The 144,179-nt window shown below is 35.6% G+C and overlaps 4 protein-coding genes and 5 long non-coding RNA genes across 11 annotated transcripts in view; 6 read left to right on the top strand and 3 right to left on the bottom strand.

Annotated features, from left to right (window-relative positions):
* LOC126973428 (uncharacterized) overlaps nucleotides 1-16,004 on the bottom strand; it is an 18,448-nt gene extending 2,444 nt beyond the window's left edge. The window contains exons 1-3 of the long non-coding RNA XR_007731348.1: nucleotides 15,921-16,004; nucleotides 9,208-9,281; nucleotides 4,797-4,895 (exon numbers count right to left, since the gene is read on the bottom strand). This is a non-coding gene — a long non-coding RNA (uncharacterized LOC126973428). The remainder of the gene's footprint in view (nucleotides 1-4,796; nucleotides 4,896-9,207; nucleotides 9,282-15,920) is intronic.
* On the top strand, nucleotides 3,584-10,472 carry LOC126973431 (uncharacterized). Its single transcript, XR_007731351.1, has 3 exons — nucleotides 3,584-3,650; nucleotides 4,353-4,426; nucleotides 10,362-10,472. It is a non-coding gene; the product is annotated as an uncharacterized LOC126973431 (long non-coding RNA).
* Nucleotides 16,005-26,317: 10,313 nt separating the features above from the next.
* LOC126973422 (uncharacterized) lies at nucleotides 26,318-44,880 on the top strand. Its single transcript, XR_007731342.1, has 4 exons — nucleotides 26,318-26,619; nucleotides 38,825-38,921; nucleotides 40,761-40,864; nucleotides 44,760-44,880. It is a non-coding gene; the product is annotated as an uncharacterized LOC126973422 (long non-coding RNA).
* A 380-nt stretch (nucleotides 44,881-45,260) lies between these two features.
* On the bottom strand, nucleotides 45,261-73,694 carry LOC126973386 (major facilitator superfamily domain-containing protein 6). Of its 2 annotated transcripts, none has more exons than XM_050820632.1 (10): nucleotides 73,377-73,694; nucleotides 63,155-63,300; nucleotides 62,100-62,700; nucleotides 59,740-59,924; nucleotides 58,138-58,274; nucleotides 55,549-55,664; nucleotides 51,592-51,710; nucleotides 50,264-50,390; nucleotides 49,187-49,330; nucleotides 45,261-48,519 (listed from the first exon to the last, which is right to left on the bottom strand). In XM_050820632.1, the coding sequence occupies exons 1-10, from the start codon at nucleotides 73,438-73,440 to the stop codon at nucleotides 48,404-48,406; spliced, it is 1,755 nt and encodes a 584-aa protein (XP_050676589.1). In that variant the 5' UTR covers nucleotides 73,441-73,694; the 3' UTR covers nucleotides 45,261-48,403. The 2 variants fall into 2 exon arrangements, with proteins under 2 accessions (XP_050676589.1, XP_050676590.1); XM_050820633.1 differs by lacking the exon at nucleotides 73,377-73,694 and adding an exon at nucleotides 66,267-66,365.
* Nucleotides 73,695-78,097: 4,403 nt separating this feature from the next.
* Nucleotides 78,098-94,892, top strand: LOC126973394 (zinc finger protein 557-like). Its single transcript, XM_050820646.1, has 11 exons — nucleotides 78,098-78,289; nucleotides 78,363-78,474; nucleotides 80,059-80,142; nucleotides 82,273-82,471; nucleotides 83,725-83,837; nucleotides 84,826-84,953; nucleotides 86,408-86,543; nucleotides 88,441-88,574; nucleotides 90,714-90,846; nucleotides 92,532-92,728; nucleotides 94,018-94,892. Exons 1-11 carry the CDS (start codon nucleotides 78,158-78,160, stop codon nucleotides 94,084-94,086), a joined length of 1,437 nt encoding a protein of 478 aa, XP_050676603.1. The 5' UTR covers nucleotides 78,098-78,157; the 3' UTR covers nucleotides 94,087-94,892.
* Nucleotides 94,893-99,789: 4,897 nt separating this feature from the next.
* LOC126973405 (zinc finger protein 502-like) lies at nucleotides 99,790-107,984 on the top strand. Of its 2 annotated transcripts, XM_050820667.1 has the most exons (7): nucleotides 99,790-100,125; nucleotides 100,484-100,759; nucleotides 101,668-101,805; nucleotides 103,219-103,344; nucleotides 103,758-103,880; nucleotides 106,135-106,374; nucleotides 106,485-107,984. In XM_050820667.1, exons 1-6 carry the CDS (start codon nucleotides 99,937-99,939, stop codon nucleotides 106,336-106,338), a joined length of 1,056 nt encoding a protein of 351 aa, XP_050676624.1. In that variant the 5' UTR covers nucleotides 99,790-99,936; the 3' UTR covers nucleotides 106,339-106,374; nucleotides 106,485-107,984. The 2 variants fall into 2 exon arrangements, with proteins under 2 accessions (XP_050676624.1, XP_050676623.1); XM_050820666.1 differs by having other exon boundaries at nucleotides 106,135-107,981.
* A 9,371-nt stretch (nucleotides 107,985-117,355) lies between these two features.
* Nucleotides 117,356-120,942, top strand: LOC126973429 (uncharacterized). Its single transcript, XR_007731349.1, has 2 exons — nucleotides 117,356-120,063; nucleotides 120,178-120,942. It is a non-coding gene; the product is annotated as an uncharacterized LOC126973429 (long non-coding RNA).
* A 4,963-nt stretch (nucleotides 120,943-125,905) lies between these two features.
* On the top strand, nucleotides 125,906-128,358 carry LOC126973400 (uncharacterized). Its single transcript, XM_050820660.1, has 2 exons — nucleotides 125,906-126,369; nucleotides 127,324-128,358. The coding sequence occupies exons 1-2, from the start codon at nucleotides 125,935-125,937 to the stop codon at nucleotides 128,137-128,139; spliced, it is 1,251 nt and encodes a 416-aa protein (XP_050676617.1). The 5' UTR covers nucleotides 125,906-125,934; the 3' UTR covers nucleotides 128,140-128,358.
* LOC126973430 (uncharacterized) lies at nucleotides 126,392-130,337 on the bottom strand. Its single transcript, XR_007731350.1, has 2 exons — nucleotides 128,379-130,337; nucleotides 126,392-127,182 (listed from the first exon to the last, which is right to left on the bottom strand). It is a non-coding gene; the product is annotated as an uncharacterized LOC126973430 (long non-coding RNA).
* Nucleotides 130,338-144,179: the final 13,842 nt, after the last annotated feature.

The raw sequence follows: 144,179 nt of genomic DNA, 5'->3' as shown, positions 1-144,179 counted from the left end.
TTCCAGACCATTCCAGAGATGAAAGAGAGAACTGGAAAGGTCTTGAAACTAAAAACGCAGTTACACGCGTTTTAATCCTTTAAAAGTGTTTTATTTAAACTACAATCTACCACCCAACTATAGAACTGTATAAACTAGCAGAATTGAAGTAGAATATACAACTACACTCGCAATAACGCTCAAAAATTGTCTGAATCAAAACTCTGCCTACGCGTCTATTAGGCAGAATTTTCGTTTAGTTGTGTTTCGACCGCGCTTTGAATACAACGCCGCGCAATGACAAAATGTTCTAAACTTGAAAAGGATGTAGTGTCGTATTTCAGATAAGATTTATATTTACAAAATTGTGTAACTAACTTGACGTTTTTAATCATTTTGCTAAATAATTACATTTCAATTGCTAAAACAAAATGTTCTTGCCTTGTGTTCGCGTCCGTGCTTCTAATGAGCATATATAATAGACTTTGAACATTACTGCTATATAATAAGATGTTAATTTGGTATGTATATACAACGCCGATCGGACATTTCTTGACGACCTTTAATAGGCGCTTGGGAGCCAAGTTATTTATTGTACGTCATTGACTAGCAGAGGTATTATCAGTGCATCGGCTTAAAATCTTGTATGCAGTTTAAAAAAAAAGCCTTATTACGATTCGAAAACAACTCAACTAAGAAAAGGTAGAATCTGTGAAAAAAAAACTAGTTGCTCACACCGCTTCTTATGTTTTCAACCTTTACGATGAGGTATGTACAGAGTGCTGTCAATTAACACTCTCAATAGAAGTAAAAGCAAACTTGTCTTGAAAGAGTGGTTACAAAAATTGCACTATAACTCTAAACAATTTGTTGTGTGTTTAATGTGATAACCCTTACTTCTAGGATTAATACACAAATAAAATTTGAAAAACAACAAAATTTTATGAACGATGCGGGACTCGAACCCACGACGTCCGGCGTTCCGTGCCGGTGCTCTAACCAACTGAGCTAACCGTTCGAGTGGCGTATCGTTATAAAATCTTGTATACTTTGTTCAAATCAATTTTGTTGTTTTTCAAATTTTATTTGTGCACTATAACTCCACTGAAAACCTTCTACAGTCTACACTGATCGTAACCGAGAGTATAATACACACATACACGCACACATGCAACCACCAGTGGGAGGCTCCTTTGCACAGGAAGCCGGCTAGATTATGGGTACCACAACGGCGCCTATTTCTGCCGTGAAGCAGTAAAGTGTAAGCATTACTGTGTTTCGGTCTGAAGGGCCCCGTAGCTAGTGAAATTACTGGGCAAATGAGGCTTAACATCTTATGTCTCAAGGTGACGAGCGCAATTGTAGTGCCGCTCAGAATTATGGGTTTTTTGAGAATCCTGAGCGGCACTGCATTGTAATGGGCATGGCGTATCAATTATCATCAGCTGAACGTCCTGCTCGTCTCGTCCCTTATAATCATTAAAAAAAAACACACACACACAGACACACAGATTCTTGCTTATAATTACGTTTTTGGTCCTTCCCAAAGTGATTTTCCATTTCTTTTTTATGTTACAGCGTACTTAAGTGCATCTATTAATTTTGTCTTTTTCCTAATGTTTAATTGTGGTCGTGATTAATGTCATTATTAGTAATCGCATACAAAAAATACAATGATTTATTAACTATCGGCCAGGTACTGCAAGGAACACCCGTTCGCGAGTTGTCGCACGGACCAGCCATCGTTCCCTTCGCACATATTTGAGGGAAGGAAACGACCCGGCATACAATGCTGCCGCAAGCAATGCCATTTTAGTGAGCATGCCGAACCGTATGATATCTACAAAATTACAAAAAAAATCTCACAAAGCAAGCCCACTTTGTATAAAACAATATTGTTTGATACATTAGCTTTCAATCGACGTGACACCGGAACAGCCGGCGTGTCGGTACGTGACCGGGTCACGGTTAGGGCTGTCACTGCAGTTATAAAACTAAACCGAATCAAATTCAAATATTTTTATTCAAAATAGGATGTGACATCACTTATTGAAACTCAAAAACTACAACCCATTCCAAAATGAATGCCTCCGACCTGAGAAGAACGGGCGCAACAAACTCAGCGGGCTTTTTTTTTCATTTAAAATAAATCTTGATCCTTATCGCCAGCAAAATTCATTGGTGTTATTGAAAAGGGTGTTAGAAAAAAAAAAATATTTTTGCTTCTCTACTCTCGTATTTGGTCCTAAAATACTCTTAATACCAAGCAACATTAGTTGGAGTTATGGTAATGGGGATTAAAAAATAAGATAACCTGTCTACTTACACGACTTACTTTAAAAAAAAGGTATTGTTTATTATTCTCTACTTTCGGATTTGGTCCTAAAATAGATACTCTTAATACCAAGGAAAATTAGTTGGTGTCATTGTAAAGGAGTTTAAAAAAAAGTAATATAAACTATATTTCTTATAAAAAAATTAATGATTTTTCTTTAATACTTTCGGATTTAGTTTTTAACTACTCTTATTACCAGCAAAATTCTTTGGTATTCTTTATTTTGCAAGTTTTAAGTGTTCGATAGTTACCTAAGTAATTATTAGCATAGATACATAAGTAATTGGTATGCCAAATTAATGTGATTTTTTTAAATAAATTTATCATATTAAATATTATTGATACACAAACTAGGCCAACTTAGCATCTAAAAAACCACAAAGGTTATAATTTATGCTAGTGAAAATATTTGTACGACTTAAAACCCAATAAATATAACATAGCAGGCAGGGCCGGATTTAAACTTAATGCCGCCCCTGGGCGCCGGAAAAAAAATCCGGAATTTTACTTATAATAAAAATATAAAATACTAATTAAATTTCTTTAATTCCACAAAATAAAAAAAATCGATTATTATTTTAAATCTCCAAGGAAATAAATTTATTAAATCTTTTTTATTATTAATTTTGACTAAACGTGACAAAATTATAATTAAACAATAATGGATAAATTGAATTTCTTAAATTATCAATAAAATAAAAAATTATTAATTAACAGGATAAATTAATTATATTGATAAGACAATCTCGATAAGACTAAAATTTTTTTTTCACTTTCAAAAATTTGCCGCCCTAAAAAATTTGCCGCCCTGGGCCTTAATATAAAAATGTGTATATATACCTTTGTATGCACGCAAGAAGTTATAATTCTTTGGCGTAACAAAGCAAAAATACATAAAATTATTAATTGCTCCTGCTATTCTACGTTTTTAGAAAGAATAATATTGTAAAAATCTTGCAATGATGGCCTAGACAATTAATTATTTAATAACAAATACGGCTGTATGGGCTTGAACCCTGTGCCTGTCCTAATAATGGACGAAGAAACCAAAAAAAATAACGAATGTCGCAAATGTCAGAAAATTTTAGGAACCAACTTCACCCTGTTGCAGTGATGCGCGCGCATCATAAAATTTCACCGTCATATTTTTTTTTCATAACGAGCCTAAAGAAGTATAACTTCATTAATAATTACTTTTCTGTACTGTATAGTGTATACTCACTGTTAGTGTACCTTCTCATATACTGTTTTTATAAGATAGAACCTCTAATTGGTTTTACGTTACAAAGCTTTAAGATTTATTATGATTGTAAAACTCTTCGTTCTCTAAACTCAGGTAAATAAATTAATACTGCATAAGTGCCAACCCTTGATATATTCTAATTTTAGAATCGCATGTAGGTAACAATGTCGGTATTGTACTATTATATTTTCATAGATAAATAAAGTTTCCATTTTCAATCGAATTCATCTTTTTTTATAGGTAGTTTGCGATATTAGCGATGTTGCATTATTATTCTAAAATTCAACAGTTTTAAAACTTTTTGTCGAAAGAAAGGTCTGTGTAAAATAAAATAAAAACACAATACAACAGCTTTCAATAGCATTTTTTTATGAAAATAAGGCACGAAACGAGCAGGACGTTCAGCTGATGGTAATTGATATGCCCTGCCCATTACAATGCAGTGCCGCTCAGGATTCTTGAAAAACCCCAAAACTTCTGAGCGACACTACAACTGCGATCGTCACCTTGAGATATAAGATGTTAAGTCTCATTTGCCCAGTAATTTCACTAGCTACGGCGCCCTTCAGACCGAAACACAGTAATGCTTACACATTACTGCTTCAAGGCAGAAATAGGCGCCGTTGTGGTACCCATACTCTAGCCGGCATCATGTGCAAAGGAGCCTCCCATTTTAGAGCTTTTAGATACATTCATTGATATCACCCAAACATTTTATTTATAATTTAATTATTAAAAAATAATATTATATTAATAATAATATGACTTAATAATTACTGACGCTATTTATAATAGGATGCGGATGCCGTGGGAAAACCGGCCGACGCGACATAGAGCGACGCAGCGCTAAGAGTGTATGGTAAATATAGGTAAGCATTATTTAAGTATAGAAGTCCGATGATTTACGGCAGTTTTCAATAACGTATCTCTAGTTACGGATATATTGCTATCACCGTTTAATAACAAGATCATAAATATCCATAGTTATGTACAATTTTAGTTATAGTCCAATGCTATGTGTCGATAGGTTATTGAAATGTAAGTAAACGTAAAAGAATATATTTGTCTACCTCTAGTAAGTTAAACTAAGGATAGATAGGTCATTGAAAACAGCCGTTAGAGGCACTCTTTTTCACCACTCTGATAATTGTACGCCAAAATAAGTAGATATGTCTTCATTAATATCAATATTATTTGTAAATATTTCAATACAACTTGGCGACTACTTATTGGTGTTACCTTCATATGGGGCGTTCCGAACACCTGTATCGCGTAGTTCAGGGACCCGGGAGACACTATAGTCCATAGACCACAGGAGAACAGGAAAATACTTGCCATCTGTAACCATATTAACTATTAACTGGATCGCTTTAACAATCACTAAATAATATAATTTAATTTATTAAGTTGTAATACATTTAACAATGTCGGTCTCAGTGAGTCATACATCTTTGTGCCGTTTGGTGTCGAGACACTTGGCCCGTGGGGCACAGAGGCGCGGAGAATGTCTTTTATTTATTTATTTTATTAATTTGCGGTACATACGACTTAGTTACTAAACAAAATTGAAGTACTAAATAATTATCACATGCATCTCATAATAAGGCATAGCAATGAACGTCAGAGGGGAGACATTCAAATATATTTTTCCTCTAGGTATTCATTTATAGAATAGTAACATTTTTCCAAAAGTGACTTTTTCAAACAGCTTATGAATTTTTTAATATTGGTGTCGGCTTTTAAGTGTTCTGGTAACTTATTATAAATTTTAACTGCCATTGGGTAGGAACCGGAACTGTGTGATGTTAATTTAGATTTAGTTTGCATAAGATTATTTTTATAGCGAGGTGTGTTGTGCCGGGGCACGTCTATGATTTTAGTGTATAGATTTGGGTGTTAACTTACATATTTCGAATATATATGTGCACGGTAATGTAAGAATATTTAGTTTTTGAAAATGAGGTTTGCAGCTTTCTCTTTGTTTAATATTTGCAAGCACATGAATACATTTTTTCTGTAAAATAAAACATGAACAAAGTATTATCTTCTCGCCTCAATAGGACTACTGGTAGCCCAAGCGCCGGCACCTATTTTGGACAACGGATCAGCCTAGCTATCCAATGCAGAAATTCTGCCAGTATATATCAACAATAATATATTTTTTTTTGTTACATAATCACATTATATGTAGTTTATGTTTATTGAGAACTATTTTCTACCTTCTAAAACCAAACTTAAAAAAGTTTAGTTTTCTATAAAAGTGTGATTGACTGACAAGACTCTTATATCGGGGATACGTTATTACTCTTATACGGGTTCGAATCCCGGTAGGTGCAAGCATTTATAATATGATGAATATGGATGTTTGTTTCCGAGTCATGGATGTTTAAATGTATTTATGTATGTTTATATGAATTTATGTATGTTTAAGTAAGTATATTGTATTAAATATATCATTGTCTTGTAACCCATAACATAGGCTATATATGCTTAACTTGGGGCAAGATAAATTGTGTAAAAAGTGTGTTAATATTATTATTATACGTGGAGGTAGGTATAACATCAAACCGTGTGCCGTATATGCCGTAAAAGGGAAACAATATCTATAGGGTATTTCCCTCTAATCTATATACTAAAAGTATTGGGAAAAGTCTGAAAACTATACATTTGTAATAAAGTTTATGCAAGATAGGACGGTCCAAATTTTGAATTGAGTCAACCGTCTCATGTGGGGGGTATCGTATGAAAGGGCTTCTCTCGAATCTGACCCACACTTGGCCGGTTTTTTCAATTATTATTATTTTTCTCGTTCAAGAGTTATAATAAAAAATTGACACACTTTTACACAAATTATCTTGCCCCAAACTAGACATAGGTCTGTACTATGGGTTCAAAGACAACGTCATATTTTATACTTACTCAAATGTACATAAATACATAAAAATACCGGATTTCGAACCCGGGATCTCTAGCTCAGTATATAGGTCACTAACCACTGTCTATATAAATTATTGATAGCAAACAATGTTTACGCAATTTAAGGAACTTTATTGTAAGTTTTATTTAAACGTTTTGTCGATTAAATGTTGAAGGTTCTCACAAGGTTCAAACGAAGGCTGTCTAACTTTTAGCCGGCATACACTACCTTGATACAGCCTTCAACTTACGTAAACACACCAAAAGCTTTAAATATATAGTTCGTTTTGAAATTATTGTATAAAACTTTAACATATCTTTAATGCCAGTTAAGCAAAAGTCTTCAGTTAGGATTGTTAGTTAATGAAATAAAATCACATTAAATCATACACTAGACAGTATTTATTATAAAAGAAAACATTGGCCATCAATGATTTTAAACTATATCGAAACAGAAAAATCTTAAGCTCTTAAATAAACATAATAGCTTTAAGGGTAAATGTATACACTTTTATAATAAAGTCCCAGCCACTGTACAGACATTATCTTATATATAAAATTCTCGTGTCACAATGTTCGTTCCCGTACTCCTCCGAAACGGCTTGACCGATTCTCATGAAATTTTGTGAGCATATTGAGTAGGTCTGAGAATCGGCCAACATCTATTTTTCATACCCCTAAATGTTAAGGGTGGTCCACACGATTTTTTTTTTTTTAATTTTTTTTACATTTTTTTTTAAATTTGTTGGATTCTGGAGTCAGCATTAAAAAATACATACAACTTCAAATTTTCACCCATCTACGATCAACAGTTACTTTTGTATCGCGATTTTAATATCGGCAATACAACGTTTGCTGGGTTAGCTAGTCTATAAATAAATTTAAATGTTTTATTTAAAAAATGTCTCTGTCGTAAATTACTCCACAGCTGAATATCTAAGTGATCCGACAGCCTGGGACTATGAGGATTATGATTCTTTTATAGCAATAGCAATGGCACTACAATATTGTATATATGTTTAAATAGAGTGCAAAAAACGCTGGGAGAGTTTCTTGCGCCGCTTCTTCTCTCTCAGAGCGCCATTTGTTTCCGAAGCGGTAGTAGTGTTTAGTATATTAGAAATGACATCAAATAGAATTCTAAAGGAATCAATTTTGTGAAAATAAATGCCTTTTATGCCTTTTTAACCTACTTGATATACAAAAACAGATATAGCGGAGAGAAAAATAGTAGTAGTTGTAATCATCCAAAAATCTTCACTTTGAATCGAAATTATATTTTATTCAGGAGAATAGGAAAACGAGCGCGCGGATCACCTGATGTGAAGTGATCACCGTCACCCACATTCTCCTGCAACACAAAAGTAATCACAGGAGCGTTGCCTTCCTATAAGGAAGGTGTACGCGCCTTTTTTGAAGGTACCCATGTCGTATTGTTCCGGAAACACCGCACAAGGAAGCTCATTCCACAGCTTGGTTGTACATGGAAGAAAGTTTGGGTTGGACTGAGTATCCGAAACGTATCACGAATTTGGAGGTAAAAATATTGTAGTTGATAGAGCTTTAGTCCACGATTATAATGATACCACTCTTATTACAAGGTAATGCACCGTTTTCAAGAAAATATCGAACAAATTTCTAACCTAAAACGGATAAATCACGTAAATAAAACAGTGCATGAGCGCTGGCATGGCGGCGGGAGGCTAAAAGACTTACTAGCAACTGTCAATTGTAAATGAAAAATAGTAAAATCTAATATATCATATTCACATGTCGCGGTGTTTGTTGTGAAACTCCTTCGAAACGGCTTGACAAATTCTCATGAAAATTTGAGTGCGTATTGGGTAGGTCTGAGAATCGGACAACATCTATTTTTCATCCCCCTAAATGTTAAGTGTGTCCACGCCATTTTTTTTTTTAATTTTTTTGACATTTTTAATAAATTTGTTTGATTATGAGTCGGCATTAAAAAATACATACAACTTCAAATTTTCACCCATCTACGATCAACAGTTACTTTTGTATCGCGATTTTAATATCGGCAATACAACGTTTGCTGGGTCAGCTAGTGAAGTATATAAAATAGTCTGGGAATAATAATTTTTAGACTTAAATGGCTAGAACTCAGACTTGTAAAGCCAGTAAAAAAAAATTATTTCTATTGTTTATTCCGTTTTTCTTTAATGTTTATCCGTTTTTATCGTAGTTGCGTGAATGTTTCTGTATTCTCTGTTTTATTTACCCGTTTAGAGGTTAGAATTTTTTTCGTTATTTTCTTGAAAACTGCATTAACTTGTAATAAGATTTGTAACTCTATAATCGTGGACCAAAGCTCTATCAATTCATAAAAATTGGTTAGGTTATGTTAGAACAGTTAAAACAACAGAAACTAATCATGCACTAAAGTTCAATCAATTACAATATTTTTTACCTCATAATTCGTGCTACGGGATACTAAGTTATAACCGAAAGTTCTTTGAAAACCACACGAACGCCACACATCCAGATGTTGAGGATGATATCATAGTTGGTGGCGTTTCGTGGGAAGGTTGAATTTGGCGGCAAGAATCAGGTGAAACAGCTCTTCGGAACACTCCCCATGAATGAAAAATGCGATAGAAGAAGACACACAATGAAGCGACGTCTATGAATCTCGAAATGAATTTAACGTAAGTGTTGTAAATATAGTTAGCATTGTTTTGTTTTGAATAAAATTGACTTAATAATAACTTACCAACACAATAAAGTTAACGGCCACGAGAAAACATGCGCACGTTTTCGTAAGTGAGCTCGTTTTGATCGCCATTTCTGAAAATATAATCAAAAGAAAGTACTTACAAAAAGTAAAATAGTAGTAGTTTATGTGAAGGGCACTAAACACAAGTGTGTGATGTTATTAATTATTATAGACGAGTGTTTTAATGCCTAATTACATACAGTAACATACACTTCACATATATAAAATAAATTAATTACTACTCGTAACACGATAATTAGGTAGTTAAATAAATGTAATTATTAATTGGGATATGTTATGGCAGTTCATGAAGTTGGTAGCTCTTGCTAATACATCAACTATTTAATATTAATATCCGGACGACCGAGCCTTGCTCGGATTATTAAGAATGTACAAAACTTGAACAAAAAAAAAACTAATAGGACTTCTGGATTCGAACCGGGGTCTTCTGCTTTCCGGATTACCCAATGTCGCATCTGAGCTATAATAGTCTTGTATATAGTGGCGAAATTTACCTTTCTATTCTAATGTTATTGTAGCTGTTTCTCATTCAAACATGGATAAAACCATTTTTTTTAAATTGAAACCTAGCTAGATCGATTTATCACCCCCGAAATCCCCTGCATACTTAATTTTATGAAAATCGTTGGAGCCGTCTCCGAGATTCAGATTATATATATATATATATATATATATATATATACAAGAATTGCTCGTTTAAAGATATAAGATAATATTTGCATTAAGGAGTTGCATATTATGAATTGATTATATTATTGATGGTGGTTACCATACATTTTTGTGCCCAATAAGGGCAAGCTATAGTTTAAAGACCATACCTCCTAGTCTTTCGTTTAACCATACACTTTAACCCGTAATGGAAAGTTTTCTGGCAGTTGTACCTAATAGTTTTTTAATTCAGTGACAAACTACAGGCCCCGACTATCATATCGTTCGATATCTCACTTACGTGCAACATTTGTGAAATTTGTTTGCAAATTGACATTCTATTTCGAACTAAACGTCATCTCGACTGATATTAGAATAGAGGTCAAATCAAATTTCTCTGTTTTTTAGAGATGTTCGAAATTTGAATGAAATACAATTATCAAAATCGATTTTATTATTTAATAATAGTAATATTTTTACAGATAAGAAACTTGTCCTAACAAAACAGTCTATTTTTATTGTGTTCATAATTGGCGGTTTTAACACATCATGCAATGGAGGGTTTACATTATTTGAGTATATATTGTTACAGTAAAAAGTAAGTATATATACAGTATTTTCTGTTTTTTTTTTTCGTAAATTGTAAAGCAGCTTTTTTTCTGGTTGTATGTTTGTCCTGCTGTAGTAAATTTCCTGTATTTTTGACTTATTTGCTTGTGATATAATGTAATATTTACCTACAAATAAACGCAAAATTCTGAGTGCCTAGTGTTTTATTTACCTAATAAGATTACGTTTAAAACATACAATAATTGAGAAAAGCAAAAAAAGCCGTTTTTTTTTAAACTTATTTTCAGATTTTTCTGTTTTCTTTTGAAGTTATATTGTTTTTGGCGCGTTATGAAAAAATTTGAGAGTGAATTTAACGATGCGCGCGCAAACCGTCACGCAAGTTCGACACCCTGACGTTAGCTGGTCAGCTAGACCATTTGTATCATACTTCAGTTACCAAGCCTCTTGTAACTCAAATGTCTACGGAACTACAACCAATGGATAAATTACGTGCCACGTTATTTGTCCTCCTAAACTAATGAACTGATTTCAATGGGGATTACTTCATGGAGTGCAGTTAAGTCCAAAAAAATATATTATAAACCTCAATATCAATTTTGGAGACCTATCTATCGATGGCTATGGGTTTGACGAAAAAAATTTTTGAGTGTCAGTTCTAAGTATGGGGAACCCCCAAAATTTACTGTTTTTTGTTTTCTATTTTTGTGTGACACTCTTAATGTGGTTCACAGAATACATCTACTTACCAAGTTTCAAAAGAATGGTTCTTATAGTTTCGGAAAAAAGTTGCTGTGACATACGGACGGACAGATAGACAGAAAGACATGACAAATACATAAGGGTTCCGTTTTTTGCCATTTGGCTACGCAACGCTAAAAAGTAACGTAAAAGCACATGAGAACGGCAACATCGATCGGCCAGAGTGTAGTGAGGTTGAAAGAGGTATTCCGCAAGGATCTATATTAGGCCCTATCTTATTTATTATTTACACTGCGGATATCATAAAGGAAATAAAACGGTTCCCATAGTATATTATAATTTTTGACCTATTTTTAGCAGTGTAATTATGTTGCCAATAAAGTATATTATAATTATTATAAGCACAAGTAATAATTTTTTAAGGATTTTTGTTATATTACGTAAAAGAATTGTAAATTGTTGGGTGCGTACTTAACATATATATAATACACACACACTTTTTATACAGCATTATTTTCTTATAATAAAGTATAATATTATCCAGGGATTACACTCTACTACGATAAAGTTATACAAAGCAACTGTTCGGTCATTGTAAGGTTTGGTGGGTAGATTTAAATTCTGACTACCCTCATCTTTCTTGCAATGTAATGGCGACCGCGGCCCGCGCGCACCGGTAGGCCGGCCCCCGTAGCAGTCGTAGTTAGACCGTGATCCGGGAAACTTGTCGACCAGGACGTTCTGGATATCTCGCGAAAAGCCCTTTGTGTTACTCTTGTCCGTGACAATTGCGTGTCGTGGACACCAAAGCAGATCAATTAAGTGGGAGTTCAAGGTTAGTGGACAAAAATTTCTATTTACCATTGCCTAGCTTTGACCAACAGGTTCTCATTCGAATCACCATTGTTTTTTAAGCTATTGCATAGCTTCTATCGCAGGCTTTGAGCGTGGAGACCGAATCCAGAAATTCCGTAACGAAAGTACCTAACACTTACTTACTAGATGTATATAGATATTTCGCCGCGGTTATTACACTTGCCGTGGAACAGCGGTTATCACGTATGCTTTTTGTGCAGAAGGTCCCAGGTTCGAGCCTGGGCTACGTCTTGATTTTTTTTAATTTATTTTATTTTTTTATCACGTTTTTTAAATTTTTATTATTATGACAAGCATTTTTATTTAAGTTAAATTTTACTCACTTCCCGTTTGCTTTTTTTTAAATTAATTTTATCAAAAAAAAATACTGTACAAATAAAATAAACAATTATAATTGCATAAGTTGATAAATCATGCTATGCAATAGCTTTACCGCGGCAGTCCCCGAGTGCCAAACGACTTTTTTTTTATAATTAATATTATCTACAGTCCACTCCAGTTATCGAACATCAACACAGACTGTATGAAGGTAATTATAGTATCACGTGTTAGTTCCCAAGCGAGTCGACCCAACTATTAAATTATGACTCAATAAATATATGTGCCGTCTAGATTATGGGTACCACAACAGCGCCTATTTCTGCCGTGAAGCAGTAATGTGTAAACATTACTGTATTTCGTTCTGAAGGGCGCCGTAGCTAGTGAAATTACTGGGCAAATTAGACTTAACATCTTATGTCTCAGGGTGACGAACGCTATTGTAGTGCCGCTCAGAATTTTTGGGTTTTTCAAGAATCCTGAGCGGCATTGCATTGTAATGGGTAGGTATCAATTACCACCAGCTGAACGTCCTGCTCGTCTCGTCCCTTATTTTCATAAAAAAAAATACTTCACGTTTTCATAGTAATGTTTTTTTCCGTTCATTTTTATGTCCGGACATACTTCGTTCAGTCAAAAGTAGTATATAGATTTTATTTAATTATGTCCCTACTAATATTATAAATGTGAATGTAAGTTTGTTTGTTACGCTTTTACGCCGGAGCTACTGAATCGAATTTGATGCAGCGAATTGCGCGTTTGGTACAGCGATAGACTGGAGCAAGGGCAGAGGCATCTTATTCCGGAATCCATGCTTCATATATTGTTAGCAGAGTATACTTAAGGCAACACTAAATGCCAGCGACCTTGAGCGATATGAGTTCACCGCTGCCGGCCCGCCATCTATGTAACAAAGCCAATATTTTCAAAATTATTGCGTGGAAAACAGTTTATATGCTTACAATCCTCGTTATTCACTACTAATCTGAATAAATGAACCTACACAAAAAAGTACAAGCTATAAGAATAACTTTTCTGAGGGAAGTACCAAAAAAATGCGTCACGCCATGCCACTGCTTACAAACTTGTTTATCTCCAAAGAAAAGTTGTAGTTCAAAAAGGCTCGGCAGTGTTAACTATAACCAACAGCAAGCATTAGCAACCTACAAATAAGACTTAAGGATATGTGTAACAGGATTAAATAGTGTTCATAGCTCGAAATGGTACACTTTCACCACAAAACTTGTCTAAAAACATCATGTTTGCGTGTTTTCTGCTTACTCTTCGCCTCATAACTGTGTTAGTAAAATTAAAAATTAACAAAATTATTTAAACATTTGAACATTATATTTGATTTGATTTAAATTAATTCATAAATCTGCGTTGTGTTGAGGCACCAGGTACGTGGGTGTGTAGATGAACCCAGTGTCTCAGAACAGCACATTCGGGATTATACCTAAAATCATCAGGATATGGTTATTACTCGCACGAACCCTACGCATCAGTGAGGCTGTCCGTTTGCGGATGATTGATGAAACTTCATCCACGTGTGCATCCGCAAACATACCTGATTCGCTACAGTACCGCGGGAGCCCCAACAATTTTCTGAAAGCATTATTATAATGCACAATAGTAAATTTAGTTTGTCATAGCAATCTTCCTTTAAATAAGATTCATATCATATGTTGGGAACGGGAGCGAAAACGGGAACCGGAACTGAAATAGGATATGAGATAATGTTCAATTCCAAACTTTATCAAATAGGCATCTTAAGAGGGAACCATAATATTTGCTAATTTCTTTCGGGAATACTGTCTTTTCTTCATAGCTTATCTTATATATATTTTTTTTAAGAAAATAAGGCACAAGACGAGCAGGACGTTCAGCTGATGGTAATTGATACGCCCTGCCCATTACAATGCAGTGCCACTCAGGATTCTTGATTCTGAGCGGCACTACAACTGCGCTCGTCACCTTGAGACAAGATGTTAAGTCTAATTTGCCCAGTAATTTCACACATTACTGCTTCACGGCAGAAATAGGCGCCGTTGTGGTTCCCATAATCTAGCCGGCATCCTGTGCAAAGGAGCCTCCCACTAGTGACCATATCAATATTTAAAATATTATTATGTTTTACATAATAGATTAACTTGGCCAACGCATGAAAACACCATGATTTATTACGAACACAATGTATATTCACAAGTAAAGAAGCTATTTAGTACATAAATAATTAAGTTGTACAAAGGAACGTGGACTTTACGGAGGTAATTTGTATCATGTGCTAGTTCCCGAGGGAAAACAGAAAACTCCACGAAGGTTGTATATGACCGTACAAGATAGGACATGGTAACTATTAATTAATTGTAAAACATGTTTTTAATGCATGAATGTCATTTTGTTAGTCGTTATGTAGATTTTATTTTTATTTTTATAATGTTATAGCTGCAATGCTGATACCATAGAGTTAAATATACTAGCGTGTAGACTAACAAAATATGCGAGAGAGAGTGAGAGAAGAACATGTTTAACGGAAAAGTTTATCGAATTTATTGTTACTGTAAGTAACACAACCCGCAAACAAATAGGCAGAAGGATATCGCAGTCTTCATAAAAAACCCTTTGGGGACTTACAATAAATAGAAAAAAGAAATAATTTAACGTAACTTTTTCCGTAAATATAATTGTCTGAATTATCTACCGAAAAATACTATTTTTCAGGGTTCGACTAATGGTTGAAAATAATGTGTCAAGATTTGTAGTAATAGAAGAAATACAACAGAACATTCTAGAACAGTATTTCCCAACCTTTCCAAAATAATGTCAATCTTTTTAGGACATGCCCTACCCATAAAATACACTATAATTAATATTTTTTACCTCCATACATAATTTTTAACGTTTAAAAATTGTTTTATTCCCTTGAGAAATAAAAATTATAAGTTTTAGAAATAAATCACTTTAAAATTGTTATCAAAACATTTTAAGTAAAATTTCAAAACATAATGAAAAACAGAAATTCAAAATAATTGAACTATTGATTTTTCTATATTCATTTACGGCCCTTTCTAATATTCAGTCTATCTTCGGTTGTGGCCTACTTGAGATAAAAAGCGTAACTATCGTTGACTTTTGTGTTCCAATAAACTTATCGATGGTGGTGAGTATAAGGTGGGTCTTATCCGTACACGCTGTCTGTCAATGGGATGACGTATACCTTACCAGCGATAGAAGTTTGTTTGGAAATTGCAATTCAAGCGACCCAATATGAGGCGATTAGAATGACTTATCGGGTATATTGGGGCAGGTTCAGATTATTGACACCTTATTACTGACAGTAGAAGGTAGTAATTTATCTCTATCTGTAGATAGTATATTGGGAACGGCCGTTAGATATTATTATTATTTGATATTAGGTTCGAATTTACTAAGCTTTAATTTTAAGTCTCCGCGTTGTGCTTAGTGTCCATCAAGCAGATTTTTTTATATTACATTTGTATAATAAAAGTAGACATATGTCTACTGTGCCTAAGGTCTGTCGTTAAGGGCGTTATTTGTATAAGTATAAAGCTCACCTAGTCTTGTATTCGGAGCTATAAATTAAAAAGTAAAAAGCGCGGGAAACGTGCGGCAAGGCGACGCCATTACACCGTCGCGACACGATACAAACTGGAATACAATGAATAAAATAACAATGTCGGTTGTCGGCGATTATTGAAAGAAAATTGCCTTTGTTATATCATTGTGTGTAACTTATGCTTTTCCTGGAAATGTATTTTCAATTGTATTACGTACTACAGTGATAATAATATTTCATTAATATAATAAGATGAATCACTAGCATTTTAAATTTACATTAATTATTGTTATAGGATTGAACAAAATTAAATTCGAAAATTAATAGCATCAACTTCGATTAATAATTTAGAATAAATATTGGTTTTTTATAATTAATGAGTGAAAACATACGAATAATCAATTTGTAATATAATTTTAATAATTTTTCGAAGGCCGTTTTTCAGCGATGATTTACCTAAAAAGCACTAAGGTTCGATTGCCGATATCTCGATATAGTTTGTTCTTTACAATATTTTTCTCGTCGATATCTTGTTATAAGTCCCTTTTTCCGTTAACTTTTGTATGCCAACATCCCATTGTCTTTGTTATAATTTGTACAGAATTTAACGGAAAAAACAATTCCTTATAAATAAATTAGGCGAGAAATCGAATGAGGTAATGTGGATTTTGTCGCTGTGCCATATGTAACGGTGGTGTCATATAACGATCCTCGAATTAAGTAGCAATTTGCAATATGCTGTATAACCTCGCAATCCCCAACAACACGCACTCAAGTGCCACGATTTTATTGTTATCAAGCACCAATGGCCTGGTCGTTAAAACACAAGAGTTGTGTTTCAGCACCCAATGTGTCACTAACTAAAGAGCCACGTTAGTAAACGCAGTGGAGTGGTTTGACTTTATTTATTTATAGTGAAATTTGTTCAAGTATTTAATAAGTATATATATTTAGAACTATCTTTAAGTCCCCTAAATATCTCACCAATAAATGTACTTGTTGAAAAAGTGATTAATTATTTTAACCTTATTCTTTACAAACCGAAACATTATAAATTGAATGGAGATACACGACATAGACACGCCGGCAGCTTATTTGAATTGCAAATGGAAGTTTATGAAACTAACATGGCAATAAAATATCGAATATTTACGTAACAGATATACTGATTGCAATTTAAGATAATTAATTGAAACATTAATTATTTTTTTACGAATTTTAATATTACAAAATCTTAATTAGAATTACAATTTTGTATTAATAACTCTGTTACGCACAATTATTGTTCATATTATATAAGAAAAGTATTTTAATATCATCGTCTATCAAGTCATCTCCGATCGGCTTAATTATTTGGCGTTGTGTAGAGATGTGGCATCTCTTTGGGATGGATACGATTTAGGGACCATCAAGATACCATACCTAATCCAAACTTGAAAGAATTGTCGGGTACCCAGTGCTCTGTGAACGGCTAGAGCTCTTAGCGTTGCGTAGAGACGTCAACGTCGATTGTGTGTCTCACCGCATTTATCACGGGGAAAATTCCTAAGAGCTGTTTCACCTGATTCCAGCTGATAGCCCGCCAAACCACGATAGTAAAAGATTTCTTATACACTTCATTCACCTGCTAAACCACTTTAGTAAAATATTTTCATACATTTCAACCATCCGCTAAGCCACGTTAGTAAAATATTTTCATACATTTCATCCACCCGCTAAACCACGTTACTAAAAGATTTTCATACATTTCATCCACCCGCTAGACCAAGTTATTAAAGGTTATCATACATTTCATCCACGCGCTAAGCCACGTTAGTATGAGATTTTCATACATTTCATCCACCCACTAAGACGGGTTAGTATTAGATTTTCACACTTCATTCACCTGCTAAACCACTTTAGTAAAATATTTTCATACATTTCATCCACCCGCTAAGCCACGTTAGTAAAATATTTTCATACATTTCATCCACCCGCTAAACCACGTTACTAAAAGATTTCTTATACATTTCTTCCACCGGCTAAACCACTTTAGTAATCGATTTTCATACACTTTATCCACCCACTAAGACAGGTAAGTATTAGATTTTCATACACTCTATCCGCCTGCTAAACCACGTTAGTAAAAGATTTCTTATACACTTCATTCACCTGCTAAACCACTTTAGTAAAAGATTTTCATACATTTCATCCACCCGCTAAACCACGTTTCTAAAAGATTTTCATACATTTCATCCACCCGCTAAACCACGTTAGTAAAATATTTTCATACATTTCATCCACCCGCTAAACCACGTTAGTAAAATATTTTCATACATTTCATCCACCCGCTAAACCACGTTACTAAAATATTTTCATACATTTCATCCACCCGCTAAACCACGTTAGTAAAATATTTTCATACATTTCATCCACCCGCTAAACCACGTTACTAAAAGATTTTCATACATTTCATCCACGCACTAAGCCACGTTGGTAAAAGATTTTAATACACCCATCCGCCCCATAACGTAATAGATTTTAATAGAACTTTTCCCCCAGTACATTTGTGCTTAATAAATGCAATTTCTTCCCAGTTGTCATATCAATAACGTAATAAAAAAGTCACATTCGGAGAAGGTGTAGGTTTAAAAGATGCACAGACTTCATCTACAAATTATTGCACAATTCAGTTACTCTACGCCGGCGTGTGGGGCGTTTTATTAGCGTCACACCAAAAATGTAGTAAATAACGAAACAGCCATTAAAGTACCTAACAACATCGATAAATACGGTAATGGTAGCTTTCCCAACATAGAGCCTACAACGTTTGTCAATACACAACAATTTGAGACTGTCAAGGACATCCGAACTAACTAACTCACGGTCTTTACCTAGGTACGAGACCGTCTCACAAGTTAGATTCACGCGAAGACAATGGCAATATATTGGTAATCTTATTTTCGTTCTTTTTTTTGCAATGCCATAATTCTTCATCCAAAATTCAAATACTTGTATTCAAATTAGCATTTAAAATCACTTATTGAACTTCAAAAATTACCACAAACTAGTCGGTACCGACACCGACAAAAACGTGAGTAAAGCCGAATTAATAGATAAATTACCACCCGTTTGAAATAACTGACCTCAGAAGAACGAACGCAAGAAACTCAACGGGCATTTTATGATAAAAATATGGATTAAATTGTATTATCGTACAATAAACATTTATTTTTAAACTAGCTTGTTCTGTACATAATCCATAACCTGAACCGATTTTGATGAAATTCAGTGCTAGAGCTTGGAAAAGGACATAGGCTACCTTTTATTGCAAAGTCAAAGTTTTTATTTGCATAAACTGTTAGATTGATGTAGGTTACATAAATATTATAAAGTATATGTTTGCCATATTTATGACGTGCTTCAAATACATTATTAAATAATTAGTTATAATAATATCAATTTAATTTAAATTTAACTATTATATTAGGTACTAGCTGACCCGGCAAACGTTGTTTTGCCATATAAATCATTTTTAGAGTTACCTAGACCGTTTCTTGGACATGGCAACATTACTTTATTTTAAATAAATATTTTTTTAAATAAACGTAGCCTAATTTACTCCGTATTACATCCGCTACCTGCCAATAAAAGTCCCGTCAAAATCGGTCCCGGCATTTCAGAGATTAGCAGGATCAAACAGACAATATTTTATTTTGGTGTAAGTACCGTATATATATATATATATATATTTGAAACACATATTGTAGTAAAAAAAATGGATATTTCAATATTACAAGCAGACACTCCTATTTTATATATCTTAATATATATAAATCTCGTGTCACAATGTTTGTCCTCAATGGACTCCTAAACTAATGAACGGATTTTAATGGGGATTACTCCATGGAGTGCAGTTTAGTCCAACTTAAGAGATAGGATAGTTTTTATTTCGATACGGACCCATAGTTATTTTTATTTCCAATATTTGTTTTGTTTGGACATATTTTCTGTGAGAGTACTTTTGACGCGCGGTTTGACAGTTCTGCTGTGAAACAATTTCATTATAACAACAAGGAGCATATTATTATGTTACAATGAAAATTTATTGACAAATTCATCAAAAACGGTATTTTATTTATTATGTACAGAACAACGTCTGTCTGGTCAGCTAGTATGTATATATAGATTGCGAAAAATTGGCTTGGAGGGGTTCGAATAGTGGATGGAAGTTTGTATGGAAGTTGGTTATTATGGAAAATGACACCGTGAAATTTGTATTTAGGCACTTGATAAGAAAAAAAATTGTTCTAGTGTTTTTGTAATATCTACACGTGTGGGTTTGAAAAAGAGGATGAAAGCTCGTATGGAAGTCCAAACAAAGTCTGCAAATAAAAACTTTGACTCAGACTTTGAAGTGTTCCACACATCGATTGCATGACATGCAATCTTCGGAACGAAACCCTTAGATTAGAAATGATAACTGTGGACACAGAATACAAAATGCGAGCATAACCTACAAAACGTGTGACAAACGTCAAAATGAACCATGGACAAAACATTTTTTTTCCGTGTACGACTAAGACCTTGCGTGTTTGTATGTATTAGTATTTTTAGAAGGCGATTACTCAGTGACTATGCATGTTCTTCCCTAGAATGTTTTTGCGTTCCTTTCTACCACTTTACACTACAAAATGGCATTACCAGTTTAAAAAAAATAAAAATGTGACATTGCATGTTCTTTTCCTGTGCCCAGGGCCGGATTTAAACTTAATGCCGCCCCTGGGCACCGGAATAAAATCCGCCGCAATACTGGAATTTTACTAAAAGTAAAAATATAAAATACTAATTAAATTTCTTTAATTCAACAAAATTAAAAAAAATCGATTATTATTTTAAATCTCCAAGGAAATAAATTGATTAAATCTTTTTTATTATTAATTTTGGCTAAACGTGCCAAAATTATAATTTACAAATAATGGATAAATTGAATTTCTTAAATTATCAATAAAACCAAAAATTATTAACTAATTAACAGAATTAATTAATTATATTGAGTAGTCTCGATAAGACTAAAAAATTATTTTCACTTTCAAAAATTTGCCGCCCTAAAATTTTGCCGCCCTGGGCACTTGCCCCAACTACCCCTAGTGTAAATCCACCGCTGCCTGTGCCCTTCATGTTCAGTTCTTATTGAACGGTTCATAAGCGTAGTGTGAGTGGTGTGAGGTAGTGTTCTACGTTATCTAATATATAAAATTCTCATGTCGCGGTGTTTGTAGTTAAACTCCTTCGAAACGGCTTGACCGATTCTCATGAAATTTTGTGTGCATATTGTGTAGGTCTGAGAATCGGACAACATCTATTTTTCATCCCCCTAAATGTTAAGGGTGGTCCACGCCAAATTTTATTATTTATTTTTTTGAGATCTTTTTTTAAATTTATTTGATTATGAGTCAGCATTTAAAGATACATGCAACTTCAAATTTTCACACATCTACGATCAACAGTTACTTTTGTATCGCGATTTTAATATCGGCAATACAACGTTTGCTGGGTCAGCTAGTTATCTAATACATATATATAAAATTCTCGTGTCATGGTGTTAATCTTTGAACTCCTCCGAAACGGCTTGACCGATTCTCATGAAATTTTGAGTGCATATTGGGTAGGTCTGAGAATCGGACAACATCTATTTTTCATCCCCCTAAATGTTAAGGGTGGTTCACACGATTTTTTTTTATTTTTTTGACATTTGTTTGATTATGAGTCAGCATTAAAAAATACATACAACTTCAAATTTTCACCAATCTACGATCAACAGTTACTTTTGTATCGCGATTTTAATATCGGCAATACAACGTTTGCTGGGTCAGCTAGTTTGTTTATATATTTTCATACAATTAGAAAGATTATATTGTCATTTATTTAATGCTCATCCATAAGTTGTGGTTATGTCATTGACGTACAATAAACACTAGACTCCCGATCCTATTAAAACGTCGTAAAAAAAATGTCCGAGAGGCGTTGTATATACGTATACATAAGCAGATACCATTAAAATATTCATTCAAATTAACACCTTATTTCGTGGCAGCAATGTTCAAAGTCTATTGTATACACACATTAGTAGTAACACTACATCACGCGCGAGACGGACGCGAACATGAGGCAAGAACATTTTGTTTCAGCAATTGAAATGTAATTATTTAGCAAAATGATTAAAAAGTTCACTCCATCCTTTTTAAGTTTAGAAATGCTGTTATTTGGACAGTTTTTCACTGACCCCTTTTTCATTGCGTGGCGTTGTATTCAAAGCGCGGTCGAAACACAACTTAATGAAAACTCTCTCTAATTTAGTTTTGCTTCAGACAATTTTTGAGCGTGATTGTGAGTCTAGTTGTTAATTGTACGTCAATGGGTTACAATAGTCTTATAGGTATCTGAAGTATGATACAAATGGTCTAGTTGAGCAGCTAACTTCAGAGTGTCGAATTTGAGTAACGGTGCGCGCGCATCATAATTTCTCTCAGATAAATTTCCGTAACGCGCCGAAAGAAGTGTAGCTTCAAAAAAATACAAACTGGAGACATCAACTTAGAGGTTAAATTACTGTCTGTGTTTACTGATGATTTGGTCTGAGATTAGCCGCATAGTTGACATAATATTAGAATTAGAATCAAATAAGGCAGTGATTACGTATAAATTGTATTGACAGAAACACTTGAAAATGTAAATGAGAATAACTGGAATAATAATTAGTTTGCTTTATAAATTTATTCGGTATATTTATAACCTTCGGACGATATTATAATATACTGAACTGTTTATCTAAGTGAAGTTAAATCGAAGCATTTATCAATAGAGCTTGACAATCCATATGACCACAATATGAGTAACTAAAAGGTACAGAGAGGAAGAGTTCTTAAGAGCGGGCAAAATTGTTGCCTATTTTGGTAGGGTTGTCACACAAAGTTAAGTTAAAAGTTAAAGTCACATAATCATTGTTGTAGTGCAACCATTTCGGGGGTGTTGTATGATGCTTACTCTCTGTACCCTTTAGTTACTCATGTGTTCACACTGTATAGTCTATTTTTCCTTATGTGTCTTATATATTAAGCAAACATGACCTTGAACGGAATTCACTTATTTTCTGACAATCACACATTTTAGATATGGTTTCAACATTTATAACTATTTGAGACCAAGACAGACAAGACAAGCGACCCGCTATGAATTACACTAATAAAAGCTATTAATTAATGATTTTAATGCATTTTTTGCTAAATATGGAAATATTAATCGAAGTATTAAGTTCATTCCGATATATCCGAACGAATATACAAATCATAATAACATATCGAAACACTTCACACCCTATTACACACACACACACACACACATTCTTAATTTTAATATTAATCTCAATTTTGTATTTAGACAGTATTTTTATTTTATTTTATATATTTAACCAATGAGTGATCTTCAGCAAGATAGCAATTGTGATGTCAACAGTAACGACGTCACACCTTTTAAAAACAATACAGAGGCTCTTTCCTCGTCATATATGATTTTGATAATTTGATTTGACTATGTAGGTATTTATGTCTGGTACCGGGAAGTCACAGACAGCTGAAACACAGTTAATACAAGTTTAGCTGTCTTTGCTGCCTGCCTGTAAATTATATAATTTAGAAATATATTTTAAACTTGTAACACTACTGTTTATTGTAATATTTGAGAAATTAAGTAATTATTAATAATAATAATTAAGTTCAGTATTTCATTCATTCTTCAAAGACGACCTAACAGCCCAGTAATGCATCTCCAATTATACTTGTCAAGGTGTGTGTTAGCTTGTGGCTGACTGTTTACGACTTGGCAAATAATATCGGTCACAGTAACAATATATTCGCTATGTCACAAGAAAACTGGATATCCTCTGCCAGAGCAATAACATAACGATACCCTGGCTTGGATACCGGGGCACAAAGGTATAAGTAGGTAAAGAGAAAATTTACCGACTAGCTGAGGATGGAGCCTCATCTCCCTTCATAGGCCCTGAACCCTTTTGTGGAGCTGGAGAATCTCTTACCCGCAATGTCCTAAGGAAACAAGAAATGCTGGAGGCATCCAGTAACTGGTCCTCGCTACCAGGCCATCGACAAGCTAAGCTGCTCCTATGCAACTATCAACGTAAGAGTGCCAAACAATGCATAAGCATGGACAGGAGACAACTGGAGCCCTCACGGAGTTCCTTTCCGGCCATGGCAAGCTGAATTCAAATTCAAATATTTTTATTGAAAATCACTTATTGAACGTCAAAAAATACCAATCGGCACCTAGCCAGAATGGGTCTCAGTGAATCAAACCTATGCAGATTCTGTTACGACGCCACTGAAGACCCCAAACACATCCTTCTGGAATGCGAAGCCATTGCCAGAATCAGGCTGGGGTGTCTTAAAATACCTTCACTTAAAGGATTCTACGCCTCTTAAAAGTAATAGGTCTCGAGGATATAATTTAGATCTCGGTAAAGTAACACGTATCCTAGTTAGTAGCCTCGATTCTTTTCCTTATCTAATTTTTTTAGACACAGGGAGTTGAGATTAGTCGCGCTAGCGCAAGCAGAGGGCACAATAGATCTTAGGATTAAAGTGCATTTTAATTCCCAAATCATAAGAATAACTGGATAAGGGTCAGTTACATAATGCAGCTGTTTTTTTGGGAACGGCACGTATCGTCCTGAAGTTCCACAGTCTGTCGCCCTAACCACCGGCGGAATTGTCGTGGACTAACGCCGGCGGGACTCTATTTTTTATATGTATATTTGTAATATGAGTCTTTATTATTCAAACAAAACAAATCTTATAACTATATTTACCGAAATAGCTGCCAGCGCTTGGGTTTCCAGTAGCCTTATTGAGGCGCGAAGATAGTATTTTGAACATTCTCCGCGCCTCTGGGCCCCACGGGCCAAGTGTCTCCACACCAAACGGCACAAAGATGTATGACTCAATTTGTAATATTCTTTTTTATATAAATGTGATATATATATAATAATAATAATGTCTACAAGCTAGTATAATGGAAGTCTGTGTAAATAATAGCTACAAATCTAATTGGCTGCCAAAGTAAATACGAAAATTACTGAAACTCGATTCAATATAAAAGATGATATCGCGTAAGAGGCGACCTTACTACAATCCATTCAACAAATAATAAACATATTACTTAATATTATTATATTAAAGCTTTTCAATAGGTTTTATAAATGGGTAATTACAGTTAATATATTTATTTATACTTTGTATGGGCTTATATTTGGTAATGGGAATGTTATGTGGTGTAAATGTTGTATTAGTGCGGTCATAGATTACTACTGAACCTTCAAATACGCTTCACTTATGCTGAAATTCATTTTTTTTATTCAAAACAGGGTTTTATAATAACTTATTGAACTAAGATAATTTATACGTCTAGATAGTCTCTTGCTCTTACAAAAACAGGCCAGTTTTAGTACTTTAGTTGCGCGACAAGTTACGTCTTACACTCGCGATTTGTATGACACTTTGTGTTAGTGCGCGTGAATTGCTCCAAATACAGGTTAGTACTAAACACAATTATTTTCGATTTTTTCACAACTGTCAAAGTCTATCTAGAGGTATAAATGGTCAAAGAAAATAACTTATTGAACGTCAATATCTACCCACACAGACCTGAGAAGACACACAGGCGTTATGATAAAAAGTTACAAAATCTAATTGAAAAAAACAGTTAAACAATTTGTTATATTTTTAAAGTGATAACCCTCACTTCTAGGATTAATACACAATAAAATTTGAAAAACAAATTTTTATTAACGATGCGGGACTCGAACCCAACGACCTCCGGCGTTCCGTGCCGGTGCTCTAACCAACTGAGCTAACCGTTCAAGTGACGTATCGTCATAAAATCTTGTATGCTTTGTTGAACTCTCAGGTTGTGGCTTCAGGTAAAATTTTGTTTTTCAAATTTTATTTGTGTATTAATCTTATAACTTTAAAAAAAAATAACAATTTGTTGTCACAACTATCTTAGCCTATCTAGACGTATAAAGAATCTAGTTAAGATCTAAGAAAATACTTTATTGAACGTCAAAATCTACCCACCTGAGAAGACATACAGACTTTGGAATAAAAGTTACAAAATCGAATGTAAAAAAATCAGCTAATATTCACGATAATGTATAAAGATTCATTATTACATTACAAATAAACAAAACGTAACAGTAACAAAATCAATGCCCAATCTAATCTATTATATAACCATAAAACATGATAATTTAGAAACTTCATATGACTCTTACCTACATTCACTATAACTTGCAAAACACACAAACGCAAATAAAAGGTCATAAGCCACTAATATACCGTAATAATAATAGTTATTTCTAAGTCGCCAGTCTATACACATCTTTAGGCTTCCGAATGCTGTACCGTTGCCTGGCTGTTTAAAAAAATAAAATCGCGGCGTGTAAAACATTGCGCGGGAAAATAAAAAAGGGCGGGAAAATAAAGTAGCGCCACAGATAATAACTAATGTGGATTTTAGACTTATCAAGGAGGTTTTATTACTGAGTTTTGTAGATAATTAATATGCTAGAGTGATTTTAATACAACTAATACCTATTGTGTTCGTAAATTACCATGATGCAGTTAATATTTATTGGATTAATGGTAAGTGCTCTTTACACTTATCTATATTGTTTGTGGTGCTGTTAATGTAAATTTCTGTGGTCTTATATATTTTAAGAATTTTACAAGCATAATATTAAAGTTTATTTAATTATTGCTAAAAGATTGTTAGTTGTAATTCGATCTCTTTCTCCTATATGTTATCCAGTTAATATTTAACATAATATTAGTTCTATATTACTTTACTACATATTATAAGACAAAGTCCTCCACCGCATCTGTCTGTCCGTTCGCGATAAGATTAAAAACTACTGCACCGATGTTCATGCTTTCATAATTAATAAATATCCGGACGACCGAGCCTTGCTCGGATTTTTAAGAATGTACAAAACTTGAAAAAAAAAACTAATAAGGACATCTGGATTCGAACCGGGGTCTTCTGATTTACGGATCACCCAATGTCCCATCTATCATCATATAGTCATGTATATAGTGGCGAAATATACCTTTGTATTCTAATCTTATTGTAATTGTTTCTCTTTAAAACACGGATAAAACTACATTTTTTTAATTGTAACCAAGCTAGATCGATTTCTCGCCCCCAAAACTACCTGTATATTAAATTCAATAAAATCGTTGGAGCCGTTTCCGAGATTCAATTTATAGTATAAGCTAAAAATCTTTAAGCGAGCTATTCTTGTATATATATATATATATATATATATATAATCTGAATCTCGGAAACGGCTCCAACGATTTTAATGAAATTTAATATACAGGTAGTTTCGGGGGCTAGAAATTGATCAAGCTAGGTTTCAATTTAAAAAAATGTAGTTTTATCCGTGTTTTAATGAGAAACTGCTATCGCCACCATATACAATACTATAATAGTTCAGATGGGACATTGGGTGATCCGGAAAACAGAAGACCCCGGTTCGAATCCAGATGTCCTATTCGTTTTTTTTGTAACTTCATAAAATATCCGAGCAAGGCTCGGTCGTCCAGATATTATAAGTATAAGTTAAAAATACACTTTGTCTTAAAAAATGAGAACTATCTAATGGTAAAACCCACTGTGCAGTGTTACAAAGATAGTGAATGGTAAAAAACACTAAAATACAATTTTTCATAAAGTTGAGACTTAAAAACAATTATTAGAACATAATATTATACAAGAATTGCTTGTTTAAAGATATAAGTTAAGTTACAATTAAGACATTATGTTATTTTTTATATAGTCTAATAAAGTTCTTGCTCGAAGTGATTATTCCGCATTACATTTGCTGCTTGTATAATTCTTGTTTCGAGTTGTTCTGCGGATGACATAGGCAAGACGTCGTACGTAGGACTTTCATATGATCCCAGACATAGAAAGCGGACTTCTCGCAGACCACGCAATAGTTTCTCTTCGCCCTATCCAATGATTAGGAAAATGGCTATAGTGCTATCGTCTTATCACCAAAATGGCCAGGACATCCGTCTTGCTGTTATATCATGTTTTGCCTTGTAACCTTATTTTTACCAGAAGGAGGCTCCTTTGCACAGGATTCTGCCTAGATTATGGGTTGTGGTCAACGGCGCCTATTTCTGCCGTGAAGCGGTAATGTGTAAGCATTATTGTGTTTCGGTCTGAAGGGCGCCGTAGCTAGTGAAATTGCTGGACAAATAAGACTTAACATCTAATGTCTCAAGGTGATGAGCGCAATTGTAGTGCCACTCAGAATTTTTCAAGAATCCTGATCGGCACTGCATTGTAATGGTCAGGGCGTATCAATAACCATCGGCTGAACGTCCCGCTCGTCTCGCCCCATATTATCATAAAAAAACCGTAGGCAAGTCTTCAAGGAGGTCACACATACTTAAATTTTTTTTTAAGAAATGCGAATTATTTTTGACAAAGGACACGAACTGCCAAAAGAGCTGCAAGAAATGTACACAAAAACCACGAAAATCAAAAGACACTTCAAAAGAAACTTCCTGAAAAAAAATTTATTCAATGAAATGAATGTTTCTCTGTACCCAGATAGACTCGTGAGGTTTTCGTGTTACTTATCTGGAAAAAATGTTATGTATTTGTTCTATATTCTTTCTGAAAAAACTCTCATAAGTCCAGTAATATCATCAGCACCTACTAATCCAAAACACACAATAATGCACCATAATTTTTTTTTTTGATTAACGCGAGTGTTAGACATTTAAATAAAACACTTTAAAAGGATTAAAACGCGTGTAATAATTTTAATAATTTTAATTTAACTCATAAAGTTCTTGCTCGAAGTGATTATTCCGTATCAAATTTGGTGTGTTTATAATTCTTGTTTTGAGTTCGTCCGCTAATAACACAGGCGAGACGTCGTACTTAGGACTTTCATGTGATCCCAGACATAGAAAGCGGACTTCTCGCAGACCACGCAATGTTTTCTCCTCGCCCTACCCAATTCAAGACACCGATCTTACATTTTTTTAATGAAAATAAGGTACGAGATGAGCAGGATGTTCAGCTGTTGATAATTGATACGCCCTGCCCATTACAATGCAGGGCCGCTCAAGATTATTGAAAAACCCAAAAATTCTGAGCCTCACTACAACTGCGCTCGTCACCTTGAGACATAAGATGTTGTCTCATTTTCCCAGTAACTTCACTAGCTACAGCGCCCTTCAGACCGAAACACAGTTATTTTTACACATAACTGCTTCATGGCAGAAATAGTCGCCGTTGTGGTACCCATAATCTAGTCGGCATCCGAAGCAAAGGAGCCTCCCACTGATTTTTACATTTCACATACATCTCATATAGAGTATATGAGATGTATGTGATAACCTATCATAATCATAACCTATCCAATAAGCCCTCAATAATTGTACAAGTCGATCAATTGCTGTCAAACTCCAAAAAGAATGTGTAGCAAAAAGAACGTGTAGCAAAAAGAACTGTCCGCGTCCCCCTAACAATTTTAAAATGGCATATCGACCTCGCATCGCCAAATTTCATACTCTATAAATTTTGATTTCCTTGAGAGTGTCGAAAAATACGTTTATTTTGTTCTACCTGCAGGAAAAGGTCGCTTTTAGACCCTGGTACGAGGGACATAATCGGCGACTTTTGTCCCTCGTACCAGGGACTAAAAGCGAGCTTTTCATGAAGGTAGAAAAAAAGGAAAACGCACCACCTGAGATAAGTAGGACATTGACACCGGCAACTAGAATATTCCGCGGATAAGAATGACCTACTTTTCTCCCTAGGTGCGTAATATACTATTTTTGCGGAGTGAACGGCCGTATCTGTTTAACCGACTTCAAAAAAGGAGGAGGTTCCCAATTCGTTGGTAAGTTTTTTTTTATGTTTGTTACCTCAGAACTTTGGTAGTGATTTTGATAATACTTTTTTTATTTGAAAGATGGTGCTTCCCATGTGGTCCCATTGCAGTTTCGTCTAGATCTAACAATTATCGAAATCGGTTCGCGCGTTATTGAGCTATTCGTAAATTTGTCACGCACATACTTATAGCAAATTAAAGACTTTTATGGTTTTCTCATAGTTGTCATTCTAAAAATAGCAATAATCGTTACTAGAAGTAGATTAATTAATTAGATTTTATCAAAATACGCAATTATTTTCATACTTTTTAGTGCATTATTATATATATTGTTTTAGAATAGTGTTTTTGAAGTCGGTTGTTTCTTTTTTAATTTTTTTTTATTTACGTCAGCATAGAAGTAGGATTTTTTCATAGCTTCAATAGAGTTGAGTATGTCGTTTTAATTTCAACTCGATACCTACACGCGTTCCTGAAATAAAGGGTCTTGACAGATAGACAAATATGGTCACCATTTGCTGATCAGTTTGTGTCGGGGGCGCAAATTCGAATTCGCAATCTTAAGTAACAATATGAAAAGTGGACTATTGCAATCATAATACACAAGGTTGAACACTTAAATCTTCAAGTGGTCACTTGTGCTGTGAAGCGTAACTAAATAATATTGAGAGGTGACGTTGTAGGTCAAGAGGTGATTGATATAAATTGGAACCCATTTGCTGTCGGTATTTTTAAATAAACAAAATGTCAATACTTAATAAGCAACGAGTATTTTGTGACGTTATAGCGCCAGAGTGTATAAGAGAGGTCAAAAAACGAGTGTGGTGTGGGATGAATGACGCCACGAGCGTTTCTTGACTTAATTATGCAACGTGTCGCATACAATAATTTTTCTATGAGACAAATCTTTTGAGTAGCCGCTTAAATTGACGGGAAATATATATAATAAATACGTACTTATCTCTGGTAAGTGGTTTTATTTTTACTTCAAGGATTGGCAAAGGTATGTACATCCATACAGCCAAGTGATCGTGGCTGAATAAATGACAGATAAAGTAGAAAAAAGTGTTTGTATAATTTAAATGAACAATGAGCCTTAAACTAAAAACCTTAAAAAATATAATATAATAACTAAAATATATTATTAAAAGGAGTGCCTTTAGGCAAGGTTCCGAAGATACTGACAGCGTTCCCCCTTTGAATAGCTAGACTAATTCTTTGTCCGAGGTAGCTGCCAGCTCTTCGGTCTCTTCTGATGTCGACTAACCTTTTTGCTATTTCCTTAAAAAGCCTTATAGCGCTACGACCCCACAGACCAAGAGTCTCGACACCGAATGGGACAAAATCATATTCGGAGCCTAGACCCCTGTATTTGCATGGTTAAGCTTTTTCAGCCGCTACACAAGCCGCACCAGCTCTGTTGTTGGTTCCAAGCGTGTCTGAACAGGTTGCATCCCATATCAGCACCCGGCCTATCTTCCATGGAACCAAACTCATACCGTCAGGTCTCTTGCAATACCAGTCAGCTCAAGTAGACTTGGCACGTTGACGGTGGCAATGGATCGGCGAATGATATCGTTAAGTGCGGTATGTCTCGAGAAGCGGCCTGCACTATTATCGCATAACAGTCCGTGATGTCCTAACATCACTTCCACAGGGACATTTATGAACAGCGCAGACCGGAAACCCAAGCCGTAGACATGTTGCGATTCGGAGCGTGTCAGGCTCAAGAAATGTTCCTTTTGACGAAGGGTAAGCGTGAAGCCAGTAATCTACCTCATGCGCACCCACGGCCAAAAGCCTAGCACGGGCTGAACCTGTACTACAGCTCAAAAGATTGTCAAAAGTCAATTTGCAGTTTATGCAATTTGCAATTTGAAGAAACTGATCTGAAACTGAACTGAATTTGATTTTTTTTTAAGAAAGCGTTTCTAGCTTCTTCCAAGCCAGCAATCTCGTTTGAAGGCTGGCCATATGTCCGTCTATGTGCCCTGCCCACAGCCACTTCAGTTTCGCAAACATTTGGGCTGTCAGTTACTTTGGTTTTCCTACGGATCTCCTCATTTCTGATTCGATCTCACAGGGAACACTAAATATATAATTAAATTAAATATAATCATCAAAATCTTTAAAATATTTTATTTAATTTATCCAACAAGAAACCTTTTATTGTCCGTTAAAATACGAAGACAACGTTCAAACACAAAATATGACTATTTCAATAATCTATGACCCCGACCAGAACACAACACTACAGCCAGGGCTGTCAACTATACTTTTTTATAAACCATTTCTCAATTTTATTCTTTTAACACATTATATTTACTTACAAGACAATACCTAGATATTTTTTTTATAAGAATAAGATGAGAGATGAGCAGGACGTTCAGCTGATTTCAATGCAATTCAAAAATTCTGAGTGGCACAACAATTGCGCTCGTCAACGTGAGACATAAGATGTTAAGTCTCGTTTACGCCCTTTAGACCGAAACACAATAATGCTTACACATTACTGCTTCACGGCAGAAATAGGCGCCGTTGTTGTACCCATAATCTAGCCGGCATCCTGTGCAAACCAGTCTCCCACTGGTAAATGCCCTTGGCCGCTTCTTACGGCACCCTTGGGCCGGCCCTATCCTATTATTTTTAGCCGCAGGGAAGCACAGAGCGATTCTATATTGTCTTATATATGAAAATATTATATTTATAATATAATTGTATATGAAAATATCGTTCATAAAGGCTATTATTATTATCAGTACTCTTAATAAAACTGTCACAATATCATCAAAATGGAGATGGATTTTCATAGCAAAATCGGCAATAAAATTGATATTATAATTGAAGGCTTTGTCATAAATACGGCTGATTAAGGTTCTTCTGGAGAATCTTCGTCAAAAAAATCATTTTCAACTCGATATTTCCGAGTTTTTAAGATTTATATATTTATTGTTAAAACGAATTCCACCTTCCCACGACACGCCACAAGTTAGGATATCATCCCCACCATCTGGATGTGGCGGTCCTCCATAGTGCGGTTTTCAAGGAGCTTTCTTCCGCGTACTACAAAGCTGTGGAATGAACTTCCTTGTGCGGTGTTTCCGGGACGATACGATTTGGGGTACCTTCAAAAAAAGCGCGTACACCTTCCTTAAAGGCCGGCAACGCTCCTGTAATTCCTCTGGTGTTGCAAGAGTTTGTGGGCGGTGGTGATCACTTAACAACAGGTGACCCGTACGCTCGTTTGTCCTCCTATTCCATAAAAAAAAACGTGCCTAACTATTACCAACGTCTTTTCGAATTGTGCCTATGCAATTGGAAAAGAAAAAACTAAAATATGAATTGTTTACAATATTAAAATAGAATATTCATTTAAATAATTTAATAGGATATATTTCACAATGAGGCAACCCTAACTATACCAGACCTTATGAACATATAGGTACAATTAATTGGTGTCGTAATGTATTGTACGACATTGATTCTTTTGTTTTGTTATAAGCTCGGTGTACATTAGCGACAACATAGATGTGTTTAGTTTATCTTTATATACATAATTCTTCTGTACGTGTGTTGAGAGTGAACTTCTTCTTAACGGCTGGACCGATTTGAATGAAATTTTCTGTGTGTGTTCAAGTGGATTCGAGGATGGTTTAGATTGACAATTGAACTTCCTTCTGGCTGGACCGACTTTGATGATTTTTTAGTGTTCCAGTGAATTTGAGATTGGTTTAGATTCTCAATACAGTCGACATATGATCCTCCTACGTATTTTAGTGATCTCCTCCTAACGTCTGGACCGATTTTCAAATTTAGAGAAGAAGACGTAAAGATTTAAATAGTTAGTATATTTATAAAAAATTAATTGACAAAAGGCAAGGTAATAAATTAGAGCATGTTTTTGACTTAAAGTTGTCTTCTTTCTTTCTTTTTAAGTTATTTTATTTATTATTATGAGCGATATTCCCGTTGTGAAAGAAAATACAATGAAAAACTGATCTGAAAATATATTTTTTTCAAATTTATAACAACTCAAAAACTCCATTAAATCTTAAATTTTGTTAAAATATATACATAACCACCGTTATCTTAATATTATACCAACAAAGGGGGCTGCCCATCAGCAATACCAACTTCGGCTACGAGTGCACAAATAAAAAAGTACATTATGGGGATTACAGTTTGAACTATAAATAAGAAAATAGTTTGGAAATTGAGTTAAAAAATAAATGGGTTTTTAAGAAAAAATATTTTAACTTATCATAATAGCACTAATTTTCATCAAATTGCAAATACATTTTTCTTATCACCATACATTAAAAGCACATCGTCCAGGAATTGAATCTAAGGGCTGCAAAACAATAATAAAATCAAAACGCTTAAAAAGCAATAACAGAAAAAAAAAATTGAAAACGCACACGCAAATACAATCAGAAGAAGTTGATTTGTATGTTGACATTTTACAAGGACATGATAAATCTTTATATATATAATTCTTGTGTGCGTGTGTATGTCACTGAACTCCTCCTAGACGGCTGGACCGATTTGGATGAAATTTTTTGTGTGAGTTCAAGGGGATTCGAGGATGGTTTAGATTCACAATTGAACTACCTCCTAAACGGCTGGACCGATTTTGATGATATTTTTGTGTGTTCCAGTGAATTTGAGATTGGTGTGTGTCTTCAGGTGGATTCGAGAATGGTCTAGATTCACAATTAAACTACCTCCTAAACGGCTGTCTGATTTTGATGATTTTTTTGTTTGTTTCAGTGAATTTGAGATTGGTTTAGATTCTCAATTCCGTCCATATAATATAATTCTCTCCGTCTATATAAATAAGAACTCCTCTTAACGGCTGGACAGATTTTGCAAATTTAAGACGTGTGTACAGGACAACGTCTGTTGGGTCCACTAGTCTATATATATAAAAATGAATTGCTGTTCGTTAGTCTCGCTAAAACTCGAGAACGGCTGGACCGATTTGGCTAATGTTGGTCTTGAATTATTTGTGGAAGTCCAGAGAAGGTTTAAAAGGTGAATAAATATGAAAGTGTTCGGAATTAAATAGAAACAACAATTTTGTTTTTCCTTTGATGTGTCCCCCGTCGTCCGATATTTGTTTTGTATAGACATATTTCCTATGAGAGAATTTATTGACGCACGGTTTGACAGTTCTGCTGTAAAACAATAATTTCATTACAACAACAGGGAGTATATGTTTCGAAATAATTCTTGATGTTATGATATATTATTGACAAATCGTAAAGTAAAAATATTTTATTTATTATATACAGAACAGCGGCTGTCGGGTCAACTAGAAATAAATAAATTAATCTAATAAATAATTAATATCGATTTTAATAACTCTATTTCATTCCTCTATAATACTGCTGTTATTAACACTGCATGTAACGTGTACCTTTATACCTAACAATTATTGCACTGTGCAACAATATATTTTCTGCTACATCCAATGAATAGGTAAAATATTATGGATGTATGAAAACACGCCCAGTCATTATAAAACAAAAAGCTATTCACATAATCACATAATTTGACGACCTGTATGGCCGAGTGGTTAGCGATCCTACCTACTAAGCTAGAGGTCCCGGGTTCGAATCCCGGTAGGTAAGCATTTATATGATGAATATGGATGTTTGTTTCCGAGTCATGGATGTTTATATTTATTTATGTATGTTTGAGTAAGTATATTATATTAAATATATCGTTGTCTTGTAACCCATAACACAGGCTATATATGCTTAACTTGGGGCAAGATAATTTGTGTAAAAAGTGTGTCAATATTATTATTATTATTAAAAAAAAACCTGTTATTTCAAACCTACGTGTATACAATACACACGATGATATTTCCTTTACGCGCTAAAAGAAGTGTAATTCCAAACACAAACTTTAAGACAAAATCGTATTTTTATAAAATAATTAAAATTACACCTGTGTACAGTGTACACCTTGCCTAAGAACTACGACAGCCATTTTTATACAAATAATATAAAATTCGCCATAACTTTATCTTGATTATTTAAAGTTTAACTTTTATATTACATTCGGAATACAAATTACAATATTACTAACACAACCTTAAAATACAATATGTTGCTAATGACGGTAGATATAAATAATACTTAGATATCACTATAATATAAGCAGATATGTTTTGTATTGAGTCTCGTAGTGGTTTGATAAAAATATAAATACCTATATTATACTTAAATATCACTCCATGAAAGATATCTTCACTAATAGGTAATAATAATAATATTGACACACTTTTTACACAAATTATCTTGCCCCAAATTAGGCATATATAGCCTTTGTTATGGGTTGCAAGACAACGATATATTTAATATAATATACTTACTTAAACATACATAAATAAATATAAACATCCATGACTCGAAAACAAACATGCATATTCATCATAAAAATGCTTGCACCTACCGGGATTCGAACCTGGGACCTCTAGTTTAGGAGGTAGGATCGCTATCCCCTTGGCTATACAGGTCGTCTATAAATGGAGAGCCGTTTTTTTGTTCAGTTATACTGCGAAAACTACTAAACCGATCGGAATAATACTTATACCAATAATAATAATAATAATCTTTATTTGCATTTGAATAAGGTCAGTTTTACAATTGGTCTTATTTTATTTAGATTATGTTTCTCTTGTTCTACCTACAAGGCATGCAAATATATTTAATGTAAATTGAACCTTGTCCAATTTAACCCCCAGAAGACTCAAGTTTGCGCGTTTACCACTAAAAAAACCCCATTTGTCGCATCACCGCTCTTCAACAACACTTCCCTTGCAGCCTCGCCTAGTATCGGAATTCTGGGTCTCGATATCTCGAGCGATTGCCAATTCCGCGGCCATCTGGAGAGTAAAGCCAAATTGGCGTCGAACAAACTGGGCGTCATAAATAGAGCACGGCAATACTTCAAGCCGACCCACATTCTAGCGCTGTATAAAGCGCAGGTCCGGCCACATATGGAGTATTTCTGTCATCTCTGGTCTGGCGCACCCCAGTATCAACTCGATCAATTTGACCGCGTGCAACGCAGAGCAGCTAGGATTGTCCGGGACCCAGTGCTCTGTGAACGGCTGGCGTTGCGTACAGACATCGCTTCATTGTGTGTCCTCTACCGCATTTATCATGGGGAGTGTTCCGAAGAGCTGTTTCACCTGATTCCTGCCGCAGCCTCTGGTTTGCAAGAGAATGTGGGCGGCGGTGATCACTTAACCAGGTGACCCGTAAGCTCGTTTGTCCTCCTTTTCCATTAAAGAAAATATAAATAATTCAATCAATGACATTTCATTACATATGACAATTCATACAATGAACGGGCGGTACCTTTTCTAGGTCGGCACTTGTAACAAGTACAATACATGACCGAGGTATTTAATTATTTTTACTCTGTGATGTGTGCTGCCATTTTGTATTATTGGTGGCCATTTACTTAAATCAGTGTCTCTTTTTAGTGTTGAAATAATTGTACTTAAATAACTGTCACTATATCACTGTTTATCGGCCATTCCCAATATTCAGTTTATCTCTGGTTGCGGCCTACTGGAGATAAAAATCGTAACGATCGTTGACTTTTCTGTCCCAATAAACTTATCGATGGTAACTCATCTTATCCGTACACGCTGTCTGTCAATGGGACGACGTATACAACTTACCAAACATAGAAGTTTGTATGGAAATTGCAACAATGAAGTGGCGATAAGAATGACTTACGGGCGTTCCCAATATACTATCTACAGATAGAGATAAATTTCTACCTTCTACTGTCATTTATTAGCTGTAAATAATCTGAAGCTGTCCCAATATACCCGATAAGTCATTTTTATCGCCTTATATTGGGACGCGTTATTTCCAATTTCCATACAAACTTCTATCGCTGGTAAGCTATACGTCGTCCCATTGACAGACAGCGTGTACGGATAAGGTTAGTTACCGTCGATAAGTTTATTGGGACAGAAAAGTCAACGATTTTTATCTCAAGTAAGAGAAAGACTGAATATTGGGAACGGCCGTTATCGGGTATATTGGGACAGCTTAAAATTATTGACAGCGAATTACTGACAGTAGAAGGTAGAGATTTATCTCTATCTGTATATAGTATATTGCGAACGGCCGTAAATCAAATGAAATCAAATCAAAATCACTTTATTCATATAGGTCAAGGAAATGACACTTATGAATGTCAAAAGTTTTCTTTCCTTTTTATATATTTACCACCACTTCGTAAATGTTGAGCTTTAATGAGAAGAACTGACAAGAAACTCATTTCCGCTCCTTTAAATCAACATTTACAGCTTCATCGTTTTACAAATTATTGCAACTACAATAGATATATTTATGTAAAGTGATGCAATAAAAATATTCAAACGTCAAATTACTCAATGCCTGAGTAATAGTCCATTGAAATGTAACAATTTTAGGACCGAATACTGCATTTTTTAGAGGACGCAATTTTATTTTTGGGACATGTCTGGGGGTGTTCCACACATGTCCCAAAATACAAATTATGTCCGTAGGAATTTTTTGTAAGATGCATAGTTTCCGAGATAACGCGAAAACAGTGTTATCACACCTTTTTCCAAGATGGCGGCCGGAGACAATGGTGGCGACCCCACAAACTTGAGGTTGAGCTTCTATTGACACACATGTCCCAAAAATAAAATTGCGTCCTCTAAAAAATGCAAAGCTCGTGTAACATTTCAATGGAGTAAAAGTCAAAAAAGTAATTAATGTAAATTAATACGTAAAAACAAGATTTATTGAGTACAGTAGATGCATCATCCACACACACTGTTATCTCAATAGTGTATATTACTGTCAAGACAGACACAGAAGACTTTGTAAGCTGTTCTGTAGAATAATTATATTTTTATTCTTTACCAGGTGTTGGCTAGCTCAGTAAGGTCACAAGAAGCGATACTACGAAATGATTTTGAAGGACCACACCCCGACGGCACTTACAGATGGGCGCTACAAACTGGTAAATATCTAAATATATATAAATTACGTGTCACGTTGTTTGTCCGCTATGGACTCCTAAACTAATAAACGGATTTAAATGGAGATTACTTCGTGAAGTGCAGTTTAGTCCAACTTGAGATATATGAAAGTTTTATTTCGATTTGGGACCCATAATTATTTTTATTTTCAATATTTGTGTTGTATGGACATATTTTCTATGAGAGAAATTAGTGACGCACGGTTTGACAGTTCCACTGTGAAACAATTTCATTATAACAGCAGGGAGCATTTTTTATGAAATAATTCTTGATGTTTTGAAATATTATTGGCAAATTCCTATAAAACAGTATTTTTTTATTATCTACAGAACAACGTCTGTCGGGTCAGCTAGTATATGTCAGTCCGTCAGTCAGAGAAAAGCCACGGCAGATACTTTATCTTTTTTTTTAATTATTGGAGATTGCAAAGGCTAGATTCTCCCCCTGTAAAGAATTTTTGTATGACAATAAGGGACGAGACGAGCGAGACGTTCAGCTGATGGTAATTGATACGCCCTGCCCATTACAACGCAGTGCCGCTCAGGATTCTTGAAAAAAAAACCAAAAACTCTGAGCGGCAATGCAATTGCGCTCGTCACCTTGAGATTTAAGATAACCAGTAATTTGATTGGCTACGGCGGCCTTCAGGACGAAAAACAATAATGCTTCACGGTAAAAAAGGCGCCGCTTTGGTACCCATAATATAGCCGGCTTCCTTTGCAAAAAAGCCTCCCTGTGAAATGAAATGCCTTGAGTTGATCATGGGGACTACGGAGATAGAAGCAGAGGCGGTTTTTAGACGGTATTGGACTTCAAACTGAGTCCGACATAGGAGATCCATAAGACCACGATTTTATGATACGAAAAAGGATTTTTTCCCTCAGAAAAACAAAACATATTATAAACATAATATGCACTTAGACACATTACACTAGACATCACTGTATTCGCCGGCGAGTGTGATATTTCCTATAGCAAAAGTCCTTCAAACTATCAGATCATATTAGATCGTAAGCGATCTTGTCTCCTTCCCAGAAGCACACAGCCGGTCCGAGGTTCGAGTCTCCATAAGAGTCGCCCCGCGACTGTAGTATTTGCAGCCTCCACGGGCCCATATCGTTGTAAAAGCCTTTATAGCTGATAGCATAGAGGAGGTTTTTGAGTCGGTAGGCGATGTCCGCTTAAGCAAGCCCAAAATATGGGAACCAACCCACCTGGAGTTCATAATACATAAATGTAGTTTTTACCCTCGAAAAAAAAATTTCACACTCATAGACTTACAATATACTAGCACATAGACAGCCTAGCAGCCCGATAATACGTGACGTCACGTGATGTGTCAATGTGTGCGTTAGCTAGTGGTTGCAAGGCGTGTCTGTCTGTTTTCGACTTGGCAAATAATATCGGTTACATTAACAAGAGATTCGCTTTCCTTTTCTATCTTGTTGTAAACAGTGGGAGGCTCCCTTGCACAGGATGCCAGCTAGATTATTGGTACCACAACGGCGTCTATTTCTGCCGTGAAGCAGTAATGTGTGAACGTAACTGTGTATCGGTCTGAAGGGTGCCGTAGCTAATGAATTTACTAGGAAAATGAAACTTAACATCTTATGTCTCAAGGTGACGAGCGCAATTGTAGTGCCACTCAGAATTTTTCAATTGGATTCTAATGGGCAGGGCGTATCAATAACCATCAGCTGAACGTCCTGCTCGTCTCGTCCCTTATTTTCATAAACTTATAACTTCTCTCTCGCATGCATTGTTTGTTCATACGCTAAAGAGTTTTGAGTTCTTGTTCCAATTTTCTGATGATTTTACAGAAGGCGGTATATACCACGAGCAGCGTGGATCACTACAAGAGACGATAGCTGGTCCCAGTCTGGTGGTGGAGGGGCAGTACCAATACACCGCGCCTGGTGGCCAGGTTAGTTCCTAATAACGAGAGAGACACTTATTTTTATGGCAATAAGGGACGAGACGAGCAGGACGTTAAGCTGATTGTAACTGATACTACCTACACATTGCAATGCAGTGCCGCTCTTAAAAAACAAAATTTGCCCAGTAATTTCACCTGCGCCCTTCAGACCGAAGAACAATAATGCTTACACATTACTACTGCTTTACGGCAGAAAAAGGCGCCGTTGTGGTACTCATAATCTAGCCGGCATCCTGTTGAAAGAAGTATCCCAATGGCAAATGCCCTAGTCGCATCTTACGACACCTTTGGGCCTGTGACATTCCTATTCTTTACGACTTAAAGAGGATTTTATCAACAATATATTTTCAGATCATTAATAATAGTTACACTTCTCCGTAGAAGAGTTCAAAAAGTAGAACTGGAGTGACATTGGATTTAATTAGGAATTAGCTCGAAGGACAGATAGCCCTTGAAGCAGTAAAGTCCTTGAATGGCGACCACGTACTGGAAGACGTAGTGTAAGTAGGCCCCCCACAAGATGACCGATAATCTGGTCAAGATCGCCGGAATAGCTTCGATGGGGCCAGCGCAGGACTGATCGTTGTGAAGATCTTTTGAGGAGGCCTTTGTGTTTCGATGAAATGATAACACTAGATTCCCTGTCCAGATCGCTATCTGCAGTTCGAATGAGGACTTTTTCAATACGAGGGCGGCACTGAAAATTTCGGGAATCAAGGAAGTGACACAACATTACTATTTAAAAATGTATTTATTGCCTTTTCGAAGTATTCTCCGCGAAATTTGACACATTTTTCCATACGATGGATATACCATGGATATACCAATCATTGAAGCAACCATTCCATTCGGAAGTTGGGGTCTCCAAAATGGCCGTTTTGTAGCCGTCCACAGCTTCTTCAGGTGATGAAAATCTCTGACCACGCAATTTATTCTTTATTTTAGGGAAAGTATAGAAATCATTAGGGCTTAGGTCGGGGCTGTACGGCGGACGGTCTAATAATTCTATGTTTTCTTGCTCTAAAAACTCTTTTGTTCTGTGCGCGGTGTGAGAACTCGCATTCGTGATGGAGGATGATACGGCGGTTGCAGTTCTCTTTACGGAGTTCGGAAACAACCTGTGGCAAACAAATGCTAGCATACCATTCTGCATTAACCGTTCTTTGTCCCTCAAGAGGAATAGTCGCAACATGGCCGGTTTTGGAGACAAACGTGGCCACCATTTTTTTTGTAACACTCCGTGAACGAACAATTTTTGTTGGCTTTAACTCATTTTCGAACACCCAAACTCGTGACTGGTTTTTTGTTTCGGGTTCGTACGCGTATATTCAGGATTCGTCACCTGATACGATGTTGTATACAGCATTTGAGGATCCTGCGTGGAATCTTTCGAGAGTACTGACGCACCAAGTAACGCGAGCCGCTTTTTGACTTCACAGAGCAAATGCGGTATCCATCGGGAAAACAACTTTTTTACATGTAATTGTTCATGCAAGATTATTTGTATTTGACTCATGCCAATGTCTAAAGTTGCGTGAATTTCGCGGTATGTCACATGTCGATCTTCCTCAATCAGCTTACGCACAGCATCCACGTTTTCTTTGGTGACTGCAGTTTTTGGACTACCTTGACGGGGATCATCACTGAGCTTGACACGTCCACGTTGAAATTCAGCAAACCTAGTGCAGCCTATATATGTAGGTATTTATTTTTTCTCTCACAAACATTACAAAGTAAAAGTCAAAAAAATCTTAATTCACTGTAAAACTTTATAAGTTATTTAGTGCAAGTCAGGATGAAGTACAAAAATGAGTATAACAATATTTATTTACAAAATTTAGAACATTAACTCCAACTATTATTACTTTATCATGCAAATAATCTTTACATTATAATAGGCCTTAGATGTTAATTTATTTTTTACGATACATTTAAATTTTTAATATAATTTGGGAGTTTATTATAAAATATAACACAATCAACTTGAAATGATTTAGCAATTTTACGGAGCCTAGTAGATGGAATTGCGAGTTTATGTTTGTTTCGAGTATTGACACTATGTACATCACTATTCTTTTTAAATTGGCTAATATGTTTATGAGCGTAAAGGAGGTTCTCGTACTGGCAGTGTACTGTCATAATATTAATTTCACTAAACTTTTCTCTCATTGAATCCCTTGAACGCATTTTATAGACTGCTCGAATTTCCCTTTTCTGCAGCACAAATATGTTGTCAATATCTGCAACCCTACCCCACAATAATTCCGGAAGACATGACACTATGAAAGTGGCTGAAATATACAAGTCTAGTCAGCTGCCTATTTTTTTTTATCGCAAATACTGCAGAACTAAGTCGATTTCATAACTTTTTTTATATGAGCACCCCATTGTAGCTTAAGGTCTAATGTAATGCCTAGGAATGTTGTCGTTTATACTACATCAAGTTTGGGATTATTAATTTTTATAGGTGTTGGTTGGTGCTTTATATTTGGAAGTGTAAACCTTATACATTTTGTTTTCCTTTCGTTTAAAAGTAAGTTATTAACATTAAACCAATTTACTACTTCAGCAATGTCGTCGTCAACCTGACAGTTTTTTTTTGCTGCCGTTTTATTTTAAATAACAAAGATGTATTGTCAGCAAACAATATAATATCATGTTTATTTTGAATAAGATATGGTAAGTCAATGACGTAAACCAGGAACATAAAAGGACCCAAGATTGCGTCCTGTGGTACACCCATTGATATGATAGGGCCAGTTGATCTTTTTCCATTAATGTCTACTCTTTGAATCCTATTACACAAGTAGGATTTTATTATATCTTGAGAAACGTCTCTAACCCCATACTGGTAAAAAAAATTAAGTAAGATTTCATGATGTACGCAGTCGAATGCCTTGGATAAATCACAAAACACTCCTAACGCATCACATGAATCCTCCCAAGCATCCAAAATATTTCTTATTAACTCGATACTAGCATCTGTGGTTGAAAGACCTTGAGGAAAACCATTTTGTTTATTATGCATGAGGTTATGTATTATTGTTAAAATGGTTAATAATTGCATTAACATATTTTTTTCGAAAATCTTGCTAAAGGTTGGTAGTACTGATATAAGTCTAAAATTGGTCAGATTTATCTCCCGACTTAAATAGAGGAGTGATCTACTATCGTTGTTTATTGATTTGAATGTGACGATTGTTAAGAGAAATAAAGGTCTTTAAACCGAAGCCGAACTAATAAAAAAGATATATGTAAATTTTATTGCCACAAACCAAATACGTTTACAGAGAATAGACCTACGATAAAAACTATTACTATGAAGTCGGCGTCAACCACATTTTGCGAGGTATATGGGCGTGGCGTCCATGACGCGATTAAAATGAACCAATCACATCGCTTCCCGCCAAAAGCGATATGATAGAACTGTATTGACTGTATATTGTACGACTAAGTTCTATGATAATTATTGTGTTGTGTAAATGCCGAGAAGCAGCAACTCTCATGATTTGGTACCATTATACACACAATAGCATGAGTTTTAATATTTGTTAAGAAAACAAAGTTAATTTTACTCACCGTTGATAAGTAAAATTAAAGTGAGCTTTGGTTTGAACTACTATTCGATTTTTACACCACAAAATGGAACAATTCGCACAATGTTAGCTCTACTAACATTGTGTGGTTAGTTACAAGTGGGAGGCTTCTTTGCACAGGATGCCGGCTAGATTATGGGTACCACAACGACGTCTATTTCTGCCGTGAAGCAGTAATGTGTAAGCATTACTGTGTTTCGGTCTGAAGGGCGCCGACTCATATTCGTTTATACTTTGATTGTTGACAGTTTAATAATCAGAGTTTATAATGAATTATTTTATTTCAGGTGATCCACGTGTTATACAAAGCTGACGAGCGTGGATTCCAACCCATAGTTACGTATAGTTTTAATTAGACATTAAGTTTGTTACTTGTTACGATCAGATAAATATATCTATTGAAATAAACTGTTTTTAATTAAATTTAAATTGCGATTTCAATACGAGGAATCAAATGAAATAAAATGAGACTTAACATCTTATGTCTCAAGGTGACGAGCGCAATTGTAGTGCCGATTAGAGTTTTTGGGTTTTTTTCAAGAATCCTGAGCAGCACTGCATTGTAATAGGCACGGCGTATCAATTACCATCAGCTGAACGTCCTGCTCGTCTCGTTCGGGTAGCTCTGTCCGCCATCGGCCGGCAAAACCAGTTATTCGTGTACGCGAGTTAGTAATAGCCTTCCGTTTTTACTCTTTGGTTACGAAATTAAAGTTATCACTTTGTGTAGTGAATAAATTATTAAAAGTAAAGTTTGTATTTCATTTTATGATTATTAATAAAACAACTTCAAATATAAAGTCTTTAATTATAATTCAAATTGAATACATCGTTAGTCATAACTTGTACATAAAATATTTAACAAAATAAGTAATACGGTTTCCCAGTGTCCGTTCAAATTGTATTTCGAAATATAACGAGTCAGGGATATAACTAATAATATGTCTCTAGGATTAATCTTGGCTTTTCAAATAGCTATCCCATATTGATCCGAAATTGGTTAGTCATTGCGTGGATCAAAATTTCTTCATTACAAATCCAATATGGCGGATTTCCAAACATGGCGGACTAAAGTATGGCCAACGATACGAGGTAAAGAATATTAACAAAGTTTCAGGGCTTTTGCAAAATATTTTAATTTGAATAAATTATATGCAAATTATGTATTCTATATTCTAAACGCTGCAGCCGACGTCTGTTTTAGACAAACATGATTCATCGGAAGAGTCCGAATCGGCCGTATTTATGACAAAACTCTCAAATTCAATTATATCTCTCTAAATCTTTCAAAGGATGTCTAGAGCTCCCATGATTTCACAATTAAAATCAACAATAAACACAATAACAGCATAAATCAATAAGAAAACTAACAGCAACTGATTGATAATAAAAAAAAACAAAGTAAATATATATGGAAACGAAAATATATGAATCACTTCGAACGCAATCCAAACAGGAATGAACTTGACCACAAAATGGCGGACCAAATGTTGACAACTACGAAACACACAACGACAGCTGTCATCGCCCAACTGACGCCATTAGTGCGTACGAGTGATAGGGACAGAGATAGTAATCGGTCAGAAATGGTCCATTTGTTTACATTCTTTATCCCGTCTCGTTGGCCTTAGTATAAGTAATGGAGGATTAAAATCGAGGATTTCTTAGCGAAGTATATATAATAAATTCTATCTTTTGCATGGGAATATAAAACAAAGGATTAAAAATATCTTCAAAATTGATAACTATTTTGTTCGTATCACAATCATACATTTAATTATATATAATATTAATATACTGAGGTACATGTATAAATGAAATAAAATATGAAATAATCTGCATTATTACAATGCAATTAGAATAAACAATATATTTAAACAAAAAAGCGAGCCTCTACAATCTATGGCACATTCAAACAATCAGGTACAAAATGAAAAAAGTTGTTCTAGAAAGTTCTAGCTTACGCCGTCTCAATAGGATCACCACGAAAAAATTGTACCCATAAACTTTACTTTAAAACATTTATAAAAAATACACAACTTATTTAATTTCATTCTAGCAACATTTGACTAAAAATATAATATGTTCAATAAAAATACAACAGTTTAATATCGACCAGGTTATATACACGGCCATGTTTACACATAAAAGGTGTAATTTCACGATTTAAAGCTTGATATGTACTTTATTTACACATGTCACGATAAAAAATAATATTCTTACTTGGCACTCCATCCATAATTTAATACAAAAATGAGCGCTCAGGCAATTCTATCAATTCATTATTTATATGATATACGTACATTATATAAAAATTTCCAGTCGAATGATCTCACAATGCCTTTACCATCGTATCATAATACATACACGGACTAGTAAATATAGAAGGACTCCGCGCCGTGATATTAGCAAGTGAAGCACCTTTTTGCTAGTGTGTGCGGTTACGGGGTATACCAGTTTCACAATTTTCTCTCCCTTAAATAATCATATATCCACAAATAATTTTAAAGTATTGTTTTTACACTTTTTTCACAACGCACTACGGCATTTTTAAAATATTTTATTGTGACGCAAACTGATCTGTCACAGACCATGGCAAATCTCATAATGGCGGCCGATCGGCTTGTATTAGTGTAAGTGTGTGCGTGGGGCTATGTACTTACAAGTTTACCGGCTTGTTTTGGTGCCTCACTGTTATGTAAGGTGACACGTAGTCCTTATTTTTTTACTCGTCCGTGAATACATAGTCTAAGATCCAAATAGGAAACTACCTTCACTCATCCGTTTCATATATGAAAATAATTTTGTATCTTTTTTAGTATATTTAAAATATGTTGAGAATGAGTTGTCTTAAAAAATATTGCCAAGGTTATAATTTATTATAATTTCAACTAGAATTCAAAAAAAATTTTCCGCAGAGACCGATTTCGCGATCCGAACAATCACTATGTTCAGTTCAACTGAACTATATTGCAATCCGTACATCTTACTTTAGTGTGTCTTCGATATCCACGTAGTGGGGCGTACAGACCAAATCTAACAATACGATAATTTAAATCAAAATGTGACATTGAGAGATATATAACAATTCATAAGTCTTTACTTATGAATTGTTAACTTGATTAACAAACTTTTTAAACTTTACTAACTTTTAAGTAGAATTTTTTATTCAAGTAAATTAAAAATAGTTCATTAATATGCTACGGTATCTAAAACAGTCTTTTAATCACGAGAATACTGTACGTATGAGCGTTCTATCGCCGCAAATCAATACTATCTGGTCTGACGACAAATTATTGTTTCAACTCTATAGCGAACTTTTGTTAGAAACTAACAAAACCTAGAAAATAGATAACTTCTCTATACTTTAGTAATACAAGCTCCTTGGCAGATTCCAACCAATCCTGCTGCAGTGTTAGGAATGAAATTATTTCTATATCATATTATTAAACAGATGAGTGCAAATTATTAGTATTAACTGTTTAAAACTTACCAACACGATAGTAACAACGGAAAAAATAGTCAAGCAAACATCTTCATATTCTTAAAGCTTCATTCTTTCATTCGATATGTAATTTGTCTCTAAAACGATTGATATTAAAAAAATATAATATTTTTTTAGACAAAACGCCCAATTTAAGATTAAATATATCCATAAAATACTGTTTATCCAGTAAACAGATCAGTGAAGGTGGCTTCTGAGTCAGCTCCTGTACTATTATCTCAGTCTAAATATCTCACAAAAATTACATAGTATCACAAACCGCGCCATCTAGCCACCAAAATGTACAAAAGAGCAATGCATGAATTGTGCACCGATCTAATTTATTAGTTTTATTAAAGAAATCGCCCTTACAATATAATTACAACAGGTTTGTGGTAATCTGAATTAACTAATACAAGATTAATTGACATAAAACAGATTGTCTATTCAACTGTGAGTTTTATCATCGATTGGTACCACAGTGTCGCGATAGATGGCGTCACTTTGCATGGCTAACATTTTCTCCCCTTCCTCTAGTGAGATTGGCTGCCTTTCCTTGTGTGCTGAAAAAATAGCATATTAATGTCAGATTCTTGTTAAAATTCATACCACAGATCACAAATTTCAACAATTTTATTTTTTATGAGTGTTTTTGTGCAGAAATAGATGCTGTGGTAATATGTCCCTGGATGAACACTGTGATCAAGGCTTGGATCCCATTTAAAATTAATAATAATATTTAAAATCGTTTTTTCGTTCAGAGTGTAAACGGTAAGGGAGTGTCTAACTAATCCTTAAGTACTAACCGCTTAATTCCGCCACAGGCGAAACGAGATAAACGAACCTACGATAGTCCATCACTAAAATAAAACTTTGATCTATCAAATGACTCAGCGATGATTGTAGGCAAAAAAAGAACCCTTTTAATTAACCGGTTTATTATATGAAACCTTAGAATCGATTTCACCAATGACACTTCAAACTGAGATTACTAAACCTAGTTAAAATGCAAGTTTTAATCTCGATTAAACACAAAGCGATTTCACCCAATAATTCTAAGCGCGTTATAGCTAATTACATTTTTTTTCATTGTGAAATTCATGTTTCCGAGTCATGATTGTTAATACAACAAATATTTATGTTTAAAGCACTCCATTCTCGCATAGTGTCTAAATACTTTATGTGAAAATGATAAATATATTCCAAGGATGTTTGATTAATGCAACTTACCGGCCGCTCGTTTCGTGACGGAGTTGAACAGAAATGCGTGCGTCCCGGCCGCAAGCACAGCGACGACTGACAGCAGACGGAACGCGCCGCGCCCCCCCAGTCGACTGTACAGCTGACCCCCCACCAGGGAGCCGAGCGCAAAACCTAATGTACCCACATTATGTTTATTATGTAAATATTGTTATTATTTAATATATTATGCATTTTCATAATATATTCATCAATCATTCATCACATATTTATGTGACGTCAATGCAGGTAAGGTGTTATTTACTGACTTAATGATTATAGAAATGGAAGAGCGCAGGTATTGTCACCTAAAAGAAGGTCTAAACCAGTTATATCATGTAATAATATGAATTTGCTTTAATTATATAAAATATGTGTAACATATGATGACGACCTGTATAGCCGAGTGGTTAGCGATCCTACCTACTAAGCTAGAGGTCCCGAGTGCGAATCCCGGTAGGTGCAAGCATTTATATGATGAATATGAATGGTTGTTTCCGAGTCATGGATGTTTATATGTATTTATGTAAGTTTAAGTAAGTATATTGTATTAAATATATCATTGTCCTCCAACCCAATTGGCTGGATCTCTTGGCGTTGCGTAGAGACGTCGCTTCATTGTGTGTCTTCTACCGCATTTATCACGGGGAGTGTTCCGAAGAGCTGTTTAACGTGATTCCTGCCGCCGAATTCCACCTTCGCACGACACGCCACAAGTTAGGATATCATCCCCACCATCTGAATGTGTGGCGGTCTTCCACAGTGCGGTTTTCAAGGAGCTTTCTCCCTCGTATTACAAAGTTGTGGAATGAGCTTCCTTGTGCGGTAAAAAGCTTCAAAAAAAGCGCGTACACCTTCCTTAAAGGCCGGCAACGCTCTTGTGATTCCTCTGGTGTTGCAAGAGCATGTGGGCGGCGGTGATCACTTAACACCAGGTGACCCGTACGCTCGTTTGTCCTCATATTCCATAAAAAAAAAAAACCAAAACACAGGCTACATATTCCTAATTTGGGGCATGATAATTTGTGTAAAAAGTGTGTCAATAGTGTGTCAATATTATATCCTCACCAACACCGTCGTCCATTCCTGCTACTATCCCCTGCACGGTAGCAGAGTATCCCTCGGGAGCGACGTGCGCCGCGTATCCCACTATGGTAGAATAACATAGAGCGTATGTCGGCCCTTGCATTATACTCTGGAATTTAACAAAAGGTATTTATTTTCTCTACTCTTTGACGACCCATATAACTCAGTGGTTAGTGACTTTAGCTACTGAGTTAGAGGTCCCGGGTTTGAATCGAGCTAGATGCAAACATTTATATGATGAAAATGGATGTTTGTTTCCCAGTCATAGATGTTTTTAAGTATTTATGTGTGTTTAAGAATGTATATTATATTAAATATGTCGTTGTCTTTGAACCCATAGTACTATTGCCTATGCCTAGTTTGGGGCAAGATAAGGTAAAAGTATTTATATTATTATTAATATTATATTTGACATGTGTTATGTATGTTCTTAGACACTTTAGCGAATTTGTTAGAGCCTGTGATAGTCACAATATTAACACGAGGAACTAACATAAACTGTTACCTGGACACGTTTAAGTCGAGTTAGTAAGTTTTGATGATCCTAGAATATGTACAAAACAAATGTGTTACCAAATTAAAAAGAATTGTTATAAAACATTGTGTTGTAAAGGTTACTAAAACATAAATGACTTTCTTAATGATATCATAGATTGGGAATGGAGCGACCGCCCTCAGGCTATTTACTAATAAATTTTGTCGTCACGAAATTCAACTAAAAAAAGAACCCTGCAAAATTTGATGCCAATTAAAGAACTACCATTATTTAAAAAAAAACATTTAATATTTCTATAAAATAATCAATATCCGGACGACCGAGCCTTGCTCGGATTTATAAGAATGTACAAAACTTGAACAAAAATATAACAAGAAATAGGACATCTGGATTCAAACCGGGTCCTTCTGCTTTCCGGATCACCCAATGTCCCATCTCAGCTATTATAGTGTTGTATATAGTGGGGAAATTAACCTTTGTATTCTAATGTTATTGTAGCTGTTTCTCATTAAAACACGGATAAAACTTTTTTTTAATTGAAACCTTAGAGATAGATCGATTTATCCCCCGAAATCCCCTGTATACTAAATTTTATGAAAATCGTTGAAGCAGTTTCCGAGATTCAGTTTATATATATATATACTGTGCATTGTTATTAAAGGTTTCACTTCTATCGGCAGTCTCTACAACAGAAAATTTTATTTTACCTGTCTTTCTCTGCGCCTTTTTCCAATCCCCTGGTACCATTCTGAGACCCGTTTTTCCCATTTTTATTTTCTAGCTCAAAGTCCAATGGTATTTATAATAAGCTTACCTCAATGAAGACCAGATGCCAGGGATGCTGGATCAAGGATATCATCACCATCCGAAGACCGTAGCAGAACAGTGCGAACGTCATTGTGGTGCCGTAGCCCCATTTTTTTATAATTTTACCTGCCAACGTAATACACAGTGTTATGAACATGTGTTTTTATCGTTAATGTTTAATACAGTTAAAGTTTTTTATCTGCAGCGTATAAGTTTCGTAAATATGCCGCGAATACAAAAACCATGAATATGGAATGGTAATTAATAATTATATGGGATTATTGGGGATACGTTCGTAGGTGACAAACTAAGAGATATACAGGGTGTCTCAGAAAGAATGGATAATCCTTGAACCCTGCACGGGACAGCTCTCCAGCGCTCAGAAAAAAATAATTCCAAGTGATACTCTCACTCGCTCATATTCTACAAAATCAAGCTATTCTTGTCTTGTGTAAACAACATATGGGCTTGGGCCACGCTCATGTAGTAAATAGTTACCATCCCTAGTACAATAAAAAGGGACCCTTTTGTGGAACGATATTGTCAATGTTACCGTTTAAGACAAGATAAAATGTCATTTTACAATTATCTGTCTAAAGACAGTCGTATTTACTCTTTTTGCATCTTAATAGCAATAACTTCGTAGTGTTATTAAATAAAATGTATGAACTGAGCATTTTTTAATAGCTGGCCACTTACGTTTTCATACTTTTTTTTTACATGAAACACTCTCAAACTATGCCAAAATTATTTTGGTATCAAATTTCATGTCAAAAACTCAAGTTCTTATTTTGTTTTTGAAAAAAGTATCATAGATACTTATATTCTTTAATGTATTTCTAGTAGTCTATCAGGAATAAGATGACACAAACGCCACGAATTTCATTACTTTGTGGGCGTTGTGCACATGAATGTGAAGTAAAGTTAAAAAAACGTATGTTTTTCTAAAAAAAAACATATTTTGGGTATCACTTGGAAATATTTTTTTAGATATTTTTTCTGAGCGCTGGAGAGCTTTCCCGTGCGGGGTTCAAGGATTATCCATTCTTTCTGGGACACCCTGTATAAAAAAATTGACAATCTCAACTTTCACAAGGTTATCATTACACGGAACGGTGATATCAACAATAAATGCCCGACGCTCTAACCGATCTACCAACACAATATCAGGCTTATTAGCAATGATAGTTCTGTCCGTGATGATAGATCGGTCCCAGTAGAGCTTGACACGACTGATTTCCAGAACTGGCTCCGGGAGTATCCTTGATATAAGGGACTTTAAATGCACAAGATTATATTGAAAATCAAGTTGCTGATGATTAATCCTGGCTACTTGGTTGTGGTTGTGCAATTACTCTCCATTGGCAACACGAGAACAACCGGAAATAATGTATGATAGACACACCAGGATAAAAGGCATAAAAGGCATTTATTTTCTCAAAATTGATTCCTTTAGAATTCTTTTTGATGTCATTTCTTATACTACTACCGCTTCGGAAACAAATAGCGCTCTGAGAGAGAAGAAGCGGCACAAGAAACTCTCCCAACATTCTTTTTTTTTGCGCTCTTTTCAATAAAAATATACAATATTGTACAGTCATTTCTATCGCTATAAAATAATCACAATCTAGTCCCAGGCTGTCCGATCATTTAGATATTCAGCAGTGGAGTAATAGGATTTACGACAGAGCCATTTTTTTATAAAACATTTAAATTTATTTATAGATAATGCCTGAACAGTGGCTGGGACTTTACTGTAGAAGTGTATACATTTACCCTTAAAGCTATTATGTATCTTATGAAGCCTACTAGAATTAGTTACAAGCAATCCCTTATTTTTAGTGTTATAATAATGATGATGACATGCCCGACATGTGTCTACTGTGCGATCCGTCATGTTGTATTTCCGGTAGTTATTCGTCTTGATAGCTTCATCAGCAATTGCACAGACAAATCCTTCAGTTGCCCCAAAAAAGTCACGAAATCGTGACTACATCAGGCCCGTAGAGAGCCCGGTAAAACCGTCCATGAAGATATTTTCCCCTCCATACATTCAAGCAATCTTAAGTATCTAACTATCACCGGTTTTCGCCAGTTCTGTTTAGATGAAGAGAGCGGAGTAATCCTATTGTTTACTGCCACAATTTCTCGATGCATTACCCATTCTTTACGATTAGGCCTATCGCAGACGACAGACTATCCGTGACGCACTATTTATTCTGTAATAATAAACCATATATGCAGTAACGCAGACGACGCGCAAAAAGTCTGACACATAAAATATCCTCGTAGATCTGACAGACTGCGTTACACCGCGCCGTACAAAAAGTGCACCAAAAACATATAACGTTCGCGTAAACACGCGCTAACGCATACGACGCACAATTTAGTCTGTAGTCTGCACCAGGGGGTGCAACTTCCCTACATTGGCGCATGAAAAAAAATTACATTGAAAGTGCTGCCACCTATTCTATTAGATACGCTGCAACTTCACCACGATAGCAAAAAACTCACTTAACTTACTTATTAAAGACTTGACTATCGTGTTGTAGTCATTGAATTAACGGTGACTGCTGAACTTAATAAACGAATAATAATTTCAATATGCATTCAATACTGAATACGGTCTACAACAATAGTAAAAAGTAAAAACTATTAACATAATTAGCGCCATCTAGCGACGGTACGCTAAGAGCGCAAAAATAACGCAGCGCCATCTCTTGGCCTGGGTACACTGATTTTACAAAATAAAAACATGAGTTGCACATCTATCTCTAGTATATAGTGTATTGACGTGTATCATGGTGCTAGACATCGATGTATCGATGTTGATTCAAGAAATAGAAAACAGATCAACACTGTATGATACATTTTTGGCAGATTATCATGACAGAAATTTAAAATGAAAATTGTGGGATGAAGTGTGCAAATTTATTTGAATATAGTTTTAGAACTGAATGTTTAAAATGAAACAGTCCCTTTTAGTCCAGTCATTTAAGCTTATATTAGGTAAGAATCTCGGAATTCGAGATACCCAGCTGTAAGTCTGTAAATACTTGTATACTATATTATATAAATATTGTAGAATACAAAATTCTGAACCTTGTGCCTTTCGAACCCTGTGCCTCTCGAAAACGCGCCATATAATATTATATAGTTAATGAACTATCGATAAATCATTGATTATAAATATTTGTCAATTTTTATTAACTATTATATTATATATTATCATTTTCTTCGTGCATTAAATCTATATCTATTCAATAGTACTGATAACCGTTAAACATAACATCAACATTTCAAACGTGTATATTATCAGGTTCAAACTTGGTTAGGGCATGATTTGGAACTCCAGGTATGGGGTTGGGCAATGCGAAACGATTTTTACAAAAAAAGCACAAAAAAACGATTTTTGTGACCTTTGACCTTGAAATTTAATAGTTGCATACCCCCTACCATATGTAGGTTTTGAGACAACTTTTAGGGTGTCAATATACAAGTATTTACAGACTTATAGCTATCTCGAATTCCGAGGTGAACTTACTATAATGACAGGACTATTTAATAATCGTTCTGAAAGAACAGCATAAACTCAAAATTTTCTATTTCTTCTTCTTTTTTATATATCAAGTACGAAATAATACACCGCAATCTCTGTACTTCCACTGCGTGTACACCTCTACAGTTCTGCCCACAAAATGACCGAAAGTGTACGTCGTGTGCGTTGACTCTGTGTAATATCTGCGAAAGACATTTTGTGCGCAATGCAGACTTTTTGTGTGGCGCAGACTCGATAGCACAAAAAGTGTGTCATCTGCGATAGGCCTTATGCAGGTTTTTGGCACTTAAACTTGAGCATGGATGGTGCATACGGAATGTCATCAGTACTTTAGGGACCTTTCTAACTAGGGCGTCATCGATCGGTCTGAGTGCACGTAAGTAAGCCTTATTATTATTATTTCACCTGAGAAAAAGAAAAACAACAGTTCCCCGATGAAACTCTCAGCCGCGACCACCACGCCCTCTATCAGCTTTATTTGAGCCATGGAACCAGTCTGCTCCGCCAACTCTTCAAGGAACCTTCAATAGGAAATAAAATTATTATCAGTAGGCTTCATTGCACAGAATACCGGCTAGATTATGGGAGTCACTACGGCCCTATTTCTGCCTTGAAGCAGTAATGTATAAGCATTATTGTGTTTCGGTCTGATGGGCGCCGTAGCTAGTGAAATTACTGGGTAAATGAGACTCAACATATTATGCCTAAGCTGACGAGCGCTATTGTAGTGCGCACAGAATTTTTAGGTTTTTCAATAATCCTGAGCGACACTGCATAGTAAAGGGCACGACGTATCAATTACCATCGGTTGAACGTCCTCGTCGCTTATTGTTATAAAAAAATGATTTAATTAAAATTTTGCAACAGGGTAATATATAGTCTATATATTAAATGCAGTTTTTAATATTTTTTGCTTAAAGGACTCGCCAAACACAACGCGTTTTTAGCGCGCGTCAGGGCGTCAAAGCGTCCTGGCCTAGGGCTGCGTCATAGCTTCGCGTTGTGTTGTACTCAACAGGTTATAACCTGTCAAACAACGCTAGCGCGCTAACAGAACGCGACGCTCTGGTGCCGCATCATGACGTCGCGTTGTATTTAATTACAGAATATTGTTAGTTAGCACCGGGTGTGTTCTTCGTAAATAGTGAAACTGACTGAAAAGTTAATAGAATGTGTTAGGAAATACCCATGTTTGTATGACACAAGGAACAGTGAATACAAAAATGTAGTACATTTACGTATTGTGGGCTGAAGAAGGGAATGCAGTTCTTCAAACGACTCTCGTGTCATACGAAAGTATTAAAAAATGCGATCTTCATGTGAATAAGGATCCTGGCACATACGGTGATTCTCCAAATTCCTTCCTCTTCTTATTAATATCATGCACCCTTAATCGCTTACTTTGCGAACGTGATAACGCGTAAAGCAACAATAAATCCTCTTCATCCGAGTCACTGGACATCGTGACCAAGTACATGTAGTAGTACGTACGTATTCGAGGGACGACTGCTGAATAGCGTCGAAGCTGTCACACATAAAGTAAGGCGCTATAGCGTTACGCCCTGACGCGCGCTAAAAACGCGTTCTGTTTGGCGAGACCTTTATAGCGTCCACGCAGATAATGTCGCAAGCAGCAACTAGTAGGTAATAAATAGAATTAGAATTTATGGATCACACAAAAATGACATCTTTTTCTTGTGCCTCTCCACTACTGGAGGTTGGCCATCAGCTCAGAGAATTTTTCGCAGTCTTGCGCCAAGCGAAATAGTATTTCTACGCTTGCAATCTTCATCCTTGATGTTCATCCATTGATGTTACACAACCAGGACTTTTTTCTTCTTCCAGCGCGTCGTTTGCCCTCTACTTTGCCCAACATTATAAGTTGGAGCAGTTGGAATCTCTCGAGTCTCAAAACGTGGCCCAAATATTCAAGCTTTCTCTTCTTGACGGTTTACAGTAACACCCGGCTTCTGTGGACGCTCTTACAATCTAGACTCTGTGCCCAGCTGATACGAAGCATTCTGCATCATCTCACAGGCTTCGAGACCTTTCTGGGTGTCAGCTTTTGTCCAAGCCTCACTACCGTATAACCCTACTGGCCAGACGTAGCAGTGGAGTATTCTCAGTCTGAGCTTTATGGACAGTTTTACGGCTGCACAGAATCTTTTCCATCTTTTTTTCAAGGTTTGCTCGGGCAATTTTAAAAATGCAATGAATAGCTTAAATATAAGCCAATTGGTTGGGAATTCATTACTTAAAGTATTGTAAACTAGCTGGTGCTCGGTGCACTTCGCTTAGCATAAAAAATAATCGATAAAAACAAAACTTGTGTTTCTCGCGACGCCCGACAGAAGTGATTACTTAAACTAATCTAAGCACGGACGAGTAAAAAAAGAAGGACCCCGCGCCGTGATATTAGCAAGTGAAGCACCGTTATTCTAATGTGTGTGCAGTTACGGGGTATACTAATTACACAAATTTTTCTCCCTTAAATAATCATATATGGCAAATACTTATATAGCATAGTTTTTACACTTTTTCACAACACATGACGGCATATTTTAATAATTTTATTGAGACGCAAACTGATCTGTCACAGACGATGACAATTCTCATAATGGCCGTCTATCGGCCTGTAGTAGTGCAAGTGCGTGCGTGGGGCTATGTATTTACACGTTAATCGGCTTGTTTTGGTGCTACACTGTATTGTAAGGTGACACGGAATCCTTTTTTTTTTACTAGTCCGTGAATCTAAGTTGAACTATATAATATTAATATTGTTTAACTTGAGAAAAGCTTAGGTTTTACTTAAATTTGATGTATATTAATAAATATGATAATGTAAGGAAAGGTTATTTGTTAATGAAATCTTTTATCGACTATATTTATTAATAATAATATTCTAGCGATGCTTGTTTTGCACACCGTACCAAAGCGACGATGTGACGTCATCGACTTCACGTCCATAGCTGTTACCAGGTAGTAGGTACTCACCAAAACATGTAGTATATTATGAAGCTGTCAAAGGTGCCGGCGACCACGGCGAATACAATGAACACCACGACACGCGGTATCTTCAACACGTCGCGTAACGCCTTACCCGCATCATCGGGACTGCTTAATGAGGGTAGCTAGAAAAAAAAGTTATAATATTTAATCTTAGATCATTTATAAGTCCAAATAGACATTAGTGGCAGTTGTGAAAACGTGGGAAAAAAATGAGCTTGACCGTTCACCTCTATTTTGAGCAATGCCCGCTCACTTTTTTTATGATAGTAAGGGATGAGACGAGCAGGACGTTGCTGATGGTAATTGATACGCCCTGTTTATTACAATGCAGTGCCGCTCGGGATTCTTGAAAAACCCAATAATTCTGAACGGCGCTACAACTGCGCTCGTCACCTTGAGACATAAGATGTTAAGTCTCATTTGCCCATTAATTAAGGTGAAGGTAACACAAGGTGGCATATAAATCACGGTTGTTTTCATCGGTTGTCTAGCAGCAATAGGCTCTATCTAAACGTATAAGTTACCTAAGCTTTTTACACTGTGATGGTTTTGAACAGAGACTTGACGAAAGCTGGTAAGATAAAAGAACATCTCTTACGGAGATACAGAAAGATAGACATTGAAAACGAATCTATTGTTGTTACTGTAACAGATTTTGATTGACAAGTCGTACACAGTGTACAAACAAATTTGGTCCCTTCACCAATGGTATCTCTTCCGGGGGTAATACGTCACAACAGCCGATTAATCACAACGCGTCATTTCATACGACGAGGGCATAAAAGAGCCATTTTCGGCACATGTAATTCGGTCTCGTGCCAGAGTTTGGCGAGTCAACATGTCCTGAGGATGCCTCGTGTAGAGGCGAAACACGTGTCGAATTGTTTAGAGACAAATATTGGCGGAAATAACACTAAAGAAAACTCAAAACATTTGGATAATTTTGGATTTCCGCAAAGTAATGCCCACTTCAATAAAAAAGTCGTAAACAGTCAGCCACGCGTGGTATTAACTTCTTAGTATTTTTAATATAGAAGTAATCTGTAGAGGCTAGTACATTGTAATTCTGTGGTCTTGAACATAAGCACGGTTAACAGTAAACGTAAAGTGACTTTGACATGGGAAGAAAAATGTTAAGACACTCCCAGCTCATCTTTTAAATCCTATAACAACTTAGCCTACCAACTTAATATAATATTATATAATTTTAGGTGGCCTGCGCAGAACCAGACAGTGGGAGGCTCCTTTGCACAGGATGTCTTTTAACAGCGCCTATTTCTGCCGTGAAGCAGTAATGTATAGGCATTACTGTGTTTCGGTCTGAAGGGCGCCGTAGCTAGTGAAATTACTGGTCAAATGAGACTTAACATCTTGTCTCAAGATGACGAGCGCAGTTGTAGTGCCGCTCAGAATTTTTGGAGTTTTTCAAGAATCCTGAGCGGCACTGGATTGTAAAGGGCAGGGCGTATCAAATACCATCAGCTGAACGTCCCGCTCGTCTCGTACCTTATTTTCATAAAAAAAAGACAAGAACCATGCACCTATATCATCTATAAAATCTACTTTAAAAAAGAGAAGAAGTCTCACGGTTAGCGCCCTGCAGCTAGTCAGATCAACGGCAGTAGCCACAATTGCAATTATAAAAGCCGGAGTGAAGTCCTTATAGGTCCCGGAGTAGACATCGACCAGCCAACCGCCCAATAAGGCCGTCACGCCATAGCCCACAGTTCCCCAGGCACGCTGCGATCCATACCTGGAGCCTCTGTCTGAACCTGGAAATTAAATTTTCATTTCTCATACTCGGAAAGTAGTGGAAATTGCTGCTTCCCTCCGTAGAGAGGGAAAAACTCATACAAATTACTTCCCACCCAAGGGCCGGAATAAACTTTGAAAATAGAACTGCTGTCAGCTATGAAGAGTTTTATGTAAAAAAAAAACTAATTAAAAGAAATGCCATGTGACTTTCTAAACAGCCAGTGTGAACTTAGCGCAAACTTCTTTGAGCGGAATAAGCCGCAACAATTACGCGGTAAGTTCCATATTTGAAATTTAAAAAGTCGACATAAATTGGCGGGATACTAATCTGTGCCTAGATAAACAACTAGTTTTATTTTCCTCATATTTGAAATGAAAAGTAGAGTGTTTAACACGGGTAAAAAAATTTCAATTCCTACTCGGACTATAGCCGACCTCGCTGCGCTCGGGCGTCTAAATACCTTTACTTGACTTTATCTACACCCATAATATGAATCCTCTATAAAAGTTTCTGAAACAGTTACTGCTAACATTAAAAAAGCCAGTCCTAGTAACCATAATATCATGCAAAGGAGTGTTATTATAAAAACAGATGATAGAATGTTGTACTGAATTTCATTACAACACTCGTTTGGATGATGTAATGGTAATTAGGACATTGGGTGTTTTGATGTTGGCAATAAGCTAACTGTTCTTTAATAGAGGATTTAAAGTATGGGTGTAGATAATAGTATTTATCAACACACTTGTTCGTAAAGTAAGCCTTATTACATCGTTCTTAGGGTCAAAAGCCGAACTACCTATAACACACACGTGCATAATAATATTACACACTAGTGCAATATAGAATTAGACTGAGTCAGGGACTACGCCTTTTGTATGTGAGTGCCGGAATAAACGCGTTAGCACCGGCGTCAACTCAGGGGCACACGTTCTAAGCACGATTGGAGAAATGCCATCCGGCCCGCTCGACTTACTGACGTCCAACGAAAACAGAGCTCGCCTAACAGTTTTCTGTCTGAACTGTAATTCATGCATAGAGCTCTGACACCGCGGGATGGTCGGCGGTGTTTTTCCGTTGTCGTGAAGAGTCGAGTTGGAGGCAAAAAGAGCGCACAGGAGATCGGCTTTCTCTTTTACCGTATGGGCCAGGGTGTTATTCCTCATGTGCAACGGCGGCAGGGACGGCTGAAATCACCCAAAACTACGATTTCAGCGGGACCTGTAGATACAGGCATAGATACGGACGCGGTCCTCAAAATCGACAAGGAGCCAGAGAGTAGATAGGCCCCTACCCTCAAAATTGCCAAAACGGCGACAGCAGATATCCTCCCTCATATCAGACATATACCCCGGCACGAGGCAAAAAATTGTGTTTAATTTTGTACCCGGAGTACGTTAAATAAGACGTATCGTTAGGTCGAGATATCTGCGTCTCCGTAAGGAAACACAAGGCCGTCTCAAGGTGGTGGGGGTGGGGGGCTGTGGCCTCCGGTCCTCGACACTAACCAGTACAAAACATAGCGACACTAGGCCGCTACTTCACGCCGGTATTCAGTGCGAGTGTGTTAATTAACCCTGACAAGTCTGGCCCGATGCTGACGTCATGGGACGGCAGCGTGACTCTCCCGCTTCTAAAAAGCCCACAGTCGCCTCTTACAACACCCTTGGGCCTGGGACTCCCCTATTCTTTTTACGCCCCCGGGAAGTACAGGGCAAATAATATAAATACATGTTTATCTTCCCCTCGCAAGTGTGTTGAACAATTGCGTATGAAACTCGTGATCAACTACTCATTAGACACTCAGCTGATTTACGATTACTGCAACCCACAGCCTCGTGTTTAATGAGCTACTTAGGTCATTTGTATCTTAATATTCTATTATGTGCACGAGTGTGTGTCATAATAACATCACATAAGATGTTATGTCACATTTGCCCAGTAATTTCACTAGCTACGGCGCCCTTCAGACCGAAACACAATAATGCTTACACATTAACTGCTTCTCGACAGAAAAAAACCCCGTTGTGGTACCCAATTACGCTGTACTAAGGAACCTTCCACGGGTAAGATGTGTGGTGATGACTAAGGGTAATCACCTGCCATTAAGTGGTACCCGCGGTAAAATACTTATGATTTACATAAAAAGTCGAAAAATCTAAAAGAAAAGATAAATTACACTTCTACTTACCTAGCACATCGAAGCACACAGCGTCTCCGATACAATTTGCAACGTTAAAGGCGACCGTTCCCAAGCACATCAGTATCACGAATGCCCAAAACGTCACAGTCAAATAAAAGCTACCCTCAACTTCAACATCCGCCATTTTGATTACGTCATCGCTGCCATCCAAACCAGTCTTCAAGCTCGACATATTACGAGCACTCTCATTTAACAGCCCTATTGTTTCTTCGTAGCATAACAAATTACAATCACTGCCTGGGATACACGTTACATCTCCCTCGCGCACACTATCCAAGTCCATATGTAAGAGCGAGCAAGTCGTATTCGTCACGACACCGTCTATATACATCGTATTTATGTACGTAGCATTTGACAAGTAGACAATGAATTTTTTATCCGTAGTGCAGTTCCAATGACAGTTGAATCTGTCAATAAGGTCATCAGACTTTTCATATTTCTTTAGATAAATCGTGTCGTTTAGTGGATATATGGATTCGAGTAGAGGTTCAGGAATCGAGGGTTCTTCAGGCATAGGTAGGAACCAAAAGCCACAGTATGATCCGGACATTGTAGCTATGAGTAGCATAAATACGAGTTTTCGATGGTTCTGAAATTAAATTATGCGCAGTTATAAAACTGGTATGTATGTGTTACCGGATAAACCCGATTTTAGGACAAACTGGTTTTGCCTAGGCTAAATCCGTTCATCTTTAGGCGATAGGATAAACCGGTACAGACTAGGTAAAACTAGTTTTTCCTATCGGCCTTTGGACAAAGACATCCTAATAATTCTGCCTTGAAACGAGTAGAACTAATATAGATTAGGCTCAACTAGATCAGCCTAGACTAAATGAGTTTATCCAAAGGCCGATATAAGACTGGTTATATCTCAATATTAAAACAACAATTATCGGTCCAGTTTTAAAAATGCTATCCGAAAAACTATATTTTTTTTTTGAGATTTTAAATGCTTTACAAAATATTAAACTTGGCTTACAGGGAGGCAAACTAGGATTTGAATTTTCATATAATTATATTCATATTCAAATGTGAATACTTACTGGCCAAAAATCTACGACATATCCGAATATAGGCTTCGCTGCAGCCCACAGCAGGGGTAGTACTGCAGTCACCAGCCCCATCACACCTGGCGACACTCCCAGCTGTCTCCCGAACACGTTCATCTGCGGCAGCAGTGGACCCAGAGCTGGAAAGAGGAACAGCTCCTTAAAGTTATGAATTGAAGTTTCAAATTTTTTCAAAATAGAATATGAAATCACTCATTGAAAGTCAAAAACTACCACCCATTCGAAAAAGTATGCCTCAGACCTGAGAAGAACGATCGCAAGAAACTCAGCGGGCTTCTTTTTTTACATGCTTTATATTAGCTTCACTTGTATGTTTGCATGTTTGAAACCGACTTCTTTGGGCGCGATTTTGACCCACTTTAAACGGCTAGATTTCGTTCATACTTTGTAGATTTATCGAGGACCTATGACATTACACTAATTTGATAAAATTATTCAATTTATCAATTGCAAAATATGATTTTTGTTAATTTATATAATGTTTAAATAAATAAATCACTAATAAGCGCCATCTAGTAATTTATTGTAAACTACAAAGGAAACGCGCGACATGTCAAGACAGTTCCACAAAATTAAAGTATCTAATTCGTTTAGAAGCGAATAGATGGCGGTGAATTTATATTTCCATTATAAATTATTAATGCGTGATTTAACTGAGCTAATTATTATAAGAGCTAGTTCGGGGATCTCGGGCTAGCTGAATTAAGTGATCATTCAATAAAATTTGGCAGAATAGAAAAATTATAGGGTATTTTCCGTAAACCTAGATCAAGGCTATTTGGCAGGTTATACCGACTTATACTAGGAGTATATGGAAATCTCTGAAACCTATACATTTGTAAGTAAATTATAAACAAATATGCAAGGAACGGTGGTTAAAATTTTGAATTAACTAACCGTGTCATGTAGAGTATCGTACGAAAGGGCTTCATTGGCACAAGCTTAAACAGATTTGAACTATTTTTTGATGATTATAGTTTTCGATTTATGATGAAGAATGAAAAGTTAGGTAACTAATAATATATACGGACCCTCGGTGGGCGAGTCCGCCTCGTCTTTTTTTTATTTTTTATTTTAGCGACTATTAATAAATAATATATCTATGGTTGACTAATTAATTAAGTAACAATACTTAAGGACCAATCTAACAAAGTCAACTCGCACGAAGACCGAAGAAAGAATTACCTATAACCCGGTCAACCTAACTGGGGGACCTGGCTCGAATGATAGTTTTAGCAAGTACGGTCAGCAATAAAAACTCAACAAAAGCAGTTTAAATCATGTTGGCCAGTAAGAATAGAATTTAATCTCGCACTAAATATCTTATCCATCTCGGAAACAATGCACTTTAGGGCAAACTTATTTGAAACATTATGGCAGAAAATAAAATTTCAAATCTTTTTATTTCCTGTAAACATTTTATGGCTCATTTACTGAAACAGTTTTTCTGTCTTGGCCGATAACTCTTAAAATATTATATTAATAAAAAATTGCATTATACTTTTTTATAGATCAGCATAATTTCTACAACTTTTGTATAAACTTTTTGAAGTTTATACTTCTTTAGGCGCGGTGGAGAAAAATGCTGCGACTGAATTTTTACGATGCGCGCGCACACCGACACCTGAATTCTACATCGTGAAGTTAGTTCTAGGTGGCATGAAAATCGATAACTTTGTTCAAGTTGTATATTCTAGTATTTTTATATTTAGAACACGTGTTTCGTAACACATACACTACAATTAAACTTAAATTTCATATACGACGGTGATAAATTCACTATAACCTTATAATAATTTATCTATCTATCTATATATGTTGAATATTAGTGATAAAACTGATTTGAATGAACTGTTTTGAGTGCATTTATCGATTTGATAATTTATTTACATCGTTAATTAAAGATTATTACATTATTATCTAAAAATATTTATTTTTCGTTTTGTTTTATTTCTGGTGTACTAACAAATTTTATGTATAAATAAATAAAAATTCTATACTTGTTTATATTAACTTTAAATGCTGAATGTTTATACTATATTTGATCTTAACTATTTGTTAAAATTTGATTTATTTTTCCATACTCCAAAGAAGTATAATTTCTAACGCGTGTACATAAGTACACACTCTTTTTTTTTTCTAACGTACATACTGTTTGAATTTAAGACGTTCAATGTTGGACCAGTGGATAGTAATGAAATTTTTATATTTTATTTTATTCCGTAAAGCAAAAAAAAATATTTATTAATTGTGTTTATTTTCAGATGCTCTACTAAAATATAGGAAAACTAGCCTAATAGTATTATAATGAATATTAATCTACTGGTGTTCAGTGTACTAAGTTGCTATCGCTACTAACAGGACGACGGCGGAGTGGGGATTGCGGAGAATGGTCGCTTCTCGACTCAGCTCCCGAGTTAGGTTGACATGGTAGTACTTCCTTCGTCTAGGTACTGAGAGCTTATTAGAACAAAGAAGCTTGAAAATAATTTTACTCCGATGAAATAAATATAATAATAACTAAGATTTGAACAAAATCATCATGCGCGTCGAATTTATGGCGGAATAGTTCGCATAACTTGAGGGAATTTTAATTAAGTTTGTAAGTAAGTAAGTAAGTATATCTTTATTTGGAACAAACACTACAAATACACGTGAACATTTACAAAATATAATAACAAATAACATGAAAAAACTTATTTAAACAATTACTATAATATGCTTAATCTAATTAAAACTAAAATGCATTAATTACTAAAGTAAGGCTTATTCTATATCAACATAATAAGGTGGTGTTTGCAGTGTTATGTCCCAAAAAGGTTTGCTACTCAGCATATTAGTTGGGTATCACCCATCACTGATTTTCAGTAGCTACCTTGAATAAGGCGGCTGTCGCGATTACAGCCACAAGTGCTTCCATTATTAAATACAATAATTATGTAATAAATAAATAAATTATAGTACTCAGTAGTAGTAGGGTAAAAAAATGATATTATAGTAGATGGCTAGGTCGTAACAGTTATAAATTAGATATATATATTGATTATATAATATATAAAATTCTGTGTGTCCCGGTTTTTCTTACCAAATTCCTCCGAAACATTTGCTTCATAAGAGGCATTTAGATAAATTGTCTCTAGTCATAATCCGTAAGACTTAAATTAGCTCCACCGATTGTCACCATACGAAGCAACTGGGCAAGTTGCTAATTGCCTAGAACTGCAACTGAATAGTGGCATGTCGTATCACTCGACACTCGCGTGATACAAATACGCTATGCAATAAAATTATGTTTATGTGACGACTTTACACAATAAGAGGAAATAATATTTGCTTATTTCACAGCATGCTATTTTCAAGCCAAACAGGATTAAAATGATATCACATAGCAACGGGTATAGATTTAATAATTTAAGTCGCGACTTGTTTACCTTAGTTTGTTACTAATAGTTGCTTCTTCTAGATTGTTCAAAATCGCGACGTAATTGCCTTTAACGAACAGTTTTAAAAAGTTTAATTGTTCTTTAACAAGTTTCTTGGTCGTTTTATGGAATGGGATTACAAATAAGCTTAAGAGTTGCCTGATCAACATCATCTGTGCACCGTACACTCTTGCAACACAAGAGGAATCATAGGAGCGTTTGTTTTCATGGAAAAGGGTCACACATTAAGTGATTACCAACGCCCACATTCTCTTGCAACACCAGAGGAGTCACAAGAAGGTTGCCGGCCTTTAAGGAAGGTGTACGCGTTTTTTTCGATGGTATCCATGTCGTATCATCTCTGATCACAGAAGAAAACTCATACCACAGCATTGTAGTATGTGGAAGAAAGTTCCATGAAAACCGTACTGTGAGACATCCAGTGGGGATGATACCCTAATTTGTGGCATGAGAAGATGGAATTCGACGGAAGTAATCAGGTGGAACAGCTCTGCGGAACACTCCCCGTGATAAATGCGGCGTAGGACACACAATGAAGCGACGTCTCTACGCAACGCCAAGTGATCCAGCCGGTCACAGAGCACTTGGTCCCCGACAATTCTAACTGCTCTGCTTTGCACGCAGTCTAATGGATCAAGCTAATACTGGGGTGCACCAGACCAGAGATGACAGCAATACCCCATATGAGGCCGGACCTGCGCTTTGTTGAGCCCAAGAACGTGGAGCGGCTTGAAGTATTACCGTGCCCTATTTATAACGCCCAGCTTCTTCGAACCCAATATGACTTTGCCCTCCAGATGACCGCGAAATTGGCAATCGCTTGAGATTTCGAGACCCAGTATTCCGATAGTAGGCGAGACTTTAAGGAAAGTTAAGACCACAGTAATGTTTGTTGAAGGTGTCCAACAGATCATTGGTATGCAGAAGAAACAGTGTAGGAGATGATGATAACAGCCTTGGGGCATTCCAGCGTTCACGGGCTTCAAGTTCGAACGATAACAGTAACCAGTATAACTTGCTATAAAGGAACGGCTTCACAGTATACTACATTGACGTCACACTGTACAGTGGTCGCAGTGCATATCGGAACATACCCTAAATTAATGCATTTTGACGGATACTTTTTCTTATACAAAGATGATTTTTCCTCTACCCTCCAAACTCATTTTATAACTACAAAAATATCTTATTGTTAGTGTAGTTTAGTAACATGCAGATTGTAAGCACAGTCTAGAGTTTATACCCGCCCTCCACCCAAGAACCGTCAATTTATGAATTTCCGAATATAACGCCTAACTCAATATATGTGTCTCTCTTTTATTTACACAAAATCTGTATCTGTTGTACATTTGTTGGGTGAGAGAAAATGATAGTAAACAATAGTCGCTTTCTCAGCTAATACGTTGATATTTCTCAGTAAACTGCGATATAAATGACATAACAGTCTTATCACACGATAATTTTAATCATTTAAGTACAGTTAGTACTGTATTATCTTGTAGTCAAGTCCTTAATGGCCTCTGTATAGTCATTCTTTGTTCTCACTCATATTCAACCAGCAATTTAACAGCAACAACTTAAACTTATCATTATGATGGCATAGCCGAGACAGCTCTAGAAAAATGCACGATGGATAAACGGTTCTGACAACAGAACTCGCTTTAGTATAAGACTGACTACACTTTTACCAGTGGGAGGCTCTTTTGCACAGAATACAGGCTAGATTATGGGTACCACAACGGCGCCTATTTCTGCCGTGAAGCAGGAATGTGTAAGCGTTATTGTTTTTCGAACTGAAGGGCGCCGTAGCTAGTGAAATTTCTGGGCAAATAAGACTTAACATCTTATCTCTCAAGGTGACGAGCGCAATAGTAGTGCCGCTCAGAATTATTGGGTTTTTCAAGAATTCTAAGCGGCACTTCATTGTAATGGGCATGGTGTATCAATTATCATCAGCTGAACGATCTTTTCGTCTCGTCCCTTATTTTCATAAAAAAAAATATACTAATAAACAAAAAATTTCGCTGACATATCGCCTGGTAACAAATACCCACCAAAGAGTCGAGTAGAGGACCTCCTTTGTGCAGTCGGTCGAAAAGGTTGAAAGAAGTAATAAATCAATTTGGATTATTACAATACCATCAAACATTCGCGCCATTCTCGTCCGTTGGTGACAAAACCCGCTGAATATAATCTATAGCTAACTCCCCAATATTACAAAGGATATTAACTATTTGGGGAGCGCCATTCATATTAACATTCTCGTGAGACCTGCTAATAGAATCTACAGCTCAATTAGACACTATAATACAAAGATGATATTTGCGTGCTACTCTTCAAAGGGCTACAACCTCTATGAGGACATGCGAGCCTAGTACAAGTTAGTCTACGTGACACCCACAAACGTTGAATTTTTTCGCAGGTTTGCGGTTTTTATGGATCTTTCCTACAAGTATACTTGTAATCTGTGGAATGAGCTTCGATTTTCGAGCTTCGGTACCTTAAAAAAAAGCGCGAATATTGCTAAAAGGGCGGCTCCTTTTACTCAACTGTGACGCTGCACGATTACGAAAAACAACCGGACAAGTCGGACTTGCCTACAATGAGTTCCGTACATACGGTTACATACAGTACATACGGTTACATTTCATTCAATTTCAAATATTTTTTTTTCAAAATAGAATATGATATCACTTATTGAAAGTCAAAAACTACCAGCCATTTGAAAGAGTATGCCTCAGAGCTGAGAAGAACGGGCACAAAAAAAAATTGGGCTACTTTTTTTTCATAAAAATGTGGTTACAATGTAATGTCGTACAATAAAACTTATTGTATTCACGGAACGCGAGAGGTCGCGGGTTCGAGGCCCGCATCGTTCATAAAATTTGTTTTCAGTTTTATTTGAGTTTAAAACTAATTATTTTATAGCATGAGGGTGGTCGCTCCCAATCTGTGGTATCATTATGAAAGTAATTTATGTTATAGTAACCTTTACCACACTTAAACATTTTTTAACAATTCTTTTGAATTTCATTATACATCTATTTTGAAAATTTTCTGTGACATTGTTGTAAAAGTATAACCCCGTTATTCATAATGGTCCGCTAACTTTAAACAGCCGCTAAGTAGTTCATTTTGACTTAGGTCAATAGAAGAAGACAGAGCGCGAATTAGCAATGCTTTAAGTTAGCAGACTATTATGAATAAGGGGGTATATGTACAACACCCCACAAAAGACTTACTAACTTGACTTAGCCGAGTAGTAACCATTAAGATTATCTCTGTTTCTGGTGTTAAAATTATTGTTATGACAGTTTCTAGCAAATTCACTTATGTGCCTATATACATATACATAACATTATCAAGAACATATTGAGAAGCAACAGTTAAAATGTTTATTTGTTTAAATTTTACGCTCAATATTCTCTTAGGACCTAGGTTATTAATAGTTCAATAGCCCTCTTCTGCAGCACTATTGCATTAATATCGACAGTGTTGCCCCATAGCAATATACCAATTATTACCATAGGACATCTAATATATTAAATTCTCATGTCGCGGTGTGTGTAGTTAAACTCCTTCGAAATGGCTTGACCGATTCTCATGAAATTTTGAGTGCATATTGGGTAGGTCTGATAATCGGACAACATCTATTTTTCATCCCCCTAAATGTTAAGGGTAGTCCACGCCAATTTTTTTTTTGACATTTTTTTTTAAATTTGTTTGATTATGAGTCAGCATTAAAAAATTCATACAACTTTCACCCATCTACGATCAACAGGTACTTTTGTATCGCGATTTTAATATAGGCAATACAACGTTTGCGGGGTAGCTAGTCTAATATATATAAAATTCACGTGTCGATGTGTTTGTAGTTAAAATCCTCCGAAACGGCTTAACCGATTCTCATGAAATTTTGAGTGCATATTGGGTAGGTCTGAGAATCGGACAACATCTATTTTAATTTCATCCCCCTAAATATTAAGGGTGGTCCACGCCATTTTTTTTTTTAATTTGTAGATAAATTATTTCTTTTTTTATGATACAACTTTAAAAAATACATACAACTTCAAATTTTCACCCGTCTACGATAAACAACTATTTTTCTATCGCGATTTTTATATTATGCTGTTTTCTGTTACATCCACAGACCCGCAATAGGGTTGCGAGATGGCAATGTATTTTTTTATTTATTACTTTATATGGCAATACAACATTTGCTGAGTCAGCTAGTAATACTATGAAAATAACTAAAGTAAACTAGTCGCATCTACTCGTTGTCATAAATCTACCTAAATTATATTCATATAATATGAATTATGTATTGTGAAGATATATAAGTGTTAACAATATGTTATGTTTTTAAAGTGATAACCCTCACTTCTAGGATTAATACACAAATAAAATTTGAAAAACAAAATTTTATGAATGATGCCGGATTCGAACCCACGACCTCCGGCGTTCCGTGCCGGTGCTCTAACCAACTGAGCTAACCGTTCGAGTACCGCCTCGTTATAAAATTCTGTTTACTTTGTTCGACTCTTTGTTCCCCCCACTCCTTTTTCAGATCTATATCCCATATGGGTAAATGACAAAGTAGATACTATATACTGGTACTACATACATACTGCTATGTCCTTAAGGAGGAGGCTTCAATGAATTCTATAAGTAATTCATGTCCACATGCAGACTTCTTAGTTTTAGTACTTAGGATGCAGAACTTTGCATTTATTTTGCATGTGACTATGAGTTTCATTTTTTTTTTTGGTTTTATTATGCGTATCACATTCAATGTTGAATTGAGAGGTATAGAATTCAAGAGGTACCTACCATCGTAAAGTAATTTCGACCTTACCTTACCAGATTTGCAAACTACTTGTTTGCAAAACAAAAACCTACACTGTTTGAGTATATTCGAGAAGAATGATTAAGTCATTCAGTAACTGTGGGATAAAGTGAACATTCAGTGTGATACCTACAACAAGATTAAGCTAGTGTTCTATTGGTGATCAGAAAAAAAGTTAGAGGTATCTAGCGAGGGCCTTAGATAATTTATAATATGTCTAGATATAGCCTCATGCCGCTAGATAGCCAATGAAAACAAGCAAGGTTTATTAATTTAAGTTGTGTGGCAAGCTATGTCACTTACTGTTAGTGTGTGTGTGTGCTTTTCTCAAAATAGAGGTTAACAGTTAACCTCAATTTTTTTCGACATTTTCAAAACAGTCGCATTCTATTAGATCAATAAAGCGAGGGTCATATTTTTTCTATTTTTATTTTATATATTTATTGAGATTCAACAATGGTTATTACAAATTACAATATTTGACTTATAATTATGCAAAGTTACAAAGGTCTTATTAGTAAACTAGCTGACCTGACAGACATTGTTCTGTTCATAATAAAAAAAAAACTCTTGCAGATGGAATTTTGGAAAATCTTTGCTAGCTGACCTCAACTTGGTGAAAAGAATAATCCTACCAAATTTCAAGTCTTTAGCTCTAATGGTTCCAGAGATATCATGATGAGTGACTATATACATGGAAATCTCTTATATATATAGATTTATTAAGATTTAAGGTAAATATCATATGTGTTATTCACCTTATAATATTCGTAATTCATATAATGATGGTGATTACTAGTATTTAAAATGTTATTATTATGATCCATAATCATACAGTTACATACAAATGATTTAAGTTTTCTTTAGTGTTAATTCCGCCAATATTTGTTTTTAAAACAATTCGACACGTGTTTCGCCTCTACACGAGGCATGCTCAGGACGTGTTGTCTCGCCAAAGTCTCGTGCCAGATTTAAGAAAACTTAAATCATTTGTATAATTATGGATTTCCGCAAAGTAACGCCTAATTCAATAAATACAGTTACATTCCCAATATTCAGTCTATCTCTTACTTGAGATAAAAATCGTAATTATCGTTGACATTTCTGTCCTAATAAACTTATAGACGGTAACTCATCTTATCTGTACACACTGTCTGTCAATGGGACGACGTATAGCTTACCAGCAATAGAAGTTTGTATGGAAATTACAATTCACACGTCCCAATATAAGGCGATAAGAATGACTTATTGGGTATATTGGGACAGCTTCAGATTATTGACAGCTAATTACTGACTGTAGAAGGTAGTAATTTATCTCTATCTGTAGATAGTATATTGGGAATGGCCGTTAGAGTAACTAGGCAAGACTGATACGACCCCTATATAGTACTCTTGTGCTAAGGCTTAGGGAGTCAATTGTTCCTGGGGTTGCCACACACAGAAGCAAAATACATCTTGAACAGATTTTTCGTAGATTAGCAGAGTTAATAATACTAAAGACCACTATTTATATAATTTTAGATATTTCCGCAAAATAATGCCTCAAGCTATTAATACCTACTGATTTCATTTATGATATTATGATAAAAGGATATCAGGCTAAATATATTGTGTTTACTAATGCATACTTTTTGTCATTAAACAATAGCGTACTAATCTGGACGCCTCAATAATATACAAAGGGTCTTGCTTTAGCCAGACCAGAATAAGAAGTATTTGTATACCTTATTGTCACCTACTGTAGTTTGCTAACAATTTAAATAGACAGATTTTAATGTGTATTGAGAGTGGAACAATACAAGGAGGTATAGAAATAACACGTATTCTAATTTAAAATGCAGAAAAGATAATATTATGATAATGTACATACATTAATCATTAAAATACAAACATAATATGTACTTACCAGCGAAGAAGAAGAAAAAATGGATTTTCACGGGCAATAAGCCCCTGTCCACTTTAAAATTCATAGTTAAAACTATAATAAAGCCCTATTCGATTTTAAAAATAATTCACAGGAACATTTAGAATATTCCAATTTATCATTTATTTACGCATGTTAGAACGTTAACGCAACGTAAGCAGTAATTAGGACTCAAAACTAAAGTAGCACTACTGCTTTCTAAATTCTAATCAGGTATCACGAAATCTGTATTTATTTTCAATGTAAACCCGTTTGTTTACATTTTTGATATGAGAGTTGAGACTTGAGACAGTTCAAACTTCAAAGTGTTTCTAATGAACACTGAACTGAGAAACAGACACAAAAAACATCAAATGACTGACAAGTTGACAACAGACAAAGCGATAAAGTAACATTGACAGATACTTGACAGTTTTAAGGACCTGTCAACTGATAAAAATCAATTGGCAATTTTGATATTTATTGACGGCTATGGAGTGAACGTAGTGTTTAAATTCTCTTTGATGGAGGCAAGTCTTAGGCTTAGACAACCATATTATAAACAGACAATTGAAGAGTTACTTGAAAAAACAGCCAATCTCAGAAAAATTACAAAATGGGATTTTGTGGAATCTCGTAAATTATCATACTTTCCTGACAAGATCTTAAAACTTCTAATAAAAGATATTTGAGAAAAAATTAAACGGAATAGGTATATATCTTATCATTGTTTGAAGAACTACTTTCTAATAAACCTAGTCTTGCTAGAAACACTAAAACAAATAAATAAGAAATTATCTATTACAAATAACATTTATATCATTTATAACTTCTACTACTTTAATACATAAATAGAAAACAATTTAAAATATAAAAAGCGAAGTGGTCTCTATTGGCTGTAAGCGGTGAGGACAGTTATCAAAAGCAGCACGCACTCTTTCCATGGGAAAAATCTTTACTGCCAATCGTACGGATTGTTTGAGGAACTCCAAATTATAATGGCGTTTAGAGCAAACCGTACTCTCTAAAACTGACCATAAATCCTAATCCAGCGCATTAAGATCGGGACTAGACAACGGCCATTCTTGAGCTCTGATGAAGTCCGAAACGATCGTTTCCAACCAGGACTGCGTAGACCGAGCTTTATGACCCGACATGCGGGAAGGAACATTCTTTGTTATTTAAGATGTTATTGTTAAGGGGCTTCACTACATTCTCCAGAATGGTATCTTGATACACTTGCGCAGATCTTTTGATACTTTTTTTCACTAAAGTATCGCTCAGTCACTCCTTCATAGCTAATATCCCACCAAACCATCACTGAAGTCGGATAGTGCCCACGTTGCACTCTTTCGGCTAATTGGCAAGCTTCCTTACAGCTTTGAGCATAAATACGGTCATTTTGTCTGTTAAAATGATGCTCAATTGTAAAAAATTCTCATCTGTAAACAAAATATTTCTGTGACCTCCATTTGCGTACCGCTTCAGTAGTTGTTTCAATTCTACCACCTTATAATTTTCAAATTATCAGTTAGGAAATGACCAGTACGTTTCTTATGGGCTGCAAGTCCTAAGTCATCTTTTAAAACGCGGCATAGTTTTAGGTGCTATCTTCATCTCCCGAAATAAAATCTTTTGCTTTCAGACAGGATCTCTTCGAATTCTTTCCCTTACTGCATAGACCACCTTTTTCGTACGAACACTACGTGGACGGCCAGATCTTTTTCTGTCACTATCAGAGGAGGTCTCATTGTACCCTTAGAATAATAACGCTTAGGACGTGAGTAGGCACAAGCGTATTGAAGCAGTTTCAATGTGATCTTTTATGACCACATGCGTTTCCCGCCGCGTCAGTGTCATTCTATCAACTTCCAGGACAATTAAAGTGTCACAAAGCATCTTATAATAAAAATTATGGAAAGAATACATTCGTCAAAACAGCAAAATATTTTGTAAGCAAAACAGACGCTATTAAAAATATTTGTTGCCATCTATGAAAGTACTATATACTCCGAGTTCCTCTGCTGGGATAGGTTTGTGTGTTTATTGGTAGATATTGAAAGGAGGCTTAATGTACGACGCCACATGATGATATAAGTATTCAAAGTCAATGTTAAATAATCTTAATTCAATTAGGCTTAAACTTTTTGAATTTGAATAGTCACTATCAATATTTCTTTTAAATTACTGTATTTACCATATTTTTGGAGAAAGTTGATCTCGTGAGAACATTAACGGCCACTCTTTTTAACCGACTTCAAAAAAGGAGGAGGTTCTCAATACGTCGGTATGTTTTCGAAGTGAAACTTCTTTATCGACGTATGAGAGGAATTTTATAGTAAATTTTCACGATTTTCGGTTACGCGCCATTTTGTTTTTTTTTTTCAATCTAAGATAGCCGCCGCGCAAATATATGATTTCAATGATTTTAGTTCCATGTGGCACAACAATTTCCGAAAGATGCATATAAGTTGTTTGGCATAAGGGTTATCATTATAATCACCACGCAAACGTATAGCCCCGAAAGAATTATTCACCGCAGCCATCTTGGATTTAAAAAATGATCCCGAATTCGTTCTCTGCACCCTCGTGAAACTCGGATACTATATCCTTATTGTTGAAATCATAATTTTGCACAGCGGCCATCTTGGATTTCAAAAATGATCCCAAATTCGTTCTCTGCACCCTTGAGAACCTCGGATACGATATACATATTGTTCTTCTTCTTATCGAGTCGACGGTCACCTCAAATACGGGCAGCCCAAAAAGCCGCAACCGTGATAGCTCGGTCGGTAGCCTCGTGTAGCTCCTCGTTCGTGCAGGTTGTCGGGCATGCAGGGCACCCAGTCATGTGCGCAACGGTCTGTCTCGGATGACCGCAGATGCACTCGGTATCATGTCCAGATATGAAACCCCTCCTCGTTCTTAATTTATATTTTATTTCTTCTTTCTCTATTGCATAAAATCTAGTATTTCTTACAATTTACTGATTTAGGGAAATGACTATTCACTTGCAACATTATTTAGCTGTCTGGCGTGACGCTCACGCACACATTACCAATTATAATGTTACTACTAAAAAACCCAATGAAAACATACAAAAAATGACAGATTCCAAATTTAAATGTTTTATTTTGTTTATTTTTATTTGTAACAGTATTTATGGCAAGACTAAGTAAATGTAATATTCAACTTATTGAACAAAATTAAACCGATTTTAAATTGCGTACAAGTTATGTATTTGTTTGAATGAAATGACTTAGTCTAGATACCCATACAGATAAATTCATCTATAACGTTAATTAGAAGGTAATTCCTGACTCTTATTGGAACATTTGCTAGTGACTTTTCATATCTAAGCCTGACTGAAATATATATCTCCAATAAATATTTAATTATTATATTGGTGATAGCTTAATGGACGCTAATAAAAATGAATCTTTATTCAAACTGAAAAAAAAAAGTTGTTATTCCACTGACCTTTTGAACTATTATCATAAAATTACACCTATAGTCGTAGGGATGCATTTCTGACCCGAATAACTATCGTCCAATGGTTTTGCCGACCTTTAGCATTGTAAAAGTACTTTAACTCTCAAATTAAATTATTTCATGTGAAACAATTTAGCTTTATTAGGAGACGTTCAATTACGGATGCAGGTGTTGAACTAAGCAAGAATTTTTTTCTGCCTTTGATTGTGTTCAACATTCAACGCTGGTCGGGAGACTATGACATAAAAGGAACTGCGCTCGATCTTCTCATTTCATATTTAAACAATAGAAAACGGAGCGCAGGAGTAACTCTTTACTTTTATGAAAAAATAACGAAACCCACTATGTTTCTTGCACCCGTTCTTCTTAGGTCTGAGGCGTACTTATTCGAATGGGTGGTAGTTTGATGAAATTTTAAATAAATTGTTTGAAAGATTAGGCAAACTAGTGAAATCGTAGGCCCCATTACGAGACTTATCAAAGCAAAGTTTGTTCCAGTTCTCGTCAACCCTAAATCATAGAGTCAAGTGGTGCTATGCATCACTTGCATATAAAGAATGACGATATCCGACAGCATACACCACGGCTTCAGTACAACTGCAGCTTGCGGAGATTTATTCTTCTCTCTTTGATGATGCTAAGGGAAACAAAGTAATACAATCCTAAACGGGATAGGAGCTGCAACTTTAATCACAAATCTAATTGTAATTGTATGATAGTTTTCCTTGTACTTCTAGTATAGCTATATTAATTATTGCTATTATGACTATTATCATAAAACTTATAAAAAATTGCAGTAAACATTTGTTTAATATATTAAAGTTCTAGCCCAAAGAATGGCAAGTTACCATCAGCAATAAAATATTATTGATATCTGAAGGATTAAAATTCTAAGTGTATGTGTACCACGTGTGGTATGTTATCATTTTGGATACCACTTGAGTCAGTCAGGTAATATATATATGTATAAACTCGTTCTACAAACACAATATCCTGTGTATCGGTATACGTACACGGTAACATAAAATCGCAATTCTCATCGACACGAGTCTGGTTGAAGAAAATAATGTTCACTATATTTTTGTTGCTTATGGTATTTTGGCTGTATGGGCTTTTGACCCCTTTGCCTGTTCAGATGGCCGAATAGATCCAAAAAAAAAAAATGTTTATGGTATTGTGTCAAACAGCAAACCAAAGCTCCAATTTTAAATTTTACATTCGAGCAAAACTCCTTCGTGCGATTTTCAGATTTTTTTCAATTTAATTACACCGCAAAGAGGTCTCGAGTGAATATGGAGGAGGAAGAAGATTTTATAGGTTGCATAAGTTGCATGAGCACAAATGATTTATGCGACCTATTTGCTATTTACTCGAATAATGATGAAACTTACGCGCAAATGTTGGAAGTTTGCTTTGATATTAAGGTGTGTTTATTTTAATTTTTTTAGCTATCTTCATATATATTATCAATTTAAGACTAAGGAATTACCTTTTTAGGTTCGCAACGACTTTAAATTTATTTGCGCAGTTTGTGTGGATAGTCTAGAGAAGTCTTTATTTTTCAAGAATCAGACGCTCCAAAATGTAAGGATGTTACAAAAAATCAAAGGTATATTTTTAATGATGTGTTGTATTTAGACTAAATACTTAATTTACTTACGCCAAATAGGTGAATGATGTATTCATAAAAGTATAAACAAATGTTATGAGCACATGACAAAAGTGAAAACTTCATCCAAGGCAAAACACTGACACGAAATAAAAATACTTTTTTGTTCTATAAATATAATAATTGGGTATAAATCATTTTGGTTAATTAGTTCCGACTGATTTCAGTCAGCCCGCTTTACTTGAATTAGAGTTACATAGCTGAGTGTGATAGCTCAGTTTCATTCAATAACAGCAAAATTAAACACAAGCCCCCTTATTCATAATAGTCTGCTAACATAAAGCATTGCTAATTCTCACTCTGTCTTCTTCTATTGACCTAAGTCAGAATGAGAAAAAACACTTGTTAGCGGCTGTTTAAAGTTAGCGGACCATTATGAATAATGGGAAGAAGTTTTCACTTCAAAAAGTAAGAATATAGCAAAATCAGTAAAAAATTTCTAAAGATTCTACTTTAGCTCTTCTATTATACTTCTCACTTGAACCATGTTGTTTTAATTTAGTACCAGAAAGCTATTGAAACAAGCTATAAGGCAACAATAAATAAGGGTCAGAACTTTTGGAATAATTTGCATTAAACACTAAACTAGTGCTCTGGGGCACTGCTGTTTTCATAAGGTTAATATTTCAGGAAGCAAATGCAGTTAAATAAGTTTATTTAATGTTTCTCTTTATTTTTATGGAAGAAAGGACAAACAAGTATATGGTTCATGTGATGTGTAGTTGTGATCAACTACCACCCTAGGAACACCAGCGGAATCACAATAGTGTTGCCAGATTCTTTAGTGATTATTCACACTTGTTATGTAGTTATACATGTCATATTCTCTTGAAGCCAATGATTGACATACTTAATATATTGACATACTTTTTTTTTTTTTTTTTACACAAATTATCTTGCCCCAAGGTAAGCATATATAAGCCTGTGTAGTGGGTTACAAGACAATGATATATTTAATACAATATACTTACTTAAACGTACATAAATTCATATAACCATACATATAAACTTACATAAATACATTTAAACATCCATGACTCGGAAACAAACATCTATATTCATCATATAAATGCTTGCACCTACCGGGATTCGAACCCGGGACCTCTAGCTTAGTAGGTAGGATCGCTAACCACTCGGCTATACAGGTCGTATATATATGATAAAATACTCTTTTTTCATTAGTAGTGGCTTCTTTGCTCTGGATGCCAGCTAAATGGCCCACAGTGGCCCTTTTTTTCCATCAAGCACTTAACATTACAACAGTAATTAATCAAAATTAATTTAGGTTAAAATGTACATGGTTAATATGATAAATCTTAAAACTTAAATAGCATTTTAAATGAGAAATATTTCATAAAGGGTATTTTATCAGATCTACCACTGTAACTATGAATGTGTTTTCATGATTTTATTGTAGATATTTTATTTCTATATTCTAGACATATATAGATAGAGTGTTTTTCCTTTCATTTCCATAAAAATTGTAATTAGGATTGATTATACAAATCTATTATAACTTTTTAGATGAGGAATATCTGGATGAATCAATCTTGGAAGAGGCGGATGGGTCATCAAGTTCGAGGGCCAATAATAATAATAACTTTGATAGTAAGAAACTATCTTTATATATATAATTCTTGTGTGCGTGTGTATGTCACTGAACTCCTCCTAGACGGCTGGACCGATTTGGATGAAATTTTTTGTGTGAGTTCAAGGGGATTCGAGGATGGTTTAGATTCACAATTGAGCTACCTCCTAAACGGCTGGACCGATTTTGATGATATTTTTGTGTGTTCCAGTGAATTTGAGATTGGTGTGTGTCTTCAGGTGGATTCGAGACTGGTTTAGATTCACAATTAAACTACCTCCTAAACGGCTGGACCGATTTTGATGATTTTTTTGTTTGTTTTAGTGAATTTTAGATTGGTTTATATTCTCAATTCCGTCCATATAATATAATTCTCTCCGTCCATTTAAATAAGAACTCCTCTTAATGGCTGGACAGATTTTGCAAATTTAAGACGTTTGTACAGGACAACGTCTGTTGGGTCCACTAGTTGTCATATATATTTCTTATCGTGCTCAGTAACACTTAAAACAAATGAAAGCAAGTTTAACTAGCATGGACAGATTTCCATATGATAATTCAATAACTTTTTATTGTTCTTATGTCTATATTAACTTTAATGCTTTTCTTGTATGAGGTTTGAATTTGAGATTGAACCTTTTAAAAAATAATTTAATATATATTGGCTGCTAAAATTTTTAATTAGAAAAACTTACAGCAAATTTTAATTAAATAAGATTCTTAGAGGCATACAATATATTAATTTAAATCTATATTATAATATCTCTACATATTCAAATATAATAAATAAAAAAATGGCAACTTATCTGGTGCAGTAATTTTAGAGAAAATTTTCTGTGACAGACTGACAGATAGACTGGTCCTATAAGGGTTACCTAAAAACTCCTAGTTTGGTGATAAAATGAATACACAAGTAGAATTATAAGGATATCAACAAAATATGAAAATAAGGCAAGCTTTGAGTATGTTTTTTCTAATTTTAAAGGTAATGATCGGTGAAACAATTTAACTAATTTTTTTCATACAATACCTGAAACAAGTATACATGCTGTTAGACTATAAAGAACAAACACAGATAAAAATACTTACTTAAATAATTACTCAAATAAAATTGAAAACAATATTTTTCAAAAAAACTGTGTGAGTGTTCTTTCCAACTGAGCCAGCCGTTCGAGTGACTCAAACGTTAGATTTGCAAGAGTGACATATCAAGTCGATTTCTGTTGCTAAAATGTTTATTTTTTGTTACATAATTAGTGCGTATAATTATTAAATAATATAGTGAGATTGTACAATCCCCCAGTGAAACCGTCTAGGCAGCTTTGGTGGACAATGTATATTTGTCAAAATAAAAGGCATAAAAAGCCATAAAAGGCATTTATTTTCTCAAAATTGATTCCTTTAGCATTCTTTTTGATGTCATTTCCAATAAACTAGATACTACTACCGCTTCGGAAACAAATGGCGCTCTGAGAGATAAGAAGCGGCGCAAAAAACTCACCCAGCATTATTTTTTAATAAAAATATACAATATTGTACAGTCATTTCTATCGCTATAAAATAATCACAATCTAGTCCCAGGCTGTCCGATTATTTAGATATTCAGCTGTGGAGTAATAGGATTTACGACAGAGCCATTTTTTTTATAAAACATTTAAATTTATTCATAGATAATGCCTGAACAGTGGCTGGGACTTTATTATAGAAGTGTATACATTTACCCTTAAAGCTATTATGTATCTTATGAGGAAATTTATAAATCCTATCACTCCACTGCTGAATATCTAAATGATCGGACAGCCTGGGACTAGATTGTGATTATTTTATAGTGTTGGAAATGACTGTACAATATTGTATATTTTTATAGAAAAGAGCGCAAAAAAAGAATGCTGGGAGAGTTTCTTGCGCCGCTTCTTCTCTCTCAGAGCGCCATTTGTTTCCGAAGCGGTAGTAGTATCTAGTATTAGAAATGACATCAAAAAGAATTCTAAAGGAATCAATTTTGAGAAAATAAATGCCTTTTAATATAGGGATATAATAATCTTTGAAAATAATTAAATAATAACTCTGGCAATTTTTCGTTGGCTATTATTAAATGAATAGTCTGGTAGGACCACAATCTAACAATCACCAAAATCGATTTTATATAGATGAACTGGACGAAGATCATGAGATCGAGGCGCTGGACGAGACCTCGTGTATATACTGCAGCGTGCATATGGCCACGCCGGAGGAGATCCAGCACCACATAAGGCTGGTGCATGGTCTGGAACCCAAGACTGGTCGGAGGGTACGCGAGTGTAACATCTGCGGGGCGTCGCTGGGAGACCTGGCTGATCATTTCAACAAGTCAGTTTGTACACTGAATACATCAATAAATCTACACACACACATACACACACACACTCACTCACACACACACACACACACATTTACCTCTATCCTTTGGAATTTCAAGCTTTTTAGTCACTGTGTAAAAGTGGAATCCTGGTGACCAGTAATACCAGCACCAGCGATCCACGACCAAAACTTATGTATCCCCTGTATTTTTAAGTTTTCGCTATATTGTAATTTTAGTTGTTGGTGAGAAATAAAAGTTATTATTATTATCATTATCAATCACACGATTTAATCCAAATTCTAATTCGAGACGTGTTTCACTTCTACACGAGGCTCTTCAGCAGTTGTTGACTTGCTAAAAGCTGGCACGAGAGTGAGCTAGGACTAATAATGATCACCAATTACACACAAATATCGCTTATCGTATATATGTCCCGCTCTAGTTTACTTTACCGCTCTGTTACTGAATGAATCTATGAACCATTGGTGCTTCTATTTATACAAGTAAGAATAATTATTTCAGCCGGAAGACGTCCACTGCTGGACAAAGGTTTGCCCTAATAAAACCCTCACGCTTTGCAGGTGGGTTGGCGATCATAGCTCAAGGTGTTGCTCTCTTAGAAACATGCCCATCCTCCGATTTTTGTATTCCTTAGTTGCCTCTTACGACTCTCACGGGATGAGATGGGGTGGTGCTATTCTGGTGCGACACCACACGCGTTAAGGATAAGTTTCAAATATTCTCGAACAGTCTAATACGTAGTACGAAAAAAAAAGAAAACATGTTTTGTAAACAAGTCTGATACAAGAACTTGGTATGTGAAGGTCAAATTTCCTTTACGCCGTTAATACCTATCGAATTCTTTAACCCTCACGAACTTTCGGGCGTAACCTTCGTAACAAATTTTCTTTTTTGTATTCTGCTCTCGGCAATCTGGTCTATAAACAATGATCCAATATGATGACTGGTCTGTATTCTCGCGCTCACTGTCGACGAATCTTGCTGTAAGTCCTTGAATGCAGTCCTTGAGTTTCAGCCTAGAGAACCTCTTAGGACCCTGAAGTTGACTACCAACTTCCTGTGTCTATTGTGTCTACTCTGGTAGTCTTTACTGAATGGTTCTATTTCTTTGTGACAGTTTTCACTGTTATATCTACGTACATGTTTGTTGCTAACATGCCAAGGTATATTAAGCATGTTTCTGATTGTTTTGCTTTGGAACTTCTCCAGTAACATTATTAATCTCGCTTATTCGCTCCAGATGTCACAGCGGTTCGTCTGAAAATGATAATCGACAGTACGCGTGCCATTTCTGCGACAACGTGTACAGCAGTAAGAAGGCTTGCTTCACTCATCTACGTATGAAACATGGCTGTAAGTTGACACTGTAAAATATTAACATTTACTGCTATTAACGAGAGATTAATGTTATTTGTCAGGGTTCAGAAAACACTAGTATAATTGCGGAAATAATTTATTATAAGTTGCTCAAGTTAGTGGGTCTTGGAAAACATCAGTATGATTTCGGTAATAATTTATCACACGTCGCTGCAGTTAGTGGGGTTCGGAAAACACCAGTTAAATTCCGGAAATAATTTATTACATGTAGCTGCAGTTAGTGGGGTTCGGGAAACACCAGTATAATTCCGCAAATAATTTATTACATGTAGCTGCAGTTGGTGGGGTTCGGGAAACACCAGTATGATTCCGCAAATAATTTATCACATGTAGCTGCAGTTAGTGGGGTTGAGAAAACACCAGTATAATTCTGGAAATAATTTATTAAATGTAGCTGCAGTTAGTGGGGTTCAGAAAACACCAGTATAATTCTGGAAATAATTTATCACACGTAGCTACAGTTGGTGGGGTTCGGGAAACACCAGTATAATTCCGGAAATAATGTATCTCATGTCGCTGTAGTTAGTGGGGTTCGAACATTAAAAACACCATGCGGGGCAGTTTTTATGGACTGCCGATAGGTAATATGTGAATTGTATCGTCGAGTTACTAGATTATTATTTTTGGTGTGTAAAGTTCGTGACCGCGAAATCAATTCACTCGCCCTGATGAAGAATGGTCTGAATATGTCGGTACCAACACGGATGAATCGTAAGAAAAGCCACTTTAAATAAAATAACGTTAATAGGTAATATCTCACGAAAGTGTTAGTAATTGTATATATTTCTGGTTAAAATTCCCTATAACTATAGTATTTCGTCCCTGTGTAGTCTGTCTAGCTTGCGGGCAAACTTTGATGCCACTGCAGCTGCTTTATTGTCATAGTTATAGTAACATAAGTTTTAATTCTTTAACAAATAAAATCCTTACCTATCCTAATCCAATCCTTTACCTCCCCGTATAGTGAAACTCTGCAACGATCACGCACCGAAATATACATCGCACGATAGAAAGAAATGTCACATTTGTGGACGCGATTTCAGTCAGAAGCAAATACTAAACAACCATTTGTGGAAGGCACACGGGTTCGAGGTAACTTTAGCAGTACATCCAGACAGTCGAGAGAATGAAATTGTTAAAACTAGAAGGATTTCCACATTTACAGATTTATTTCCACTTAAATTTTCATTCAGCTGGCAAATGATTCCGTAGCCTGTAGTTTTGACTTGCCATCAGGTTAACCAATTGCCTGATGGTAAATGATCTCCACCACCCATATCTCCAACACCAGAGGAATCACCGCGGCGCCGGCCTGTTAGGCCACGATTTTTGAAAGTTTTGTTGTCTTGGAAACATCGTGCTAGGAAGTGAGCTACGGAATGATTCTGCAGATTGGTTGAACGGGTAGAATGTAAGTAGGAAACCACGATATCAAGGAACACACACCCAGATGGTGAGGATGATGTTATTAATTATTAATTCCACAATCATATCGAAAGGATGCACTGAAAAAGGTTGTCCGGATGTATTCCGGTTGTGTTTAATTTAAATACTGAAGAGTCGAACATGCATGCAAAGATTTAAAAACGATGCGTCAAAGGTTTTGTTACCGTAGCGGATGAGGCGTAGGTTCGAATCCCTCATCGTCTACTAATTTTGTAAGTATGCAAGTTTGTTTATATAATCCGAGAAACATTGCCCTTATAACCCATAGAGCATAGACATTTACACCCCAGTGTTTCCCCACGTTGGGGTAACACTGGTCTAATCACGCTCCACAGTGGGGCAATTTGATAGTTAAGGGGCGCAATTTAAAAATGGAGTCAACACGACTTTATCCCTTTCGCTTTGGGTTATTAAAATGCAATGCTAGATATCGGTGACAAATTTAACACATGAAATTCTAAAAATGTGCAAGAAAATATTTACTACCGTTTCCATCTTCATATTTAGGTGCATGTGTATTGAGTGCTGTAAATGATTTACTGATAGAAAATTTAATCAACTTGATATTTCATTACGCGGAGACTTGAGATTAAAGCAAGCAAGGATCGCACTAAATGAAGAAAAATCAATATTATAATTATTTTGGATTTCAGTTTTTCATTATATGTTTTGAAATTTTATTAACGATGTTTTGATAACAATTTTATTGTGATCTCGTCTTAAAACTTATCATTTATATTTCTCAAGGAAACAAAACAGTGTTTAAAGGTTAAAAATTTCAGAAATGTTAAGGTGGGGCATAGACTAAAAACACTGGATTAGACTGACAATACAAAAAATTATTATGAAGTCCGCGTCAACCAATTTTCGCGGGTGTATGGGCGTGGCATCCATGACGCGTTCAAAATTAACCAATCACACGGCTTCCTAGCAATGTGTCCATGCGCTGTATAACGGATAAGTTTTATGATGATTGTGTGCCTAGAAGCATCTTTCATGAGGCGGTTGAGTTTTAGGTGCATTACAATTGACTAACAAATTTTAGCGGCACTAAATACTTAACTCATAACATTTAGTTTAACATTCAGTTTTGGCTGTAGGTGGAGAAACGTAAAGCGTTCTTCTGTCCCCTGTGTTCTGACCGTGTTAGTTACGGATCGAACTTCAGCGCCCATTTGTTGCACAGACACAACTTGACGGAGCAAGTTGAGCAACTCGAGTTCAGTTCGATGGACGGTAAGTTTTTATTACTATAATACAGGAAATTGAAAAAAATCACTTACTACAAGCTGTCTACATATTTATTTATTTATTTACAAGTAGGTACAATAACAGATAACAAGATAAAACTATCATCTAATAACAAGTACAGCATATTTTTATGATCCTGAGATCCAATTAAAATTGTACACATCATTCACCAAATACAGTAAAAAAAAAAAAATAATAAGTGGACACAATATTAATTACAGTATAACGAAATTTAGTAAAACATTAAATTATTTTACATAAACTAGAAAGTTTTATAAAGAGTATTTTTAAAAATGTCTACATTTGTAAAGAATATATCAAAATCAGCACACACTTCGTTAAATTCTCTACAAATTCTCATAATCGGGTTGTTATGCGATACATTATTATTTGAGGAATTGATCGAAAATAAACATGGAATACGCACAGATCGTGTTGGAACTTTGAAGTTTATCAAACTTAATAGATGACTATCCATAAAACCATTCGCAATGTTATGTAAGACGCACATATCAGATACCCATCTCCGTTTATCAAGACTATGCAAGTTAAATTTACGTAAGCGCTCAGAGTATATATACTTGACGGAGGAAGGCCGATCAGATAGTCAGCATCTTCGAGGTTGTCGGTGGTATATATATATATATATATATATAGTCCCTCACCACGACGTCTTATCTGTGACTTTGTTCGAGGATTAATATTAAGGTTGGCAATTATCTTTGAATTCCTCAGGTCATTTCAAAGGCCAATTGACTGAGTCATGAAATAAATGTAGCAACTTTATTCCCCTTTACAGAAGCCACAATAGGAAAAATCTAATATAACTATTTTAGTCCGAGCTATGTCTTGCTGCTGACACCTGTGTTAACGGCACTATCTATCTAACCTTGTCCTTCTCCTATCACGCTTTCTCTCTTCCCCACTACGCTGCCCCGCGGTATTTTGAGAGACAGAACCAGCCCTTTGCCGATACCTTCACGGTCCGCTCACGCGCTTGATACCAAGTGAATCCGCTCCGTTCGCAAGTTATCGCGCCGCGAAACGAATTGTGAAGAAAGGGAAAACAGCTTGAACTAGTTGAACTACAAACAAGGACCGGATGAAGTTTCGCCAGCGGTGCAGCTTCATCAGGTTAGTTTCCTAGTACTACATACAGTCCACTTCGCAAGAAGTACGCTGAACTCCCGTATTGCTCAGCCGAAAGTGGTCTTCACAACCTGATAACAATAATCAGCGAAAGTTAAAACTACAAATGAATGCTATCATCAGCCGGAAGACGTCCACTGCTGGACAAAGGCCTTCCGCAAAGATTTCCACGACGATCGTTGCCCTCATCCAACGTACCCCATGCCCCGTCGCTTATGTGGCTGCTACCGTGAACACCACGAGCAAAAGCGGAACGAGTTTTTTTTTTTTTTGAGAGGAGGAAATACTGTTACGTATTTACGCCCCGGAACGGGGCGTAATATGTCGGACTCGAGTGTCCGCGTAATCGGACGCCCCATACCGACTAAAACCTCATCTGTGCTGTTAGCAGCCCTGGCTTTCACAGCGAAGTAGGACGTGGGCCGTGGAGCAGAACAGTCGCGGGGCGTCTCCTAAGGAGACTCGAACCTCAGACCGGCTGTGTGCTTGTGGGAAGGGGCGGAGCGGAACGAGACTGGGGCGGGGGCCTTATAGTGTCTGTCATGTTTGGGCGGCGGATTGGCGATCGCAGTAGATGTGCTCCTAACGAAAGAAGCTGCTGCCCATCCTCCGTTGTTTGTATCCCTTAGTCGCCTGTTACGACACCCATGGGAGAAGATGGGATGGTGCTATTCTGGTGCGACACCACACAAACCGTTTATACTGTATGAGAAACTTGATGTTTTATGTGTAGATTTTATGATGTACAAGAGCGCTATTCAAGAGGAGACTAAGTTTCGTTTTCGCAAAACGACGGCCAGCAAACAGACGATAGAGGGCGTGCGCTCGCATTATATGTGCAGCCAGTCTGGTGTCTATGTGTACCAGGTGAGTGGCGGTAATTACTTGCTATATTAATATAGTGAACAGGTACAATTTTAAAACTTTTTGTCTTTATCTTGCCTTTGTCGCTACAGAATTACATGACAGGGCGAAGTAATTTTAAACTTGGAGTAACTTTACATTGCGTTTATCAATAAAGCCAGTACAAGCTTCAGAATCCAGAATAGTATTTATTTATTTTTGGTAATCAACAGCGTTACACTTATTATACAGAATGTTAAAAAATCCTGTAAGTACTCAAAGTCAAAGTCAAAAAAAATTTTTATTCACTGTAATACTTTATAAGTTATTTAGTGCAAGTCAGGATGAAGTACGAAAGTTACAATAGCATTCAAATGAGTATAACAATGTTCATTAACAAAATTTAGAACATTAATTCCAACTATCTTTATCATTCAAATAATCTTTCACATTATAATAGGCCTTAGATGTTAATTTATTTTTTACGATACATTTAAATTTTTTAATAGGTAATATTTTAATTTCATTTGGGAGTTTATTATAAAATATAACACAATCCACTTTAAAAGATTTAGCACGGAGCCTAGTAGATGGAATTGCGAGTTTATGTTTGTTTCGAGTATTGACACTGTGTACATCACTATTCTTTTTATTATCTACTATTACTATAATCTTAAGACGTAAGTTGGTATTAAGTAGTGAGTACATATAAATATCGATTTTCAGGAAAAAAAAAGGCTACGCTATTGGACCGAGTTCAGGGCGATGACATTAATTTACTGTTAGAATAAATAAGTCAGGGGGTTTTCAAGATATTTGAAAACATTTAATATGAGATGTTCTTTTTACTGTAGCATTAAATCTAAGGGGTTTTGCTTTTATATTTTACTAGACGTTACCGCCCGCATCGCTGGGCGAATTTTAAGAGGAAATAAATGAATGAAGGAACATTGGAATTCGAAAAATAAGTAGCCATAAAGCATCTAGGATAAATTTCGCATCGAATGGTTGTACTTTCATGTCGATACGATCAGTGATTATGCGATGAGTGATTGAGCCTCATACAAAGACCATTTTGATTAAATATACAGGGTGGCCGTGAAGTTGACGTCCAAAGCTAAAATTTGAAAGGTGATGAGTATCTGAATCACCCCTATGTATGTTCTACGATTTTGCGTAGTTTAGGAGATAATATTTTTTTTCCCTTTTATCCGCTTTTTTCACCTAATTGTGGTTTAGGACTTTTTTTTTAATTTTTGAACACTTTTAGTTAATTTTATTGTTGATATGATATGAATTATTAATTGCAATAACCACATAAGAAACTCTGAATAGTTAGTCAATGCGGAACTAGTTTAGAATTGAGTCGTAAGTTCAAGATAACTGCTCCAGCTAAATTCATGAAAATGTTCAAGGTATCAAAAATAAAAAATAAAATGGGGAGCGTATCGCTTCCTTTTCCTTTCCTTAAAAACTTCCCAGAACATTGGCCAATAAAATAAGCCAAATTCAAATTTTAGCTTTGGACGTCAACTACTCGGCCACCGAGTATATAGATTTTTAGTGGTGTTTCCGCATTCTAATTCATATCCATGTCATCGTATAGGGATTTTTTTAACACACTATATGTATAAATAATAATATAAAACGTAATTCATAAGGCCTCTATAAATTACTCGTCGAACAACAACTGCCTGCTGTGTTTCTTATTCTCTGTGTATGTTTGTGTGTGGGTGTGAATGGCGTCTGTGTGTGTTAAGTACAAATGAGTACGGCACTACTTTAGACAGTAATTTTAAAATTTCACGCTTCAATTTATCCTTTTCTAACATGAAGATATCTAGAATATTATATTAATTATTGTTATTGTATTGACCGTAATATGATACGTTATAATGTAATAAACATTAATGGTCGAATAATTTTCTTTAGCATTTAAGTAAGTATTTTAATACATATCTAATAAATATTAATACGATTTTATATTTTAAATAATGTTTTTTATGAGGTAAAGTTATAAAACGTGCAATTAATTACGCTGCCGCTGAAAACATAGGGTTCAATCAAGAACCCTGAGCGGCACATAGTTAATTAGCTCCACCCGTGTGTTTATTGAATGTCGCCATCTTAGCACCTGTATTATATATAATTTTAAAACGGCAGGGTAAAGGTAAGCGGCCTGCCCCCGAGCGCCAGATATACAAGACGGGTAAGGCGTGTCCCGCGCACATGATCGTCACGGAGACTCTCGACAAGGTGCTCGTCACCTTCTACAAGACGCACGTCGGACATGGCAGTTAGTAATAACATGCTACGATTGGACTTGCACAGGCGATGGATGAAAGAACTGTTCATAAAGCCGGCAGTCCACCTCAAAAAATGTTTTTTTAAGACAATAAGGGACGAGACGAGCCGGACATTCAGGTGATGGTAATTGATCCGCCCTGCCCATTACAAGTGCCGTATTATTGAAAACCCAAAAGATGTTAAGTCTCATTGCCAAGTAATATCACTAGCTACGGCGCCCTTCAAATGGAAATAAAATAATGCTTACACTTCACTGCTTCACGGCATAACAATTCGCCGTTGTGGCACCCATGATCTAGCCGGCATCCTGTGCAAAAAAGCCTCCCACTGATAAATGCCTTTAGGGCTATATATAAAAATGTAAAAAATTATATGTGAAATATAGCTCATAGTCGCCTCTTCACAACCTTGACTTCGCTATTATTTTTATGTGCCGGGGAAACACAGGGTGATGTAATGGAGCAGGCTTACAATATTGATAGCACAACTAAATATATATTAAAAACATTATTATATTTGAGACAAGTTATCTGCTAAAGTACTATAATTGCTAGTCTGCTAAGCACTCTGTCCTTTCCACGTATCTTTCCAATGTCGTCTGAAGGGCTTCTATTTTGCTGTCGACTCTTGATGTTATCTCTTATCCTCTACAAATGTGCCCTACATATAGAGCCATATTTAATTATTTTGCATAAGTAATTATTTTCCGTACTGCTAATATTTTTGTTTTAATTCTTATGTTTTCCCTATAAACCGAGAATGCTTCATTCAGTTTTGTGTTAATATAATATAAAAGATTTTTCTCATGTCCTGTCTTAATAAAAAGTTAAATACTGGTCCGAAAAAACTGTGGCCGAATGGGTGATGACAAAATCCTCGTTTATAGTTTCTTCTTCTTTGTCGACCGTATTACTCTTGACAGAGCAGTCGTGGTTACTTCGAACGATGAACGATTCTAGGCCAGTTATCACTGGCTGTTGCTTCTCTGGCACATGTATTGAGGGAGTATTGGTTAGGGCTTTGCGATGGTCTGTCCAGCGCATAGGGGATCGTCCTCTTGACCTACTGCCGTTGATCCTTCCCCGAACAACAAGTCTCTCTATAGCATGCTCTCCACGTCGCGTGATATGTCCGAAGTATCTGAGGATACGCGCTCTGACTATAGATGAAAGCCATTCTTTCACCTCGAGTTCTTCAGGTATCGAGACGTTTGTGTGGCGTTGTGTCCAAGATACTCGTAGCATTCATCTCCAACACTACATTTCTAGTGCGTCAATCCTTTGTCTCTCTCGCTCTTTGACTGTCCATGTTTCGGCACCATATAGTAGTATGGGATACACTAGAGATCTCACAACTGGACTTTAGTAGCTTTGGTGATATTCCTGTCCCGCCATATCCTCGTCAACTTCTGCATTGCAGATCTGGTAATAGCAATTCGCCTTTTAATTTCGTCTTCCGAACCATCAGTATGAGCGACAAGTGATCCTAAGTATATGTATGACTGTACAACCTCGCAATAAGCCATCTCGACTATATCTGTTCCATTGTTTTCACTTCGATCGACAATCATCATTTTTGTTTTCTGACGATTTATTTTAAGGCCATACTGGAGTTTTTAGTTTATTGTTATTAAATTAGATGTTACTGGATCCGGTGTATTAATTTATTTCTCAGCGTGTCCTTATTACGAGCCGCGCGAACCGAAACGCCTGAAGACTCAAAAGGCGTCCAACTCGGAGCCAGGCACGGACAACGAGAACGAATCCCTCATCTGCGACACTTGTGGCACTAAGATGGAGAACGCGGAAGATCTTCACCGGCACATCACCGCGCACGGCCTTCAGCTTTTCCCGTGCGAGTACTGCCATGAGGTGAGTACTACTCTTGCATTAGCCATCATACTTCATCACATCATAATATCATCTCGCAAACCATGCACCTGACTTAAAAATTCTAAGTATATTTTTGACCTATGTTCAATCTTGTAATTATTTTTAAGCTGACCTGTCTATGCTATGAGCTATCTTGTGAGTCAACAACTCCTGAGCATGCTTCGTTTAGAGGCGAAACACGTCATGTTTAATTGGTTTCAGTAGAGTTTTACGTTGTCAACTAAGCTGGCCGTTCGGTCGGAGGTTTAGGATGCGTATAACTCCTAAATCTGGAAATAATGCAGATATTTAAGGATTTTCGCAAATAATTGAATAGATTTCCCTACCGCCAGCGATGAACGAGTAGCGAGTAGAGTTATAAAGATTAAACCAATTAGTGACCAGCTGAAAGTAGGTGTAGTTTCGATAGTTTTAGTGATAGCTGGGCTGTACAGAGTGTAAGAGCACCATGGGCGATTACTAGCATTGAAAATGACTGCTGGGAATCACTCAGCGAGTGGTTCTGACCGCCAAGAGAGTATTGCTTGACTTAGCTTTTGTCGTTGTGACAGAATCTTCACTGGCTTACTGTTGAAAGTTAATGAGCTTACTATTAATGTGTGTCTCTTTTATTCACATGGGATCAATATCTTAGGCTAGAAAATAGTTGATAGGTGCTTTCTGGTCGGTGGTGGAACAAGTCACTTTGATGCGAAAGTTGACTCTAAACTTTAGGGGCTTAAGTCATATCAATTCGAAAATACTGTTGTTGATAGCAGTGGGAAAGCACACGATAAACACTCAGGCCTTCTCAGACTGCTTGCAGCAGAATTCCTGGAGAACATAATTCAATCCAGTCCATATTCTAGCGCTCTTAAAAATCGCTGGTCAATCGGCAACTTATCCAGTATTGAATAAGAGAGCTGGTTGAATTGTCGTGAATTCTCCGTGAACGGCTCGATAGATCGTTGCGAAGAGATGTCGATGCCGTAATGGTTTTTTCTGTTCCAAAGCTGATGTAATGATATTTTTATAGATATTTAATAATTTTCCTATTCATTTGACGTGATCACCAATTTAATAGCCCTTATGTTATATATACGCGGATCAACATTTTTACTCAGTACCTAATAGCCGTTTTGAATTACTTACTATTTTAAATTAATTAATTTTCATGATATTTAGTTTTTTCATAGTTGATTTCATTTTTCCGTAAACTGTAGCAGCGTTCAAAATAACGATGGTTATAAACGTTAGATATAAATTAAAGTTTATAAATTTTGTTTTAGCTGTTTCAAAATGCAGACGCTTGGGCGAGACATTCAAGACTGGAACATAACGTTGATGTTATATATTAAGTTTGTTTTAATTATAATTATTAAGACAGGGAAAGGCCGCCATCTTTGTGACGCAATGGTGACGTCATTTCTGGACAGACACTTCAAATATCCACCATTAAAAATACAGTTTGACAGCCTGCTGACAGCTTATATAGTTTTTTATTTAAAAGTTTACCGTGATCAATTATATTGTTTCTGTCAATGTGTGCGTCAGCTTGTGGTGTTACATTTAAGATGCTAAGGATCTAATGCCAAGCGTGGCTGACTGTTTACGACTTATCAATCTAAATCGGCTACAGTAACAATAGATTCGCTTACCTTTTCTATCTTGCTGTATGCCCGTTACAATTGTTCTTTCCACTCGCGCGCATGGTCTATACGCTAGTACTTTGTCTATGCTTCTGTACTACTCCTCTTTATTCTGTGTCACCATTCTTACTATATTTAAGTACGTAAAAACAGCAATATATTGCCGTATAGAAACTGTAACCGGTTAGTACGGCTCTAATCCACATATTGATGTATCACTCGGACAGAAGCGCAACTCGGCTTTGCCTTAATCCCCCGCACCGCTCCGAAGGTTGTCTCCGCGTAAATGGACAGGCGGCCCTATAACTCATTGAATAATTTTGACACCGTGGACCTAATTCTGTAGTACCTACACTTAACTGCATTGCGAGCATAATATCGTTAAATTTAAGTAAAATCATTATTATGAAATGTTTTTGTTCAGGTAATTTGCATGTAACTCTATTATTATTAGAAATTATAAATTAGTTTAATGTCAAAAGTTTGTTTTAGATAATTAAATAATGTTTAAAGTGCTTGTTTTGTTTTAGTAAACGTGATCTAAAAATCCTTGCCTATGAAAACAGATGTGTTCTTAATAATGCCGTTTTTAACGAGCTCGTGATTTTTTTAGAGACCACTCCCTAATCTGGAAGCCTTTTCATGGCATAGTTAATTCAATATTTGGACCGCTGTTCCTTGCACATAGACTTCATACTAAGCTTTTTATGATTTAATTACAAATGACGTGTAGTTTTCAGATTTGCCCTATACCTACTTAGACATAAAACGGTATTATTTGCCAAATTTAGTTCTAGTTCAACGGAAAATACTCTTCAAATTTCCCTTGATAGTGTCGAAATACTCATGTTTAGCCGCATAAATGGACGTTATTTTTGAAGTGATAACTTCTTATAGGAGGGTAAAGCGCTTAGTAACGTAACGCGTTACGGCGCCAGTCTGTCTGGCTTCCCTTTCTATCACGCATACGGCAGCGGTAGGCAGGCTCCTCCTCTCATACTAACCAATTGTTATTTTTATAGGATTATATACAATATACACAAAATTCTCATGTACAAATTCAAGAATTGTAACTAAGAATAAAATATAGATTTTATTTATGAATAACCTTAAATTATCATATTAATGTACATAAAATTTAAGTAATAACCTAAGCTTTTCTCAAGTTAAACAATATTAAATAGTTCAATTTAGATTGGTATAACTTATCATTTATGTCGGGCGTCCCGAGACTCACACGTTTTTTTCACATTAACGTAGCTGTTTCATTGTTACACTTCAAGATACTGTAAATTTGAATACATCGCTTTAATTTCAACTCGATACCTCCACACATTCCCGAGATACAGGGTCTTGTCAGATAGGCGGACGGAAAACGAAGAGAACCTATATGGGTTCCGTTTAGGCATGTTACCTTTATCTTTAGCTTCGTCAATTGGCGGTCATGAGTAAAGCGAGACGTTAAATGAAGCTAGTCCTGGATTTTTATATTCACTACGGCTTTGGCAGCCAGACACAGTACACCCAACCGTTGTTAACTTTTATAATTTTAAAGGAATCTATCTCACACCAAATAATATGATTGAAAACAATGATAGAGATGCAAGGTCAATAGCTTTGTCCCGTTCTATCTCAGCCTTAGTTGTATATTGCTTGCCCTTTCTATTTGTAATGAAGTTACCGACGCTACTTCTGAAGCGTTAATATTCTAAGCATCACACAGAACACTTAGGTCTAACGAGGTCCATCACGAACAAAGCGCGGACGTCAAGTAAATTAAAGCGGAGCGATTACATTACACATTTCCTAAGTCCTTTCAATTTAGGAAACGGTTCGGTCGTAGCCTACCGACATGACTAGATTGGAGCCAACATGTTCTAACTTCATTTACATCTTTCGATTTCCGTAGATTTTCTGCATATTGAATAATGTAATAATCGCATTAGGACTTGACCTCGTTAAAGTAATATTTCTGTGGGTTAACCCGACAGGTTTATACTTTTAACGTACCATTTACCAACTACCAAGTAGAGGCATATGGACTTGCATCCCGTGCAAGTAAATAAATTAAAAAAAGATAAACTACCAGTAAAAAAACAGAGTAAAAGCAGCCTAGCCAACCGCCAAAGAGTATAATAATATATAGGGAAAAGAGAGCCCTCTCTACGAGCTCAAGAAAGTTAGCCCCCCAGATGTTTTTTTTTTATTACATCGTTAGTTCGCCATTTCTTCTTGATTGTTCTCTATAAACATTTGTTTGTTCTCGATTTTTTTTGTGATCAATTATATTGTTTCTGTCAATGTGTGCGTCAGCTTGTGGTGTTACATTTAAGATGCTAAGGATCTAATGCCAAGCGTGGCTGACTGTTTACGACTTATCAATCTAAATCGGCTTCAGTAACAATAGATTCGCTTACCTTTTCTATCTTGCTGTATGCCCGTTACAATTGTTCTTTCCACTCGCGCGCATGGTCTATACGCTAGTACTTTGTCTATGCTTCTGTACTACTCCTCTTTATTCTGTGTCACCATTCTTACTATATTTAAGTACGTAAAAACAGCAATATATTGCCGTATAGAAACTGTAACCGGTTAGTACGGCTCTAATCCACATATTGATGTATCACTCGGACAGAAGCGCAACTCGGCTTTGCCTTAATCCCCCGCACCGCTCCGAAGGTTGTCTCCGCGTAAATGGACAGGCGGCCCTATAACTCATTGAATAATTTTGACACCGTGGACCTAATTCTGTAGTACCTACACTTAACTGCATTGCGAGCATAATATCGTTAAATTTAAGTAAAATCATTATTATGAAATGTTTTTGTTCAGGTAATTTGCATGTAACTCTATTATTATTAGAAATTATAAATTAGTTTAATGTCAAAAGTTTGTTTTAGATAATTAAATAATGTTTAAAGTGCTTGTTTTGTTTTAGTAAACGTGATCTAAAAATCCTTGCCTATGAAAACAGATGTGTTCTTAATAATGCCGTTTTTAACGAGCTCGTGATTTTTTTAGAGACCACTCCCTAATCTGGAAGCCTTTTCATGGCATAGTTAATTCAATATTTGGACCGCTGTTCCTTGCACATAGACTTAATACTAAGCTTTTTATGATTTAATTACAAATGACGTGTAGTTTTCAGATTTGCCCTATACCTACTTAGACATAAAACGGTATTATTTGCCAAATTTAGTTCTAGTTCAACGGAAAATACTCTTCAAATTTCCCTTGAGAGTGTCGAAATACTCATGTTTAGCCGCATAAATGGACGTTATTTTTGAAGTGATAACTTCTTATAGGAGGGTAAAGCGCTTAGTAACGTAACGCGTTACGGCGCCAGTCTGTCTGGCTTCCCTTTCTATCACGCATACGGCAGCGGTAGGCAGGCTCCTCCTCTCATACTAACCAATTGTTATTTTTATAGGATTATATACAATATACACAAAATTCTCATGTACAAATTCAAGAATTGTAACTAAGAATAAAATATAGATTTTATTTATGAATAACCTTAAATTATCATATTAATGTACATAAAATTTAAGTAATAACCTAAGCTTTTCTCAAGTTAAACAATATTAAATAGTTCAATTTAGATTGGTATAACTTATCATTTATGTCGGGCGTCCCGAGACTCACACGTTTTTTTCACATTAACGTAGCTGTTTCATTGTTACACTTCAAGATACTGTAAATTTGAATACATCGCTTTAATTTCAACTCGATACCTCCACACATTCCCGAGATACAGGGTCTTGTCAGATAGGCGGACGGAAAACGAAGAGAACCTATATGGGTTCCGTTTAGGCATGTTACCTTTATCTTTAGCTTCGTCAATTGGCGGTCATGAGTAAAGCGAGACGTTAAATGAAGCTAGTCCTGGATTTTTATATTCACTACGGCTTTGGCAGCCAGACACAGTACACCCAACCGTTGTTAACTTTTATAATTTTAAAGGAATCTATCTCACACCAAATAATATGATTGAAAACAATGATAGAGATGCAAGGTCAATAGCTTTGTCCCGTTCTATCTCAGCCTTAGTTGTATATTGCTTGCCCTTTCTATTTGTAATGAAGTTACCGACGCTACTTCTGAAGCGTTAATATTCTAAGCATCACACAGAACACTTAGGTCTAACGAGGTCCATCACGAACAAAGCGCGGACGTCAAGTAAATTAAAGCGGAGCGATTACATTACACATTTCCTAAGTCCTTTCAATTTAGGAAACGGTTCGGTCGTAGCCTACCGACATGACTAGATTGGAGCCAACATGTTCTAACTTCATTTACATCTTTCGATTTCCGTAGATTTTCTGCATATTGAATAATGTAATAATCGCATTAGGACTTGACCTCGTTAAAGTAATATTTCTGTGGGTTAACCCGACAGGTTTATACTTTTAACGTACCATTTACCAACTACCAAGTAGAGGCATATGGACTTGCATCCCGTGCAAGTAAATAAATTAAAAAAAGATAAACTACCAGTAAAAAAACAGAGTAAAAGCAGCCTAGCCAACCGCCAAAGAGTATAATAATATATAGGGAAAAGAGAGCCCTCTCTACGAGCTCAAGAAAGTTAGCCCCCCAGATGTTTTTTTTTTATTACATCGTTAGTTCGCCATTTCTTCTTGATTGTTCTCTATAAACATTTGTTTGTTCTCGATTTTTTTTTTAAATTTGCAATTCATTAAAATTGGTGAGGTTAGGTTATGTTAGAACAGTTAACACAACGCAGGAGCCGAGCGTAGCGTGCCGCGGCAGCGGCCGGCGAGTGCCAGAACCAAATAGTAGGCGTTTCCCCCCATTTTTAATTAATTGTTTTTAAATAAACAACAAAAGAACAAAAAATTATTTATAGCGAACAATTAAGAACAAACTACGAACTAACGATATGCGATATTGAAAATTCAAAAATAGAAAAAAAATTTTTTTGGGGGGCTAAGTTTGATGAGCCCTCTCTACGCATTACGAGCTGTCTATTTGAAAACTAGCGCCATCTGGAGATTGGCCCCGAAAATAACAATATATATATGCTAGAAATTATAAAATTCATTTTTAATATTGTGACGCAATTAAAATATAACTAACTCTACTTTTTAATGTAGGTATTGCAATTTTTTACCATGTTGAAATTGCGCGTAGAGTTAGTTATTTAATTTTGCCACAACATAGAACATAAAGGTTAGTTTTAGTTGTCAATATGCAAAATGGAACACGAGAGATACAAACATGCGCAAACGCTAGAAGTAGCCGCCATTTTATGACCAGTGGGCAGTCACACAAATATAGAAAAGAAAGGTTTCAAAGCGAGTGACACCTGACAAAGATTTCATTTTCGGGCCAACTAACAGATGGCACTACAGTCTTCTGAAAACGTCACTCTAAGGCGTCTGTCACACCTTTGCCAACCGCGAATTTGCGAAACTATTACGGTTTCGGAGTATTTACATTGTCTCTGTGTAAAAGCAATATTCTTTGCTAATAGTAAAATCTCTAAAGTAATAAATTAAATCTATCAAGCTATAAAGTACCTCATATCACTGAAACATGCTTCCTGTTTTATGGATGATGAACCGATTAACAAGCCAAAGGCGTCATCGCATTTCTGGCTATCGGGAAATAGAAGGTCCTGAGTATTGTCGAACATGCTTAAGCACTCGTGAGCTTACTTTTATATTCAAGAGCAAGGATGCAGAAAAACGTTCACAAGAACTGCGACTTACGACGGGCTTAGAGGTAAATCTTTTATGTTTATCTGTTACTGTACTGCTGTGTTCTCAAAGCACGGACTCGTACTCGTTGCTTCGTCTGTTTTGGTACTTGCAACGCTGCAGAAAGAAAGACTAGCTGAAATGATCAAGTAATTATTATGTGTAAAAAGCAAGCTATGATAAATAAAGTAAATAACAACTCCTACATGCAAATTTCAAGCTGAGTCAGCAAGAAAATTTTCAAAATTGTAAGATTAAGTAAAACCCCCTGATGTGAATGTTGATGGCTGATTATACATATAATTTGGATAAGTCTTCAGCTCAAAACAGTGATAATATGAGTAAATTACATAAACAAACTACTTATGGTTTTTAATTTACAGATTAAAATTAATGATGGTTTATCACAGAAAATTTGTAAAACATGTGTAGATACAATACAAAATAATCTTAAATTTAGGCGAACAAGCCGTAAAGTTCATAAGAGCCTGCTTCTTATGAAACTTAACAGTCATTATAGCAAAGTAAGAAAGCTGCAGACACCAAAACTTGAAATACAAGTAGAAAGCCTGGGGTATGATTTCGATAATGATTTTGGTCAAGATGAATTACCAACTGATTATCAGCATGATGAGGATAAGCCAAAGAAAGAACGACAGGTAAATATTTTATCATGTTCATCTTTAGTAATATATGAATGCAAATTTCATCAGTCTTATGCTGTAAGGAACTTTTTCTCTTGTTGCTTCTAAATAAACAAAACAATTAAATTATTAATACTTTTGTTAGACATTATTATTTACATGAGCTGAAAATATTGATATTATGATATTATGAGCACATAACATAGGTTAGTTCTGTAAGCCAATCAAATTTCTTGGCCATTTGGTCATGAAAAAGTGTATATATAACAGATTGTTGTGACATGTTGTCTTAATGTGTTGGTACCAACTCGTTTAGGACTAGGCATAAAAAGGCATAAAAGGCATTTATTTTCTCAAAATTGATTCCTTTAGAATTCTTTTTGATGTCATTTCTTATACTACTAGATACTACTACCGCTTTGGAAACAAATGGCGCTCTGAGAGAGAAGAAGCGGCGCAAGAAACTATTCATGAACTGTCAGTAAAGCCAATTTAAATAAATAACATATACTGTGTTATTATTATTATCATTGTTATTGTGACAGTGGTCAGGTTGAATAGCTATTTGGAATAATCAATATAATTTTGTGAGAAAAAACAGCTGAGAGCAGGGGTGTGCATTGCTTTTCTAGCAAGGTAGGCACTGTGGATCTAACTAGTCATAGTTGAACTTGGAATAAGCAAAGATTGCTTACAGTAGGTATTTAGTATTTAGCGCAAGGAAAAATGGTGGGTGTTCAATAGAAGTTTGGTAATAAAATAACGGCACCAATAAAAAAAAAATTACTTTAATACTAGTGCTATATTTATTTAGGTTAATAGCGAGGTAGGCACTGACTAATTGTCCATATCATATATGAGAGTGTTATTATTTAAGTAGTTACAATTTTACATATAAATTTATATATAATGATTTCTTTCAGAAAACAATAAAAGTGAAAAAGAAAATTGGAATAGCAAACTCAAGTTCCTACAAATGTCATAGCTGCGGTAAAGAGTTTCGTATGAAGTCAACCTATAGGGCACATTTACGGTTTCATACTAGCTACTGCGTGTGTGAGGTAAAATCAAATATTTGTATTTGAATTTTAAGTCATGAATGTCAAAATAAAAAGGGTGGTACACTCATGGTCATTAATAAAATCATTTATGTTATAGTAACTTTTAACACATTACTGTTATTGTGACAATTTTTTTTGAATTTCTTTTGTACATTTTTTGCAATCATTTGGTAAAAACAACACTTAAGAAATTAATTTTAAATTAGGTAACCTTATGTAAGTTTATATAATTTAGTTTTTATACCATGTTACTTTTAGTTTCCTACCAGTAAAAAGTTTTGCTTTTATTTTATATCAAAATATTTTTTGTGACATCACAAAATGGCCCAACTGAAGACCAGCGTTGGTTTTCAAACCAGCAACATGCTGAGTTGGGACAATTTTTTTGAATCATATATAATAGAAATGTTTCAGTCTTTTTGTTTTTTGCTTGTTTATCAATCTTAAGTTTATATTTATTTTTTATGTTATGTCTTTGTACAAAACTACTTACTTATATGTTTCTTTCTTTCAAAAAATATTAAATTTGCCCAACAAAAGACTTCATAAATCAACTTAACACATATGTACACACATACATTGTTAAGAATTGAATTAAGGGCTATAAATATATACATCACTTTAATTATTCATTATTACATGAGCTATGTGTCAGTGACAGTCCATTCAAGAATTGAAAAAAGAAACAGTTGAACTTACTTATTAAATTATCTTTACTAATATTATGTAGAGGAAAGATTTGATTGTTTGTCTTTTTCCATTGAATTGGCTCGAAACTACTGAACTAATTTGAAAAATTCTTTCACTGTTCAGAAGCTACAGTATCTCCAGGTGACATAGGCTGTATTACATTTTCAGGAAATTAAGGGATTCTTGTTAGAGAAGTCCAAAAATGTAACCCAAGGTGTAAAAAAGTACCACCTCCACATGTATAGTTTGTAAATTGGCTTTAGTACAGTTCAGTGCAGCCCTGTTTCGCTGTGACAAATGTGATCTATTGTGATAGCCACTGTTAATATTGATTCTTTTCATGAATATTATTATATCATTAGTAGTGAGCTGACACGTCTCAAGTCGCTGAAGAACTGGTCTTCCTAAAGAGATGCTACATTGACACATTAAAGGACCACATTCAGAGATCCTGTGTTACAGGGTTTCATCTGCACTATTACAGAATCTACATGATCTGCAATCTCTGAGGGCTAAGATAAAGAGGTGTTTGTTTAATCTGCAGTGCTCTGTTAGTGTCCTGGTTAGAATATGTAAATTTTCCCTACTTAGCCCTTGTGCGTCAAATTATTACACTCACAAACATTTACATCAAAATTTATTAGACTCTTGTGAACATGACATATCAAGGGTTGATTTAACAAGACCTCAACATGTAAAAACATCATATTACAATGTTTACAGTCATGCGGTAAACGTTGCAGAAACAATAACCAACTACAGGAGCACAAGAGGGCCCGACACGGCCTGGGCAAGATACACAAGTGTGCATATTGTGAATACAGCTCTGCTACTAAGGAAGCACTCACGGTAATATTTCAAAGTCAGATAAACTTTATACAATTCGACTTAAACTAAGCGCTTTTGAATAGTCACTATAAATATTTCTTTTACTGAATTTACCTTATGTTTGGGAAAAGTTGAGCTTATGAGAAGAACATACAAGAAAGCCAATGGCCACTCTTTTTCGATCAAATAGAGTATTTTAAAGGAAAGTGTACGCATTTTATTTTACGGTATCCATGTCGTATCGTCCCGGAAACACCATACAAGGAAGCTTTGTAGTATGTGGAAGAAAGTTCCTTGAAAACCACACTGTGGAGGAACGCCTACGGGAAAGAGGCGTGATTTTATGTATTTATGTATTATGGTATGCTTTTACCCACTCAATTACGATACTAATCTGTAGATATCTACCATTGCAACGCAATTCATGGTTTTAGATACACGAACGTCGTCACACCGGTGAGCGGCCGTATATATGTGATCATTGTGGGGCCACCTTCCATCGCAGAGCCAACTTGGTGCAGCATATAGCAATACACTTGCCGGAAAAAAACTTTCAGGTTAATAGAATAGAAATGTATTATTTATTTACCATAGGGAGTGAGTGTCATTAATATATTGCAACAACACTTGGTAAACGTCATGAAGCAGTATTGAAGCAATATCAGTTCGTAAAGGGGCTTCGACATGGGGAGAAGAACTACTGACAAGAAACTCCCAGCCCATCTTTTAAATCATATAACGACTTAGCCTCCTTAATATAATATTATACAATGTTAGGTGGCCCGCGTAGAACCAAACAAGTACCATGCATCATAATGCTCTATTGTGTTTGAATAATTTTAAATTTTTGATGAAAATTCTGGAGTCACCTCTATGTGAGTCATGTGGAACAATTGAGGATGTTGAGCACTTGTTAAAGGAATGTGTCCGATTTCAGTCTAGTTGAGACAATATTGTAGGACTTATGGGTTTGAACATATTTGATACGGGCATGTTTGTAAATATACTTGCCCGCCCTGCATCTAAGGATGCCATAAGTCTGTTTGAATCCATAAGTCTTATTGTTTGAACACTGTAGATATAACTTGCTTTTGGTTTTATTAACTTTTTTTTTGTTTGTTAATTTAAGAATTTTGTTTTTCTTTTGTCTTTTTAATGTACTTAGATTATAATGGGGCTGACATGTACATACGTATAAAATCCCCTAAATCAATAAAGAAAAAAAAATTATGCTCTATATAATTTACTATACTATAGCCTTCTTTGTCAAAGAAGCTTGAATGTATTTCTTGAATTTGTGACACATGAAGGAGCCCCAAACTAGCTAACTTAGTAAACGGTACATACAGTCGTCTTTCTTCTTGAAATAAATGAATTCAAATCGCAATTTTTCTTGAATTCAGTAATATCTTTTTTTTAACATAGGTACATCATTTTCATGTATGTATTGTGAGGGAAGGGTTAGTTAGGTGCAGCTGTAATATTTGATGTCTGTTTTATCCAAGGGAGCAAGGTTGTGCGCATGTTCGCCGCGAGCACGGATTGCCCGACGAAAATATCGCCATCAAATATACAAGTGTGCCAAAGTTATGGGACATGAAGTACCTTAAATATCGTAGATAGGGTATTTTACTGAAAGAAGACTTTATGTTATTTTTAAAAGATAGCAATTCTGCATTCAAAGTTTTTCTAAAAATTACTTGCCTCGTCTGGGACTCGAACCGACTTAAATGTAAAAAAAAACACCCCTACTTTTATGATGCCAATCGAAAGAATGGCTAAAAACTAATAACTCTTCTTAATTAACATAGTATTTTAAAAGAAAGGAGCAACGTAAAATGTTTGAGTCAAATTTCAAGAAAGTTATTTATTGCCGACGACGACGTTCGAAAAGTAGAGATATTATCATTCCATAGATAGCATAGATTTTATCATTCCATAGATAGCATAGATAATTCGTAAATAAGTACCCACTTCATAATTAAAATACTTACTCATACTTTATAGCATAGTTTTTTTAGTTTAAAAGCGATACGAGAATGTGCGCGAGTTACAAACAGAATTGAGCCATATCATATCGAGTATTCACCATAAAATGATAAAAAAATCAAAAGGCAGTGGACTCATTAAAAGATTGGCGATTTGCGTAAGACAGGAGGGATCACATTTTGAGCATTTAATTAATTAATTTACAAAAAACTACCCACTTAATTGACTACTTTTGTCATATCATAAAAGTAGGGGTCCTTTTTTTACATTTAAGTCGGTTCGATTCCCAGCCGAGGCAAGTAATTTTTAGAAAATATTTGAATGCAGAATTACTAACTTTTAAAAATAACATAAAGTCTTCTTTAAGTAAAATACCCGTATCTATTATCTACGTAATATCTACGATAAATATATGTCGTGAGTACCCGTCATGATAATAACAAGGGTTAGGTAGTTTATAATATTATCAAGTTTATCTTCAACGTCAGTATTTGCATTTATCCTGGTATACTTCCTCAGCTTTCTTCCAATCACATCAAATTCACTGTTCTTAATATTATGTAAAAGTTAGACATGTCTTACTGCTGTTCCATTGGTTACTATAAAATTAAAACCACAACTAGTTCAAATGGGTAGTAATTTGTGCCAAAATTTACCGACGATGAGAGATTCATACTTCCATTTCTACGCGGGTTTGAATCCTGTCGATATCACGTGACTATATCAGATTATTTAGGCTAATTGAAATCTGTTTATTATGCTTAATTTGTTTGGGTGCCTCAAAGTACTTACAATTATTTAAAGAAAATAATTTTGTTACAGTGCGACATGTGCCCGAAGCGGTTAAAATCGCGAAAGTTCCTGCAAATTCACAAGCACAACGCGCACACGGGAAAACGGTTCGGATACCTGTGTCCAGTTTGTGAACATCGCTTCGAGAAGCCAAACAAAGTTCGCGCGCATGCTCGCCGCGTGCACGGATTGCCCGACGAACATATCGCGCCCATTATTAGAGTGCAGCTGTAATATTTGATCTCTGTCTGTTTTATCCAAGGGAGCAAGGTTATGCGCATGTTCGCCGCGAGCACGGATTGCCCGACGAACATATCGCGCCCATTATGAGAGTGCAGCTGTAATATTTGATCCCTGTCTGTTTTATCCAAGGGAGCAAGGTTGTGCGCATGTTCGGCGCGAGCACGGATTGCCCGACGAACATATCGAGCCCATTATGAGAGTGCAGTTGTAATATTTGATCCGTGTCTGTTTTATCCAACGGAGCAAGGTTGTTGCCCATGTTTGCCGCATGCACGGATTGCCTGACGAACATATTTCGCCCATTAAAAGTGCAACCTTGGCCGTCAGCGCAAAAGTGGACTAAGCTTGACACAAACAGAATGAAAATAATAGTGTATTCTTTGCATAAAATGTATTGTAGTGGACTTAAGCCACTATGCATAAGTTATGCAATTATTGTCATACATTTTTCTAAATGGAGTTGGTTACTTTGGAATAGTATTGAATAAGTCGATATTTTTTTCTTAAATTACCTTTGCATTTAAAGTGTATAAGCAGGGTTAGGCCAAACAAGTAAGTAACGCGAAATATTAACAGTTTTAATAACTACATTTAAAAATTAAAATAGGCACACAAACAAACTACCATAATATTTACGACATCTGTATTGTAGTTATAAACTAAACTAAACTATAATAACGTTCACAGCCAGCCACGGACGAGTAAAAAATAAAGGACACCGCGCCGTGATATTAGCAAGTGAAACACCTTTAACACCACAGTCCAACAGTTATTTATCAAACATCTCAGAAATACTTATACATAAAGATAAAATAATAAAAATGAAACATTGCAATTTGAACTGTTTCTAATTAATAATAATCTTTTAACGATTTTTAAACGAGGTAAGGCGAGTCAATGAAGGAATTAGTTATTTTATAAATAGTCGATATGATCAATGATGTGTACTTCTGTTCTCCTAAGATTAAGTTTTTAATTTACCTAGCCTCTCTTGATAGTAATGGGGCAACTTTTTCTGTACGATAGTATTTTTATACATTTATTTTGTGCTCTTTTTAGCCTATACCCTGTGAACAATATAAATAGGTGACAACAATTTACAAAAATACTTTTAATGATAAAGTTAAATGGATATAATAAGGAGAAAGTTGTTATTATCTATTTATTTTTATTATATATCATTTTGTATCATTGCGCAATCTTCTGTATTGTCAATATTATAATAAATTCTGATACCTACAGATTAAAGTAAACATGGACTTAATCATTGATAAAAATTCCAAAAAATAAAGGTCCAAGATGTGATCCCTGAGGAACTCCAGCGGTAACTTTTATTGTCTCCGATATCAAGCCTTTGGTTGAAACTAGTTGACTACGATTTTTAAGATATGTAGAGATAAAACTAAGCAAATTGCCATGAATTCCGTGGGATTTTTAAGCTTCCATAACAATAATTCGTGGACAAACTGTCGAAGGCCTTAGAAAAATCCTATGGAAAAAATGTATATGGAGTCAACTTGTTCTCCATATGAAATTAGAAACGTAAGAATATTTACTACTGAAATACAATATAAAATTAAAAAAATAACGAGTCTAAAGTGATGCCTAGGCATGTTGTTGTTTCTAGTACATCAGGTGTATTATTATTGTTTATTATAGGTGTTAGTTGGTTCTTTATATTTGGAAGTGTAAACCGTTTTCCCTTAGTGAATATTTTCATCTAAATTTTTACATAAGTAGACGCAAACGGACAAGAGACACGACAGGAAGTGGTAAGGCATCAAGTTTATTGTTTCCCTTGTTTTTTATGCTATTTGTACCATCTAAAGGTATTTTTTTTTCTGCTTATTATCTCATTAATTAATTAATTAACATTCGTAATTACAGGGAAGCTCTCATGCAAAGCGACAATTTGTTCCAAAATAATTGAATCAACGTGACTTGTTGCTGTTCTTTCTTCTTGTTTAATGTGCTGAGTGTCAATTTTTTAAATTGTTTTTTCTTTTTGTGAATTTTGTTCATTGCTTTTATTAATCTCTTCAAACATTTTTTCCAACACGTTGTTCGTTTTATTATTTATACATTATACTTTTAGATAAGTAGAGAGAAAGAGAGAATGAGAGTCCGAGTTTTGGTACCTACCAAAAAAGGCTTTATATATTCTTTATATGTAATTTTTCGATCCGAACGAAATAGCACCCTATGGACCAATCAGTATCATCAAGGCGAATCATATCTTTAACGTCTGGTTTTGAATATTCTATACTTCCTTTTTCCAGTCTTCCTTTAACGGTTTTACAAGCAAGCCACAAACAGACGATGTAAGCTCGCGACCATTATCACATTGGAGGTTATAAAAAATTAAGAAAGCTAGATAGCCACTTCTTTAGCCTGTTTGCTTTTTAATGGTCGCAAAATAACAGAATTTTGTTTAATGATCCTGATATTGTAATAACCATTTATACTCCTTTCACAAAAACATCTCCGTTTTGGAGATTTTTGTAAATCTTCAAGATCTACGAGGGCTGCACTAAAAGTATCGGGAATCAAGGAAGTGACACAACATTACTATTTAAAAATATATTTATTGCTTTTCGAAGTATTCTCCGCGAAATTTGACACATTTTTCCATACGATGGAACCAATCATTGAAGCAACCATTCCATTCGGAAATTGGGGTCTCCAAAATGACCGTTTTGTAGGCTTCCACAGCTTCTTCAGGTGATGAAAATCTCTGACCACTCAATTTATTCTTTATTTTAGGGAAAGTATAGAAATCATTAAGGCTTAGGTCGGGGCTGTACGGCGGATGGTCTAATAATTCTATGTTTTTCTTGCTCTAAAAACTCTTTTATTCTGTGCGCGGTGTGAGAACTCGCATTGTCGTTATGGAGGATGATGCGGCGATTGCAGTTCTCTTTACGGAGTTCAGAAACGACCTGTGGCAAACAAATGCTAGAATACCATTCTGTATTAACCGTTCTTTGTCCGTCAAGAGGAATAGTCGCAACATGGCCGGTTTTGGAGACAAACGTGGCCACCATTTTTTTTGCAACACTCCGTGAACAAACAATTTTTGTTGGCTTTAACTCATTTTCGAACACCCAAACTCGTGACTGGTTTTTTGTTTCGGGTTCGTACGCGTATATCCAAGATTCGTCACCTGATACGATATTGTATACAGCATTTGAGGATCCTGCGTGGAATCTTTCGAGAGTTCTCACGCACCAAGTAACGCGAGCCGCTTTTGCTCTTCACAGAGCAAATGCGGTATCCATCGGGAAAACAACTTTTTTACACCTAATTGTTCATGCAAATTATTTGTATTTGACTCATGCCAATGTCTAAAGTTGTCTGAATTTCGCGATATGTCACATGTCGATCTTCCTCAATCAGCTTACGCACAGCATCAACGTTTTCTTTGGTGACTGCAGTTTTTGTACGACCTTGACGGGGATCATCTCTGAGCTTGACACGTCCACGTTGAAATTCAGCAAACCAGTGATGAATTGTGGTTTTGGATGGGGCTTCATCACCAAATGCAGATATCATCCGGTCTGCAGCACTGTTTTTGTGTTAAACCACTTCGAAAGTCATAAAAAATCATCGCTCTACAAATTTATCGAGTCAATTCCATTTTCTCAACGACTAAACAAGTTTGAAAAGACCTTGTGACAAAACTGAGATTTTTTTTTAAAATAAATAAATGGTATTCTATTTTTAAAACCAAGGAGTATTCAATTAAAAAGATTTTAATATGACAGGAACAGTGGAAATATTCCATTCCCGATACTTTTAGTGCAGCCCTCGTATTTGTCCCCTTCGATTGAACTCGTCGGAAATTAACGGTTTTACGACAATTCCTTTTTTTGCTCTTCTTTGGTAGGTATGATTTACAGACAATTCAGGAATATTTAAACCGCAAATTGACACCACATATTTATCTTTCTAGGCATGAACAATTTTGTCTTGTCGTCCAAGTCCAATGGCACGTGCGTCGACCTTTTGATTATATTCTGGTATTGGAATTATTTGTACTGCAGAATCTGAGATATACCTACTTTCTATTTACTATTACAACTTTCTGATTAAGCAGGAATCCCTCTAGTACGGGACAGTAAAGGTTTTATAAAAAAATATTATGTATGATGAGAAGTATGCGGATACGAGTGAAACAAACGACGTCTAATAAATTTCTTACTTATTGTCTCATCGCATTCTTTGGACTCAACAAGAATATTTTAATCAATGGTGCATGCAGTTCAATTTTCAATTTCAAATATTCTTTATTACAAATAAGATTAATTACAGACTTATTAGCTAGTATGTGTAACCTAGTTAATAAATATAATAATATTATAAAATACATATTTTTTAAAAGTGCCAAGACTCATTTAAAATTTATAAAAAGAAATTATTATAATAAAGTTACATAAAGGACATATAAAGTAACAAACAAAGTCAAGTAGATTTACATTATGAAAGCTTTAGTGGCAGCAATTCATTTATAAACAAAATTGTTATTATTAGGATTAGTAACATACGCACAGGTGATGTTACGTTGTGACAAGAAACAGCGAGAATCGCGAACCGGTTCAGTAAACTCGAGCAAGCGCGCGAGCAGGCTAGAACAACCCGTCCTTAATACTGTTAATACGGTCGGTTTTAGCGTAGAGGCGCCGGACTAGTGGACGGCTTACACTTTTGTTAACAGGTGATTCATTGCACCCATAGAAACTAATAGTGATGGACGATGCTGTTATGCTTGTCGATAGATGACAATCGGGTTTTTGGTATTTTACACAAATTTTTCACTAGTTTATTTTTACTGGCGGGATTTTTGTGTATGTAAAATTTTTCAGACAGTTTGTAGATGTACGTGTCGATTCTTGGAAAACCAATCTGTAGGTGAAGGTTTTGCAGGTTGGTACGGAAGTGTGGGTTATAGGCGTATTTTAGTGCTTTATTTTGAATGACTTGGAGTTTATTAATGTTGCGAGGGGAAGTATTACTCCATACAGGACACGCATATGTAATGCATGGTCGAACCAGTGTCTGATAAATTCTAAGTTTCGTATGGCTGCTTAGTTGACTGCGTCTATTAAGTACAGGAGATAAGGCATTGAGTGATTTTATACCTTTTATATGGAGATTTGTAAGATTTACGTTCCAATTGATTTTGTTATCCAGAAAGGTACCCAAGTATTTTACAGAGGGACTCCACGGTACCTGAAAGTCACCAATTTTCAGTTTACGTCTTGGTAGACAACGTTTACGAGTGAAAACGATGGCTTCAGTTTTAGATTCATTTATCTTCAGCTTCCAGGTACTAAAGTAATCTAAGAGTTGATCTATGGCAAGTTGTAATCTGCTTATGATCAAATCCATATCCTCAGATGACGTAAAACATGCAGTGTCATCGGCATAACATGCTATACTTGTCAGCCTCTGGACGGGTATATCATTGAGGAACATGATAAAGCAGTAGGGGCCTAAAATAGAACCTTGTGGGACGCCCGCAGTAACAGGAAATGGTCGGGATGAATTATTTTTTATGTGTACTTTAAAACTACGATCGGATAGGTATGATTGAATCATTTTAGTTAGTGAAATTGGTAGTCCGAAAGAAAGGAGTTTGTGGAGAAGACCTTTATGCCAGACTGTGTCAAATGCCTTCTCAATATCTAAGAGAAACATTCCGGTGGATTGTTTTAGGTTGAGATTATTTGACGCCGTTTCTGCAACTCTAGCAAGCTGCTGGACTGTGGAGTGACCTTGGCGAAACCCAAATTGCTCATCAATCAGGTATTTGTCAGTTGATCGTAGCAGGCGAGAGTACAGAATCTTTTCAAATAATTTACCAAGGCAGGGCAACAGGCTGATCGGTCGATATGATGCTGGGTTGGTCCGATCTTTACCAGCCTTATGGATCGCTATCACTTTAGCAGATTTCCAAGGAGATGGAAAATGGCTGAGTGTCAAACATGAATTTAAAATGTTATTTGTTAAAAATACAATCGCCTTACGGGGAAGGTTCTTGATCAGGATGTTGGTGACCGCATCGACCTTTGACGACTTCACTTGGTCGGACAAGAAAAATGGATTCAATTTGAGTTTCCTTTTCTAAGCGAGTCAGTGAGCAATCGATAAGCTCGTCATGGTTGCTGGGCCATTCACTTGTCAGCAGCATATTATTAAAGAATGTCCTACCCAATAGGTTGCATTGTTCTTGGATCGCATTGGTTACTAGGCCCGAGGAACCATTTACTGGAATTGTTCTTGGGAGTGACTGAATGAATTGTGTTGTTGTTTGGATGACGTGATTACTTGTTTATATTATTGGTTACTCTACCCTGATTATTGCGGTATGGGTCCTTAAGATTGTATTTTGGTGTCTCAACCTATAACTAATGATGTTAACGAGTATACATTAAGATTTGCCCGAAAGTTTCCTTCTGTGACCTTATTTGGCGACACAAATAAATTGCGACGCATATGGCATGCATCGTCTCGATCACTAAATCGCATCGCAGCGGTCCCATTTATGGGAGCAGAAGCTCCCTAGGGACGTTCTACTACTGCTATCGAAATGGCGTTTGCTTTAAGTGTACGAGTGTTCTCTGAAAAAACTTTATAAAGCATTTTTCAAGTTACGGCATCCATACATTAAACTGTTGTCATTGCCTATATGATCATAATAATATGTTTCCTCGAGTACTGTGATCAATAAATTTTCTCTATTGTAAATAACTATTAGACAAAGATCTGTTCTTCGCCGGCACAGGATTATCTCTAGCAGTAATGCAGTCATTGTAGTATTTATCGCCAATGATTACAATGCAATCTATATCGCTTTTGGGCTACTTGTTCGGATCTAATACAAGGCACAAGCAACATCCCAGTGAATTTCTTTAGCTCGCCATAAATTAAATCGTTAATCACCTTAACTCCGATATGATGCGTTTTGTTGTCATTCAAGTGACTATATTTCGGGGATAATTCTGAAATAACAGGATCCAGTTCAGGGATAAAATTTGGGCTGTTTAAGGTAGTCAAAACGCACCTTAACATATATCTAAAGATGATTATTGGAACTTAACCAAGTTAAAGCTTGATTCAGTCTTTGTATATACACGACGAATTATTTATAATATTAAAGGTATTACGTATTACAGGTTTTCGAGACTTTCCACCACCAAAACTAAACCAGCTTGATGTGGTGTCTGTTGTAATTGTTCAGCTATTTATACAGCACCCTTTGCAAATAAAATGACCTGTCCTTTACACCCATTTTTACTGAAATGGTTGTTAAGTTTAACAATCTTTAAAAACGGGTGTTCAAAACCATTCTCCAACGCTTTTCAAATTGGCTAATTAAGGCGGTAATTCTAGGCGTGTGCTATTATGAACCTTCGGGGTAGAGCCTTTTTAAAAAAAGAATAAAATACAATTGAAGTTTAACATAACCGCCGGCTTTGGAAATTCGATGAAGACTGACTCGCGTGGATAGGGATCTGGGATATTATAGAGAGTAGAGTGCTTGTTTAAGCGGTGTGCTTGTTAACATGACTGACTTGTCGTATTTTACTAAGTCGAAGTGAACGAGTTTAAGATATATTGTTTGATAATCGTTCGTGGAATAATCTGAGTTCGGTGGGCAAGCTCCTCCGTCTCAGATAGAAGATCGTTGATGAAGCCGAGACATGACTTGATGACGTTTTTAATGTAGTGTCTGTGCGCTGGGGTCAATTTTTGGCATGTTGCTGGTCTGCGCTGTCAGACCTCCTTCGCCTTGTCGTCTTCTAAGCGTCCACCGACTAACTTCCTAGCGCTACTGTCCGAGCTGAACTGCATTCAACCGGCGATTTCGTAGTGATGTCGTCACAAGAAAACGATCATCGGGCTGTGTTGTTGCACGTTATCGACATGTTCCTGGTCACCTGGTAAAGCCACCAGATTGTTGATATCGCTGGTACACACGTCGAAAAGCATATTTGCTGAAATTTAACTGTCGAGCAACATGGAATTGGTTCTGCCCAGATTCAATTAGTGTAACTTGTGACGTTGCTTTATGATATACAATTGATATACAAAAAACCCAAGATGCACAGTTGCGAACAAAAATAAGCCTCAAAACTGTCGCCAAACACTCGTCTATACTATAATAGGTACTTATAGTCAAACTATAAACAGTTTCTTACAAATTTAACCTTATTCACTAAAGTTAAAGTTGATTTCACAAAGGAGTACAAAAATCAATAAAATTGTGTGACCGAACTTCGCCGGTAGGTCAAGGCATGGAGTGGAGACGTTGTTTTCTTTTATATTTTTTTAATTCAATGAAATAATTAGGTTGTAACAGTGAATTAAATTGTGTTCTAAACACAATACATAGATATTTAGAAGTTTTCACAACTTTCATCTAAGAGTTTATGTTAAATAAATAAAAATGTTTTGGGTTGGATATGTGTATAAATGAACGAAACAAATATTTATTAGATAAACTGTTTATTTTTTCAAATATTACAAATAAACTGAAAACTTAAATCTATAATTATTTTTTTAAATTCTTGGTTATAATTATTATTGTTTAACACTAGGAAACTCATCAATTTCCTTGGAATAAACTTAGTTTATTATAAAGTTGTCGTTTTGAATTCGATTTAAGGTTTTCTGCTGTTTTATTTTTGCGATGTAAACGAACGTCTATGAACTTTTCTATAATAGCTTTTATAAGACTAATTTTGTGATTGAATAAAGCAGGTTGTTGAAGCGAATGTGTATCAATGCTCGAAAATATATTTAAATACAAGGCACGTTTTAAAACCAAGGAACACAAATAGGCTTTCGTTGTGTTTTTATACTATTGATGCGCTGTTTACGTCTTATAATCTCCTGTTTTACTACAAACAGTGTAAACATCTTCACTAGCGTAGCAGAGACCACCAAAATCCTTTAAATCTATTAGTTTATGAAACCATAACTTGTTACGTGCTAGTCACATTTAATTGTTTTTAATAGATGTCGGACCACAAATCCCGCAATATAACCAGTAATTTGACAGACATATTCGGAAGTGGAATTATTCAAAGAATCTAAAAGAATATCGAAATTTTGTTCATATATTTCGTAACCGCTATCATCGGTTAATAAACATAAGTTTTCTATATCAAACCGATATCCAAAGCTGGTGTGGTTAATGTTTGATACAATTGTTCCACAATTAAAAATGGGCACATATTCTAACGGAAGAGAATTGCCTGTAAATTTGAAACCGAGTTTTATATTATTTAATACGAGAGCGGCACTGAAAATTTCGGGAATCAAGGAAGTGACACTACGTTACTATTTAAAAATGTATTTATTGCTTTTCGAAGGATTCTCCGCGAAATTTGACACATTTTTCCATACGATGGAACCAATCATTGAAGCAACCATTCCATTCGGAAGTTGGGGTCTCCAAAATGGCCGTTTTGTAGGCGTCCACGGCTTCTTCAGGTGATGAAAATCTCTGACCACGCAATTTGTTCTTTATTTTACGGAAAGTATAGAAATCATTAGGGCTTAGGTCGGGGCTGTACGGCGGATGGTCTAATAATTCTATGTTTTCTTGCTCTAAAAGCTCTTTTGTTCTGTGCGCGGTGTGAGAACTCGCATTGTCGTGATGGAGGATGATGCGGCGGTTGCAGTTCTCTTTACGGAGTTCAGAAACGACCTGTGGCAAACAAGTGCTAGCATACCATTCTGCATTAACCGTTCTTTGTCCTTCAAGAGGAAAAGTCGCAACATGGCCGGTTTTGGAGACAAGCGTGGCCACCATTTTTGTTGCAACACTCCGTGAATGAAAAATTTTTGTTGGCTTTAACTGATTTTCGAACACCCAAACTCGTGACTGGTTTTTTGTTTCGGGTTCGTACGCGTATATCCAGGATTCGTCAACTGTTACCATGTTATATACAGCATTTGAGGATCGTGCGTGGAATCTTTCGAGAGTTCTGACGCACCAAGTAACGTGAGCCGCTTTTTGCTCTTCACAGAGCAAATGCGGTATCCATCGGGAAAGCAACTTTTTACACCTAATTGTTCATGCAAGATTATTTGTATTTGACTCATGCCAATGTCTAAAGTTGCCTGAATTTCGCGGTATGTCACATGTCGATCTTCCTCATCAGCTTACGCACAGCATCAACGTTTTCTTTGGTGACTGCAGTTTTTGGACGACCTTGACGGGGATCATCACTGAGCTTGACACGTCCACGTTGAAATTCAGCAAACCAGCGATAAATTGTGGTTTTGGATGTGGCTTCATCACCAAATGCAAAAATCATCCGGTCAACACACTGTTTTGTGTTAAACCAATTCGAAAGTCATAATAAATCATGGCTCTAGAATTTTCTCGAGTCAATTCCATTTTCTCAACGACTAAACAAGTTTGAAAAGACCTTGTGACAAGGTTTTTAAATAAATAAATTTTTAAAACCAAGGAGTTTTCAATTAAAAAGATTTTAATATGATAGGAACAGTGGAAATATTCCTTTCCCGATACTTTTAGTGCAGCCCTCGTACTAGTGGACAGTAGTTGGACCTGAATTAATGAAATTTGGAATATTTAAATCGATATCACAGAAAGTAATTGCATTTGCCACACTGCGACTTAAAAGTTGAGTTGCTAGTTTAACTCTTTTTTTTTTTCTTCTTTTGGCAATAGCGTTTACTTTTTGCCAATAACGTAAATTAAAAGATTGGGAAACTAAGTTAAAAAGGATACGGAACACGGGAAAGGATCAGATAAGTAGAAAGAGGATTGAAACGGATATTAAAAATTTCATAAATATACATATATACTTGCTACTTACACAACATACATAATTAGACAGAATATACAGGTAGGAAAAGGAACATTAAGAGATATTAGATCATTCAGGAATGAGGAGCGGTCGTATAGAGAACAGGAAAAGAAAATGTGATCTAGATCACATTTATCGGATTCACATTCACACGTGTCAGTAGATACAATGCCTAATCTATTAAGATGAACAGGAGTGCAAACATGACCCAAACGCATTCTTATGATAGAAGAACATACTAACTTATTGCATTTGGCACGGAAAAACCATGGTTTAAATGAAATAAGTGGCTGAAGGTTAAAATATTTCCTGCCTTTTGATTGACCAGTTTCAGTCCAAAGTCTATTCCAACAATCCTGAAGGTGAACTATAGGAAGAGCACCTAGATCCTGGCAAAAAACTTTATAAGGGAAAATGTCGCCATCGACCACGGCTTCATTAGCTAGTTGGTCTGCTTTTATATTACCAGGAATGTCGCTATGGCTGGGGATCCATACAAACAACACAGAAAGACCAAAGTGATTGCATTTATTTAATAGATTTCTTATTTCTATGACAACAGAAGAAATGTTTTTTGATTTGAATGGGGACCTATTGAGAGACTGTAAGGCACTTTTTGAATCAGAGAAAATTATTGTTTTTGGAAGTTTAAATAGAATAATATATTCAATAGCCTTAAAAATACCATAACATTCCCCAGTAAACACCGATGTTTCCGGAGGTAGTTTAATTTTCTGTGATATTTTAAATTGAGCGTGATAGACACCTACACCAACGGGATCCGAGGAGGAATGTTTAGACGCGTCTGTGTAAATATGATGGTAATCAACCCAAACAGTATTTTTAAGAAGATTAAACGAAAAATTTGTACTAATATCGTGCTTATTTAAATCTGAGTTAAAATTAATTTCTGGAAGCAACATTAATGCTTCAAAGCTAGTACTGAAAAGAGGATAATAAATGGATCGATGAATAGGAGCTTTTATGTTGATAAATTTCTTAAAACTATTGATTAGACAAGGTGGTTTTTTATTTGACCAATATGCAGATGAATCTATATAATGGTTAAGAAGCTGAAAAGATCGGAATACAAATTTGTCTGCTAAATATTGGCGACGTAGATGTAGTGGAGGATCACCACATTCTACTTGAAGAGCATTGATAGGACTTGACCGCATAGCACCAGAAACTACTCGTAAAGCTTTGGACTGTATGAAATCTAGTTTTTTAAATGCCTTAACACTACCAGGCTCCAGCAAGAATGTACCATAATCTAATATACTTCTTATAAGAGCATTATATAACAATTTCATGCAAAAAGGGTGCGCACCCCACCAAACACCTGACAGACATCTTAAAATATTTAGAGTACGCTCACATTTAGCATTTAGGTAATCACAATGTGGGATACCAGTTAGTTTCGAATCTAAGACAATTCCCAAAAACTTAACATTATCTTTAACTGGAATCTGATAACCCTCATAAAATATAGAAATAGGAGGAGGAGTTCTTGATCTCGTGAATAAAACTATTGTACTTTTTTCAGGTGATAGATCAAGGCCATTTAAGTCCAACCAATTTTTTAAATTTATCAGCGGTTGTGTTATAGAAGAACTAGCTTTTTCAATAGAAATATCACGACAGTAAATTAATAGATCATCAGCATACTGAAGAACATTTACACTATTAAGTGATGATTTTAAATCGTGTGTATAAATATTATACAATATTGGGCTAAGTACTGATCCCTGGGGGAGGCCCTTTGAAACAAGTCGAGTAATTGACTTCCCGTCATCTAGTTTCAGGATTATGTATCTTTCGGAAAGCATGTTTATGATAAAATTTGTTAATAGCAGAGGTATATTAAGTTGTAAAAGCTTACTCTTTAAAATACTTATTACGACATTATCATAGGCACAATTTATATCTAAGAACGCAGCTATTACTGATTTATTATTTGAAAATGATAATTGAATATCAGAAATGAATATACTTAAGCTATCAATAGTACTTTTCCCACGTCTGAAACCGAATTGGGATTCACATAATAGACCGTTATGCTCAACAAACCATTCTAAACGATTTTTTATAAGATGTTCTGTAATTTTCATCAAAACAGAAGAAAGTGCGATTGGGCGATAGGCAGAATGGTCTGAAGAACACCTATTAGGTTTCAGTACGGGAATTATTTCTTGACGTTTCCACGTGGAGGGGATGTTACCAGATGTCACTATGGAATTTATAAGAGATAAATAATAAAATAAAGCATCATCATCTAAATGAGAGATAAAGGAATACGGAATACCGTCCAGTCCAGGAGCAGAATCCTTAACATGAGACAATACACCTTTTAGTTCAGTGAGAGAAAATATACTGTACCAAAACACTTATCATTATTTATATTTATTACAGGGTAACCAATTATTAAGCCTTCAGGAACGAAAGGTGGAGCCAATTTATCTAAAAAGCTATCAACTAAATGAAAAGGGATTGATTTTGGAGATGAATCTTTGTATGCAGATCTAAACCTTCTTATATTTTTCCATACAAGAGATGGTTTGACATCAGGTGATATTGAATAGCAGACATTTTTCCAGCCATCAAATTTCTTTTTCTTTAGAAATTTTGAAGTTTCTGACATACTCTTTGTAAGAATTTCAAAATTCTCATCAGTGGAACATTGACAGTATGTAATTTCAGCATATTTTCTTCTCTTTACTGCCTCAGTACATTCGTTATCCCACCAAGGAGGAGAAGGAATAAAACCCAAAGAGTTTTTACTTGGAAATATCTCATTGGCAACCTCAATAAAGATTCTTGCTAAAGAATCTGCACACTGAGATTCTGTACCTGGATTAATTTTTGAAGTGTAATAATTTTGTTTTTTATTATATCTTTATATAAATCCCAATCAACATCATTAAGCTTATATTTTAAACGAGGAGAATAAGTTTTATGTAATACTTTATTGTTATTATTGCAGGTTGGAAATGATAATAATAGTGGGAAGTGATCACAACCAAAAGTAGATTGTAATGGATCCCAGGACAAAGAAAAAGCAAGATTAGGTGTAGTGACTGTTAAATCTGGAGCACTTGGGCCCTCGTCAGGATGAGAACGTCGTGTAGGACGACCATCATTTAATATACACAAATTCATTGAATCAAATATATCTATTAATGTGTTACCATAACTATTAGAAGATAAGTAACCCCAGGTTTCATGGCGACAGTTAAAATCGCCAAGGATCATAAAAGGCTTCGGAAGAATGGAAATAATATCTTTAATTTCATTTAAGATTGCAGAAGAAGGATGAGGTATATAAATAGATACATAACAGATATTTTCAACTAAAGCAGCAATAATAGAAAAATCATTACTGTGAGAAGGAATAGAGAAGAGAGAAAAGGAAAGAGGGTGTTTCACAAGCATGGCTACTCCGCCATGCCCATCCACACGATCTTCTCTGAGACATGAATAACCCGAATCTTAAATAAAGATCCTGGTTTCAACCATGTCTCTTGAAGAGCACAGATATAAGGTTTATATTTATTGAATAAATAAATAAGATCACTTTTTTAAGGAGTGATGCTTTGACAATTCCATTGAAGAACTTTGTCCATTATTTGGTTTATAAATTTGAGTAATTGCAGAAACTAATAAGGCAGAGTTGGACGGTGAAAATTCATTCGATTGACTAAGAGATTTTATAAGAGAAATGATTAAATCAATTACTGAGGATTCTAAAGGATTTTCATTTACTTTGTTAATTAATGCACATCCATTAGAGGGTTGGGGAATATTAAAATCTCTTAAAATTTCTTGGTGAGCAGATTTGTCATATCCTTTGCTAAGTGTAGGTGGAGGCTTTGGTTTAACAAAAACAGTTTTTTTATATGAAGTATTGTTTATAGCTTTAGGTGTTGAATGTTGATGCTGGGTTGGAAAAGTATTAGGAGTGATGTTAGGTGATGAGAGTAATGTATCTGCATATGAAACTCGAGAGACAGATGGATGTATCTTTGAAGCTTCTGAATAGGAAATACAGTTTTTAGCCATTGATTCCTTTATAGCTCTTTGTCTTTCATATTCTAAACATTTTTTATCAGTTGCAATATGGGAACCTTAACATAAACAACAAGATATAAAATCATCTTGAACAGAGCAGTTATCACCACTATGTCCTTGACCACATCTAAAACATCTTGGTTTAGATCTGCATTGAGATTTCACATGACCAAACCGACAACAATTGTAGCATTGAATAGTAGGATATATATACAAGTCTACAGTAAGAGAAGTGTAGCACATATATACTCGTTTAGGCAAAAACTGTCCATCAAAAGTAAATACCACAGACTCAGTACATTTAAGATGGTTTTGTCCATCAATCATCATCTTTCGTTTTATTCTCCTAATTTTTATGATTGGGCCACAGCCAATAGGAACAGAAACATTATCTTTTATTTCCTCTTCAGACCACTCAGCTGGTACTCCTCTGACTATTCCTATTCTACTCACAGAAAATGATGGAATAAAAGCCTTAAAAATTCATTTTCTAAATTTTTGTTTTCAACAAAGTCATTTGCATCTTGGTACTTAGAAAAAGAAATAGATAACCTATTCCGGCCTATCCTTTTTAAACTTCCATTCACAATATTTTTAATAGAATTTCTTTTGAGAAAACGACCAAATGTAACTGGATGTAAAGTAACATTATCATCGGGAGATGAATACTGTTTCTGAATGTGTACAACAAAACGAGCAGCATCTAATGAGTTATATAACAGCCTTGCAACAGGGGGCTGTGGCTGTTGTGGAGTGTCTGTGTTATTTTTTTGTATGGTCTCTACTACTATAGAAGAATTATTGCAGGAATCGACTTTGGAAAGAATTTGTTTGTCACTAATGTCTACACATTTGCAATCACTTTCCTTAATATCCTTCTTATCACCACGGTGTTTTCGTCGTCTTTTATTACAGTGTCTACATATTCTGGGTCGAGCTGACACTCTTTTACGGCCACTAGATGTCTGAGACACAGAACCATCTGTATCCATCGTGCTACCTTCGTCATTATTAGAAATTGTCACTACATGACCTATATCAGGGGCTGTCCCCCCAGGATCATCCGGGGGGTCCATCATATCATAGAAAAGTGAAGAAAAGAAGACTTACCAATAGGATGAAATTTACACAAATTAACACTTTAATAAAAACTAACTACTAAAATATATACAAACTACAACTTATCTGATCAAAATATCTAAATATTTACATGAAATTTAAAAATAAAATGAAAAATTATCAAAATTACGTGCGACCGATCTTAAGTTTCCCGCCCTTTTTTTTCAGTTTAACTCTCATTATAGAATTTCTGAACCAAATGTGTCTTTGAGTTAATTTATTGGCTAAATGTAAATCGTGTTTTTCTCGAAGTTTATGAAGATCTTCGACTAGTTTCCATTTTATTTGTTTATTATCACTATTATAAATAATTTTTTTGACTCGAATAATTTCTCACTAACTTTATCATATGACATGCATCAAAGAATACAAGAACGTCGTAATTAGCTGCGGGATGTTTAAAAAAGGGTTTCAAACTGTGAGCATCATCCATTTGCAGCCTAAAAGTTTCATAGTAGACATATTTGTCCTGCAACCATCAAATGTTAATGACACTACTTTTATTCATAATGTATGGCATTTTGTGAGTGCAATTTTTATTAAATTTGTTTTATTTTAGGCCGCCAAACTACTGATGAAAAAGTAAGCTAATGGAAGTTTCCATGATTCATTAACAGATACTAGTTAAAACACGTACGCCTGAGTAGCTATTTGGTTTAAGTCATTACTTTCTGCATATGGATATCCATATTAAAATCAGGAGAACCGGTGATGTAGCACTTGGTTTCACATGCTGTAAAAAATGCTCGAACCATTGAGTAAATAGATCAAGTTGTATCCATCCGGATGGATGACGCCAAGTGGAGCACCTTTCATCAGTAGTGGATTGTCCCGTTTCCTCGGGAATATCATCATCGGCGGGACAAATGTGCCACCTGCACTCATACATATCACACAAGTAATCGTTGATCCACGTTCAGCTGACGTTACAGTTCCTATTTGTTTTTTGCCCTTGAGTGCTAGTATCTCCGGCTTTTTTGATGGCACTACTGAAATGCCAGTTTCGTCCACGTTATATACATTGGTTGCAGGATACTGGATTTTATCAGAAGAACTCTCCAACAAGTCAAAAAATGCGTTAAAATTTTCTCTGTTAAATCCTTTCATTCTAGCGATTGATGTGCCCGTTCGACGGCGAAAGGATAGGTTACGATGGCGCTTGAGGAATTTTGAGGAACCTTAACCATGATCTTCCTGCAGATTAATTATCTTGTGAAAACCTGTGCTTTAAGTTATTCTTTTCCGCTAGCTGGTAAGCCATAGATCTGATGTCCCTGTGTGTAAGACCAAATCCCGATTTTCCATTTCTAGAATATAATCACATAATTCAGCTTCCAATTCACTCGGCAAAGTCGATTTTCTTCCAAGTTTATGGTTTGTAACGTCGCTAAGTGATTGGTCTTCCATTTTTGATAAGCGTTTAAGCGTAGTTTTGGGTACTCCGTATGTTTTTGATGCTTTCAAAAAACCCATTTGCTTATCTCGTATAGCTTTAATTGCATTTGCCATTGCATCTTTATCCCATGTTTGTCTGATCTTGCCTTTAGCTGTAGAATTTGTAGATGCCATCCTAAAACAATAAAAATAAAATATAAGTGACTGTTTGTAATGTGGACCACTAGTCCATATTCAAAACACGCCGGTGGTCCATATTATAAGACACATATATTTCTAGGTTAATACTGTTGCTAAGAAAATTATAAAAACTATTGGATATTGCTTAGAACTTAATATGAATAATTTTAAAATAACTCACCTTTCCCCTAGTTTAATCCACTTTCCCAAACAGTAATATTTGCTGAAATTATGAGCTTACGAAATTAGGTAAAAAATTACATCGCGCGTTGATAAAAACGAAAAATGACTGCAGTGAACACGCGCGCTCTCTCTGCCGACCGGCAAGCGACTAGCGAGGCGCGGGAGGGGTGGAGCTTAGCGCGCGGCGATCAGTGGCTTAATACGACGGACGGTTTCTAAGAAATGAAGGTAGTCCATATTACAAAACCAGTCCATATTTGGTGCACTTACTTACTTTGGGTACTTTCTTTGGTATAACATTCACTCCACTTGAATCCACGTTAAATTCGCCTGGGTGCATATTTGTTTTTTGGGTTTGCATTAATTATAAAATCATTGTACTTGAGTTTGGGTAGAATCCCATTTCATTGGCAGTACTAGTTGGGACTGGTTATATTAACCTTTTGAGAAATCCATGTACCCAGTCTCGACCCGCAAATTTTGAGGATGTGTTGTATCTATATTAATAATAAATATTTATTTCTTAAGAAGGTATAATTGCTCTGGCCAGCCATAGTTGATTCATAAGTAATTGTCTGCATGCTCGACCATTTGCTAGCTGGTTGTATGAAGCACTCCTTCCTTCTTTTGGATATTGGATTAAAGATTCTTCTTCCAATATTTCACTTCGTGAGATAGTTAGAGAAAGTATCCTACCATTGTTTTCATGCAAAATACAACATGCAAAATAATTTTTGCAACTATTCTGGGGTCATAGTCCAGTATTCGATGTACTAACTGGCATCTGAATCGACCCTTCAGAATACCTATAGTTCTTTTTACATTGTTACTGGCTGAGCTATGCATGTAATTATAATATTCCTCATTGCTGTATAGCTCAGGATTGCTATAATTTATATAATGGTACTAATGTTGTGGTGTAATTGCTATATAATGGTGCCATTATATGCGAAATCACCCAAAATAAAACAATATAAAGTCGTGAGCATGTATTCTCAAAGTCCTGCATGGCTTTGAGAATACATGCTCACGACATTGTTTTCCACTAAGTTGTTTTGGCTATAAAGAAGATATATTAATTACTATGTGAATTGCTTACCAAGTAAGTATCCTGATTCCCTATTATCTGTTAATCTATCCAAGTGCTTTTTGATCACTGAGTTATCAAGATGGTGCAACAGTTGGTCTTGCTGCTATAGCAGAAAACGATACCGGAGTTCATTGCTCATCAAGTTCTTGGGCAGAAGCAGGGTAACTGCCGAAACAGATCCAGAGCATTGATCCTTATTTGATGGTCCAGAAATTATGACCATATCATCAGACTGCGCATCTTCATAATTTTCGACATTAAAGTCTTGGTCTTCAGCGACGCTGCCATAAAATTCAATGAGTTAATTCCCGAGGCTCTAAATCCAGATTCTGATTTACTTATACTCGCAACTAGTTAACCAACTTAGTATGTCAACTTATATCGACACGATAAAAAAATAAATTACTAAGGGGTAATGGCGCTCAGGCGAGCGGTATAACCCCATACGGTCGTTTTGTAATTAATTTAAAAATAAAAATAAATACATACACAAAACTAAAATTAGGATCAGCGCCGCCGCAAACGAAGAAACGCACTTCACGGTAACATGACGCGAGCTGGTTGTCCTTAAGCTAAGGAGGCCATACACGCTACGGTCTACCGGAGAGGTAATCTGTGCAGGTATGCCTGCGTAGGTCAACCGAACAATGTTAGCGTGTATGGGGACGTTCCGGTGTATCGGAACGGTCTTCAGTTCTCTTTGCGATGGCATCGAATATGGACGATGACACGCTGGCGTTGCTAGGTCTTGCTTTAATTTTGAAGAAAAATGATACGAAAAACAAGCGAAGAAAGTGGTGTAAGCATTGGTTATTGAAAAGGAAAACATATAGTCATGTTAATTTAATAAATGAATTGAAATTTGAACCAGAAGATTTTAAAAACTATCTTCGAATGGACGAGAAAACATACCTTAAACTACTTGAAATGGTAACTCCTATGATAAAAAAAGAAGACACAGTTATGAGAAATAGTATTTCTGCGCACGAAAGATTATCAGTTACATTGAGATTTCTCGCAACTGGCAGAAGTTATGAAGACCTAAAGTTTTCAACAATTATTTCGCCTCAGGCACTTGGTAAAATTATTCCTGAAACATGTGAGGCTTTGTATAAAGTACTTAGAAGAGATTATTTGAAGGTAAGTCATTAAAACACTGCTATATTACAGATAATATTTATTGAAAAAAATACGATTTTAATTTTAATCATTAAAGTACAAAACTGTCGCGTACAAATTATTAATTATCAACATTGAAATTATTAAGGAATGTCGCTGCCGAATCTGGAATCGATAAAACTACATCTGTTTCATTGGGCTGATTTCCTGGAATTGTAGGTGTTCGTATTTGTGGCGAGTAAGGATTGCCTTGGGAACTGTTGAGTAGATGGCTAGTATGAAATGATTGAGAATATACTCTGAATTTTGACTAGTGGGAAATGGAAGGCAGGGTGGACTAGGACTTCCGGAAGAAACAAAACTTACAGGGGTATATGCCCTATTGTAATTAGGAGAGGACTGATATGCATGTTGTCGATATTGCTGAGCAGGAACATAGCTTCGTTGATTTTGTTTCAAAATATCTCTCATGTTAATATAGGCATGCTCGGGAGTGAGGTTTCCTATTTCTGCTTCAAAAAGTAAATCATTTATAAGTTTTTCTGCGACTATTATTTGTTTCGCATCTAAAGCCTTCAATTTCATCGCCACATTTTTTCCAATAATATCGCACCTATCTTCTGTTACAATTGGGCGAGGACGCTTAAAGTGATCTCGTACCGATTCCAATACTTCATTTGCTAAGCTTTCATCTTTTCTTTTTGTTTTACAAGGTTTTGGTGGGCGAGATGAATTATTATTATTTGACGATGTTGATCGAGCCTCGTTGTCGGTAGATACGCTGTTGGATGAATATTCTTCAGCGGCATTTGAAGAGTCTTCAGTGTTGTCTTTCTAAAAACATAAATAATTACATATTATGTTAATAACATTAAATAATTATGATATATTTTTGTGACCTGCCGTTATAGATATTTCATATCAAAAATAACTGCTTATTGTATAAATGATAAATCTGTTATTTTTATATTACAGTTTCCTACATCTGAAGAAGAGTGGAAAGAAATAGCAAAGATGTATGAAGATCGATGGAACTTTCCTCATTGTCTTGGTGCAATAGATGGAAAGCACATAGCGATTGTTCCACCGGCTAATAGTGGATCGTATTTTTATAATTATAAAGGGCAACATAGCGTAGTTCTTATGGCAATTGTTAATGCAAAATACCAATTTATGTATATAGACATTGGCATGAATGGCAGAATATCCGATGGAGGGGTTCTACAAAACACTAAATTTTTTGAAAAATTAGAAAATAGTGATTTACGTATTCCAAGCAGTGAATTGTTAACAGGAAGTAACCGAAATTTACCATATGTATTTGTGGCAGATGACGCGTTCCCATTACGACCCGATATGATAAAACCGTTTCGGCAGGCAGATTTAACATCGCAAGAAAGAAAAATTCTGAATTACAGATTATCTCCTGCGAGGCGGACTGTTGAAAACGCTTTCGGGATAATGGCATCACGATTTCGGATATTTTATACTCATATAAATTTAGAACCCGAAAATACCGATAAAGTAGTGAAAGCATCTTGTGTATTACATAACTTTTTAATTGAACACTCAAAAAAGTCTTATGCACCTCAAAAATCTTTTTATCGAGAAAACTCTGAAAACGGGACTATAATTTCTGAAGGATACAATACACAAAATAGTACCATGGAAAACTTGGAAAGAAGAAACCCAGGAAATACTTTGAACAACGCGAAGATTGTCCGAAACAATTTTATGAATTATTTCAATCAGGAGGGAAGGGTTCCATGGCAAAATGATCATGTAAATTAAAAAATAAGGCTGAACGGGCAGAGTAGGTAGTTCTAAATACATAGTTATTAGTGATGTACAGGATCGTTACGCGGATACGGATCTTTATTTTCGATGATACGGATATCCGGAACATCACTAATAGTTATATTATAAGCTTTAGTGAAATTTAGAATGACTGTAAATACAAAATAATTATGTGTTACATGTATTGAACTCAATAAAAAATTATACTACAAAGTATGAAATATTTTACTTACCTCACAACTATTTTCGTCATCACTATCTAAGTTGGATGAAGATTCCCTTGGAGTGCATTGATCATGAATGAAATTGAACAAATCGTAGTATCACAGTTTAATACGGTACACATCATCAGCAGATGCCCCAGACTTTAAAGATTGCTCATATTTCTTCTTTTCCTTCCTAACATAGCTTCTTAAGTTATTGATCTTTTTCACAACTACATCTTTGTTCGCACCTGGCTCAATTTCTCTCAAGTCTATTAGTAATTTATAAGCAGCTTCTTTTTTGTCTCGATTATGGTAATCTTTGTTTTTAATTTGCCAAAGACATGGATTACTTCTATACATTTCGATAAAATCTTCAAGGATTTTTTTAGTTGAATCTGGTGGCGCCATTTTCTGGCAATAAGATGCGAGCGATGAGACAACCGTCTGAAAGAAACACTAGGAAACAACTGACTCGACCTGCGCAGGCGACCGGAGTACACGCACACACGCACAGGTACACCGTACGGTGTCACTGGAAAGAATCGATTTTCGATCTTGCGCCGGTCGCCTGCGCAGGTTCAAAAACCTGCACAGGTCTATTCCCACACACATTCCGGTCTACCTGCGCAGGCATAACCTGCACAGATTACCTCTCCGGTAGACCGTAGCGTGTATGGCCTACATTAGAGATCCCGTTCCCTCGCACTTCATGGGACGTGGCATATTGCTAGGTTCAATTTTAACAGAGTTACAGAGGTGAGCGAATTACCCAGTAAGCGCTATTCACCCTCCCTATCCCACATTTTTAAGGCGACTCGCGAACTGCCATAGGGAATTGTCGTAGGTGTTAAGCGATTGGACCTTTTTGTTTCATTCGTTGGGAGTTAGAAATTTGATTTTAAAAGATATTTGGTATTGAAGTGAATTGATAATAGTGTTAAACCGACGCGTGTGTAGTCTCTATGCGTGTGTCGGTATCGGTTTTTTTATTTAATTAGTCGTGTGGGAGTTTGTTCGTGTGTTTTGGTGTGAAAGTCGGGACGTTCGCGTTACTGGCTTATAGCGTCAGTCAGTTTGTATGGCGTTGTCCACTAATTGGAGTTGGTGTAACCTTAAGGAGCCGAGGAACGGGAGGGCTTCGTTAATATGTTTTTTATAATTAGCCCATTATATAAATATAGCCAATTGGCATGACCGTATTTAAAGTGGTCGCGGGATGAGGCTATTAATTTCGAATATAATGGGACAATGGTACGACACAATGTCTTGAGTCAGTGGATCAGTAATGTTTGTGCTTTGCGATGGACCAGTGGAAGTGAATGTTGCAATATATATATTTGACTAGCTGACCCGGCCACGCGTTGCTGTGGCTAAAGTTTTTGTTATATTACATTATAGTAAACAATCTAAGAGGAACGATAAGAGAACATCAGTCACGGAGTCCACTATGCTTTTTCACACAGATGGTATTCGTAAAAAAATATGGTGATCTACTTATTTGACTTTCTACTACTATAACCCTTTAGTACAATGAAATTATTACAAAGACGAAAATGTTGATGTTGGTATACAAATTCACAGGATTGAGATTTGAAGAGGAAGTACGTTGAACACAATTAATTAAAATGTTCTTACACTTGATGTTAAGCAGAAATCAATACAAAATAAAAATTTATCAGATTTATTATTTCCATTTAATTTTATAACAAATAAGTATATTACAGTAAATAACATGTGACGCTTAAACTCATGAATGAGGTAGGCAAGGCAGACAGTCTTAAACTTTTAAACATTAATATAAAAAACCGGAAACTATTCCATCTTGCTCGTGAGCAGCTTGGCCGTAATAAAAACTGGCGTTTCGTCTGGACTAAAGGCGGACGAATTTTTGCTAGAAGAAATAGTACTTCCAAATCCTACCAAATCCGTTCGGAACAGGACTTAAAAAAGGATTTTGTCTGAAAAATTTATTGGTTTTCATACTGTGTCATAAATTATTTTTAAAAACGTTTTTGTATGGTTTTACATTAGTATATATACATTTAAAAACTTGTATACATTACACATATTATAGCACTCTAATCTATAAATACGCTGTTTATATATTGAAAAATAAATACATTTTTTTGTTATCTTTATTCGTATTTCATATTAAAAACGCACAAATTTTGAGATTCATTAATTGTAGCATTTACTATTTTATATTGTATTTTATTTTAAAACTATGTTCTGTATTTGAGTTAATTTTCTTCATTTATTATTGCATTAACTATAATTGGTTTTGGTTATTAATGAGTAAATATAATGTAGTAGTAGTCCTCGTTTCTTTTATAGAACTTCGTATGTTATGTTTACGAAATGAAAATGAAATCATTTCGAACTATGACAGCAGCGCGCTCCGCAAAAGAAATATTCATTCGTTTAAATTAAATTTATTTAGTTTATTAATTAATCAAATTGAGTTAATTATTAAGTCGTATAAACTAACACAAAAGGGAAATAGTCATTTGCCTATCATATATGTTACACGTCTTGTCTCTTATATAGGTATGTATTGTGATTATTTTATTTTTATTTTTTATTGCCATTTTGTAGCATTACATCGTTTCGGTCATATATGTATTGCAATGGGTATATATTTTCATTATATAAATGGGTCCTAAGAGAATGAAGGTTGGTCTAATCAATCCTTGTTCACTGAGTACAGGACATGAAGACTTTGTGGCTGGGTTACTACGTAATGATTAAGACGTATTGGCTGTTAATGAGACTTGGTTAGGAATAGGAGAGGAAATGCGAGCTCCACGTATATCTGGATATCGCCTTCGTCACATTCCTCGTCCTTCAGAGGTTCGCAGTCGGGGTGGTGGAGTTGGATTTTATATTCGCCGGGAAATTAAGGCACATGTTATCAAGCATCCTATTGTAGCTTCAGTTGAGCAAATGTGGATAAGCGTTCGCGTTAACTCCAGGAAAATAGCCATCGGTACAGCTTATCGCCCACCCTGGTTGTGTGCATATACATTTATAAATGCCCTATGTGATACCATCTCAACTCTATCACAGCATGACTACATTGTTCTACTCGATTCAGGCTGACCTTGAACCTTGTGGGACTAAAGAAGATGAGGAAAGACTGAGGCTCCAACTAGCATATCAATGTCTCCTGGAATAGAGTAACTATCGGCCAGAGGTAAATTATTAAAAATTAATTAAGGCTGAATCATTAACCGACACGGTTGGTAAGCGTTCAGTTACCTTATCTACTACGAATGAGTTCATATCGAAGCATACACCTAGATTGAACCTGGAAAATAATTTAATCATGACTGAACTGTCTTATCGATTTAGTAAGACCTCCAATTCCCTTGACTGCGGAACACCTGGGCTTCTGGTTTGGTTTTAAACCCAATCGTTGACACAGACTGCGACTGATAAAATTGCCTTGTGAAGCACTATCGAGTAAAGCGTGAGCACTATGTTCCCTGCCGTGAGAGTCAAATACAACGACGCGTGCGGTAGTCCAATAATACTGTACTATGAGTACGCGGCACTGGTGGTCTTAGAGGAACCACTTTACCGCTTGTCACGTTCCGGAAAGAATGTCCCATTTCTTCTCTAGTATACCAGTTCCCGGTTCGAGTGATCTGAGATAGAACGCTGAGGTCCTAAAGAGGACCATACAAAGGTATGTTCCAAATATGCTATGGTACAACATTTGAGAAGCAACCTCTTCAGTCATTACTCCTTGCATTGTCCGGGTTCTTTGCATACACATTTTGTATAGAAGCCATCCTCCTGACCCGGTTGTGTTGAAGAATTTCAAAAATGGTAGTTTTTCTTCTTGTTTCATTGACTCCAGGGTGACAGCTAGGAAGTTTATGGGGAAGCACATTCGAGTGGCTTGTCTTGAAGTTGTTATCAACAATATTTCTGCTATCAGGCTTATTAATGTTGACAGCTCAAAGGACGTTTTCACATTTTTTGTTTTTTCTATGATGTCATCTATTGAAGGAACGTGGGACATTGCCCTCTTTACTGCAGCAGCAAACCTTTTCCGGTATATGCCCTCTGTCCTCACCATACACAAAAATGCAGTCATCGGTCCCAGACTCTGTACTATGGATGATCTTCTTTCAGGTGGAAAGCTGCTCCCTTCTTGCAGAATGTGATATGCACCAGTCAATCCATATTTGGACACTTGGAAAGAAGTGTGTGTTCCATCTCTCTTTGTTATTGGCATGGTCCCATGTCCTAGTCTCAGCTCATCCAGTCTCAATTTAAAAGCTGCGAACATGTCCAAATAAGGGCCCATTGTACCGTACCAGTTCTATTCATTGTCCATAGTATAGTTCTTGTACTCCAAACCTTCTTTTTTAGTCTCATCTAACCATATTTTGTTGATGTCAGCTCTAGGGATAGAGTAATCATTTCCTATTTAATGTATGTTGTAATCAGTTGAGCTGACTTTAGCCTGCATATTGGTGTTTGTTCCTTTCACCTTCTGCCTGTTTACATTGTGTGCAGTGAAGATTATACTTGTAATTTGGGATGCAAGAATGACTTCTGTTTTCAGCTCTGCCATATTTTTTCGTCGACGGTAGTGGTCGCCACTTTACTGTGAATGTTGATCGTTATCGCGCTATGATTATCGATTATTTTTGGCCCGAATTGAAATGTATGGACTTGGACTGCATGTGGTTTCTACAGGGCGGCCCCACAAGCCACACAGCACACGTTACAATCGATTTATTGCAGAACAAGTTTGATGAGAGAGAACTCGTTCGTTCGTTAAACTTAGCTGTGTTATTCGAGATATATATACAAAAATATAACTGAAAATATATACAACGCAATTAAAAATCGTCAATTCAAGGAGAGAAATTTTATTGTTTTCAATTTCGAAGACTCAACTAATGCAAAAAATTAGTGATGGGCCGAACATGGGTTTCACCGAATACGAACATTCGGCCGAATATTCGGTAAAACTTTTACCGAACCGAATATTCGGTACATCTGATTCCGTTCCGTCGCACAAATGCAGGTCTAAACTTGTTTACGCTAAGCGCGCGGATTGCCGCCAGACCCACCCGCAGGCCCCGCCGCGTTCAAGTTCTCACTATTGCGTCATGCAGTAACGAGTTATCGTGAGCGTTAAAATTTGTGGCAGAAAAAGGTCAAATGTATGGACTTATTATCGGGGGAGTGAAGAAGACCGCAGCAAAGTGAAATGTACAATTTGTGATAAAATGATTTCACGGAGAGGCAGTGGCCGAAAGGGTTCGAACTCAGCTTTGAGCAACCACTTGAAATTGAAACACGCTATGGAATATACTAACCTTGAAAGAGCTGTGTGTCGGGTAAGCTCGAATACTCCAGATTAAGAGGCGATGCAGCAGGAGCCTGTCGCAGCACAGGATGTCCAACCGTCAACCAGTGGTAGTCAACCCTCAAATTCTAAAACTTTTACTACTACTCAATCCACACTAGAAGATTCATTTATATCTAAATGGAAAATAGACGACGCAAGATCAGTTCCGATTACGAAATCAATAGCGGAAATGATTGCAGTAGACAACCAACCAATTTCCGTTGTTGAAGATAAAGGCTTTAATCGTCTTATGCAGTTAGTAAAACCTAAATACCAAATGCCGAGCCGAAAACATTGTCATTCCACAACTTTATGAACAATTGAAAAAGACTATTCAAGATGAGCTGTCTAAGACCAACACCGTATCGGTTACATCTGACATGTGGACAAACTTAAATAATTTGTTTTCCTTCCTAAGCTTCACTATCCACTGGTTGGATGACGAATTCACACTTCAGCACAGAGTGCTTCTGGCCTACACAATGCTGATAACATACGCACACAATTTGTGGAAATAGCAGACGTCTGGCAAATAATGTTAAAGATCCATATTATATTGACAGACAGTGGAAGTAACATGGTGAAAGCTGTTAGAGACAGCCCATTTAACGGTCAGAAGTGTTTTCTACATATTTTACAACGCGTCATCCTCGAAGCCTTACAAGTTCAACAGGAAGTTGACGAAGCCATCGATCAAGGACGAAAAATAGTCTCACATTTTAATCACTCAACTCAAGCACAAGAAAAATTCAGCAAAATTCAAGAAGAGCTAAATTTGCCTACACACAAACTTGTGCAAGATGTAATTACAAGGTGGAACAGTAAATATTACATGTGTGCACGTCTTGAGGAACAAAAACGAGCTATCAGCTTGTACATTTCTGTGGCTCCATTAATATACAAAACCTGTCAGAAAGAGAGTGGATGTTACTGCAACATTGTTTGGTACTATTGCAGCCCTTTGAAAAGATTACCAAAAAGGTAAGCTCTACATACTCTTGCATTTCAGAGGTGATCCCCCACACAAAAATCTTGCAGAAGTTTCTAATCAAAGAAGAAGTGCAAAGAACGTGCAGCTACGTGGATTCCTTGCGAATGGCATTAAAAGAAGGATTGGAAAGGCGAGTCGGACAATTTGAAGATGAAAAGAATTACAATATTGCTACACTGCTCGACCAAGGTACAAGATGAATTTTTTCACTCCAGAAAAAGTTCCGTGGGTGAGATTTCCTTGCAGAATACGTTAGAAGAAGCGCAGATATGGATACCACGACTAACAGTGAAAATGAGAGTGAACCGCCAGCTCCGTTACCGTACAGTGGTCTTCAATCACAGGAAGGTACTCATAAAGCCCTCTGGACGTGCTATGAAGAATTAGCATCAGCAAAGCAGCCTGAGATCGAAGAACCAAAAAGCCCAATAGCTATCGAATTAGACACATACATTGCAGATAGCTTGCTGTCACGGGATATGTGCCCTTACAAGTGGTGGTCCAAAAATAAATTCCGATTTCCTCTTATGAGCAACATGGCTAAAATTTCTCTTTCAGCTCCAGGAAGCTCCGTTTACAGTGAACGTTTGTTTTCCGAAGCAGGCAACGTTTATGAGCAAAAACGAAACAAACTATTGCCAAATAAAGCTGAGCATCTTGTTTTTTTACACCACAACTTGCCACTTGTGAATTTTAAATACTAAATTACACCACGCTTATTTTCTAATTATGTAACAAAACATTTGTGTTTACGTTTCTTTTAATTGTAGTTTCCATTACCGTTTAAGAACTATATTTTTTCTGTTTATAGATAAACAAAACACTTTCGTGTAGTCAATGAAGATGTGAATTGTGATTTTTTAGGAATAATCTTCCTATATTATTATTTTACATACTTAAGTAATTAATGACATTTTGAATTATCTTAAATAATTATATGAGATGTCATATGTGTCTTATATCTCAGTAGACTATAATTAAGTTCTTAACTCTTAATGTGTAGATTAAGTGATTGATCTCTTAAATTACAACCTGAAAAGTACAAACAAATTACTTAGTTTCTTTATAAAGAACTATATTGGTTGAATAGGATAGGTTTAAAAGTTTAATATCAATAAATATATTTTGCGGCGCTATTCTGAGTTTCTTAGTAGATACTAAGGTGTTGTGATTTGATTAAGCTCTAACACAATAAAGACCGATCGAAATAAATATCTTGTTTATTTTCCTTCAATTATGACGTGATTATAATATATTATTCTAAAGAGTTTACACAGCAGCCTAATCCCAAAACAGCTAGATGTAGATTCCTATATTTTGGATTAAGTTATTATCTTTTTATCAACCTACTTTAATTGAAAATAAAGCTTCAGTGACGACAAAAACAGAAAGCTATACTCTAAAACACTTACCTCATTACACTGTACACTCAAATCATGATAATACACGGGTCAATAACAGTAAAAACTTTGAGTATCACTTTGCCGAATATTAGGTGATTCAGCCGAATATGAATATTCGGTAAAGCTGCCGAATATGCCGAATACCGAATATAAAACGAATATTTGGCCCATCTCTACAAAAAATACTGATTTGAACTTGATCAAAGATATGTTTAATGATTGCCAAAAATATGTAATATGTAAAGGTTCCTATCACCATTGAAAGTATCAAAGTGATGAGAATTGGGAAAACTTTTTTGACACTAAAACTAGAACTAAAACTTAAGGTTATTCTTCATTCACCTGATGATGTACACTGGGTATTTAACAATAAAAAATACCTTTTAAATGGTAAGTTGGCAATTAGAGGAGATATGTCAGAAATGCAACTCAGGCAGTATAAAACCATTGTTGCTTCCATGAACGATAGAATCAAGAAAGGTGATAAGAACCTAGTCATCAAGTATAGAAATGGTATTCCTGAAATTGTCACAAAAAATGATACTACATAGCTAAAAGTTAATGCAACGACCGAATTCAGGATCATCATTTAGGAAGAATTGCTGATTTTCGGTTATATGTTTCCCTCATGGATGAATTTGACATCATTGCTCTTTCAGAAACCACTCTTAAAGATGATATTAGTGAAAATTATCTTGGACTTAATAATTATGACATAGTAAGATGTGATAGCTCTATTTTTACTAGTGACGACCCAAGCGGAGGTGGTGTCTTGCTTGCTATCAATAAAAGTCTCAAATACACAATTATACCAATTGCTGATAATTCTTATGAGCATTTATTAGTCAAAATTAATACTTAAGGTATTGATTTCACTTGCCCACATTATGAGAGATTTTTTGAGAGCTTACAGACATCACTATCAAGTTTTTCCAATCTTGGTTCAATTGATAAATTTATACTCTTAGGAGACTTTAATATACCAGGATATAGATGGTTAAATGTAAATAATAAATCAAAGGCAGTTGGAACTCATACAGCTCATAATATAAGACCTGCTGCGAAGATATTCTCGTGTTTTTGTATGAACTATAAACTTATTCAATGCAATAACTATTCAAATTCGAGCGGTAATATTTTGGACCTGGTGATCACTAACTTGTATGATTCTAAAGTTTCCACTTACGATGATCTTATTTTTGATTGTTATTCATTTCATCATGCTCTTTACAATACTTTCTCACTTAGTCAACATAAAAAGCTATCATTCAATGAATATTTCTATGATTTTAAAAGAGCAAATTTTACTGAGTTGAATAAGTATTTAAAAAATTTTGCTCTTCCAGATTGTTCCTCAGTTCATTTTGACATTGATGATTATGTTGTTTCATCTAATAAGGTTCTTTTGGAGTCAGTTGAGAAATGTGTACCTAAAACTTCCTTATTCTCGAATGAATTAAAAAAGGCAAAAATTAAATAACGCTATATTTAAGAAAAAAGAGTTACATGCTCTGTATAAGAAACATCTGTCTCAATATTATTTCAATTTATTTAGATCACAAAGGTCTCTGTGTAAATCTCTCCATGAAAGAGACGAAAAGACTTTCATTGAAGAAACTGAAAATTCGCTTCTTAGTGATGGCTCAAATTTTTATAAATATGTTAATTCGATTGATAGCTGGAGAGAGTTACCTTCGTATTTTTACTTTAATGATATTATTGCCGATAATGGTCAAGCTATAGTTTATTTATTTGCCAATAAAATTGGAAGTGTTTATATGAATGTTAATCTTAGCAATACTGAATTACCATTTGATTTCAATGATTGCTACGGAAACTTAACACTCACCAGAAGTGAAATTATGAAGGAAATCTGTAAGGTTAACGTAAACTCAAGTCCAGGTCCAGATTCAATTCACCCGCTGATGGTTAGAAAATGCTCAAGTTTTTTTTGCCGATCTATTGACTAAAAAAGAGTTTTCGTAAATACAAAAGGAGCTATATAAAATGGCTTTCTAGTCAATATAAAAAGCATTTATTAATGTGTATTTTTGATATACAGCTACTCATATTATCCTTGTACTCCCTTAGCAATATTATTTAATAGGCGCATAAGAGACAGATCACGAAATATATCCGGAACACTTTAAAAAAGTCAGAGTCGTTCCACTTTTAAAGGATAAAGGCAAAAAGGCGGATTCCAACTGTTATAGGCCTATTTCAATAATGGGTTTGTTGACAGAAGAGACAAACAATTATTTAAGAGATTTTCTAGAATTCTGCTTAGTACTGTAGTAATTGAAATCGGAATGTAGTTGTCCACATCGTTCCCATTACTACCATAGTATATAGGTGTTACAAGAAATGAATTTTTTGTCACCAGACAAAATGGCGGTGAACGCTTGAAAGAATACTTCACGAAAGTTATAAATATTGGTCTGACGTGTGAGTTTGGTGAATTGAGAGAAGGGCTTACGGTGAGCAAAATCATAGCAGGGCTGGATGAGAGGTATAATAATTTAAAGGCTCAGTTAATATCCGAAGATGATGCAAAGTTAGACCTACCACATGTAATGAACTTTTTAAGAAACGCAGAAAACTGTAGACTTTTTGTACAACAAGATAAAACAGACGAATGTAAATTGGAAGTGGAGGTGTTTAGGGCAAATAAAAACAAAATTATCAAAAACTGCAGAAACTGTGGCAAAACTCATGGATTTAATAGATGGTCAGCGTTTGGAAAAACATGTTTCACATGTAAAAAACCTAATCATTTTTCTAATATGTGCAACAAACGCAAAAAGGGACATTATAAAACAGAGAAAAGTGGCTGGGGAACCTCACCTCAGCCATCAGTAAGTGGATCTATCATCGGAGAAGACTGCAGGTACCTACATATATTTCGAGATAATATATTTTTTATCGATTGATTAGCAACGAACATTTAAAATAAAATTTATATTGATCGTTACAGATGTTCGAGACTAAAATGTTTTACCAAAGTTTCATTGGATCAACGGCAGGAGATATTTGAATCTTTTTATAGTAATGAAACAAAGGATGACCAGGACGGGTATCTCGCAGGATTAATATCATATCAACCAGTCAAACAAAGGAGGCCGAGACTTGAACGCAATAATGAAGATGATGATTTTTTACATGAAGTATCTTATTCATACAAGGTGCGCGTTGCTCATGAAGAAATACAAATATGTATGAAGGCTTTTATAAACATACATGGCATAACTAGGGGGCGGCTACGTACACTACAAAATAAAATTTTAAATACGAAGAAATTACCTAAGGATGGCAGAGGAAAACATGCAAATAGGCCACATGGAACTCCCTCTCCAGTATTGGAGTTAATAAAATGCAATATAAAATCTTTCAAAGCCAGGAAATCCCATTATTCTTTGAGGGATAATCCTCATATGAAGTATCTTCCAGAATCATTATCCGTTAAAAAAATGCATGAACTTTTTTTGTATGAAATGAAGATTCGAGTTTCTTACCAAGTTTATTATAATGTCTTTAATAAGGACTTCAATATTAAATTTGGATTGCCTCGATCTGATACTTGTTGTATATGTGACGAGTTAAATTTAAAAATCCAATTAACTGCTGATGATGTGGCAAAGAAGTTCAGGGAGCTTAAAAATATCTATAAATTAAAAGCAAGGCAAGGTGAATGCGTTGTACTGTCTTTTGACTATATGCAAAACCTTCCCATGCCACACATCAAGACTGGTGATGTATTTTATTCCAGACAAATGTGGCGAATGTGTACTATGTGTTTGGTATTCACAATTTAGCGGACGACAGTGTATCCTTATATGTTTATCCAGAGACAGTCGGAAAAAAGGGAGCATCTGATGTAACTTCTTTGATTCTCCACTATATAAACAACAGAGAAATACAGTGTGATCACCTTGTGCTTCTAAGTGATGGATGCAGTGGGCAAAATAAAAACCACGTGATGGTTTACTTACAATATATCTTGGTTCATGTATTGAAACTTTTCAAGAAAATAACCCACATATATCCAGTCAGAGGTCACACATATCTGCCAATTATGAAGATTTTGCACTTATCGCCAAAAAGAAGCTGGTATGTTCCCCTGAGGTTCCTGCTGATTGGGACAAAATTATTCAGCTGCCAGAAAACATCCCAGCCCATTTAATGTTATATCAGTTACACAGGATTACTTTTTTAATTTAAAGGCAGCGGTTTCACCATTCTTTCTAAGGACTCCAAGACCAGCACTTCAGCTCCGCAAATTGCGTGTTATAACAACATCTGATAATCATGAACATATCAAGGTAAAAGAAAATTTTACAGGACCTTCTACGCGCTGTGTAATTCGCAACAAACGGCGCCTACCTGAAGAGTTGATACTTGATCCATTATACTTAGAACCACTGAAGATGTCGAATGGGAAGATATCAAATTTAATACATTTGAGTAAGTTTCTCACGAAACAAGAAAACAGGGATTTCTTCCTGCAATTTGTACCAGATGCAGCAGTCTCTGATGGTCATATTAATGATGATGACAATGTATAAATAGAGGATGACGATAATAGTGAAGGATGTGATGAGTAATTTTTACTTTGTATAAGTATTGTCTATTTTAAGAATATAAAAGCCTTTTTATGAAAATTTTTGTCTGATTTTATTTGAAAACTAACCAATGTCAAACATAAATTTCAATTTTACTGTACTTCAGGAAAACTTTTGGCATTAAAACATAGCACAAACCATTGCATGTCATAGTATTTACAATAAATCAGTAAGTTTACTACAAATTATTTGATTATATGTATTGTAAACCTTATTTTATGTCTCCTGTAAAATTGAGCTAAATAGACATTGGCTGTTTTTCCAAATAACCCCTCAATTACATTACTAGAAGTGGCAGGGCAATTAAAGTGCCCGAAAAACTTAATTTGTAATCTCAGCGTAAAGAAAGGGGATGTTTATAGAATGCTTCATAAAAATTTGTTTATGGCACCTATGTTTTATACTAACTTGGGGTTATTTATGGTTTTACCTTTTTGTTGATCTTTTTTATGAAGAAAACACGTTTAAAATGTAAGTGCTTTTTATTTAATATAAGTCCAAGTAAATCAACAGGCGTTGGTGCAAAATTAAACTTCTCATAACCACCTTCGCAGTATATTTAAATTGATCAGAACAAAACAGAATTACCACTTAATACCTTTACAGAAGAAAATTAAATATCTGAAGCTCGAGCAAGCGTAGCTTTCGTCGTGAGAGATGTGTCTCCGTCTATAAAGCGATTGTTTCTAACATCGACAATGAGGTGATAATGTGACAAAAAATCGACAGCTGTTATCGCCTTGGTAACATCTGCTCCAATTCCCCTTACAAAATCTTTGCGTAACCCTAATTTTAAAACTAAATGAACATAGTCATATGTATTAATTACAGTACCATTACCCGCACACAAATGAAAATTTGTCATACTAGGACCGACGGTCTTTTAGCACTGACTTTGGAAAAAAACACAAGTCCCTTCCCGTTTCCAACAAGAACTGCAGTTTTGACGTTTGCCTGTAACCAAACTAAAAAGCGACCAGTACTAGCAAGCGTCGGCACTTATCGACACCATGGCCTTATACATTTTTCAGTTTTGTCCGAAAATTTAAAACGATGCCAACATACCGGATGTCGTCTATAGTTAGATTGAGACCTGGTAGATGGAGAACGTCCACCACGGCGACAACTCGATGACCTCCGTCTTGGACGCGACAGCCTCTTCAATTTACTTGTCAGTAGATCCACTTGTCTGCTTAACGCTGCAACTTGGTTTAATAAAGGGTTAGTCACAAGACCCGAAGAAGTTGATGAGGCCACAGCCGTGGGGGAATTCATGGGGACTATATGGCACCACGTCATGGATTCTATCAGGCAGCTCCGCCTCTTCATCCAGGGACACTTTCAATTGTGATGCTATTATGGTTTGTGTACCACTAGGGAGGCGACAAGACCAAATAGACTTTATAAAAAAATCTGGGTCGATTGGACCGGCGAGGTTTTCTCAAATGCCGCAGAAACTGGGACGGTTTACTGTGTCCTCATTCTTCGTAAGTGAGAAGCTGTTCCACCTTGTTTTCCCTTGACGTTGATAACCTCTTCACTAACTCCTCTTTGAGACGCTCATATTTATTGGTTGCGGGTGGCGCGGTGGTAATAATGTCCTCCACCTCCGATGCATAATAGGATCCAACTGACTCAGCACATGATGATATTTAGTCGAATCAGCAGTTATATTAGACAGTATGAACTGACTTTCTGACTGAGCGAACCACAGTGTCGGCTTCTCCGCGTAAAATGTAGGCATTTTAATAGTAATACCGTTAAGTTCCTTACCACAGCCATTGCAATCATCATCCATTAGTCTGAACAGGTTTGCTTATTAGCATGCTATTATCGATTTGATCTCGATCCGCGGCGGGCGACTGTTTTTGCGTCAAATTAAAATAAAAACAAAAATTGAATTCTCAATATGTCGCGTTGGGGAGAAGAAAAAACTTTGCTGTTTGTGTCACATTATCAAAGTTACGAATGCCTGTATAACACACATTCTCCATTATATAAAAATAATATTGCACGAAATGCTTATTAATGAGTATGCTTAGGCAAGCATGCTTATTGCTGGCAAATGTGAACAGTTGCATGAGCATGCTAACTTTAAGCATACTTAAAACCGATTCCGAACCGAACCGAAACCATTCTTGTTGTTGTGTTCTGTCGGGGTCACCACTATGTGGGGGCGTTGGTGAAAAACACATAAACTTCTAAGTACCTTTTGTATTAGATTCTAATCAGATAGAATTAATTTCTATTGGAGTTAATTAATTAGCAAATAATTTACCTACCCATTTTAAATTTTAGTCAATACATGTGAGGTAGGTTAGCTGATAATAAATTATAATATTTTATACTTAACCATTAACATTAACCATTAACCACACTTTTTATTTAAACAAGGATTAGATTGAAGTTCCCTAGCCCTAACGACAGTACCAGATTTTGTTAAATATTGTTTTCCTTTCCTTCGCTTGTTTATCTTTTTCTTTTTTTTTAAATCCTTCTATACATATTTTTCCTTCTTCGAATGAGTTGCGTGTTTTTTTTTTTCGTGAAGGTTCATCATCGTTGCTATCGCCATCAGACGTTTCACAACCATCCCAAGAAGAAGACGACCATTCAAAATCGGCTTCTTCGTCTTCTAATATAAAATCAATATAACTTTTCTTTACTGTTGTAAATTGTTTTAAGTTTGACTTGCTTATTTGATTGTGTGAAAGTTATCTGAAAAGAAAAAGTTTGAATTTATAGTGTAAAAAAAATGTTTAGTAGAGGTATCATACGATACGTCTATTAAACCTATATAATATTAATAAATTTTTCTATATATATATATATATAAACTTTCTTGATGCACTTGTATCCATACTTTGGCTAGTTTTTAGTGGGGATACACTTAAGTCTTGATAATTTTCTAATGAATGTATATTAGTTGTGCTGGAGCAGTGGCACATATTATTATAATAATAATAAATTTTTTTATTTGCGAAAAACTGCCACCAAATTTTTTACAAGTACAATAGATATTACAATTAACATTGTATAAAGAAAAGAAAAATAACAATACAAATGTTTAAAAAACAATAAAGAAAGAGATATTAATGCTTTAAAACTAACTATGTAGAATGATAACAAACCAGGCAGCAATTATCATTATTGTTTTTAAAGGATTCAAAGCGTTCCATGTTTTCATTGCCTAATTTAATTAAGCAATCGGCGTGCTTTATATGTTCTGATATCGGTAACACCAGACACGGTTCAGATGTTGGCTGCTGCGTTGAAAAACCTGTCCATCACCAGCTGCAACAATGCCACTAACGTAAGTCTTTTAAGTGGTATAAGTATCCCAAAGGAACTACCCGAGTTTTCGGGAGACCAGTTGGAGTGGCTACAGTTTAAGCAGGCTTATTATGAAACTACCGAGCTATGTAAATTTACTGATAAAGAAAA

This window comes from Leptidea sinapis, chromosome 29 (assembly GCF_905404315.1).
Source record: "Leptidea sinapis chromosome 29, ilLepSina1.1, whole genome shotgun sequence".
NCBI classification, from domain to species: Eukaryota; Metazoa; Arthropoda; class Insecta; order Lepidoptera; family Pieridae; genus Leptidea; species Leptidea sinapis.
The sequence above is the reverse complement of the archived record's forward strand: the minus strand, read 5'-3'. Positions and strand labels throughout refer to the sequence as shown.

What these genes read in the sequence shown, in the direction of transcription:
- LOC126973386 (XM_050820632.1), bottom strand. Translation starts at nt 73,440, where the DNA reads ATGAATTTTAAAGTGGACAGGGGCTTATTGCCCGTGAAAATCCATTTT. An exon ending in ATGTCGTAGATTTTTGGCCA is followed by an intron (nt 62,701 to 63,154) that starts GTAAGTATTCAC and finishes ATTTAATTTCAG; the next exon opens with AACCATCGAAAACTCGTATT. An exon ending in CTAGCTGCAGGGCGCTAACC is followed by an intron (nt 58,275 to 59,739) that starts GTGAGACTTCTT and finishes TTTTTTTTCTAG; the next exon opens with CTACCCTCATTAAGCAGTCC.
- LOC126973394 (XM_050820646.1), top strand. Translation starts at nt 78,158, where the DNA reads ATGGAGGAGGAAGAAGATTTTATAGGTTGCATAAGTTGCATGAGCACA. An exon ending in CTGGCTGATCATTTCAACAA is followed by an intron (nt 82,472 to 83,724) that starts GTCAGTTTGTAC and finishes TATTCGCTCCAG; the next exon opens with ATGTCACAGCGGTTCGTCTG. An exon ending in CTGGTGTCTATGTGTACCAG is followed by an intron (nt 88,575 to 90,713) that starts GTGAGTGGCGGT and finishes TTAAAACGGCAG; the next exon opens with GGTAAAGGTAAGCGGCCTGC.
- LOC126973405 (XM_050820667.1), top strand. Translation starts at nt 99,937, where the DNA reads ATGCTTCCTGTTTTATGGATGATGAACCGATTAACAAGCCAAAGGCGT. An exon ending in GACTTACGACGGGCTTAGAG is followed by an intron (nt 100,126 to 100,483) that starts GTAAATCTTTTA and finishes TTTAATTTACAG; the next exon opens with ATTAAAATTAATGATGGTTT. An exon ending in AGCCAAAGAAAGAACGACAG is followed by an intron (nt 100,760 to 101,667) that starts GTAAATATTTTA and finishes GATTTCTTTCAG; the next exon opens with AAAACAATAAAAGTGAAAAA.
- LOC126973400 (XM_050820660.1), top strand. Translation starts at nt 125,935, where the DNA reads ATGGCATCGAATATGGACGATGACACGCTGGCGTTGCTAGGTCTTGCT. An exon ending in TTAGAAGAGATTATTTGAAG is followed by an intron (nt 126,370 to 127,323) that starts GTAAGTCATTAA and finishes TTTATATTACAG; the next exon opens with TTTCCTACATCTGAAGAAGA.